The 144179-nt window shown below is 45.5% G+C and overlaps 1 protein-coding gene across 1 annotated transcript; it reads right to left on the minus strand.

Moving 5' to 3' along the window:
* Nucleotides 1-22993: 22993 nt before the first annotated feature.
* On the minus strand, nt 22994-80723 carry LOC115459039. The gene is made up of 3 exons (XM_030188902.1): nt 80239-80723; nt 24320-24487; nt 22994-23109 (listed from the first exon to the last, which is right to left on the minus strand). The coding sequence occupies exons 1-3, from the start codon at nt 80663-80665 to the stop codon at nt 22994-22996; spliced, it is 711 nt and encodes a 236-aa protein (XP_030044762.1). The 5' UTR covers nt 80666-80723.
* Nucleotides 80724-144179: the final 63456 nt, after the last annotated feature.

Raw genomic sequence — 144179 nt, forward strand, 5'->3', positions numbered from 1 at the left:
ATATATCCCAGAGCTCCACAGTACCAACCCGTCCCACTTTATATCCTTCCCTGCCATTCTAGACAAATTCACCTGATCAGATTGCTGATCAGGTCTCATGTCCCCCACCCTATCCTAAAGACAGTGGGTCACTCCCGTGCCCAATTACCTTGCCAAACCAGTCATTTCACAGCACCAGAAGTGGCTGAACATGGGGAAATGACATTTCCAAATGGTTTCAGCGGGGCAAGCCTGCCTTTAAAAATAGTCATCTGAACTGCATGTAAAAGAAAAGCAGCAGAAGGGTTAAGTGTGTGAAAAGGAAATCGAGTAACTCTGCTTGTATTATCTGGATATTAACTGAAAAGCAATGTTGGGGCTGTTAAAGATTAAAATGAAGTATCAGAAAAGCAAGCGTATGAAAGGCTGTCGGTGAAGAAATAGATTTATAGAAGTCCAATCCTGTGTCTATGGGCTAGCATTTCCTGGCTGGCTGCATTCCTAAGGGTGATTAAGCTTAACTATTCTTCCCTGCTGGAGAGCAGCCCCTCCCATTTGGGTCTCAGGGCCAGATGCACTAAACTTAACTTAACGAGCAAGTAGTAAACCCTGGCATGCACTAAAGACTTTTTTCCGACTACACTACGGTAGCAGCTAACAAAAACGGAATGCAGATGAGCAAATTGTGTAGAAACCCTATTGTAATGAGATGCACTAACCTTTTCCGACTGCCTTAACACTGGAAAATCTAATACTTGGCCCAAAGTAACAAAAACAAAAAAATTGGGGAACAAAAAAACGCTCCACTTCAAAAAAAACATCTATCACAACGCGTTCAGCCGAGCTAAACGCGCTGTGATTGGCTCAGAGACTTCCTGGTCTCTCAGCTGAGTGAGGCACTGCCAAAAAAAAACGTTTTTATTGTTGCAGGGGGATTGACGGCCAAAATGGATGGTTTTTTTTGGATGGGCGTCCTCAACTGCACTGTCCTGTGGATCAAGCCGCATCAGAGGGGGTGAGCAGCACAGCGTCTTCAGGCGACACAGGGAGGCATATTTGGCATGCGCAGAGCACCACCGGCCGACTGGCCGACTGTTTAACGACAGAATAGAGAATGCAAGTGAGCTACAACGAGCAGCTCATTTGCATTCCTATTCCTTGATGCATGCCCGTTCCTTACCGATTCGCGAAGGGAATCGGTAAGGAAAGGGCTTTAACGAGTCTTTAGTGCATCTTGCCCTCAGTAATAAAGCCAGCAGCTAAAGAGTCAGAACGATTGAAGTCCCAAATCCTAAGGTAGGAGGAGTAAATCAGGCAAATACTATGTTTGTTTTCCAACCATGGTCCCAGAATGATATTAAAAAGGCCACTGATGGTATACCACATCTTAAATTAAAAATCACAGATGATGAGCAGCAAATTAGGGGCCTGTACAATAACTATAGGTTAAATGGCTATGAATTGAAAAGAGCACTACGACAAGTAATGGGACCTGATTAGTGTGTAATTAGCGGGGACTGGAATTCTAATGATGTAAATAATCAGGTTCTTCAGTATGCTGATCCACTGCTGAATCAGAGATTAAATGAGTTGATGCAGAGAGCCCAGACAAGGTATCAGGCTAGGGCAAACTGGACACTCATAAACCAATGTGTTCAGAATGATCATTTTAAAAGTAAAAAGAAAGTGGCGCACTTTGCATCCATTAGAGCGTGATTACACTCACTTGTCTCGTGCACATGCCACCATGTCGAGGACTGATTATATTTTTATCTCTTGCTTATTATTTACAAAAATTAGTGCAGCAGAAATAGGCCCCATACAAATCTCAGATCATGCAATGGTGATGGCTTTATGGGAACCTTCAGAGGGCAGTCCGGGTCAGTTCCAATGGAAATTCCCTATTAGGCTTTATAAAGATCAGGGTTTCCGGGAATATATATTAAATAAGTATAAGCAGTTTCAAGATACTAACCAGGCACACATGGCAACTCCAATACTCTACTGGGATACGGCTAAGGCTGTACTTCAGGGTGAGATTATCGCTTACACAAGTCACCAGAAAAAGGAGCGGGAGAGGGACCTGCTTAGGTTAGAAAAAGAAATAACAAGGCTGCGGCGTGAGTATGGGCGCCAGCATAACGTTATATTAAAAGCCAAGCTTTTAGAATTGCAGCAAACTCTAAACGAGAGACTCCACCATAAGGCCCAACGGAATTATGCATACTATAGATATCAATTGTACAAATACGCCAATAAAAGCGGAAGGATGCTGGCTAGGTTGGAAAGTCCTAGGCAGGGCAATTATAAAACAAACACCCTGTATTCCTCAAGTAGAACCTTAGAAAATAAAGATATCCCTATTAATAGAATTATGCAAGAATATTATCAGAAGCTATATGCTATCCCAGATCCACCCCCGATGGATAGTGAGACGTATTTGGCTGGGCAAGAGCTTCCGCAAATAGACACAAAAGGTCTAGGTATGCTAAATGCTCCCATAACGGCAGATGAGGTAACATGGGCTATACAGCAAGGACCATTGGGGAAGGCCCCAGGTCCAGATGGTTATAGAGGCGAATTTTACAAAATACTAAGGGATGAAGTCGTAGTACCCCTGACCTCAATGTTTAATGTCATAGTGCAGGAGAAGCAAATGCCCATTTCTCTGCAAACAGCACAGATTATAGTGCTCCCCAAACCAGGGCGGGATGTACAGAAACCTGAATCTTATAGGCCAATATCGCTACTTAATTTTGAAGCCAAACTATTTGCTAAAGTATTAGCAAATCATCTGTCTCGAATACTGCCAGATGTTATCGAAGATTCACAGGTGGGATTCGTACAGGGCAGGACTATTACTAAAAATGTGAGAAAGATATTGGTAACCTTGGAGGCGGTGTCCACGCAGGCCATACCATCGGTGTTAGTCAGCTTTGATGCCGAAAAGGCGTTTGACAGGGTGGTTTGGGATTTTTTATTTGGCACTCTAGACACGTATGGTATTCGAGGGTTTTTTCAGGAGGCGATTCGTACATTATACTATCTTCCACAAGCCCAGGTGTGGGTAAATGGAATCCTGTCACTTTCTTTTCCTTTACACAGGGGGACTAGGCAGGGATGCCCCCTGTTGTTTGTATTAACACTAGACCCACTGATTAGAAACATCCAACAGATGCCCGATGTACAAGGAGTCAGGATTGACAAAGAAATGTTCAAAATAGCAGCTTTTGCGGATGATTTGCTGGCACACGTAACCCACCCTGAAACATCACTGATAGCTCTCTTAGAATGTATGACCGAGTTTGGTGACTTCTCTGGCTTTAAGCTAAATTTGGAGAAGTCTGAAGCCTTGCAGAGGGAGGGAGACTAAGTTGGAGCTTGGCGGGAACAGCTTCCATTGAAATGGGCGGGGGATTCCTTCAGATATCTAGGAATAAGGTTGGTTATGGACACCACCACACTTTATAAAATTAACATAGAAAAGCTGTTACAGGATACCAGATGCTCTCTTGAGAGATGGAGCCATTTACCTATATCATTAATAGGCAGAATCAACTTATTTAAAATGATCATATTCCCGAGATGGCTCTATATTTTACAGGTGTTGCCAATACATATACTGGGTAAAGATATACGTAAGTTGAACAGGATGAGTCGTAAATTTTTATGGGGGGGGGGGGGGGAGTCAAAATTACGATCTGAATATCTGTACGATGGATGGGCATAAGGACGGTTGGGATTCCCTTGTGTTAAACGATATAATCAGGCATGCCTTCTGAGACATCTTAGGGATTGGCTGCTGAAAACACATCAACATACGCCGCTTAGTTGGGAATGTGCACTATTTAGACCTTGGCATTTGAATTTTCTCCTACAGGCTAAAACGAAAAGCTTGCCACTTGTCTGTAGGAAAAGCATACTGCTGCAGCCACTACGACGCATTTGGCAATTTCTTATGCGATCCTGGGGACAGGTTCCCAATATTAGTGATCAACTCCCATTGCGAGGGAATGGGGATTTTTTCCCCGGGGTTAGAGAAAGGGATATTTGATAGGTGGTCGGAATTGGGAATTACTTTACTGGAACATTTGAGGAATGAAGAGGGGGGATTATATGGATTTCAAGACCTGCAGCAGAGGCTTTCACTTGCCAATAAAGATTATTACACATATAGACAATTACATCATTATTGGTTCAGTCTGGACCAGGCAGCTCTGGACAAGAGGCTGGGCCATAGGTTACGCGAATTCCTGAGGGGGGATGCACATGGACAGGTATCAATATCGAGTTTGCATAGAGCTTTAATGTCACTTAGTCCGCCTCGCGCATATGAAATGCTTAAAGACACATGGAGTAAAGATTTGGGATATGAGTTGAAGGGAATAAATTTTGCTAAATTGATCAAAGATATTCCCAAGCAAGTGGGTGGAGCGGAGCTGCAGGAGAGTCAATATAGGATTATCCATCGGGGATACATTACACAATCACAGGCAGCAAGGGCTGGTTGGATATCTGATGCCCAATGCCCTAAATGTCACAGAGAAAGGAATACCTTTTTGCATGCATTTTGGAGATGTGACAGAATAAAATTATTTTGGAAAACTATACAGAAATACCTTGAAGGCTACTCCCATCCTGGAGAGGAGTACTTTTGAACAAAAGCAATGCATATGGGATCTCAGATAAAAATTTGGAGTCACTCTTCTGTAAGGCATATGCAGTGGGGAAAAAATGTATACTCAGGCACTGAACCACCCTCCGTTTGGCTCTGGAGGAATAAGCTCCATGAGCTAATGCTATGGGAAGCCAGGGCTGCCCATGGCAACTCAAAGAGACGAAGGAACTTTATCAATATATGGAACCCATATCTGCAAAATATTTCTCATAAAGCAAGAAGTGCTGTATTAAATAACTTTAGCAAACCCTAACTTATAGAGAACCCAGTAGACATATACTCCTTGTATTAGACAGGTAAAGTCTGGTGATAGAATTTTGAAAGGAATAGATACCATGAAGTAAGAAGCTTACGGTATAGGAAATATAAGGGGGGGGGGGGGGGTAGGAGGGGAGTAAATGTAGTAAAATTGATGATACAGTTAAGAAGTACATAAATGCACATGATGTGTCACTATGATAACAGAATGTTTGCCTTTCATAAATCTGTTCCAAATGTTTGATCATCAATAAAAATCGTATAAATATAAAAATAGAGGGGGTGGAGTGGGGGATAAAATGTTAAAAGTTTGATGACGGATTGCAGCAATTTGACTCTCCTGAGTACATTTTTTATATTTGAGTTCTGCATATTCAGACTGTGGAAAGTGTTTTCTTTGACTTGTCATCAATAAAAAATGTTGAAACATAAAAAAAAAAAGTAAAAAGAAAGATAGAAAGGCCCAGAGCCTTATGGTAGACGAGGAAACAGGAATTTATGTGATAAGCAAAGGAGGATTTTAAAGAGGAAAGAATAGAGGAAAAGGACGTGGAAGGGGAAAGTCAGATAGAAGAGACCAGGGAAGTTGTTTTCTGTGTGGCAAAATGAGCCATTGGGCAAGAGAATGCAGAGAACGAAAGGGTGATATGCCCCATTTTGAAGATAAAGAAACATGACTAGGGTTACCATATTTTGTCCCCCAAAAAGGAGGATACATGCCCCGCCCCACCACATACTCACCCCACCCCCTTTCACACCCACCCCGCCCCCTTTCACGCCCTCACTCCGCCCCGTCACATTTTCCCCTCCCCCCTGTCACACACCCCGTCACCCCCCTCCCCATCACCCCCCTCCCCTTACCTTACTACTGCCCTGGTGGTCTAGTGACCTCTTCAGGGCAGGATCTCAGCGTCGATTCAAAATGGCCACCGAAAGTTGAAAGTTGAAAGTTGAAATCTCGCGAGGTCACTTCAACTCTCAGTGGCCATTTTGAATCGGCGCTGTGATCAGCAACAGGAAGTATGCATGCAGGGCAGCGCTCCGGGCAGGAAAGAGGGGGCTCTTTCCTGCCCCGAAAGCGGAAGAGGTCACTAGACCACCAGGGCAGTAGTAAGTAAGGGGAGGGGAGGCTAGCAACCTGCCCGTTTGTCCACCCACCAGCCTGCCCGTTTGTCCAGAAATCCGGACAAACGGGCAGATTGGCAAAACCCGCACGGTTACCCAGACATGTCCTCAAAAAGAGGACATGTCCGGTAAATCCGGACATATGGTAATCCTAGGTGTGAACAAATACAGGGTGATGTTGTGGTAAGATCAAGTTCATGTGGCACAGCCACATTAGGGAATCTGAGAGTGGAAGAGTTGTAGAATCCTCTACGCTCGATGACACAGAACATTAGAGGATCAGAAAGAAGAAAAGGCCAAGAGCAGAGGTACACTTGTATCAAGCCCCAAGGTCAACCGTGATTCAGCTCCAATAAATTCTCATGCAAGAACCCTGAGCAACCAGACAGTCTTTTCCTGTCGGCATTTACTATGTTCATGTGACTAATACAACTAAAAATACTAAAAACATAACCGTGGGTAACATAGAGTGGTCACCATATCAGTCACACACACAGGTAAATAGAATTTCAGACCAAATAAGTTGGAGGTGTTACCCTGTCACTAGATACTGACCAGCTTTTGTGATTTGTACTTGTTTTAGTGGATAAGAATGACAATGTCTTTAATTCACAAACAGGTTGTAGACTGGGTCACAGCATTATTGTTTCTTTTCAATGCTGTAAAGAGTTGCAAAGTGAAGGGGGTTGATAAGATGTGGTTGGGGGTAAGGTTACACATTGATCCAGTCCGGGTTTTGCTTCCATTGAAAGCCATGGAAGTAAAACCCAGACTAGCTCAATCTGTCCCTCCTTTTTCTGGAGCCATATGGTAACCCTAGTTGGGGGGAGGGTATCCTGCTGACTCCCTCCCCGAGTCCTCCCCCCTCCGAATTATACCATCGGAATTTTAAGGTCGTCGTCGCGTCGATCAGTTATTAATCTTCAATCTTACCTCACTGTTATGGCAGCGACTAAGGGCACCAAGCAAGGGGCAGGGCACAAGAAGAGAAGAGTCAGAAGACCGTCACCAGACCATCCAGACGCTGCAGCCTCGTGCTGCTCATCGACTCGGTTATTATTATGGCGGCTGAAGAGACACTGTTATGGCGGCGGCTAAGGGCAGCAAGCAAGGGGCAGGCACAAGAGAAGAGTCAGAAGATGAAGACCAGATCGTCCACTCCACACTCCAGATGCTGCAGCCTCGTGCTCGTCGACTCGGTTATTTCATATGGCGGCGGCTGAAGAGAAGGCGACAGGCTGCAGAGTAGAAGTAAGCCGCTGTGCCTGCGTGCAGCATCATCACATCAGCTGATGCTGATCAGCAGGCAGGCGCTGGCTAGCACGCACAACAAGCACAGATGCTGCCTCTAGCCAGCCTGCCTGCGTCGGCCTCACGCCACGCCGCCATGCATGCATCAGAGTAGTTAAGGTGAGGTGGTCGGACTCGTCGGAGTATTGTGTGTGTCTTTTCGAGGGCACCGTCGGGAGTCCGGGGCAGATTTCAGCATTTCCTTGATTCGTCCGGGTTTCTCGGGTCATCATGATGACCCGAGAAACCCGGACAAATCAAGGAAATGCTGAAATCCGCCCCGGACTCCCGACAGTGCCCTCAAAAAGAGGACATGTCTGGGGAAATCCGGATGAATGGTAACCCTAAACATGACTAGCCAACACTACTACTACTACTTAGACTAGTGGGAAGAGTAAGTGAAGAGAGGGACGAGGAAGAAATAGAATTTGAGGATGAAATACTTAATTTAGCTGAATTAGATATTTTATGGGAGAATGAAGTGCTGCCAGAAATAACTCTTAAGGTAGAAGGAAAAGAAGTAGCTTTCTTATGTGACTTTTGGGCATGTCCAACTGTCATACATCCTGCTGACATACCCTTTGTAAATAAACTTTGTCTTTAGTTCAATGATAAACTGGTTTTCCCAGTTTGGCTGTCTTTGTGTAGATCCCCCATACTGATAAGGTTTGGCTTGCCTTTTGTCCTTGGCCTGAGATTCTTTTAGCATTATAAACTCAGAAAGTAAAGATGGCTGTTCACTTTTGTTTCTTTTTCCAAAAGTTTGTTCATTTGCCTTTTCATGCGGCTGTATGCGGTATCTTCCATCTACCACACCTCTCTACTTAGCATTATAAACTGAATGCAAGTGAGAAGTTTGTTTTTACAAGATTGATTGAAAAATATGTGGTTCTCCACCACCCCTTTTATAGGGAGCTTTTCATTTTAGAATTAAACTAACAGGATCACAATATTAATTGACACTAAGCGCTTTCCTAAAGAAAAATTAAGTTCTGTAGATTTCTGCAAATAGCGAGAAGCCCTGACACTTATGTGTTAAAACAAAGTGTTAATACCAACAGAACTAGGAACCAGAAAAGTTCATGCTGCATTTCAGCTCATTTTGTATTTATTGTTGCCTCTGTCAGGCAGGTTTGTACCTTTTACTGGTAAACTTTACCATACATAATTTTTATTCTGTATAACACTGTGTTTATTTGCAGATTAAGTCCAATCCTGAATCTGAAAAGACAGATCTAAGATATATGGCCTCTTCAAACTCTGTCTTTTGTCTGTTTGTGTATGTTAAAAATGCTAGTGGAACCTCACATAGAGAAGCTCTGTCAGAACCCATAGAGATATGTGATGAAGAGAGCAGCCGTAGGGAAAAATGTCAAGTTGTATTGTCCTCATCCTGCCCATGTAACCTGTTAGGAAGAGATATGATGCAAGCTTTAGGCATCGCTGTGGTTCCCACTGAGAAAGGATTAAAGGCATACAGACTGGAAATTGTTATGTTCAAGAAGCAAATAATCCAGTCTATTACTTTTATAGCCTTGACCTGCTTCCTAAAGAACCTGTGTCTCCCACTCAATCCCTTATGGATAAAATCAAAACGCTTGTTAGTCTCACAGTAGATCTTATGGATCCAAGTGATTTGCATTGTATGAGAAATCTCTTTTTCGGATCCAACAGACAAGAATATACAATGGGAAAATGTTCTGGTGTAATAACGGATATGGGGGAGTTAGTGTAACAATAGGAACAGACCTAGACCGTCATAAGTTATATCGATCTCCTTACGAGCCTCATATCTCTCTTACAGCCAAATTCTTTTGTATGTTGATGACATTTTGTTAGCCTCAGAGACTGAGGAAAAATGTAAAAAAGATATGCTAGCCCTACTTACATTTTGAGTCACCAAGGTCATAAGGTACTGGTTGACGGGCAGACGCCAGAGGGTGGTGGTGAATGGAGTTTGCTCGGAGGAGGGAAAGGTGAGTAGTGGAGTGCCTCACGGATCGGTGCTGGGGCCGATTCTGTTCAATATATTTGTGAGTGACATTGCCGAAGGGTTACGAGGTAAAGTTTGCCTTTTTGCGGATGACACCAAGATTTGCAACAGAGTGGACACCCCGGAGGGAGTGGAAAACATGAAAAAAGATCTGAAGAAGCTAGAAGAATGGTCTAACGTTTGGCAATTAAAATTCAATGCGAAGAAATGCAAAGTGATGCACTTAGGGAGTAGAAATCCAAGGGAGACGTATGTGTTAGGCGGGGAGAGTCTGATTGGCACGGAAGGGGAGAGGGATCTTGGGGTGATAGTATCCGAGGACCTGAAGGCGACGAAACAGTGTGACAAGGCGGTGGCCGTAGCTAGAAGATTGCTAGGCTGTATAGGGAGAGGTGTGACCAGCAGAAGAAGGGAGGTTTTAATGCCCCTGTATAAGACGTTGGTGAGGCCCCACCTGGAGTACTGTGTTCAGTTTTGGAGGCCGTACCTTGCGATTGATGTCAAAAAAATGGAAGCGGTGCAAAGAAAAGCTACGAGGATGGTATGGGATTTGCGTTCTAAAACGTATGAAGAGAGACTTGCTGACCTGAACATGTATACCCTGGAGGAAAGGAGGAACAGGGGTGATATGATAAAGACGTTCAAATATTTGAAAGGTATTAATCCGCAAACGAATCTTTTCCGGAGATGGGAAGGCGGTAGAACGAGAGGACATGAAATGAGATTGAAGGGGGGCAGACTCAGGAAAGATGTCAGGAAGTATTTTTTCACGGAGAGGGTGGTGGATGCTTGGAATGCCCTCCCGCGGGAGGTGGTGGCGATGAAAACGGTAACGGAATTCAAACATGCGTGGGATGTGCATAAAGGAATCCTGTGCAGAAGGAATGGATCCTCAGAAGCTTAGCTATAATTGGGTGGCAGAGCAGGTGGGGGGAAGAGGGGTTGGTGGTTGGGAGGCGAGGATAGGGGAGGGCAGACTTATACGGTCTGTGCCAGAGCCGGTGATGGAAGGCGGGACAGGTGGTTGGGAGGCAGGAAAAACTGCTGGGCAGACTTATACGGTCTGTGCCCTGAGAAAGACAGGTACAAATCAAGGTAAGGTATACACATGAGTTTATCTTGGGCAGACTGGATGGACCGTGCAGGTCTTTTTTCTGCCGTCATCTACTATGTTACTATGTTACTATGTAATCTAAGCTTCAGCTGTGGCAACCCGTGGTAAAGTATTTGGGCTACAACCTCTCACAGAAAGGTAAGCATTTAGATGACGAGAGAAAGACAGCAATCCTACAGGCCCCAAAACCAATCACTAAAAAACAAATGATGTTTTTTAGGCATGACTAATTTTTGTAGAAGCTGGATTGCAGGGTATGCTGAGCTCTCAACTCCTCTTACAGAGTTGATATATGATACCCCCTTGGCAGCCTCTGATGTTATCACGTGGAATGAGCAGGCTAAAGCTGCTTTTGTAAAGATCAAACAAGCTCTTCGGTCCTAGGACTGCTAGATTATTCCAAATCATTTATCCAAACTGTAGACTGTAAAAATGGATTAATGACATCTGTCCTTATCCAAGACCACGGAGGAAAACAGAGACCCATAGCATACTACTCCACCAGGCTAGATCCTGTAACCAGAGCCCTTCCACCCTGTGCGCAAGCTGTCGTTGCTGCAGCAAGGGCAGGTCAAGCATCAGCTATATTAAGGCAAGATGCACTAAACAATCAGTACAGCCCTTCCCTTACCGATTCCCTTAGCGAATCGATAAGGAACGGGCATGCATTAAGGAAAGGGAATGCAAATGACCTGCTCGTTGTAGCTCACTTGCATTCTCTATTCCATCGTTAAACAGTCGGCCAATCGGCCGGTCGAGCATGCGCAGCGCAGCCAAGCGTTATGCTAGCTGCTCTACGCATGCCAAATACGCTTCCCTTGTGCCACCCGAAGATGCCGCGCCGCTCACCCCCTCCTATGCGGCTCGATCCAGCAAGAGGACAGTGCAGTTGAGGATGTCCATGCAAAACAAACCGTCCGTTTTGGCCGTCATTCCTCCCAGCAATAATAAAAATGTCTTTTATGGCCGTGTTTCCCTCAGCTGAGAGACCTGGAAGTCTATGAGCCAATCACAACGTGTTTAGCTGAGCTAAACGCGCTGTGATTGGCTCAGAGACTTCCAGGTCTCTCAGCTGAATGAAACACGGCCATAAAAGACCATGAGTGCTGTTGAGGACGCCCATGGCCGTCATTCCCCCCCCCCCCCCCCGCAATAATAAAAACGTCTTTTTTGGCCGTGTTTCACTCAGCTGAGAGACCTGGAAGTCTCTGAGTCAATCACAGCGCATTTAGCTCAGCTAAACGTGTTGTGATTAGCTTAGAAACTTCCAGGTCTCTCAGCTGAGTGAAAAACAGCCAAAAAAGGCATTTTTATTATTGGGAGGGAGGGGGGGGGGGGAATGATGGCCGAAATGGATGGGGTTTTTTGCATGGGCGTCCTCAACTGCACTGTCCTCTTGCTGGATCGAGCTGCATCGGAGGGGGTGAGCAGAGCGGCGTGGCGTCTTCAGGGGGGGGGATGACGGCCAAAATGGACGTCTTTTTTGAAGTGGAGCGATTTTTTTGTTGTTGTTCTTTTTGAGTGAAGAACGTCAATAAAGGACGTCCCTGACGAGGACTAACTTTTTATTCCCAATTCTTTTTTTTTTTGTTACTTTGTAGCAGTTTTTCAATCCCGCGAAACCCAACGAGAGGTACAGACCTCTCGTTAGATTTTCCAGCGTTAAGGCAATCGGAAAAGGTTAGTGCATCTCACTACAGTGGGGTTTCTACACAATTTGCTCATCTGCATTTCATTTTCGTTAGCTGCTACCGTCGTCGGAAAATGGCTCAGAGAAGTCTTTAGTGCATGCCAGGGTTTACTACTTGCTCGTTAATGGCTCATTAAGTATAGTGCATCTAGCCCTTAGTGTTATTCCATGCTGTCACACTCAAAGTTCCACATGCGGTTGCAGCCAAGGAAGCAGCATCTGAAAATGCTGTCTATACAATACGGACAGCTACAGACACACCTCTTGATCTAAGTACATTTTCTTTTGCCCCAAAGGGAAATATATCCTCCCTCAAAACCTTTTTAGGTATGCTGCCTTAGTGAGTCATGGGCCTAGCCATGCCTCAACAGGAGGGATGGTACAAATAATATCTAAAATATTCACAGCATATGGGTTTTCAAATTACTCTAAAAATTCTGTTTGGAAGGCAGTATGTAATCCCTCAGTTGGCCTCATTAGATAAGAGTTATGAGGAGGCTGAAGAATCACTGGCAATATAACCAACAAAGAAACTTCTTTGTCAAATGTCATTTTTATTTTTTCCAGAACTGAAATGTCTATCTCATGATTTTAAGTGGATGCTTAAAACCTGGTTATCCAGAGAAGTGAAATCTACCAAGATAAGACTTCAATTTATGTTTTGAATTGTAGGAAGTCAAATTGTGAAGGAGATGGATAAAAGAAGAATTCTATGTGAAAGGTCATTGAGATGGTTTGGACATTGTAGAACAGCATGTCTAGAAAGTATACTGTATGTTAATTAGATGGTCTGTGGAGGTAAATATATGTGGAAGTGTTTTGAACAGGAATATGATAAGCTTCCTTTGTAATAACATCTCTGTCTTGCTCTTCCCAGAGAAAAAATGGGGGGGGGGGGGGGGTATAGGAACAGAGCATGAGAACCTCAGGGCCCTGAAGACAAAATCTGGACAGATCCTATTTACTTTGGACCTTTCCGAATTGAGGCCTTATCAGCCACTGTTGTAAAGCTGCAAAACTATACTTCCTGCTAAGCCATACTTCATACTGAATGTTGTGCTATTGAACAAGCCCTACTGCATACTGAACATCGATGACTGGGGGACTTATCACTCCAACATTTGTGAAAGAACTGCTATAACAGTTTAACCATCTTATGTCTGTTTTGAGTTGGGATCCTGGTCTGATGATAACATTGCCTGGAGTCCTTACATCAGGTTTAGTACATTGTGTGAACCTTTACTTGACAGTTGGACCACAGGCCCCGGGACTCTTACTTTAGAAACAATCGACCTCTATGGGATTGGCCTACTTAAACTTGAACAGGGAAGCATACCATTATCTAGACCTAACACTGGAGAATTGGTACACTTCTGGCTGATCTCATATAAGATACTAGATAGAGATTGGCACCCTTGGTTCTTCTATAGGCAAAGGGGAGATAGTTTTGAGCTGTTTGAAATTGTTCACACACGAACCCACTGGGGGGCCATCCCTTTACCGCTTCCACCTCCTGGGTCCTAATTAAGGTAATCTACAGAAAACAACAGTAGACCAATTTCTCGCAAGGGTAAGCCCAGCTACAAAGGGGAGGTGCTTCAATAGGAACCCTCATCTCAAACCCGGTGAAGAAAACAACAACCCAAGCGAGAATTTAGGGTTGAAATGGAGGCCTTAACATCTGATCCAGACGACCCACTGGAACAATTGACTGAAACAACAGTTTGGAGTCCCTCCAGACGACTGGAAAAGAGGAAAGCAATCAGGACCATGACCGACAGACAGAACAGTCAGGTTGGTCCTAGGAGCAATCTGTGGTATAGCTCTTATCATACTCCTGCTCCAGGTCATGGGCACAGTTAAAAGGACATCAAATACTGGAGACCAGAAAAGGAATAATTCCCAAGACCATTTCAATCGAACGCAGAAGGAATTCATTCAAGGAAGGCGCCAAGTTGGTGCGGCTCGAGCACTACTCAAAAGAACTAAACCCACGGAATGGGCACAAACGGGGCCCCCTGAACCTCCTAAGAACATTACCTTTTATGAGGGTCAGACCAGTACAGTGGAAGTAAATTTTTGTGAACTAACTCGCTGCGGAGGACGAGAGGCAGCTGCAAGACTTACATGGTCTGATCAATCGCTGTAACTGCAGACATCTTGGTTACTTGTGGATGTTGCTGCATTTCCAGCCATCGAAGATTGGTTCAAAGATGGATGGATACATCAATAACAAAGACCATGTACCAACAGATCGAAGATGTTCCTGAACCTCTAAATGATTAATGCTTGAGAAGATCCAGGAGTCTCCATGAATCTGTTGAACTGAAACCAAAGGGTTTAACTGAGGATAAATGACTCCAGGACATAGTGTGTCATGACTATATGCAGGAACATCACATTTTTAATTGCAAACCAATGTTAGCAGAAAAAATGAGCATTTGGAGAAGGTGGAGTATTTTCCTTGGAAAGTCAATTACTGGGAATAATGTGCTGAATAGGTTATTCCATCCCACTGTGGTGGTATTGATTGGTCAGTTGCTCACTGTGATACTAATGATTTGGCTGATGTGCTGGGTTAAGAAAATTTCACCAAGATCCATATAGTGTTTTACATTAACTTGGGAGCAACCTATGTCCCTGAGCAGTTGGAAAGGGAGTTGGTCTCTAGGGGTGGTGCATATCATGCTTGCGTGATTGAAGGCATTTGAGGGTGATTGCAAGCCTAACTAGAGCAAAGCCAGACTCTGCCCAAAGCCACCAGAAGCCTAATGGAACAGGTGCTCAATGACCACAGAAACTTGATGAAAGAGTGACTGCCTAGCAACTATGTAAGAGATTAGCAGGAGCAAAGTAAAAATGATAAATTCTTTGTTTATAAGAGTCATAATTCCTACACCACTTCCTGCTAGTGCAGTTATTGATCACTTTTTTAGCTGTGCTGGATTAATGACTCACAAACACACTCGCATGAGTAACAGTCATTTTCAAAATTTAGTTTTACTAAAAGCCAAGTGGATTGAATTTTAGAGCAATAAAGATGTTAGGATAAAAATGTTAACAATGGTTGTATTCATTGTAGTTGCAGTATTTTTACTTTTTACTCAAAATGTATTACATTAAGCAACAACGTTTTTACTTTCACTTAAGTAAATTTTTTAATTTGTTGCTCATTGTATTTATTTATTTTTGGTACATTTATACCCCGCATTATCCCACAAGAGTGGGCTCAATGTGGCTTACAATGTTTCAAACAGGTTACAATTCATGGAGGATACAGAGTCAAGCGATCAAAGGGTGAGATAAGAATATGAGGATAGGCCAGGGGTGATGTAGACAGTGTTAGGCGGGTACAGATGATTTGAGAAACGTTAGGGCTTAGTATTGTTAGTTGGGTAAGCTCTCTCAAATAAAAATGTCTTTAAGGATTTCTTAAAGAGTTGGTGGTCATCATACTCTTTTAGTTGTCTAGGCAGAACATTCCAAGTTTGGGGGCTGACACAGGAGAAGGTTGATGTGTAGAGAAATTTGTATTTAACATTCTTGCAACTTGGATAGTGTAAATTAAGGTAAGATCGTGCAGACACTGAAGCATTTCTGGATGGGAGATCTATCAGATCTAGCATATAGGCAGGGGCTTCCCCATATATTATCTTGTGTGTCAATGCACAAATTTTAAAGGTAATTTATTCTTTTACTTAAGTATTAAAATATACATGTATTTTTACTTTTACTTAAGTACTTTTGAACAACACTGCCAGAAAGACCCAGTGACTAAGAGAAGTGAATGACTGACCAAATCAAATGCTGCCGTGAGATCAAGAGAAATTAAGAAAACAGTGTTACCACGGTTGAACGTTGCATGAATGTCATTCAATAAAGAAGCAACAATCATTTTGGTAGAGTGACCTAAGTGAAACCCTGACTGAGAATGATGGAGGAAGTTTGAAGCTTCAATATGCTGAGTTAAGTGCAAAAAAAATACTATTCCTGTTCCGAGGGAATGGATCCTCAGAAGCTTAGCCGAGATTGGGTGGCAGAGCCAGTAGTGGGAGGCGGGGCTGGTGGTTGGGAGGTGGGGATAGTGCTGGGCAGACTTATATGGTCTGTGCCAGAGCCGATGGTTGGGAGGCAGGGATAGTGCTGGGCAGACTTATACAGTCTATGCCCTGAAAATGACAGATATAAATCAAGGTAAGGTATACACAAAAAGTAGCACATATGAGTTTATCTTGTTGGGCAGACTGGATGAACCGTGCAGGTCTTTTTCTGCCGTCATCTACTATGTTACTCTATGTTGGTAAGTTTTGAAAGAAAATAAATCTTTGAAATTGGCCTATACAGTGATATCTCGGTTTTCGTCGATAATCTGTCCGAAAACAATCGGCGAAATCCGAAACCGACGAAAACTGAGGCAACGCCACACTGAACAGGAGAATGCGTGGGTTGCCCTTTGTTTTCGCAAAATTAGCAGCAAGGCCACGTGGGCACGCCGACAAAATCCGAGACAAATTTTTTGCGGGAAAAAATCGTTGAAAACCAATACCGACGATAACCAAAGTCAACGAAAACCGAGGTATTACTGTAATTTGTTACAATCTTTCAGGAATTGGGGACCATACTTGAGGAAAGGCTATTGCAAACCATAGATAACACCAGAGTCAAAAGCCCAAGATTTGAAATACCAAGCCAAGAGAACGGTACAGGATCCAATGAACAAGTTGCTTTCCTAACAGCAGAGTAAATAAGAGTAGACAGATGGAAGATTGAAATTAGACCACAGTGTCTATAGAGTGTGTTGAGCTTGAAAAGAAAAGTCAGAAGACACTAAAGATGATGAGAGATCAGTCAAGACACATGAAGTAGGTGGCAAAGAGTTGCCCTACTAAAATTTAATTTATCACAAAAATATGTGGCAAAAGTAGTTGCTGTTAATGAAAAAGGAATAAGCCAGCAAGGCCCAAGACAGGAAAGGTGAGATCATATATTAAATAGAGATTTAGTGAAACTGCGGATTCATGGATAAACAAAGTATAGTAACATTGGCGGGCAAGCTTTAATTGCGAATGGTAAAAATGAAGAAGTTCATGATATCTGATAAAATCAATAGAAGAACGAGAATTTTGCCAATATCTTTCAGCCTGGCACAACTGACGCTTAGTCTGAGATCTCCCTGGTACCAGGGTAGCATCTGCCCTCTTGCTTTCCTCTTCCATCCAGCATATACCTTCTTTCTTTCCCCTTCCATCTAGCCACTTCCTTTTTTTTCTCTCCCCCTTCCATCCAGCTTCTGCTCTCCTTTTCTGCTCCCTTCCATCCAGTATCTGCCCTCTCTCTCCCCCTTCCATCCAGCATCGGCCTTCTCTCTTCCTCCTTTTCATCCAGCATCTGCCCTCTCTAATCCCCCTTCCATCAGACATTTGCCCTTTTGCACTCCTCTTCCATCCAGCCTATGCTCTCCACTGTTCCTTCTAAGCTGAGCAGGAGTCCTCCAACTGCATTGCTGCCAGCAAGAGCAGACTGAGAGTGGTCTGGGACCCTGGGCACTGAAAGTGGTCTGGGTGGCTGCTGCCCAACGCCCCCACTACCACTGCACCTGACGTTCCCACCATCCCAGACCTATCTGAAGCGCCCCGGTGGTCTAGTTGTCTCTGCAGGGGTGAGCATGTTCTTTCCTACCCGCTGCGCAGCCGCTATTCCCCTGCCCGCTGGCATGTTTTCAAAATGGCGGTCGAGGCTTCCTGTGGTAGTCTCGCGGGTCTCAACAGCAGATGCAAATTTCAAAAACTGACATATTTCAATCACTATACTATAGGTTAACAAATACAAATAAAATAAAAAATGGAAAATATGATGATACCATTTTATTGGACTAAATACATTTTTCAATTAGCTTTCAGAGGTCAAAACCTCTTTCCTCAGGTCAGGACAGTATACTGCTGTTAAGGTATTGTGTTCTGACATGAGAAAGGAGGGTTGGGTCTCCAAACATTAGTCAAAAATGTATTAAAATTAGTCCAATAAAGATATCACCTTATTTCCATTTTCTGTATTTATTAACACAGCTACCACACTACTTTATCCTAAACTAAAAATAAAATTAATTTTTTCCTACCTTTGTTGTCTGGCCGTTTAATTTTTCTAATTGTGTTGGTCCTAGTCTCTTGTTTCTTCTTTCCTCGATCTCTTCTTAACTCTTGCTAGCGTCTGTCTCTCTCTCTCCTCCCCTTTCCTTCCAGCATCTGCTCCCTCTCTCTCTCTCCCCTTTCCATCCAGCGTCTGCCCCCTCTTTCTCCCCCCTTTCCATCCAGCATTTGACCCTTCTCTCTCCACACTTCCATCCAGAGTCTCTCCTCTTTTTCTCCTTCCTCCATCCAGCATCTGGCCCCTTTCTCTCCTCACTTCCATCCACTCAGGCCCCTCTCTCTCCTCACTTCCATCCAACATCTGCATCTTTTCTCCGTCTTCCATCCAACATCTATCCCCTCTCTCCCCCTCATCCAGTGTCTGTCCCTCCTCTCCCTCTTTCCATCTGACATCTGTCCCCTCTCTCCATCTCATCCAGCAATTTCTCCCCCCTCCATTCAGCATCTGTCCCCCTCCCCCTTCCATCCAGCATCTGTCCCCTCCATCCAACATCTGTCCCATCTCTCCTCCCTTCCATCCGGCATCTGTCCCCCTCCCCCTCCATTCTCTATCTAGCTTTTGTCTCCCTCCCCCTCCATCCAGTGTCTCAATCTGTCTTTTTTCAACCCCTCCACCACCCAACCCCTCTCTCCCTCTCCCCCCATCAGACACCCCCACTGCCGCTGGCATACCAGGCTCTACCCACTCCCACCCAACACCCCCCTGCTGTGGCCACCACCACTGCTGCTGCTGTTTCAGCAGTTGCGGCAAAAAACGATTAAAAAGGTTGCGGGGCTCTGCCCTGGAACCGGGACCTGGGGATGGCTCTGAGAAGGGGAGCAGACTGGACTGGAAGCAGGACATGGAAGCAGGCAGGACTGGAGACAGGAGGTGGAAGCAGGCAAGACTGGGGACAGGATGAGAAAGCAGGCTGGAGACAAGATGTGGGAACAGGCTGAACTGAAGGGCAAGACAAGGAAGCAGGAATAGCCTCGCTGGGGAAGATGTTGCAAAGGGACAGCAGTTCTGATGTTATCTCTCTGGTCTACACTGGCCATAGGCAAAACCCATTTGCTCAGTTCTGTCTCGGTGGGAAAACTCAAATTTAGAGGGTCTGGATCAACAGTCTTTCCCCAGTTCTGTAAATTGTACAAATTCCAGGTCTGAAATAAGAAGTCCTTCTGGGTTCATCTTTATGTCCTTCAATATATTTTTACAGTCACCGGGCAAACCATATTTGTAATCCACAGGCAAAAGTCCTTCCATTTAGATCCCAAAGAGACAAAGTCTTTCCATTTATATACCAAAGAGCCCCAAATTGGGCGCCAGTTTTTATACAACCCCCGGTTCATGCCCACCACGCTAACTCAGCTCTCAGGTCCTTTTCCTCCATCGACCTGGGGGCACAGGGACAATTTTTACTTTTTCCTTTACACACCACTCTCTCGTTCACTCCTCTCTCTCCATTCACCTTAGTCTCTCCAATTCGAACCTTGGAGAAGGTTAGTGGTACGGAATAAAGATCTAGGGTTATGGGAAATTTAGTGAGACTTCCTTTTATTTATTATTTATTTGTAGCATTTATACCCCGCTCTTTCCCACTCGATAGCAGGCTCAGTGCGGCTTACAATAAATGGGAACAAAGTGTAACAGAGATGACATAGGCACAGTGCGGCTTACAATAAACGGGAATAAGGTGTATCAGAGATAATATAAAATATGGATACATCATTTTACAGAGATACAAATTGTATAGAGAATGAGAAGACGAAGGAATATGGGGACAGGATAAGCTATGGTTAATGCTAGTGGTTTGGTTTAGAGATGTGGTTTAGGTAATTAGATTAAGTCGGGTCGTTCGAATAGGGTCGTTTGAAGAGGTATGTTTTCAGCAACGTTCGGAAGGGTAGAAGTTCGTTGGTTGTTCTAATGAGTCTTGGTATGGCGTTCCAGAGTTGACTGCCTATCACGGAAAAGTTGGAAGCGTAGTAGGTTTTGTATTTGAGGCCTTTGCAACTAGGAAAATGAAGATTGAGATATGTTTGAGAGGATTTGGTCCTGTTTCTTAACAGTCCCAGGAGCAAGTGTATTCACTCCCACTTCAAAGAATTCACACCGCACTACAATAGTATGTTTTGATGCAGCTCAGCTTTACTGAACTCTCTGCAAACGGCGGGTAACCAATTTTATAGCTTCATCTATAAAGTTGAAACTTCGCCTTTTCATTCAGGATTGTGTATTACAATCTCAATCACCTCGTTACACTTGATCTTCTGGTTAACTCTCAGTATTTACACATTTACAAAATCTCCTGTCCCTTTATCCATCCCAGGAGCTGGCAATAATCCAAGGCTGCTTCGTAATCTCCATGATCACAATCCACTTCCTTCAGGTACAGACCCTTTAGGTTGTCCTTCTTCCAGCGATGCACTTCTGCTGCTGCACAATGGCCTTGAACAGGCTTCCCCTGTCCAGGTTCCTGCTTTGGGTTGGGTTACATAAGAACAGCCACACTGTGTCAGACCAATGGTCCATCTAGCCCAGTATCCTGTTTCCAACAGCGGCCAATCCAGGTCACACGTACCTGGCGGAAAACCAGTTAGTAGCAACATTCCATGCTACCAATCCCTGAGCAAGCAGTAATCTCCCCCATGTCCATCTCAACAACAGACTATGGACTTTTCCTCTAGAAACTTGTCCAACCCTTTGTTAAAGACATATACGCTAACCGCTGTTACCACATCCTCTGGCAGCAAGTTCCAGAGCTTAACTATTTGTTAAGTGAAAAACATTTCTTCCTATTTGTTTTAAAAGTATTTCCATGTAATTTCATAGAGTGTCCCCTAGTCTTTGTACTTTTTGAAAGAGTGAAAAATTGATTAATTTTTACCTAATTCCACACCACTCAGGATTTTATAGACCTCAATCGTATTCCCCCTCCATCTCTTTTCCAAGCTGAAGAGCTCTAATCTCTTAGCCTTTTCTCATATGGGAGGAGTTCCATCCCCTTTATCATTTTGGTCACTCTTCTTGGAACTTTCTCTAATTCCACTATACCTTTTTTGCCCACCCTCAGCTCGGACTGCTTCACAGTTGCCACTCAATGGGGCACCAACTACTCCTCAATCAGTCTGACTTTATTTAGCCACTTTGGGATCCTCTTCTCCTTCAAGGGTCCCGGCGGGGGTACAGGCAACCAAAGACCCTTCTCCCCCTCAAGCAAGAACTTTTATTATCTCTAAACTCCACCTCCCTTGTCAGTCAAACTGCATCCCCACTTTCTCTCTGCAGTTTGTTTCAACACACTCCCTCTTGGGCTGAGCTTCCTTCCATGCTCTCCCCCAAGTGATCTTAACCAGAAGATCAAGTGTAACGAGGTGATTGAGATTGTAATACACAATCCTGAATGAAAAGGCGAAGTTTCAACTTTATAGATTAAGCTATAAAATTGGTTACCCGCCGTTTGCAGAGAGTTCAGTAAAGCTGAGCTGCATCAAAACTTACTATTGTAGTGCGGTGTGAATTCTTTGAAGTGGGAGTGAATACACTTGCTCCTGGGACTGTTAAGAAACACGACCAAATCCTCTCAAACATATCTCAATCTTCATCTTCCTAGTTGCAAAGGCCTCAAATACAAAACCTACTACGCTTCCAACTTTTCCGTGATAGGCAGTCAACTCTGGAACGCCATACCAAGAAACCTATCACCACTCAGTAATCCCCACCCAGTGCATCCCAGAATGCACTGGGCAGGGCAGGGTGCTACCATTTTGAGGACAGCCTAGCAGGAGGAGGGAAGGAGTCCTAGTCCTTCCTTCTTCTTCAAGGATGAGGGGCTTGGGTTAGACGGACCACCGCTAGACCACCGGGGCTTGTCTGGGGTGGGGAGGGTCATGACCAGCTATCCCACTGGACCACCAAGGTTTTACTGACTTTTTTTGGAAGGGGGTCTGGGGTCTACCAGACCACAAGGACCTTATGTGTTTGGTGGGCGGTGAAGGTTCTGGGTCCACCAGACCAACCGGGCTACTGACAACTAAAGGCTAATAACAGTCCACACCCTGAGCATGTGCTGAAAATCTATGCTTAACATACAACTTTTAAGCGCATTCATCCGGCACCATCCTGCCCCGAACAGCTCCCTGATGCTCAATGCTATGAGCACATCTCATTAGCGTTGAGCATTAGGAAGTTGTTCTGGTGCACTGTTCCAGTAGTATTTCTCTGGTGCTCTTTAGTATAGCGCCAGAGTTTTGAGCATCGGGACATGAATGCTGATGAAGCTTTTGAACTGCAGCCCTGAGACCCCCAGTGCTCAGAAGCAAATGTGGGTGCTATAGGCCAGACTAGTGCCCACATTTTCTCCCGCAGAATGCTTAGAGGTCTCTACAGAGGTGATCAACAAGTGCGCCAAACGATACTACCACTAGCATTAAAATTAGATTTAAATTAGGTCATTAGGCATTCCCCACAATGATTGGAAAGCAGCACACTTAAGAAGGGCACTCCTAACACAGAAAACCTAACACCAGCTTGGAGCTGGTATTATGGTGTCTGGAGAGGCAGTCTTCTGGATTCCGCCACAGAACTGGATGCTGGAGCCACTCGGAAGCCTACAGCAGTGACAGGACAACTAACACGCGCAGACTGCCGCTCAGCCCCAGCAACCGTTGGCTCTGGAGAAACACGTTTGGCTGTTTTCTTGCTGGAATGCAAGGGAAAAATAAAAATAAAGTGTGGTCACTTGGAAGCATAGGCAAATTCAACCACATCTGAGCCATCGGATATGTATGCCAAAGCCACTGGTTGAAGCTTGATGCTCGTTTGCTCCAACTCGCCAGCTGAGTCCTTAAAGCCTTTGTAAGAGAGCCAGCAGAGATCCTCGAAATTTCACCTCCCCACAGGCCAATGTGCACCTAAATGCTGGAGATAAGCATGTAACTTGTAATATTCCAGTGGCATATGGTAAGGGCCTTCAGGGGATTCAGTGAATCCCCAACCCTACCACCACTCTGTGAACTGTTTTGGTTTTTGGTAAACTTTCTGCAGGGGCATCTTTCTCTTTCTTCCCTTTCTGTCCCTCCACTCGAAGATCCAGCATCACCCCTGTGCCCCCCCCCTCCTCCATGGGTCCTACACCTATCTCTCTCCTCCCTCCCACGCCTTTTAAACCTACCTGCTGTGGCAGCAGCAGTGATAAACACATGCTACCTGCTGCCAGCCATGAATCCTTCTCTCTGACGTATCCCACCTCTGAGTAAGCAGGAAGTTGAGTCAGTGGAGGCTGGACACATCAGAGAGAAGGATTTGGGGCAGGCCACAGGCAGCATATGCTTATCGCTGCTGCTGCTGCTGCTGCTGACACCACCACCACCAAAGCAGAAACGTTTGAAAGGCCATTGGGGAGGGGGTGGAGAGGGGGAGGTGCTGGACCCATGGTGGGGGAGGGGGGAAGAGGGAAGATGAAGAGGTGGTGGACACTGATAAAGGGTTTGTCCCTGGGTAAGGTTCTATGACCCTTTCTTACATTATTTCTGAATACTAATGCTCCCTTCATAATTATTTAGAAAATTATTATAAATATATTTGTACATATCCTGTACTTAATATTCTCCACTTTATATATTTAGCATTAGTTTTGTGCACACCATGACAGGAATGAACTCCACTCCTAAGCCAGGGTATAGGGGTTTGATCTCAATCTCTCAAATGCACAACTAATGCTTACTGAAGTGCTTGCATCATGCCAAAGAGAGCTTCCTTATGGAATTGATAAGAAGTAACATGCATAGGTAACCTATTAAGGGATGCTTGGAATTTGTTTTTAATTAAATCTGTCATGTGCATTGGCTGAAACTTTCTTTGCCACCTCCTAAAGCCTGTGAACACTTACTTGCCCCATTACATCTCTAGTCCTAGTTATCATGAGAAGAAGAAACTGTGCTCAATTACTAAACCCAGATTTACCACATGGAAATGCAAAGAATTGCCAATCAACCATTCTGCTGGCTCAATATTTATTTTATTGATCTGTCATTTCTCTAATATAACATAAGTCAAACTTACCATTCTGCGAAAGAACTGCAATCTTAGTATACTGTTCTTTAACATCCTCTAATTGTGATTTGATGTTTTCAGCAGCTATAGCAAGTGCTGTTCGATCTGGCAAGGTATTTTCTGCATTTGAAAGTCTTTTTATTGTGAGATCCAGCTTATAGATTTCAAAATCCGTTTCTATGAAAAAAAGACAGCATATATATTACACAATACCAAAATAATATACTAATGTATAACTTTCATTTCTTAAATAAAGCACCTCAAGTAAGCTGTTTTGTTTCATGTCATTTGAATCCAAAAGAAGACAGGACCAATCACTAAGGAAGGACATCAAAACTGTGGGTCACAACCTCAACTGGAGTCACAAAATTTGAATTTGGGGCTGTGACCTGGATGAGCCTTCAATAGATACAGTGGGGGAAATAAGTATTTGATCCCTTGCTGATTTTGTAAGTGTGCCCACTGACAAAGACATGAGCAGCCCATAATTGAAGGGTAGGTTATTGGTAACAGTGAGAGATAGCACATCACAAATTAAATCCGGAAAATCACATTGTGGAAAGTATATGAATTTATTTGCATTCTGCAGAGGGAAATAAGTATTTGATCCCTCTGGCAAACAAGACCTAATACTTGGTGGCAAAACCCTTGTTGGCAAGCACAGCGGTCAGACGTCTTCTGTAGTTGATGATGAGGTTTGCACACATGTCAGGAGGAATTTTGGTCCACTCCTCTTTGCAGATCATCTCTAAATCATTAAGAGTTCTGGGCTGTCGCTTGGCAACTCGCAGCTTCAGCTCCCTCCATAAGTTTTCAATGGGATTAAGGTCTGGTGACTGGCTAGGCCACTCCATGACCCTAATGTGCTTCTTCCTGAGCCACTCCTTTGTTGCCTTGGCTGTATGTTTGGGTCATTGTCGTGCTGGAAGACCCAGCCACGACCCATTTTTAAGGCCCTGGCGGAGGGAAGGAGGTTGTCACTCAGAATTGTACGGTACATGGCCCCATCCATTCTCCCATTGATGCGGTGAAGTAGTCCTGTGCCCTTAGCAGAGAAACACCCCCAAAACATAACATTTCCACCTCCATGCTTGACAGTGGGGACGGTGTTCTTTGGGTCATAGGCAGCATTTTTCTTCCTCCAAACATGGCGAGTTGAGTTCATGCCAAAGAGCTCAATTTTTGTCTCATCTGACCACAGCACCTTCTCCCAATCACTCTCGGCATCATCCAGGTGTTCACTGGCAAACTTCAGACGGGCCGTCACATGTGCCTTCCGGAGCAGGGGGACCTTGCGGGCACTGCAGGATTGCAATCCGTTATGTCGTAATGTGTTACCAATGGTTTTCGTGGTGACAGTGGTCCCAGCTGCCTTGAGATCATTGACAAGTTCCCCCCTTGTAGTTGTAGGCTGATTTCTAACCTTCCTCATGATCAAGGATACCCCACGAGATGAGATTTTGCGTGGAGCCCCAGATCTTTGTCGATTGACAGTCATTTTGTACTTCTTCCATTTTCTTACTATGGCACCAACAGTTGTCTCCTTCTCGCCCAGCGTCTTACTGATGGTTTTGTAGCCCATTCCAGCCTTGTGCAGGTGTATGATCTTGTCCCTGACATCCTTAGACAGCTCCTTGCTCTTGGCCATTTTGTAGAGGTTAGAGTCTGACTGATTCACTGAGTCTGTGGACAGGTGTCTTTCATACAGGTGACCATTGCCGACAGCTGTCTGTCATGCAGGTAACGAGTTGATTTGGAGCATCTACCTGGTCTGTAGGGGCCAGATCTCTTACTGGTTGGTGGGGGATCAAATACTTATTTCCCTCTGCAGAATGCAAATAAATTCATATACTTTCCACAATGTGATTTTCCGGATTTAATTTGTGATGTGCTATCTCTCACTGTTACCAATAACCTACCCTTCAATTATGGGCTGCTCATGTCTTTGTCAGTGGGCACACTTACAAAATCAGCAAGGGATCAAATACTTATTTCCCCCACTGTATCATCAGCCCAAACCTTAGGGGAGGGGGGGTCATGTGCGTTCTGTGGCCACATAAATGGGGAGGCAGTTCATGTGGGGGTTTGCTGATTTCTCTGCTGCATTGCTGTGGATACTGGTGACTGTTGACTTTGGCATCACAGTGCTCAGATCATGGCTACCAGCTGTTGCCTTTTGTTATCCATCGTTATTATACACAGGGAGTTTGGATTTACCATGTGCGTATAAACTGCACCTTCATTTAGACTTATGTTATACTATCAAGGCTGATATTATGCACTGAACTTGATAGAGACTCGAGCATTCTGTGGGGACTCATCAAACTTCTGCATTGAATTGGGTTTCTTAGGGAGCCGAGTACACTGTTCTATTGAGGTTTCTGTCTCTTTTCCTACAAGCAGTAATCTACTGGAGTATCTGTAATGTGGACATTCTTAGAGATTCTCTGCGCTTCACTTAGAGATGAGGAGGGGGTGGATTTTATAGAATTGGGAGTGGGAATAATTGTTCATTTTCTGGTGGTATGTGATTACTTGAGGGGGAAATTGGGCAATGTTATATGACTATGCCCATTGTGAGATGGGTTTTGAGCGTTTTGGGGATCTGGGGGTTTTATCTATTGGGGGTGGGGTTCTGGTAGAATGGCTTTTTAGGTTTCTGGGAGAGGGTGGTTATCAGGGGAAGGGAAGGAGGGTAGTTGGGATGACTTCTTGTTATTACCTAGGTTTTCTTCTTGGGAGCTGGGGTTTGGTTCTGTTTGTCTAGAAAGGAGGTTTTTGTCGGGAATGTTAGGGGCTGAGACAGCATTTCTGGAGTCAATTTGAATATTGTGTGCTATGCTTCATTTGCTATTGTGCTGTTACATAATGGGGTTGAAGCTTTATTCTTGGAATGTGGGGTCATATCACATCTTTTATTAAGTGGGAAAAGATTTTGCATAGTTTGCACTGCAAAGGTGCCTCCATAGCTATGTTACAAGAAACGTTCCTGACACCAGCTGAACGTCAGAAATTAAACACTTGGTGGGTCAGGGATTATATTTAAGCTAATGCAGAAGGGAAGAACACGGCAGTCATCATTTTGTTTCATAAGAATTTGCATGTTTAGAAACAGTTGGTTCATTTTTACCCAGAGGGTCGTTATGTTATAGCTCATGTTTTGATAGACAGGATTCCATTTTTGTTATGTAATATATACACCCCTAATGTTTACAGTAAAAAGAAAATTCATAATATTATTAATCTGATATACCCTTTAACCCAATATATGACCATTATTGGGGGGATTTTAATGTGGTGGCCAACCCTGACCTGGATAAACCATATAACCCTCATAGGGACCATATATTAATGTGACTAAAGGGTTCCCACTACTTTGTGAGGCTTTGGGGGTGGTGGATGTTTGGTGACTTCTACAACCGGATGCTAGAGATTACACACATCTTTCTAGGGCACATCAGACCCAATCCAGGATTGATTAAATTTTGGTAGATGGGGCCTTGATCTCCACCATCATGGATGCTACTATTGATCCCACAGCGATCTCGGATCATGTGCCCATATGGGTTGATTTGGTAGAGGTGAGATCCAACCCTACGCATCATGTAGGCCTTTTTGGATTATTTACGGAGAAAATGGGCTGACTACAAATTGTTCAATCATCAACATAGTGCTGACCCAGTCTTCTACAGGGAGACAGCCAAGGCTGTTTTGCGGGGAGATATCATCACCTATAGTAGTGCAAAGAAAAGGATGGTGAAATTCTGAGACTGAAGCGCCAGTTGGTTCACTATCATCAATTGCATGGAACATTTCCCACATCGCAGCACAAAGAACAATTACTAGCCACTCAGATAGCACTTAATGAATTACTGCACCAGTGTGCCATGAAATCGGCTTTTTACTACCAATACCAACTTTATAAACATGGCAATAACAGTGGCCCGGTTGTTGGCTCGCCTAGTGCACCAGAAGAGAGGTTGCTAAAGAGTTCTTAGAATACATCATCCTTCTGGGAACATGGTGCATTCTGATGGCACAGATTTTTAAGACTTACCATGAACAGTTGTATACTCCATATCCAACTCACACACTAGATCCTGACACATATCTAGGGAGTATGAAGTTACCTCGGCTTTCAGATCTACAATCAGATGGGCTAAATAGACCTATTGAGCCAGATGAAATTCATTGGGTGGTGGGGAGAAGTGCACTTTATAAGGCAGCGGGTCCTGATGGATACAGTGCTGAACTTTGTAAGCTCTTATTGGCAGATATTCAACAACCTCTAGCAGCCCTGTTTAATACTGTAATAGAAGACCAGATGTTACCTTCCTCCCTGCGAATTGTGGAGATAATTGTTTTTCCAAAACTAGGAAAGGATCCCATACACCCAGAATCAATAGACCTATCTTGCTGATTAGTTATAAAGCAAAATTACTGGCTACCATATTATCTAATCATCTTGCCCGGGTGCTTCTTTCCATTATAGTGGATCCCCAAGTGGGTTTTATGCATGGTAGACAAGCTGTTAAAAATATTTTAGCTACCTTGGAAAATATTTAGCACACTGGGCATTCAACATTGCTTATCAGCTTTGATGCAGAGAAGGTATTTGATAGGGTTAATTGGGGGTTTCTATTTGCAGTATTATGTGTCTATGGCATTGAGGGCCTATTTGAGCAAGCAGTTAGGGCCTTGTATCATGCACCCACAGCTAGGGTCTCTGCTAATAGGAACCTCTCGGATTCATTTGCGGTTCTTAGTGGAACCCAGCAGGAGTGTACGCTATCATTTGCATTGACATTGGATCCTTTGATTTGGGGAATTCTTAGTAATCCAGAGATCATGGGTATAAAATTGGGTACCTCTGAATTCAAGATATTGGCCTTTGACAATGATTTGTTGGTGCAATTGTTCTCTCCTGCTCAGTCTTTACCTGTGTTGTTGGAAAGCTTTGCCAAATATAGGTCATTCTCAGGCTTTTGCTTTAATATGCAGAAATCTGAGGGATTGCCAACTTCTCCTGGACTTCGACAACAGTGGGTGGGAGAATTTCCCTTGAAATGGGCATTGGATAATTTTTGGTACTTAGGTATTATACTCACTGCTAATCCTCAACACCTATATAGAAGCAATATCGATACCTTACTCCAATATACAAAACAATAGTTGACTATCTTTAACACCATACCAATTTCTTTATGTGGTAGAATTAGCTTATATCACATGGTACTGTTTCCCTGCTGGCTATATGCACTCCGACAACTCCCAATTCATATACTGCAGCGGGATCACACGGTCATTCGAAGACTACACAATTTTGTTGGGGGGGGGAGGTAAGAAACCCAAACATAAATTAGACTGTCTTTATGGGAAGTAGGGAGGGTTGGGTTTGCCCAACTTGCACCTGTACAATTTGACGTTTTTGTTACGCCATCTTGCTGACTGGGTGCTGAGATCAGAAAAATTTACTCCTTGAGCGGTGGAGAGAGAGCTCTTTTCTCCATTACATACTCACTATCTTTTGCTTGTCCCCCGCGATAATCTACCATCCATAAGGAGGCAACATATTTTGTTAACTTCCATGCGCATATCTTGGCAGTTTTTATTAGCTTTACTACGACTGAACCCAGCATGTACGGATTTTTTATTATTATTTTTTTTATTTGTAAGTTTCAATATTACATTCATATAACTATAAATGCATGAGAAATATCAGCAATAAAGTCAAAATAAATTTCAACCTTAAACTTAAGGTAGGAAATAACACTTAAACTTAGTCCACAATACTTTAGACCAAGATACAAGGAAATAAAAAAGAAAAATAGGCACTTCTAAATCAATTTGGAGCAAGAAAGAGCAAGATACACAAGTGGAGGGGCATTCTTGAAAGGGATGTCCAAGTTTCAATTTGGACGTCCTCGCAAAACGTCCCGATCCAGGGTTGGGGAAACCCGTATTTTCAAAACAAGATGGACATCCATCTTTCATTTCGAAAATACCGTTAGGGACATCCAAATCCTTAAATTTGGTCGTCCCTAGATATGGACGTTTCTGATTTTCGGAGATAATCGAAACCAAGGACGTCCATCTCAGAAACGACCAAATGCAAGCCATTTGGTCATGGGAGGAGCCAGCATTTGTAGTGCACTGGCCCCTCTCACATGCCAGGACACCAACCAGGCAACCTAGGGGGCACTGCAGTGGACTTCATAAATTGATCCCGGATACATAGCTCCTTCCTTACCTTGTGTGCTGAGTCCCCCAAACTCCCCCCCCAAAACCCACTACCCACAACTGTACACCACTACCATAGCCCTTATGAGTGAAGGGGGGCACCTACATGTGGGTACAGTGGGTTTGTGGTGGGTTTTGGAGGGCTCGCTGTTTCCTCCACAAACGTAACAGGTAGGGGGGGATGGGGCTAGGTCCACCTGCCTGAAGTGCACTCACCCACTAAAACTGCTCCAGGGACCTGCATACTGCTGTCATGGACCTGAGTATGACATCTGAGGCTGGCATAAAGGCTGGCACAAAATATTTTGAAAGATGTTTTTTGAGGGTGGGATGGGGTTAGTCTTTTCCGATTCTCTCTGGTGGTCATCTGGTCATTTGGGGCACCTTCTTGTGCCTTAGTAGTAAGAAAAACAGGTCCAGGTGAAACGTCCAAGTGCTCGTCAGGGACATCCTTGTTTTTTTTAATTATGGGTCAAGGACATCCAAGTGTTAGGCATGCCCAAGTCCTGCCGTCGCTACACCTCCGACACGCCCCCTTGAACTTTGGCCATCCCTGCGACGGAGTGCAGTTGGGGACGTCCAAAATTGGCTTTTGATTATACCAATTTGAACATTTCTGTGAAGACGTCCATCTTCCGATTTGTGTCGAAGATGGACGTCCTTCTCTTTCGAAAATGAGCCCAACAGCCAGTTTAACAGCATATAATTAACAAGTGGGAACATTCAGAGAGACATCTCTTTCACCTTCTTTAGAAATTATAAATTCGTGCAATGTCTTTAGGTCAAAGAACACATAATTAGTTAAGTTTAGAGACACCAAACATCTGCACGCAAATTTCAATACAAAAGATCCACCTAAAGTGAGGACTTTGGTTTTAAAGCCAAGAATTCTCTTCTTCTTTTCTGCATGTCTCTAGCTAAGTCTGGAAAGACCTGAACCTTGGATCCCCAAAAAAGTGCATTCGTGTGGCAAAAGTACAAACGGAGTATATTATTTCTGTCTGGCTCTAAAGCAAATGTTACTAGAAGAGTTGTTCGTTCAGTTATAACTTCCAAAGAGCTCTCCAGAAATTCAGTCAGATTTAATCCAGGTTGAGGATTCACAGATGAAGTTTTCAAAAACCCGTGATATATTTGGCTCTGACTATGGGTGGAAAACCCTCAGCTGGAATTCCCAATATTTCACTGAAATATCTTTTCAGCATTTCTAATGCAGGTATTAAGGGAAAATTAGGTTCTTACCTTGGTAATTTTCTTTCCTTTAGTCATAGCAGATGAATCCATTACGAGTGGGTTGTGTCCATCAACCAGCAGGGGGAGATAAAAAGCACTGAAAACTCATAGTGCCTCATGGCCAGCTAGCTCCATCTGCCTCTTCAGTATTTGAAGCTTCCAAAGCAGTGTAACACCGCAAAGCATAATAACATGAACTTTCCTCACAGCGGATGAACGCCCCAAAACTGGAGCTATAATTCAAAGGAGGGAATTAACTCATCCTCCTGTAACTGAACAGAAATCCTGAAGACTGTTTTCCAACTTCTCCCAATTAGGGAACATATCTACAGAAAAAACTGAACATAAAAGTAACATGAATCACATAATGAACCACTGAGGGAGGGCTCATGGATTCATCTGCTATGACGGAAAACAAACGAAGCAGATCGCAAAAATAAAACAGTAATTTATTATTAAAACCTGAAGTTATATATACATAAATAGCCCGACACAGGCCGTGTTTCGCCCGACAGGACTGCTTCAGGGGCTACAAAAGAAATAATATGAAATAATATAAAACACTTGAAACAAACCACATATATTGTTTAAATATAAAATAATATCAAATAACAACATATAAAAAAATAATAAAATAATATATATCATCAATGACTACATATAAAAATGTAGTCATTGATGATATATATTATTTTATTATTTTTTATATGTTGTTATTTGATATTATTTTATATTTAAACAATATATGTGGTTTGTTTCAAGTGTTTTATATTATTTCATATTATTTCTTTTGTAGCCCCTGAAGCAGCCCTGTCGGGCGAAACACGGCCTGTGTCGGGCTATTTATGTATATATAACTTCAGGTTTTAATAATAAATTACTGTTTTATTTTTGCGATCTGCTTCGTTTGTTTTCCATCTTGGAGCTTGCAGACCGTTTGCCCTTGTGTGTTTTTGGTTCATCTGCTATGACTAAAGGAAAGAAAATTACCAAGGTAAGAATCTAATTTTCCCTTCCTTGTCATCAAGCAGATGAATCCATTACGAGTGGGATGTAACAAAGCAATCCCTAGATAGGGTGGGAACAAGCCACACCACGCGCTAGCACTTGTGCTCCAAAATGCGTGTCTCTCCTGGCAGCCACATCCAGCCTGTAATGTCGGGCAAAAGAGAGCTGAGAAGCCCAAGTAGCTGCACTACATATCTCTTGAAGAGAGAGTGCTCCAGTTTCAGCCCAAGAAGAGGAAATCGCTCTTGTGGAATGTGCCTTAAAGGCTTTAGGCGGAGGCCGGCCAGATAGATATGCTGAAAAGATAGCTTCTTTGAGCCAACAGGCTATAGTGGCCTTAGAAGCTGGAGACCCTCTGCGCGGACCTGACAAAAGAACAAAAAGGTGGTCAGAGGTCCTGAAGACATTTGACATGCGCAGATATTGCAACAGAGCCCTTCGCACATCCAGAAGGTGCAACTGCCCATAGGCTTCTGAAAACTCCTCTTTAGAAAAGGAGGGCAGGAAAATAAGTTGGATTAGGTGAAACGCTGAAACCACCTTAGGCATGAAGAAAGGCACCGTACGAACCATTACTCCGGACTCTGAGAATTGCAGAAATGGGTCTCGACAGGACAGCGCCTGGAGCTCAGATACCCGTCTCTCCGATGTCACGGCCACCAAAAAGACCGTCTTTAAGGTCACATCCTTCTCCGAAGCTCGCCTAAGCGGCTCGAAGGGCGAACACTGAAGGGCCTTTAAAACTAACCCCAGGTTCCAGGCCGGACACGGGGCCTGCACGGGAGGACAGAGCCGAAGCACCCCTCTAAGAAACCGTGTCACATCCGGGCAAGCAGCCAGAGAGAGGCCAGCGACCTTCTCTTGAAAACATGCTAAGGCTGCCACTTGAACACGCAGGGAATTATAGGCCAAGCCTTTTTGTACACCATCCTGCAAAAAGTATCGGCAAGACAGTAGCCCGCATGGGTGTGATCGCTTTAGAAGCACACCAAGCCTCAAATTGGCGCCAAATCCTGGCATAAGCCACGGAAGTGGAACGCTTGCGGGCCTGAAGGAGAGTGGAAATGACTTTACTGGAATATCCCTTGTCTCTCAATTGCGCCCTCTCAATAGCCATGCCGTAAGACCAAAGCAGCAGGCGTCATCCATGGTCACCGGGCCCTGTGACAACAGGTTCGGTACCAGAGGTAACGGCAGGGGAGCCTCTACCAGCATCCGCCGGAGGTCCGCATACCACAGCCTCCTGGGCCAATCGGGGTCAATGACAACCACCTTTCCTTGGTGTAGCTGAATCCGCAGGAGCACTCACCCTATCAAGGGCTATGGAGGGAACACATACAGGAGGCCCTGAGGCCAGGGTTGAGCCAAGGCATCCAACCCTGCCGAGCGAGGATCTCTCCGTCTGCTGCAGAAGCACGGGACTTTGGCATTTGTGCTTGACGCCATAAGATCCATTACGGGCTTTCCCCATTTGGCACATATCTGCAGGAATACTTCATCTGCAAGTTCCCACTCCGCTGGGTCGATTTGATTCCTGCTCAGATAATCGGCTTGCACGTTGCTCTGACCTGCAATATGAGCTGCTGACAGAAACTGCAGATGAAGCTCGGCCCAGTGGCAAATCTGCGTGGCCTGCACTGCTAGTGCTATGCACTGAGTGCCTCCTTGGCGATTTATAAGTACATAAGTACATAAGTAATGCCACACTGGGAAAAGGCCAAGGGTCCATCGAGCCCAGCATCCTGTCCACGACAGCGGCCAATCCAGGCCAAGGGCACCTGGCAAGCTTCCCAAACGTACAAACATTCTATACATGTTATTCCTGGAATTGTGGCTTTTTCCCAAGTCCATTTAGTAGCAGTTTATGGACTTGTCCTTTAGGAAACTCTACCAAGCTAACCGCCTTCACCACGTTCTCCGGAAACGAATTCCAGAGCTTAATTACATGTTGGGTAAAGAAAAATTTTCTCCGATTTGTTTTAAATTTACTACACTGTAGTTTCATCGCATGCCCCCTAGTCCTAGTATTTTTGGAAAGCGTGAATAGACGCTTCACATCCACCTGTTCCACTCCACTCATTATTTTATATACCTCTATCATGTCTCCCCTCAGCCATCTCTTCTCCAAGCTGAAAAGCCCTAGCCTCCTTAGTCTTTCTTCATAGGGAAGTCGTCCCATCCCCGCTATCATTTTAGTCGCCCTTTGCTGCACCTTTTGCAATTTCACTATATCTTTCTTGAGATGCGGTGACCAAAATTGAACACAATATTCAAGGTGCGGTCGCACCATGGACCGATATAACGGCATTATAACATCCTCACACCTGTTTTCCATTCCTTTCCTAATAATACCCAACATTCTATTCGCTTTCCGAGCCGCAGCAGCACACTGAGCAGAAGGTTTCAGTGTATTATCGACGACGACTCCCAGATCCCTTTCTTGGTCCGTAACTCCTAACGTGGAACCTTGCATGACGTAGCTATAATTCGAGTTCTTTTTTCCCACATGCATCACCTTGAACTTGCTCACATTAAATGTTATCTGCCATTTAGCCGCCAAGTCTCCCAGTCTCGTAAGGTCCTTCTGAAATTTTTCACAATCCTGTCGCGAGTTAACGACTTTGAATAACTTTGTGTCATCAGCAAATTTAATTACCACGCTAGTTACTCCCAGCTCTAAATCATTTATAAATATATTAAAAAGCAGCAGTCCGAGGACTTCCGGTGGAGCCAGGCGGGAAGATGGCCGCCGTCTAGAGAGCTCTGTCGCATCGCATGTGGAACCCTCCGTCCCCCCACCAGCTAGACCCCTCCTGTTACAAGCCGCCGGCAACTAAGGCTTCCCTTACAGAGAGGGTACCTCCGGAGGTCTTCCGAAGTGCATTGCAGCTCTGATACAGGCGCGGACTGCGCCACACGAGACGCGACCAAGATGGCAACCTGAAACACGGGAAGGAGGTTGGCGGCGCACAGGCACAGGTGAGCGACAAGCTGGGAGTGATTCTCGGGCTCTGGAGTCGGGGGAGTTAGCGAAAACACCACAGTAGGAACGGGTGGGTTTATCTTCTTCCCTCTTCCTCTACCCCAAAGAACAAGCGGTGCACAGGCATCTGAGAAACCAGGTAGCCCTGCATTAACTTTACATCGGGGGAGAGGCGAGTGCAGGCCCGCAATAGCAAAGAACGACTGGTGCTGCACAAAGTGATCAACAGAATACCCTGGAGTGCTAACAGACACAGTCTACCCCAACGATAAATTGAATGGTGGATGCCTAGTGGGAAGAATTGAAATATTGCCCCCACCGCAGCGAGGACTAATAATTACACAGCTTGAGTAGTCAAATTTGGCACAAATTCTGGAGAGGGCACGCAACTTTGATACAGTGCTGTGGTAGCTACCATTTGCAACGCGATACATTACAAGTACGTCACCTTAAGGTGAAGGTATTCACACCACACGATCTGACGCCTCGTGCTGGTGAGAAGAATTTACTATACACTGCATGGAGCAATTTCTGAGACCTAAGTCAGCTGGGACAACTCGAAGCGGCATCAAGTACGATAAGGGAAAGCACTCCTCCTCACCCCCAAGCGCCAAGATGGCAGAAGGGAAGCACGATAAGCTCAGTGAGTTCTCTGACAAACAACTGGCGCAGCTCACTATGGCGGTAAGTGCCGCGCTTAACCCAAGATTTGATTTATTAGAACGCCAAATGAGTAACTTGGAAGCCACTATGGCGGATTCGGTGAAACGAATAGGAGAAGTGGAAAACAGAATTTCAACCTTAGAGGACACAAGGGCGCAAAGTGTACAAGATGCCACCCGTAGGATGGAACAACTCAAGGCACAGCAAGATAAGATTGAAGATATGGAGAATAGAGCTCGGAGATGTAACTTGCGAATTGCTGGCCTGCCGGAAACAATCCCAGAGAAAACGCTGGGGCACCGGCTAGAACAGTGGCTCAAAAAAGAACTGGCCCTGTCAGACAGCTATGGAGAACTGTGCATAGAAAGGGCTCACAGACTTGGACGTTGGCAGCAGGGACAACAAAGACCCAGATTGGTGATAATCAAAGTTCATAATTACCTGCATAAAGAGGAAATTATGAGGGGCTTTCGACAGAAAAGAGATACTTAAAGGTACGATGGGGCCCAGATAAAAATCTTTCAAGATTATTCAGCTGGTGTACAAGAGCAAAGACGGCGGTTCCATCCACTCTGCACAACATTGGTTGACAAGAAAATGCGATTCATGCTGATTTATCCGGCCGTTTTGAAGATCCAACATGAAAACAGATGGCGTTCCTTTCATTCGGTCCCGGAGGCCCAACAGTTCATAGATTCTGAACTACAGGCGGCAACTGAAGCACCACCGTGAATGCATATCTTGTAGACACTTGAAGGAGTATTGGACTTTGCGCCCTGTGCAACTTCACACGGAAGTGGCTGCGGGGTGAGCGAGTTAAGTTAATTTCTGTGTTGATCTTGTTGATGCAAATGTTGATTAAGAGACAATATGTTACATGTGTTTAGCAGCTCCAGTGGTAGTTACAGGGTTGTCTCACCGGGTAGCTCAATAGTACTGACAATAACACCCAGGGGGAAGGGGAGCATTCTCGTGGCGGACAGGGGCTAGAGGGGAAGTGGACCCACACAGCGGTAACACGCTAGCCAGAAGAAGAGAAGTCTAGGGCAGGGAGAGGAGGGAGCGGGGTTTGGGCATGGGAAGGGTCATGGGTAGGGGAAGAGGGGGAATGGAAAAGAATCAGCGTTTGGGGAGGGAGGGTCTTTGATATATATGGGATGGGTCTCTGCGGAAGGTCTTCACAGACAGAAACACGCAGGTGTTGTATGCCTCTGGGCACTGGGGTGAGAAGGAATGTGCGATGTGTACAGCTTCTGGGGAAGGGCTGGGACCCAGGGGCTGTGGTTTTCAGGAGTACTAATATTGAGTTCATGCACCCACACGCTAACGCATTGTAAATTAGTTACCTGGAATGTGGGAGGCATCACGTCTCCCATTAAAAGGAAAAAGATATTAGCGCATTTAAAATACCTTAAAACTGACATTGCATGTCTGCAGGAAATGAAACTGACACCTGCAGAACATGACAAGCTAAGGCAAGGTTGGGTCGGACAGGTGATCCATGCATCTTCAGACGGGCGAAGAGGGGGAGAAGCAATCTGCATTCACAGGCAACTGGCTTGCAAGGTAGAAACGTTATTGCAAGATCCAAATGGGCAATTCCTTCTGATTAAATTGTGGTTGCAGGGAAGGGAACTATACTTGTTGAACGTTTATGCCCCCACTCCGCCTGAAAGTTCCTTCTTTCCTAGACTTTTAAGACAATTACTGCCCTATGAGGATAAACATTTGATTATATCAGGGGATATGAATGTGTTGATGAATGTGTTGATGGACCCCACGATTGACTATTTCGGGGAGGGATGTAGAGAGATGGAAGAACGAAGGTGGTCTAAGATGTTAAAAGAATAGCAACTCTCTCTCTGTGGCAGACGTGTGGCGGAATTTGCATCCCGATTCCAGAGATTATACACACCGGTCAAGGGCACATGGGACTTGGGAAAGAATAGATTATATATTCATGTCAACAGCTTTGTTCCATTGCGTTAGAGACGCCAAAATTGAAGAAATATTGATATCTGACCACAGTCCCGTCTGGTTGGAATTGGAGGCTCCAGGTAGCTTCCAACCGGCTAGACGGTGGAGATTCCCCAATCATCTAGTAAAAGACAAATCTTTTCATAAATGTTTGGTTAAAAAGTGGGAAGACTTTGAATTGATCAATGGAGAGCACAGATCTAACCCTCAATTGTTTTGGTGTACTGGTAAGGTGGTACTCCGAGGCGATCTGATAGCGTATGTAGCCAATAAAAGGGAAAAGACTGCTGCTAGCCTTCTGCACCTGAGCAGACAACTGCAGAAGGCCAGACACCGTTATATGGAGCAGAAAACCGCAGCTACCAAGGAAGCCTTCCTGTCTGTTCAGGCTGCCGTGAACTCCTTATTGCATGAAAAAATGTTAAAAAATAGGATTTTCCAAAAATATAGGTTCCACAGGTTTGGAAACAGGGCGGGTGGCATGCTGGCCCGGGTGGTTCAAAAACGCACAGGGAATAGAACTATATCAGCATTAAAAGGGAAGACGGGTGGCCTTACTAACAATCCAGATAGGATCCTTCAAATACTTCAGGACCATTTTACTCAGCTATACACTGCTGAACAAACGGTAGGGGAGGGGCCAATGAGTGATTTCCTCAGAAGGGCCCAAATGCCCAGGCTGGGAGAGTCGGAGATATCGCTCTTGGAGGCCCCCATCCAGCCCAAAGAACTGTCAGAAGCCATAAAGGGGTTAAAGTCCTTTTCGGCACCGGGGGTGGACGGGTATTCTGGAGAATTTTACAAAATGCTGCAACCCCAATTGTTACAAGAAAGCACGAAGGCAGACGGTCTGCAAACTCCAAGATGGAAAACAAAAAGAGCAGATCGTGTGGAAATGAAATGCAATTTATTTAAACAATACAACAATATTTATATGAGTACAAACAGCCCGACACAGGCCGTGTTTCGCCCAACTGGGCTGCTTCAGGGGCTATACAGAAAATCCTTTGTTGCCAAATCTAAGGCAAACTGTAGAAATCATGCATCAAGGGTTGGTTTGGAAAAAAACAGCTGAGTCAGAGATTTCAAAACATGGTCCACTGATATAGAGCCAGTGCTTCGGTCGCGAACTCAGAGATATGCGACCGAAGCACTGGCTCTATATCAGTGGACCATGTTTTGAAATCTCTGACTCAGCTGTTTTTTTCCAAACCAACCCTTGATGCATGATTTCTACAGTTTGCCTTAGAATTGGCAACAAAGGATTTTCTATATAGCCCCTGAAGCAGCCCAGTTGGGCGAAACACGGCCTGTGTCGGGCTGTTTGTACTCATATAAATATTGTTGTATTGTTTAAATAAATTGCATTTCATTTCCACACGATCTGCTCTTTTTGTTTTCCACCCCAATTGTTACGCCCGCTATTCGATTATCATCAGGCGGTGATTCGGGAAGGGAAATTTCCCCTTCACGAGAACACCGCTTGCATATCACTACTGCTGAAACCAGGGAAAGTTGTAGAGGAACCAGAATCGTACAGGCCTAGCTCTTTAATAAATGTCGACATCAAGCTATTAGCAAAGATCTTGGCTACCCGACTTGGTACTTGTCTACCCAATGTGATTGGCCCCGCACAGGTGGGATTTATCCCCAAAAGGCACTCAGTGTTGCATATTCAGAAAATTTTGTTAGCAATGGCCCAGTGCCAATATAATGAAACTCCCGGGATATTGGTGAGCCTTGATGCTACTAAGGCCTTCGACAGGGTTGGGTGGAAATTTTTGTTTTATATGTTAGACTGGATTGGCATACCTGCCGGAGTAAAACATGCAATAGAGGCCCTATACACGGGAATGGAGGCACATGTAACAGCTAACGGGGGGCTTTCAGAGAGGTTCCAGATTGGAAGGGGAATGCGACAGGGTTGTCCTCTGTCTCCACTTTTGTTTGATCTAACACTGGAACCGCTATTACGCCTTTTTTAACTCAGATCCCAGGGTTAGTGGAGTGAGTTTGGGAGGGCAGGAGGTTCGGGCCCTGGCCTATGCCGATGATGTCCTCTTGGTGTTAACCAACTCACAAGAGTCCCTAGAGGCAGCTTTGACAATGATTGAGGAATATGGGTTGATATCTGGGTTTAGCCTTAACCTTTCCAAGTCTTGCGCGATGTCTATGGATACTGGCACCAAATTACAATGGCGGGGGAGGCTCCACTTAGACGGGAGACAACAAAAATGAAATACTTAGGAGTATACATCTCCAGAGACAGGTCCTCCATGTACAGAGATAACATAGTCCCATTGATAGAGATGACCAGAAGTAAACTGTTAATGTGGAGGGAATTGCCTCTTACCATTTGGGGAAGAATAGCATTATTCAACAAGGTGGTTGCCCCTCAATGGTTATATGCCTTTCAACAATTACCTCTCTTCTTGCGGCATAAAGATGATAGGGCGTTGCAGAGATTAATACAAACTTACTTGTGGCAGGGAAAGAAACCCAGAATACCTTATCGCCTGATCGCGACCTCAAGAGAGGGAGGGGGTATGGGGCTCCTAAATATTAAATCTCTGGCAATCGCAAGTTCCATGAGACACATTAATGATTGGTATCGGGGGACATCTGATTTCTCTATCACATCGGTGGAGACCTCGGTGTTCTCGGAGACACATTTTAGTCATTTACTCCATTCGGGGACTCCCCTGCCTGCCACGGCATTTCAGAGGCACCCGTTATTGAGATCTCTCAGGGAAACTTGGAGGTGGGTGTGTAGACGTCACTGTTTCTCATCCCGTATATCCCCATGGCTATCAATATGCGATAACCCAGGGTTTCCCCCAGGCCAAGGGTGCAGTATATTCAGCAGATGGGCAAAAAAGGGGATAGTGTATCTGGCGCACATATTGACAGAAGAGGGCCGAATTCTCACATATCCAGAACTCCAGGCCCGGTATAAGATACCTTCGACACATATCGCCAGTTAAGGCATTATGTAGCCTCCCTAGAGTGGACAGATCTCACGGAAGATGTAGTAGAGGTTCTCTCAGAAGAATTCACTCTGGGAGCACAACTCTCGGTTCCACTTAGTTTTCATCACCAACAACTCAAGGATACAGCTGCAGAGTTAGATTTCCGGCGGCTGGCGCAGGAATGGTCAAGGGATTTAGACTGTACATTTACTGAGGAGGAGTGTAGGTCATTCTTGAAATCTATATATAAACAGCGGCTTTCCATACCACAGAGAGAGAGACTATATAGGTGGCTGTTAAGAACACATATATCACCTCACAGAGCGAGAAGGGCGGGGTTCGATACTGAGGGAACATGCCCCAAGTGTAATCGGAGAGCAGCATCCCTGGGGCATATGTTCTGGAGTTGCCCCTATGTGGAGCAGTTCTGGAGGCAGGTAATAAGGGGGATAAACCAACTATGGGACTGTACCTTAGTTTGGGAACCTTTAATATTATTTAATATTTTCAAGTACACCACCGACCCCCCGGAGGGTTTCAGGGCTTTCACAAAGATGGCCGTTTACTTTGGAATTACTACCATTTTGCAATTTTGGCGAGCGAAGGAAACTCCCCCTCTACAGGTTTGGCGCTCGCAGTTAGTGAAACAAATGCGAATTGACAAGTGTGGAGTGCCTAGTATGGACAGTCCTGCAGGTCACCGGTTTAGGGCACAATGGGAGGTGCTCTGGGTCACGCTTCCGCCCAGGGCACGAAGTCTTTTGCTGAATTTCTGACAGACATCACCAAGTCCGCAGTTTGATTATAGAGAGACCCAACCTACACATATTACTGAACGTGTAGGGAGAAGATTAGGGGGGAGGGGAGGAATGGGGTAGGTCGGGGGAGGGGGTGGATAGAAAGGGAGGGAAGGCGAGGAGGGGGGGAATATTCTATGGTTCGTATATTGTTTATGTACTTTACCTATGGTGTAGCGATAATATAAGAGCGTTAATTCCACAGCATTTTGGAAAGAAGGGTAATAACTGTGGCTTTGGTTGACTTGTCAATAATAATATAGGATACTTCATAAGGAGTTTTGCAGGCAGGGTGGGAGGGAGGGGGAGAAAAACAGAAATGCTATAACTGTAATTTGCTATATTGCTGATAATTCGCTGGTTTACAGTTTCTGTTTGTAACTTTCCTGACATGTATTTGTTACTGCTGTCAGCTTCTATTAATAAACAAATTTAAACACATAAAAAAGCAGCGGTCCTAGCACAGACCCCTGAGGAACCCCACTAACTACCCTTATCCATTGTGAATACTGCCCATTTAACCCCACTCTCTGTTTCCTATCCTTCAACCAGTTTTTAAACCACAATAGGACTTTTCCTCCTATCCCATGACTCTCCAATTGCCTCTGTAGCCTTTCATGAGGTACCTTGTCAAATGCCTTTTGAAAATCCAGATACACAATATCAACCGGCTCCCCTTTGTCCACATGTTTGTTTACTCCTTCAAAGAACTGAAGTAAATTGGTCAGGCAATTATGTAGGCCACTGCTGTCATGTTGTCCGACAGAACTCTGACAGCCAATCCTTCCAGGGTCAATTGAAAGGCCAGAAGCGCCTGGAAAATCGCTTTCAACTCCAAGCGAATGATGGACCACTCCGACTCCTCGGGTGTCCAGAGACCCTGGGCATGCCTTCCCCGGCAATGTGCACCCCAGCCCTTGAGGCTGGCATCTGTTACCACCAGGCACCAATCAGGGAGCGCTAGCGGCATTCCTCGCCGCAGCATGCTGAGAGCCACCACTCCATACTGAGCCGGGCCGCAGGGAGCCACGCGAGTCTGCATTGATAATTGGAGACCATCGTTGAAGCAGGGAACACTGCAGAGGACTCAGGTGCACTCTCGCCCAAGGCACCACTTCCAAAGTGGCCATCATCGACCCCAACAGCTGGACTATGTCCCAAGCTCGCGGGCGAGGCATCCTCAAGAGCAGACGGACCTGGTTCTGAAGCTTGCACCGCCTTTGCTGGGGTAGGAAGACCATCCCCGAGGCTGTGTCGAACCGGACCCCCAAATATTCTAGAGATTGAGAGGGGGTCAGGTGACATTTGCAGTACTGAGACCACTCTGGCTCTAACATGATGACTCTCTTCTGCAGAGTCTGCTCTGATGAGCCAGTCGTCTAGGTACGAGTGAACCCGGATACCCTCTCACCTGAGAAAAGCAGCTACTACCACCATTACCTTGGAAAAGGTTCGGGGAGCTGTGGCGAGGCCAAAAGGCAAGGCCCGAAACTGGAAATGTTTTCCCAACACCGCAAACCGCAGAAACCTCTGGTGCAGGGGCCAAATTGGTATGTGCAAGTAAGCTTCTTTCAGGTCCAGAGACGTGAGAAACTCTCCTGGCTGTACTGCCGCTATGAAGGAGCGCAGGGTCTCCATGTGAAAATGCCGCACTCTCATGGACTTGTTTAATTCTTTTAAGTGCAGAATAGGGCGAAAAGACCCTCCTTTTCGCGGCACCACAAAGTAGATGGAGTAGCGGCCTAGGCCGTGTTCGGCGGGAGGTACCGGGGACACAGCCCCTATCTGAATCAGACCTTGCAAAGTCTCCTCTACCGCCGCCCGATTGGCAGCAGAACCGCATCGGGACTCCACAAACACGTCTCTTATCGGGGCACTGAATTCTATTCTGTAGCCTTCTCTGATCAGGTACAAGACCCACTGATCTGAGGTAATCTTGGCCCACTCCTCGGCAAAGAGGGAAAGTCATCCTCCTATCACAGGAATCGAGGAGGGGGCCGGCGCACCGTCATTGAGAGGGTCGCCCTTGAACTCCAGGTCTTGAGCCTGTGGCTGCAGAACGTTTGTCTGAGCAAAAGGAGTTCCTCTGCTGAAAACGAGCAAGCGAAGTGAACCCAGCAAGCAGAACGCCCCAGGCGGTACCTTCTAGTTTCACGGAAGCCAGGTCTGTAAGAGGAGGGAACCGCCTGACCCTTGGAAGAAGGCCGCGGCCTATCCTCGGGTAAGCGCTGGGGTTTGGCATTCCCCAGGCCTTTCACAATTTTCTCCAACTCCTCACCAAACAGGAGACGGCCTTGAAAGGGCAACTTCACCAACCTTTGCTTAGAGGCCATGTCAGCTGCCCAATGCCTTAGCCACAGAAGACAGCGAGCCGCCACTGCTACAGCCATCTGCTTAGCCGAAGCTCTGACCAGATCATAAAGGGCATCAGCCAAGAAAGACAAGGCCGACTCCATCCGCGGAGCCACCTCCACAAGGGGCTCCGCTCCATCTCCGGGCTGTTCCACTGCCTGTTGTAACCAAGCGAGGCAGGCTCGGGCAGCATAGCAGCTGCATGCAGACGCCCGTAAGGATAGGCCTGAAATTTCAAAGGACCATTTCGTAGCTGCCTCCAGGCAACGGTCCTGCATGTCCTTCAGGGCAACTCCTCCTTCCACTGAGAGGGTAGTTTTCTTTGTCACAGCCGTGACTACGGCATCCACTTTAGACACTGTTAGGCACGCCAAATGCTCATTTAGAGGGTATAATTACCCCACAGCCCTGGCAACCTTCAAAGACCCCTCGGGGACAGCCCATTGAGCCCGAAAGGCTCGAGCAGGCTTCTTAGTACTTGCCATCCTCGGATTACCGGAGGAGGTCTCAGCACTCCCAGGGTCTTCTATAGAGAAGACATGCAAGGCATCAGTAATAAGCACTGCCAGGCGAACCTATGTGCCTGCATCCACAGCATGGGCAAAGACAGGGACAGGGCTTGCCTATTTGTCTACTTCCACATCGGGGGCTGGGTAAGGCAGGGAAAGGGCTAACCTATGTGCCTTTAAAGTGGCACCATCAGCCACAACACCCTTGCTACAACTGGCAAAAGCACAGGAGCCACCCCAGGCAGATTTTCTACAGGAGCTTGAACAAGCTGCAACCACCCTGCTGGGGAGATAGAGAATACTGAAGAGGCAAATGGAGCTAGCTGGCCATGAGGCACTATGAGTTTTCAGTGCTCTCTATCTCCCCCTGCTGGTTGATGGACACAACCCACTCGTAATGGATTCATCTGCTTGATGACAAGGAATGGCGATTTAGGAAAATTTAAAAATCTCAAATTATTCCTTCTTCCATGGTTATCTAAATATCCAAGCTTTCAATATCTCTCTCCCTGATGACTGTTGATGCAAAGCTCTGTAATAGGCCCAAAGTTGGCTATTTTCCTGCCAGGCCACCTGCTACTTCCCCTCATCTGCGACCAGCATGCCTTTGCAACTGATTGTGTTTTTGCAAAGCTCCTGGCCCCGGACCCTCCGAAAGCCTTCCGTTGGCCACTGGCCACCAATGCCAGCTGTAACCAGGTCCAAAATGGCCCAAAAGATGCCAGGACCTTCCAGAAAACCCATGGGCTGACCCCCAGCCCCAGGTAAAAAAAAACATTATTAACCCTTTAGGGGGTCACAATAGAAGTGAATCACACACTTGAAAAACTGCAGAGACTGCTGAAGTAGAGCGTCCTGGTGAGCAGGTTGAGCACATACGAAATGTTTTGGTCCGGGAAGCAAAGGAGCAAGCCAAGTGTCTGGTGGCAGCAGAAGAGGAGCTGGAGCAGCAGCAGGACCAGGCCAAGGAGCTCCAATCCCAGATCTGACAGCTGACAGACCAGAACCAGGTCTACCTGACCCAAAGAAACTACTCTGGCAGAAGTGGCACAACTGCAACAAGAATTGACCACAGCAGTGCCTATGGAACAGTATCTTAAATTGCAGGGACAGCTGTCGCAACTCCTGCAGAAGAGTCAGGATGAAGTGATGGTCAGAATATTAGAGGGCAAGATCGCTGAACAACAGCAAGCCCAAGAGAGGAGCCTCTGGGAAGAGGAGATGCCTAGAAGAGAGGTGAGAACACAGCAAGAGTGTAATCAGCTATTAGAATAGAAGAGAATATTGTCTCAGAAATGGTGGAGATACTGTATCAGCTCAGTACTGAGTTTGTTGGAGTGCAGGAGCACCAGAATAAACTATCAGAGTTGGAAGCTGAGTTACAACTACTATAGGAGCAGCTGATGCAGAAGCATGCCCAGCTGACTGATGCAGAGCTGTCTAGGAGCGAGGCATGGAAGTGGCTAGATGACGTGGCTAGACAACTCAAGGAGACCTCACTAGCGAGGAATTCCATGAAGGAATGGGCCTGAGATTTAGAGGAGTGACTTAAGGAAGCCCTGGCGGGGAAGGAAGAAAACCAACTGCTACTTGACCAATTAAGAGATTGTGAAGCCCAAACACAGATTGAGCAGAAAGAGCTGACTTGTCAAGTGGAAAGCTGAAAGAAGCTCCTAGAGTAAGAGCTCTCATTCCAGAAGGGCTTAGAAGGAGCCCTAAAGATTGTTAGCAAGGAGTTGCGCTGCTTCAAGAGAACGATAAAGGGGAAGCAAGAGGCAAACCCCTGAAGGCTCTGGCCTCGGCACTTAATGGAGTACCAGAGAGGAGCAAAAAGGAGCAAATCATGCGACTAGGCTGAAAGAGGTAGGCTGGGAAAAGAGTCTGGCCAATACTGAAGAAAGTGATTCATTTGGCACATCAGAATTTTGGAAGGATTTAAAGCAGGAATATAATGTTGCCGCTGAAAGGCTGGTGAAGAGCACAACAGTGGAAATCTCAAGTAGTGACTGTCCACTGAGTTTTGTGGTTCAGTTTTACCCTGCACTCAGGAGCCAGGATACATGTACACTGGACAAAAATGAGAAGGTGTCCATGTTTAGGAACAGGGGAAGCAATTCCTGTCCAGAGAAATGTCAAATCTTCCAAGGGGGAGCGAGTAGCCTGAAAGATGGTACTGGAGAAGGAATGGGGTACAAATATGAGGAAATGGAACCAATCTGTCAGCCCTAGAAAGCTGCTATCCAGTACATTCCCTGCCTCAGTGGACCCACCAAAGCCTTTCCCTTAGGAAGTTGGACAATGTGTTGAGTAAGAGTGACCCAGTGTGTAGAAAGGTTACTCGAAGGATGAAGCTTAAAGTCAGAAGTGAAGTGCCAAGGATATGAAAGGTGTCAAGGCGGACGCCTCAAAGGGAGGTGTAGCTTTCTGAGAGGATCCTGGAGGCTTACATTATTCTTCTATTCCCAGTGGTGGAGGTCTCAAGGGATCACGGGATCCCAAAGTCAAGCCCGGTCGCTCATGGTGGCTGTCAGATACCTAGGATGGAAGAGTATCAGCCTATTCCTGAGGGGGAAGACTCAAGTGATGATAAATGGTCCAATTGAGACAACTGGTTTAAAGATGACGAGCACTGTTGGCCACTGGATGAAAAGATGTTGGCGGGCCCCAATGGTTGTTGTGTTTACTTTGCCCTGTTCATATGTGGGTGCAGAAAGAAGGACAAGACTGGGTTGATTGTATGATTGTGGTCCTGGGGCGGTGTCAGGGATTCCTAATAGTTGTGGGAGCCCCAGTTCCACTAGTGTGTGAGAGCTCTGAATTCCTAGGTAAGATGACCCTGCTAGTCATCTTATCATCATCATCAACCTGGTACGGTTGAGCTGAGGGGGAGGGTATGTGAGGGACTGAGTGACATCCCTGGAAACACTCCCTTACTGTGGGGTCCTTTTACAAAGGTGAGCTAGAGTTTTTAGAGCATGCTAAAAATGCTACCATCACATATTACCCTCCCCTCCCCTCTGCCCGGGTCACATATTCCCCTCCCCTGCCCTCGTCACCTCCCCTGCCCCCCCCCCCCGTCCCCTCCCCTCCCCCCAGGTCACATATTCACCTCCCCTCCCCTTACTTACTATCTACTGCCCTGGTGGTCTAGTGACCTCTTTGGGGCAGGAAAGAGTCCCTTCTTTCCTGCCCAGAGCTCTGTCCTTGCCCTGCATCCTGTTGCTGTGACGGTCTCGGGATTCAAAATGGCCGCCAAGAGTAGAAGTCTCGTGAGGCCGCTTCAACTCTCGGCGGCCATTTTGAATCCCGAGCAAGTCACAGCAACAGGATGCAAGGCAAGGGCAGCGCTCCGGGCAGGAAAGAGGGGGCTCTTTCCTACCTCAAAGAGGACACTAGACCACCAGGGCAGTAGATAAAAAGTAAAGGAAGGCCGGAAGGGGAGGCTAGGATAGGCCCGCCGCCCGCCCACCCGTTTGTCCAGAAATCCGGACAAACGGGCGGACTGGCAAAATCCATCCGGACACCTGGACATGCCCTCAAAAAGAGGACATGTCCGGGTAAATCCGGACATATGGTAACCCTATCCCTGGCTGTTGTGTAAGCTACTGTTGCCACCCCTCTCGGCTGGACTATAGTGATGTGCTCCCAGATACCTGTTGTTTGTAGTTGTGGCGAATATCCAAGGAACACACACTCACAGCCGAGGGAGTGGAACAAATAAACTAACCTCGTCCTTTACTCTCAAAGAATAAAGGAGGAAAAGAAGCTAAATTTAGGATTTGTTCCTGAACTGGACGAATTGCACCTTCAGATTTGCAAATTATCTTTTTCTTTATTGAATACAAATGCAAACAAATTTTCATTCAAATAAACTCAAATTCACAATTAGTGTGTGACTTAATAGAACTGCAATAATATATTCAACATTCAAATGTAGTTTTACATGGATACCCTTAACTTTTTCTGTTTCTTTCAACAAAATCACCTAAACAGGCAGAAAAGAACCTTTTCAGATAAATATTTAAATTGTCTTTTATCAAAATCAGATATTTGTTGTTATACTCTTTCCTTGCTATTGATGTCAGAATTTGAGTCTTTATAGGTATTATGGATGTTTGTGCAGAGATCTCACTTGAACCCAGAACACTTAGGCAAGTCAGGAAAACATGGATTTTTTTTTATATTTGATGTTGTTCTGTTCTTTAGTTTTCCCTTAAAATGTTGTAAACCAAAAAGAATGATATGTCCTTCAACACTCTTTGCAACTGTCACTTAGCCGTAGTTGAATTTATTTAGGTGATGTCTTTCTTGCGTTGGAGCTCAGCCAGAACCCTTCAGAGGATAATTCACCGATCTCTTCTCCCTAAACCTCACTTATAAAGAAAATAATCAGGGAAGTAAAATCTTAAAACTCCCTGCTTGTCCAGGAACAGACCCCACTCTGGTGACCATTAATCAGTTCTCAATACTGTGGCCAAACTTTCTAACTGAAATAAAAGAAGTTAAAGGTTTTCTCACTACAAAACCTATTTCTCACTGTTAATTCCCTATTATAAACTGTTGCAGAAGAAGACTTTTGCAATGCATTCAGATCTCACACAGTAACCCATTCCATATTCAAATAGTGATTCAACATTCCATCTCACAGACTTCACATAAAAACATAGCATTTCCCTCAGTGTTGCCAGGTGGGCGGTTTTACCGCCCAATTGGGCGGTTTTCCGCGACCCGCCGCGGGAAATTTTTGCCCGCGGCGGGTTGCGGTTTTTTGGGCTCCTTTTTGGCTTCGGGGCGGTTTTTTCGCCGGCTTTTTCGGCCGCGGTGGGCGGGGTTAATGACGTTTCTGGGCGGGGTTAGTGACGTGGGAGGCGGGGTTAGTGACGGGGGAGGCGGGGCCGATGATGGGGGAGGCGGGGCCGATGACAGCGGGGGCGGGGCCGATGACAGCGGGGGCGGGGGTGATGACGCGGGGGTGGGGGTGTCAGGGGCGGGGTTTGAGTTTGGGCGGGTTTTGGGCTGGATTTTGGGCTCCTTTGGGCTGGAAAAAAATTTTCCACCTGGCAACCCTGATTTCCCTGCACAGCTATCAGATCAATCTGGAGAAAACAGCACACTCATACAAAAGCAGTGCTGGATTTTCTTTATTCTGAAGTCAGATTCCAAACCTTGCTTGCACTGAACTCAGAACTCTCACAAACAACACACCTTCCCCCACAGACACAGCTTAATGGCAGGGGTGTGCTGGTAAATTGTTAACAGGGGGCTCTCTCTCGCCAGCAAAGTAAAAGAGAATTCAGGAGGGGCCCAAGCCCACATTTTGGGATCCATTTGTTAAAGTAGCCATGGAGAACCGGCTCCCAAAATTCTTAAAAACTTAACAAACGGCTCTCGAGAGCCTGTGAGAGCCTGCTCCAGTACACCACTGCTTAATGGTTTCTTTTTTTTCAAAGATCCAATTGACCTCTCAGTCCTTCCCCTGTGTCACACTTTAAATCCTTACACACTTTTAGGCTTTCTCATGTAGTACAATTCCCACCACAAATCAAAGCCTCTCTCACCCTAAAATGGTAAGCAGCCATGTGTCCTCTTAGTACCTTTGCATACAGACTCTCATTCCACCTTCCATGAACTTAAATTCCCTTAGAACTTAACCATTCCATTCACTGCATGCAGGGACATACCTCTGTTTCACTCCAAACCAAACTTAATTTGGTTTAAAATTTCTCACAGCTTTCTACTATTAGTACAGCTCTCTCTCACCCAAAACACATCAGTTTTCCCCCACCTGAATTTTGCAATACAGCCATGAAAAAGGCAGTCTTGTTCATTTAAGTACTCACTTTCAAACTGGTACACACAAGCCTGTCTCCCAATTACTCTTACTATCACTTATTCCACTTTAAACCCATAAAATATATACTTTTATTTCTTACATTTCACACACTCAGCCTTTCTCTCCATGCTCACAGCCCTGGTCTTCAGTTCACCCAGTCTCCCTAGCAACTACTCCCTCTAGAGGAACACCTGATGTCCCTCAACCAATCAGCTTGTCAGCTAAAGACTGTTTTTTTTTCTCTGATCTGTTTTAGAATCTCCCTCCCCCATAGAAACTCAGTGTTGCCAGGTGGGTGGTTTTCCGCGACCCGCCGCGGGAAATTTTTGCCCGCGGCGGGTTGCGGTTTTTTGGGCCGCGGGGGGCAGGGTTAGTGACGGTTTGGGCCGGGTTAGTGACATTCTGGGCGGGGCCAATGACGGGGAGGTGGGGCCGATGACGGGGGAGGCGGTGCCGATGACGGCGGGGGTGATGACGGCGGGGGCGGGGGTGATGACGCGGGGGTGGGGTGTCAGGGGCGGGGTTTGAGTTTGGGCGGGTTTTGGGCTGGATTTGGGCTCGTTTGGGTGGGAAAAAAATTTTCCACCTGGCAACCCTGAAGTTACTGCAAAACTTCCTATATACAGAATCTCCAGGTCAATTTTAACCTGACTTAAAACAGCAAGAAACATTTTATAGTACAATCTCCACTTAATCATGGTTTATTTCTTGAAACATAAAACCATATTTAAGAAACATCTCACACTTTCTTCACCTAACTCTATTAATAATTTCCAAACTAACTTTAAACCTTTTCCAGCCAGCAGCATCCACCAAAACCCTGGAACAGCCCCCCCAGAGCCCCAGGAAAAAACATTTAATATATGTTACCATATATTACACTACTAGAACCTGATTGAGGTAAGCCACTTTTGCTGCTTGATTAAGACTCACAAGCCTTGTTTGAGGTCTGGCTGGAGCCAGACCTGGGACTAAGAGAAAAACTGAGAACTTACGGCTGTGTTTGGGGCATGGCAGCCCACCAGCCACAGACTGTTTGGGCCTGCCGCCAGAGGCCTGCTTATGACTGTGTTTACTGAACCACAGAGGTTTTTCCTTATATTCCTGGCCTGTGAAGTAACCGGTCCCAGGGCTCAGTTAATAAACCAGTTCTTTTCTCATTTACATACTGTGTCTAGCTTGGTTAATTTGCAGGGCCACTCATAACCCTCGGCTGAGGTATCACATACCTATTACGTAAAATTTATAACATCTTAATAATCTTCCCATAAGACCAATCATATCATCCCAGAAATTACTATGGGAAAATTAGGTTCTTACCATGATAATTTTCTTTCCTTTAGTCATAGCAGATGCAGCCATCACAGATGGGTTGAGTCCACCAACCAGCAGAGGGAGACAGAGAGCACACTTTTCTCAGTGCCTCATACCAGCTTGCTCCACTGCCTCTCTTCAGTATTTGAAGCTTCCAAAGCAGTATGGCAAACCGCAATGGGAATAACATGAGCTTTCCTCACAGCGAACGATGACCCTACTGAAGGAGTGGAACGCCGGTACTACCTGAATACTACTGAGCAACAGGACAACCTCATGTTTTGTGCCTACTGATGGACTTTTACTTATGCACTCTACCTCTGCTTTTGGCTGTTTGGCCACACCTTATTACTGCACTGGACATTTGTGCCTTATCCAGTTTTACTGTTTACTAACAAGACAAGTTTGCTGTTTACTAATGTACAGACAGAATGCGGGGCTATTAGATATATATATATAGCTTGTAACAGTAGTTTGCAAGGCCTATACAAGACCAGCTTGCACGTAGCAACGCCATCTGAATAGGCGACCTTGGAGGGTGCTGACACCCCCCCTGCATTCCTGAGCCGCACCTTATCTCCTGTGCTAGAAAGGAGCATTGTGTGTGTACAGAACAAGCTGCTAAGTTTCGTTTTTCTTGCCAGTATCATTTCAGTGTTATGACGTGTGTACGTACTGGGACTACAATTTTGTACTGTAAGAACTACAAATGTTTACTGCGCATGACAGGTATGACGTGTAAGGGGCCAAATGCGCAGGCCCAGTAGGGAAGTATAAATGTAAGCGTCAGATGATTTATGACACACAGTGTCCCGAGGCTACTCGGTGCTGTTCACTTGCTAGCAATAAAGTTGCCTTGTTTGGAACCAAAATTTGCCTTTCGTCTCCTGATTTCCCACCTGTTTCATTGGCGACCCAGATGGGACTCGAACCCACAATCCCCAGCTTTGCCCAGGACCTGAAAACGTACCAAGACGAGTACGGGCCGGTCGTCCAATACGTGGATGACCTGTTGGTGGCCCGTGAGACGTACACGGACTGTGCAGAAGCCACCCTTTACCTCTTGAAAACCCTGGAAGCCCAGGGGTACCGGGCCAGTCGCAAGAAGGCGCAGATATGCGAGATCGAAGTCGAGTATCTGGGGTTTCGCCTCCGAGAAGGAACCCGAAGGCTCGGTATCCCCCGAACCCAAGCCATCCGCAACCAACCCACTCCTGCAAATAAGAAGGAACTACGGGCACTCCTCGGAGCCGCTGGATATTGCCGCATTTGGATTATCAATTTTGCCATCCTGACCCACAGTTTGTACGCCAAACTGAAAGGACCTGAACTCGAGGGCCAAAATCTCGAGTGGGAGAAACACGAACTGAAAGCCCTTCAGGACCTTAAGGATGCCCTTGCGGCCCCACCAGCGCTCGGACTGCCAGATGTGACTAAGCCGTTCCACTTGTTCATCGACGAAAAGAAGGGATTGGCACTTGGAGTCCTCACCCAACTGGTCGGCACCTGGCAACGCCCTGTAGCATACCTCTCCAAGAGCATGGACAACGTGGCACGAGGATGGCCGGGCTGTCTCCGAAGCATTGCAGCGGCCTGTCTCCTGATACACGAGGCCAATAAACTCACATTCGGCCAAACACTTTTTGTGACCACACCCCACACCATCCGCGGCCTACTCGAGAGCCACGGACCCAGATGGATGACCAACTCCCGATTGGTCAAATACCAAGCCCTCCTGTGCGAGAATCCGGAGGTGCGGATCCTGGACACGACCAACCTCAATCCTGCCACCCTCCTTCCGGCCCCTGAACCACCACTCCACGACTGCGAAGAGGTAATGGCCACTGTGCACTCGAGCAGACCTGACCTGAAGGATCAACCCTGGCAAGGGGGCATCACCCTTTTTACCGATGGAAGCAGCCAGGTGATAGAGGGAATTCGAAGAGCTGGCTATGCGGTGGTATCTGAGGACCATGTGATCGAGGCTATGGCTCTGACACCCGGAACATCAGCCCAGAAAGCGGAGCTAATCGCCCTCACCAGAGCCCTCCTGTGGGCTGAAGGAAAAGTTGTTAACATTTACACCGACTCCAAATACGCTTTCCTCACCCTCCAGGTGCACGGAGCCTTGTACAAGGAGAGGGGATTTTTGACAGCAGAAGGGAAAGGACTTGCAAATGCCGCTGAGATCTGCCAATTACTCGAATCGGTATGGAAGCCGAAGAAGGTGGCTGTGATGCATTGCAGGGCCCACACGGGAAGAACGGACCCTATCGCCCGGGGAAATCAGCGGGCAGACGACGCTGCAAAAAGGGCAAGTCAGCTCCCCTACTCCTCTCACCCTCCTGACCCCGTACTCGTCGTCCAGCTCCCTACGGAGACCCCTATTTACACCCCCCAAGAAACGGAATGGGCCCAACAAGAGGGTCTACAGTCACGCAATGGCTGGTGGATACTACAGGATGGGCGCATATGGATACCCGAAGCCTTGGCCTGGACGGTGGCCAAGGAGGCTCACGACCGCACCCACCTGGGAAGGGACGCCCTGGGGCGCTTACTTGAGAAGACCTACTACATCAACAAACTATCCCTGTGGACCAAAAACGCTTCCAGCCGATGCGCGACTTGTGCCCGGAACAACCCTCGAACGGGGCCCGGCCCTATGCCAGGACATGTTCTCCGAGGCACCAGCCCTTTCCACGTGTGCCAGATTGACTTCACACACATGCCCCCGGCGCGCGGCTACAAAGCTATCCTCGTCGCCGTGTGTACCTACACCGGATGGATTGAAGCCCAGCCTACTAGAACGGAAATGGCTAAAGAAGTTACCTCCCTACTGCTTCATCAAATCCTACCCAGATACGGCCTCCCCAAGCAAATAAATTCTGACAACGGCCCCGCCTTCGCCAGTGAAGTAACACAACAGCTCAGTACCAGACTGGGCCTCGATTGGAAGTTGCATTGTGCCTGGAGACCCCAAAGCAGTGGAGTAGTAGAGAGGGCTAACCGATCCCTGAAGAACCAGCTTGCCAAGCTATGCCAAGAAGCAAAAGCCAAGTGGCCCGACCTGCTCCCCCTGGCCTTGCTGCATCTTAGGTGTACCCCCAAGGCTACAGGCCTTACTCCTTACGAGATGATGTACGCTAGGCCACCACCACTGCCCTCCTTTCCCGACTCCTTGCAGATACAGGGTGAGAGTTCCTTAGTAAAACAGATGAGAGCCTTACACCAGGTAGTGCAAGACATCCAGCAGTACACTGAAAGAGTAGCTCCCTTGGTCCTCACCAATCCGACGCACAGGTTCAGGGTGGGAGACGAGGTATGGGTAAAAGAGTGGGATGAATCTGACTGCCTAAAGCCAAAATGGAAGGGGCCCTCCCTTGTTCTCCTAACGACCTCCACCGCTGTTAAAATTGCAGGAAGCCCAGTGTGGATACATTGGACCCGATTGAAGCCTGCTGCTCCCACTAGCGGCTCCCTGAAGCGTTGGACTGCGCACCAACATCCTGACGCTCCATTACGGCTGACTCTAAGAAAGACGTGAACCACCAGACTCATGCCTGCCCAGCAACAGGAACTCAGTTTCTGGACCCACTGCGTTTTTGGCTCTCTCTTTATCGCAGCCATAATCGTGGGCCTTATCATCTTCTTGCTGCAAAGGCTCGGATACCTTCCACCGCATATATGATGCTGAGCCTACTACTCCTCCTCTGCTCAGTCCCGAGCTATTACCCCTTGAGCCAGAACTGTACTGAATGTTTGCGCCTCGTGCGCCACCGTATAGAGGGAGGATATCACCTAGTCACTACCCTCATTCACCAGACGCAGCCCCCGGAAGGCGGTTGCCAGTTTCTCCCGACTTGTGCCCTCATCACTCCGAATGGCCTCCAACAGTTCCACAGATGCCTCCAAGGAAATCTCACTATCTGTCACAGCCCCACCAAACCAAGATACTACAATGTCACCCTCAGCGTAGGACTCCCTGCGTATGTGGCCGGACCTCCGGGAGTCGAGGGAGATGGCATTCTGTATTACATTAATTCCACTCGTATCCTTGTCGGTGGCATCCAAACTGTAGCAACCCTCACCTTCGACGTCTGTGCCGCCATGGACAAGCACCCTTGGTCTCGCAAGTGTGGTAGCCAGAGTTGGCGAGAGGCATACGTTAAGGACCACAAGTATGTCTGCCCCTTCAGTCCAGACATGAGATGCTGCTCCCCGTGGGTGTGGCTCCCATGCGCCGGCGATACTCGAGCCTCGGGCTGGGACCGAGTATGTGCTTATACGGGAGGAGGATATGCCGGATGCGCCGGCCTGGGCGAATTTCGTCGAGGTTCTGGTAACTATGTGTCCCTAGACTGGCCCATCCGAGGTTACGACATGCCCTGGAGAGGAACGTGGGGCCTCGGCATTGACGGCGGAGGAATGGATCCGTTGACATATATTACCATATATCAGAGTCTCGAAACGAAGCCTCCTACGCACTACCAGACTACTGTTGTCGGCTACCAAGACGTATTTGATGAAATTGCTCGTGCCGAGCAGACCGAGACTAAATTCCCCATTTCCCCAGAAGCCCGAAATATGTTCCTTAATTTGGCTGAAAACATCGCCCTCTCCCTCGGAATTGCCAACTGTTTCGTCTGTGGAGGCACCGACATGGGTGAACAATGGCCCTGGGAAGCGAGAGAGATCCGACAACACACATGGGATGCACTCAACACCACTAACATTACCTTTCCCCAACGGCCGAAGCCGTACGAATGGGCCCTGAGAACAAACATCATAGGTACCCTCTGCGCTAGTCGAGCGCCATCGAAGCGTTACTCTGTACCAGTGGGAGACTCTGCTTGTACGGGGGTTCTTCACTACAATGGCAGCCGGACGACCTGGTGGCAAACGGACAACCTGCCCGCCCCGGAGCCTATCTGGACAGAACCCACCTTGAACATGACATGGACCTACGGAGGGAACGCGTCCCTCAAGTGGGTAGCCCCGGCGGGCTACTACTATATCTGCGGACGCAGGGCCTATGAACAGCTCCCGACCCGCTGGTACGGTACCTGCCTCTTGGGCACGGTCCGACCTAGTTTTTTCCTTCTGCCCATACAAGTTGGCGAAACTTTGGGTATCCCCCTTTACGTGGAAAAGGGGCCTGATAATCCTACTCGACGACGACGGTCTTCCCCACCCGTCAAGCCCAAGGTCCAAATTGGAGACTGGAAAGACAATGAGTGGCCGCCTGAACGCATCATTCATTACTATGGACCGGCCACGTGGGCTGAAGATGGTACATGGGGATACCGCACCCCTATCTACATGCTAAATCGCATTATTCGCCTACAGGCCGTACTCGAAATCCTCACTAACGATTCTGCCCTGGCCCTCAATATCCTAGCTCGACAGAACACTAAGCTCATTACCGCCGTCTACCAAAATCGCTTGGCTCTTGACTACCTCTTAGCCCAGGAGGGCGGGGTGTGTGGCAAGTTTAACCTCAGTAATTGCTGCTTACAGATTGATGACCAGAGCCATGTCATCAGGGAGATAACTGACCGGATGGTCAAGCTAGCCCACGTCCCCGTCCAGACCTGGAACAGTGCCTGGGATTGGACTTCCTCCCTCACCAGCTGGCTCCCAACCTCCGGGAGCCTGCACGGCCTCCTCGTCATGGGTGGCCTGTTCTTGCTGTCTTGCCTAATAATACCTTTGTCTCTCCCCTTAGTTTTCAGGTGTCTCCGCTCCACCATGGAAAGCATCGCTGACCGCCGTGCTGCTGCTCAACTTATGGCTCTCCAGATGTACTCCCCCATCCCCCAGTCTGATGAAGCTGACGATGAAGCACCTTGTGGCTGATGTGCACTTTGAACCCCCTGAGTCACTCAATGGGCCATCACCCTTGTGCCAGCAAAAGACCGGCTACAAAGGGGGGGGGATTCCACTAGGGGCCCTCCGTCTCAACCCCGGCGAAGCGACCAACGGCTGCGCAAGGGCTTAGGGCTCGCTTGTTGCCTCCCTCTCTAACTATCCTTGTCCTTTCTTTCCGTTTCAGGGTTCGTGGAGGTGATACTCTCCACCAGAATGGATGTTCAAGTATCAAAAGGGGGGAATGAAGGAGTGGAACGCCGGTACTACCTGAATACTACTGAGCAACAGGACAACCTCATGTTTTGTGCCTACTGATGGACTTTTACTTATGCACTCTACCTCTGCTTTTGGCTGTTTGGCCACACCTTATTACTGCACTGGACATTTGTGCCTTATCCAGTTTTACTGTTTACTAACAAGACAAGTTTGCTGTTTACTAATGTACAGACAGAATGCGGGGCTATTAGATATATATATATAGCTTGTAACAGTAGTTTGCAAGGCCTATACAAGACCAGCTTGCACGTAGCAACGCCATCTGAATAGGCGACCTTGGAGGGTGCTGACACCCCCCCTGCATTCCTGAGCCGCACCTTATCTCCTGTGCTAGAAAGGAGCATTGTGTGTGTACAGAACAAGCTGCTAAGTTTCGTTTTTCTTGCCAGTATCATTTCAGTGTTATGACGTGTGTACGTACTGGGACTACAATTTTGTACTGTAAGAACTACAAATGTTTACTGCGCATGACAGGTATGACGTGTAAGGGGCCAAATGCGCAGGCCCAGTAGGGAAGTATAAATGTAAGCGTCAGATGATTTATGACACACAGTGTCCCGAGGCTACTCGGTGCTGTTCACTTGCTAGCAATAAAGTTGCCTTGTTTGGAACCAAAATTTGCCTTTCGTCTCCTGATTTCCCACCTGTTTCACTACAACAAAGGGCATTAACTCAAAATGGAGGGAATGAAACATCCACCCGGAGGGCATAAACTCATCCTCCACTGAGACATAACTGGAGGGAATAAACTCATCCTCCCGGAGGGAATAAACTCATCCTCCAAAACATGAAACTGGAGGGAATTAAATCATCCTCCTTTAATTGAACAAGAATCCTGAAGACTGTTTTCCGACTTTCTCTCAAGGACAGAATCTCCAAGAAACATGAACAGAACCTGAAATAGATTCACAGCAGATAGCAATCAGACAGAGAGGGAGCATGGCTGCATCTGCTACGACTAAAGGAAAGAAAATTATCACGGTAAGAACCTAATTTTCCCTTCCTTGTCATCAAGCAGATGCAGCCATCACAGATGGGATGTATCAAAGCAATCCCTAGATAGGGTGGGAACAAGCCACACCACGCGCCAGCACTTGCGCTCCAAAATGTGCGTCCCTCCTGGCAGCCACATCCAGCCTGTAATGTCGGGCAAAAGAGAGTTTAGAAGCCCATGTTGCTGCACTACAAATCTCTTGAAGAGAGACTGCTCCAGTTTCAGCCCAAGAAGAGGAAATTCCTCTAGTGGAATGCTCCTTAAAGGCATCAGACGGAGGCCGGCCGGCAAGCAAATAAGCTGAAAAGATAGATTCTTTGAGCCAGCGGGCAATAGTGGCTTTAGACGCCGGAGACCCTCTGCGAGGACCTGATAGCAAAACAAACAGATGATCAGAGGTCCTGAAAGAGTTAGTAACCCGCAGATACTGCAGCAGAGTCCTGCGCACGTCCAACAGGTGCAATTGCCCAAAAGATTCTGGAAACTCCTCCTCAACAAAGGAGGGCAGGAAAATAGGTTGGTTTAGGTGAAACGCTGAAACCACCTTAGGCAAGAAGGAAGGCACGGTCCGAACCGTGACCCCAGACTCTGAAAATTGCAGAAAAGGGTCTCTACAGGACAGCGCCTGGAGCTCTGACACCCGTCTCGCCGAAGTAATGGCCACTAAAAAGACGGCCTTCAGTGTCATATCTTTCTCTGAAGCACGCCGGAGCAGTTCAAAGGGAGCACCCTGAAGGGCTTTTAGCACTAGCCCCAGGTTCCAAGCTGGACAAGGTGCACGCACGGGAGGACGGAGCCGAAGCACCCCTCTAAGAAACCGTGCCACATCTGGATGAGCAGCTAAAGACACACCTTCAACCTTGCCACGCAGGGAGGCCAACGCTGCCACTTGCACCCGCAGGGAATTATAGGCCAAGCCTTTTTGTACACCATCCTGCAAAAAGTCCAGAATCGGCAAGACAGGAGCCCGCAGGGGTGTGATCTCCTTGGAAGCACACCAGACTTCAAACTGGCGCCAAATCCTGGCATAAGCCACGGACGTGGAATGCTTGCGGGCTTGCAGGAGAGTGGAAATTACTTTATTGGAATAGCCTTTGTCTCTCAATTGCGCCCTCTCAATCGCCAGGCCATAAGACCAAATCGGCCGGCGTCCTCCATGGTCACCGGGCCCTGTGACAACAGGTTGGAAACCAGAGGTAACTGAAGGGGATCCTCTACGAGCATCTGTCGGAGGTCCGCATACCAAGGCCTCCTGGGCCAATCCGGGGCGACGAGAACCACTTCTCCTGGATGCAGCCGAATCCGCAGGAGCACTCGCCCTATCAAGGGCCACGGAGGGAACACATACAATAGGCCCGGAGGCCAGGGTTGAACCAAGGCATCCAACCCCGCCGAGCGAGGATCTCTCCATCTGCTGAAGAAGCACGGGACTTTGGTATTGGACCTTGTCGCCATTAGATCCATCACGGGCTTGCCCCACTTGGCACATATCTGCAGGAATACTTCGTCTGCAAGTTCCCATTCCGCTGGATCGATCTGATGCCTGCTTAGATAATCGGCTTGCACGTTGCTCTGACCTGCAATGTGAGCTGCCGACAGAAACTGTAGATGCAGCTCGGCCCAGTGGGAAATTTGTTCGGCCTGCGAGGCTAGAGCTCTGCACTGAGTGCCGCCTTGTCGATTTATGTAGGCCACTGCTGTCGTGTTGTCCGACATCACTCTGACAGCCAATCCTTCCAGGGTCACTTGAAAGGCCAGAAGCGCCTGAAACACCACTTTCAACTCTAGCCGGTTAATGGACCACTCCGACTCCTCGGGTATCCATAGACCCTGGGCATGCTTCCCCTTGCAATGTGCACCCCAGCCTTTCAGGCTGGCATCTGTCACCACTAGGCACCAACCGGGGAGCGCCAGCGGCATTCCTTGCCGCAGCATGCTGTCTGAGAGCCACCACTCCATGCTGAGTCGGGCTGCAGGGAGCCAAGAGAGTCTACATTGATAATCCTGAGATACTGGAGACCATCGTTGGAGTAGAGCATACTGTAGAGGTCTCAGGTGCGCTCTTGCCCAGGTCACCAGGTCCATGGTGGCCGTCATCGATCCAAGCAGCTGGACAATGTCCCAAGCTCGCGGGCGGGGCATCCTCAGGAGCAGACGGACCTGATTCTGAAGCTTGCACCGCCTTTGCTCGGGTAGGTACACAAACCCCGAAGCTGTGTTGAACCTGGCCCCCAAATATTCTAGAGACTGCGAGGGGGTCAGGTGACTTTTGGCCAAATTGACGACCCAGCCCAGAGATTGAAGTACTGAGACCACTCTGGCTGTTACTTGCTGACTCTCTGCAGCCGAATTTGCTTGAATGAGCCAGTCGTCCAGGTACGGGTGAACCCGAATACCCTCTCGCCTGAGAAAGGCAGCTACTACCACCATAACCTTCGAAAAGGTGCGGGGAGCTGTGGCGAGGCCAAAAGGCAAGGCCCGGAACTGGAAATGCTTTCCCATCACCGCAAACCTCAGAAACTTCTGGTGCGGGGGCCAAATTGGAATGTGCAAGTACGCTTCTTTCAGGTCCAGAGACGTGAGAGTTTCTCACCTCTCCTGGCTGTACCGCCGCAATGACGGAGCGCAGGGTTTCCATGTGAAAATGCCGCACTCTCAGGGACTTGTTTAATTCTTTTAAGTCCAGAATAGGGCGAAAAGACCCTCCTTTTCGCGGCACCACAAAGTAGATGGAGTAGCGGCCTAGGCCGTGTTCGGCGGGAGGTACCGGGGACACAGCCCCTATCTGAATCAGACCTTGCAAAGTCTCCTCTACTGCCGCCCGTTTGGCGGCAGAACCGCATCGGGACTCCACAAACACGTCTCTTACAGGGGTGTCGAATTCTATTCTGTAACCGTCTCTGATCAGGTCCAAGACCCACTGATCTGAGGAAATGTTGACCCACTCCTTGGCAAAGAGGGAAAGACGTCCTCCGATGATAGGACTCGAGGAGAGGGCCAGCGCACCATCATTGAGAGGGTCGCCCCTGAACTCCAGGCCTTGAGCCAGCGGCTGCGAAACGTTTGTCCGAGCGAAAGGAGTTCCTCTGCTGAAAACGGGCACGAGAAGTGAACCCAGCAGAACGCCCCGGGCGGTACCTTCGAGCTTCACGGAAGCGAGGTCTATAAGAGGAGCGAACCGCCGCACCCTTAGAGGAAGGCCGAGGCCTATCTTCGGGCAAGCGCTGGGGTTTAGCCTCCTCCAGGCCCTTCACAATTTTCTCCAGCTCCTCACCAAATAGGAGAAGGCCTTGAAAGGGCAACTTCACCAACCTTTGCTTAGAGGCCATGTCCGCCGCCCAATGTCGTAGCCAAAGAAGACGGCAAGCCACCACTGCTACTGCCATGTGCTTAGCCGAAGCTCTGACAATATCATAAAGGGCGTCAGCAAGAAAGGACAAGGCCGACTCCATCCGCGGAGCCACATCTGAAAAGGGCTCCGCTCCATCACCGGGCTGTTCCACTGCCTGTTGCAACCAAGCCAGGCAGGCTCCAGCAGCATAACAACTGCATGCAGACGCCCGAATAGTAAGACCTGCAATTTCAAATGACCGTTTCAGTGCTGATTCCAGTCTACGGTCTTGAATATCCTTCAGGGCAACACCTCCTTCAACAGGGAGGGTAGTTCTCTTTGTCACAGCTGTGACTAGGGCATCCACTTTAGGCATAGCAAAGCGAGCCATATGCTCCTCACTCAGAGGGTATAATTGCCCCATAGCCCTGGAAACTTTCAAAGGTCCCTCGGGGTCAGCCCATTGAGCCGAAATAAGCTCTTGGATGGAGTCATGCAAAGGAAAGGCTCGAGCAGGCTTTTTGGTACTAGCCATCCTAGGATTCACAGAGGAGGCTGTGCCACTGGCAGGGTCCTCAATAGAGAGAGCCTGCAGGGCATCAGAAATAAGCGCTGGCAGCTCATCACGGTGGAAAATCCTCACCGCGGAGGGATCGTCCAGATCCTGAGTCATTTCTGCACCAGACTCTGGCTCCTCAGACCATGAAGGCCTGCCAGAGTCCTCCGAATCCTCGCAACCCGACCACGGGGGAGGGGGGGGAATGGAGGTGCAGCACTCTCTGAAGGGGAATGAGCCCTTCTGCGCTTCACATTCTGCCAATTATCAGGGAATAACGCCTCAGAGGGCATACCCAGGCTAGAATCCACTGGGGAGGGGGCATTAGAAGAGACCCCTGTAGGGCTTTGTGGGAGAGCTCTTTTAAGCATGTAAGCTTTATGCATTAATAAGACAAAATCAGGGGAGAAAAACTCACCCTGGGCACCCAGATCTCTGCCGGGGCTAGTAGCTTCTCATATCAGCCTCACTCCGAGGCCTCCCCCCGGGCTCAGGACTCTCCGTCTCAGCGGAGGTCGCGCCATGTGGTAAATTCAAAATGGCGTCCGCTGCCAGCTCAGAGCGCGAAGAATCGCCACTCACCATGCTCGGGCCGGCTCTACCGTCTGTACAGCACGATTTACAGAGCCCCGCTGTTGATCTGCGCTTGCCACGCTTGGAACAGCGCTTTACTGTCTCCGCAGCCATCGCCGAAAACGGCGGTAAAATTCAAAATCACCCCGATCGCGGGCCCACCCCGGAGGAGTCAGAAAACACTCTTACCTCACTGGACCGAGTATCAGAGCTCCGGTCCCACAGAAAAAGGAAAGGAAAAACCTCTCTTCCAGCGTCTAAGCGCCTTTTTTTTTTTTTTTTTAACGCTGTGAGGAAAGCAGAGGTAAATAGGACTCCGGAGGCTCAGGTGAGTGGGAAAGGCAGGGAAAGGGCGAACCTATGTGCCTGCATCCACTGTTGGTGGGAAAGGACAGGGAAAGCTAAGCAATGTGTCCACATCCATGGAGGTATGGGTAAGGCAGGGAAAGGGCAAACCTATGTGCCTTTAAAGTGAAGCTGCTATAGCCTCCAACACCCCTGTTAACAACTGGCAAAAGCACAGAAGCAACCTCCAGGCAGATTTTAGATGGAGCTTGAAAAAGCTGCAGCCACTCTGCTAAGGGAGATAGAGAATACTGAAGAGAGGCAGTGGAGCAAGCTGGTATGAGGCACTGAGAAAAGTGTGCTCTCTATCTCCCTCTGCTGGTTAGTGGACACAACCCATCTGTGATGGCTGCATCTGCTTGATGACAAGGAAGTTTATTGATTATTTTTTAAGAGAAGACATTGTCAAAAGTCCCTCATATGTAAAAGATACCCTCCCCCATCTTAACATATATATTAGCTACTGTGAAACATGATGATTTTCCTTTTTTGATGATCACAATGGACATTACCTCTTTATCTACTTCATTTCCTCAAGATGAGACTTTAAGGGAATCTTTTACTAAGACGTAGTAGAATTTTTAGCAAGTGCTAAACACTAGAGATACCCATAGGAATATATGGGCGTCTCTAGCATTTAGCGCACGCTTAATATTAGTGCTCACTAAAAACAGTACCGCGCTTTTGTAAAAGGACCCCTAAATGTAGTATTTCAAACTTTAGAATTGAGGCCATGGCCCCATTCTGTTCCGACAGATTTTTTTAAAATGAAATTAGCTAAAATAAGCAATGAAAGAAAATGTTTTTTTTTTCTGTTTGAAGAACAACTATATTTATAAAAATCAGTAATAGCTATGGAGGCGACATTTGCTCCATCTATAGCCAACTTATATATTTCTCAATTTGAAAGAGAGAAGTTGAAGAATTCGCCTTTTGACACCAGGGGGCCTGTTTACTAAGGTGCACTAATGCTTTTAGCATGCACTAAATGCTAGAGAAGTACATATATTCCTATGGGCATCTTTAGTGTTAGTGTATGCTAATTTTTAACACACACTAAAAATGCTGGCGCGCCCTTAGCACAGCTTAGTAAACACCAGCACAAGATTTTTTGTTTGTACAAATATATAGACAATGTATTTTAGCTGTGGAAAGGGACAGAAGAATGGTTTCATGTACTTATGGGATCAATTCCTGTAATGAAAATTTACATTTCACAATGACTTGCTCAGGCATTAAAATCAATTTTTGGATGTAGAAGTCATTAAGGAACAGAACAGCTTTGGAACTAGTGTGTATGTGAAATCGTCTCATAGAAATACCTTACTAGCATATACCAGTTGCCATCCGAAAAAGCTCAAGGAAAGTTTGCTATCTTCACAAATGTTGAGATCCGTCTTTCGCAGCCTAGTGCAATCCCTCGTACTCAGCCATCTGGATTACTGCAACTCACTATACGCGGGTTGCAAAGAGCAAATACTGAGGAAACTTCAAACAACCCAGAATACAGCAACCAGACTCATCTTCGGAAAACCAAAATATGAAAGTGCAAAACCCTTACGAGAGAAGCTACACTGGCTTCCACTCAAGGAACGCATTACTTTTAAAGTATGCACATTAGTCCACAAAATCATTCACGGTGAAGCCCCAGCCTACATGTCTGAGTTAATAGACTTACCACCCAGAAACGCTAAAAGATCATCCCGAACTTTCCTCAACCTCCACTTCCCTCCTAATTGCAAGGGCTTGAAATACAAGACGCTGCACGCGTCAACCTTTTCTTACATGAGCACGCAGTTCTGGAATACACTGCCGCACAACCTGAAAACGATCTACGAGCAAGCCACCTTCCGCAAACTATTGAAGACCCATCTTTTTGATAAAATTTATGGAAAGAACCAAAACACATAAAGTCCACACTCACTGTTCAGTAATGCATCAATACATCCACTTCTGAACTCTCATCCCCCGTAATCTCACCTCACTTATACCTTTACTCACAGAAAAATGTATACCATATGTCTTCTTGTTATTATAAATTGCCCTTTTAGCTTCCCGTTGTCTCCTTCCAATGTTTCACGGTTCTTTTCCATTGTTATATTCCTTAACGATACTTTGATTTTTGTCTCGCATAACTCTTCACAATGTAATCCATAACCGAGTTGTAACAAATTGTATTTCCATCATTCATAATGTATTGTAAGCCACACTGAGCCCGCAAAAAGGTGGGAAAATGTGGGATACAAATGCAATAAAATAAATAAATAAATTAAGAGGAATTGTTCTGATAAAAAGTCCTTCAAAGAATAAGCTAAAGCATTAATGTCCAAATCTGAGGCTAGAGGATATCCACAGAAAGTGTTAAAAAAAAGCTTATGCAAGAGCAAAATTTAACAACCGTGATTTATTGCTCTTTCCTCGTCCAGATTAAATACTGTTAAATACCAGCTCTCTTCCTCCTGATATGGGCAAAAGTTTTCTCTCTCCACTGCTGAAGGGATCAGGGCTATACGCAACTTCACCTGCAAACTATCCTCCAGTGGCAAGCATACCCGTTTATCCAAAAGTACATTAGTACACAACTCTTTATATCTGGAAAAGTTTTCTATTTTACACTGGTCATAATTTGGCTTCTGATCATCACATAGTACGGAAACATTGCTGCTAGTTCTAGCTACATATGTCAAACAACACCTACGCAAAGGCGGCCAAGTAATTCTTCTCCAAGTCAACATATCGGCAGCGTTCAATGAGGAAGATCACCCATTGCTACTCGAACACCTGGATCAGATAGGAATAACAGGGACTGTGCTCAAATGGCTCTGCGAATTCCTTTCAAATTGAAGCTATTCTGTCAAGCAAAACAACCAGTTTTCCAACTACTGTTCTCCTAACTACGGGGTTCTGCAGGAATCTCCCCTCTCACCTATCCTGTTCAATCTCTTTATGTCATCCCTTGTCTCAATACACTTGGGTCTTAATGAACTACTATTATCCTACACAGTTGGAATCCTGCCTCTCTTACCAGTGAAAGCGTCAAACAAAGACCCAACTCAATCAGTAGAGAATGGAATGACTACTGTCAGCACCTGAGCCCTGACCAATAAGCTGTAATTGAATGCGCAAAAAACTAAGGTCCTATGGTTCCGAAATCAGAGAGTTGAGGTCCCATCATCAATATCTTTGTCCAATGGTCAAAGCTTTACAGTTGAGTATGAAACCAGAGTACTAGATGTTCTGCTCGATTCTTCCCTCACCTTCTCATCCCATATTAACCAGCTATAGAAAAAAAAACAATATTGAAAATGAGACAGCTACATCTAGTCAGATAACTCTTCAATCAAAAAGCTTTTGTACTACTAGTTCAAACATTAGTCCAACCTCACTTGGTTTACTGCAATGGTCTATTTCTTGGTATTAACTGTCAATATCAGAAAAAAAAAACTGCAAATCATATAGAATGCAACTGCTAGACTAATATACAGATTAAATAGATATACCAATATTGCAACTCATCTCAACAAACTACGCTGGCTTCCCATATCTGCTTGTTTAGTTTTTCAAATCTTATAGGGTTTCACCTCTGAACTGCTAAGACCACTTCGCTACGTCTGGTCCAGTCTAACAGACTGAAAGAACAACTGATGCTAGTGTCACCATTTCAAAAGACAACTCAATATCAGAAGATATACAGCTCTCTATTCCCTGTACTTGGAGTTAAAATATGGAACACTTTACCTATTGCCATCAGAACAGAAAACAGCTACCTTAGCTTCAGGAAGAGGCTAAAAACCTTTCTCTTCCTAAAGGCTGCTTCATAATAATCTATTATGACTTTTACCTCCTAGTACCTCCCACTATCCTTTCTGATAATATTTTTTATCTCATAGATTACAACAATGATATCTAACTTTCTCGTACATCACACTAATACTATCTGTTTTTGTCTCACCTAGATTGTAAACCACACTGAAACCTGGAAAGGGAATATTAGCAGTATACAAGAACTGATTTAAATTGAATTTGAAGATAAAGTCAAACATGAATTACTGTCTATTAAAGGGGGAGCCTATTCAGAAAGGATGGGCTCCACCTTAACCAGGGTGGGACCAGGCTGCTGGTATCTGCATTTAAAAAGGAGATAGAGCAACTTTTAAACTAGAACCTGGGGGAAGGTCGACAGTCATTCAAAAACACATGGTTCGGAGCAAGGTATCTTTCAAAGATATCACCAAAACAGAGAAGATAGGGTAACCCCATAGCAAGGATATAAAAGAGACCGTAGTAGATCAGGTGTTCTTAAATAAAAATCAGACAAAAGATTACAAATTAACACTGTCAACTACTGAGCAAGATGTAAATAGAAACAACAAACATAGTTTCAAATGTCTATATGCAAATGCCAGAAGCCTAAGAAATAACATGGGAAAGTTAGAATATATAGCACTAAATGAAAAATTAGATATAATGGTCATGTCTAAGACATGGTGGAAGAAGGATAACCAGTGGGACACTATCATACCAGGGTACAAATTATATCGTACTGATAGAGTAGATCTAGGATTGAGGTCTACAAAATCCTGAGTGGTGCAAAACGAGTAGAAGTAAATTGATTTTTTACTTGTTCCAAAAGTACAAAGACTAGGGGACAGTTGAGGAAGTTACATGGAAATACTTTTAAAACAAATAGGAGGAAATATTTTTTCACTCAACGAACAGTTAAGCTCTGGAACTCTTTGCCGGAGGAAGTGGTAACAGCAGTTAATGTATCTGGGTTTAAAAAAGGTTTGGACAAATTCCTGCAGGAAAAGTCTGCTATTGAGACAGACATGGGAAGCAACTGTTTGTCCTGGGATTTGTAGTATAGAGTATTGCCACGATTTGGGTTCTACCATGTACTTGTGACCTGGCTTGGCCACTGTTTGGAAAACAGGATATTGGGCTAGATGGACCATTGGTCTGATCCAGTATGGCTACTCTTATGTTCTTATGAATTGGTAGAAGGGTAGCTTTGTATGTTAAGGAGGGCCTTGACTCAAATAGATTGGAATGCCAATCAATATAGGAAAGACTGCAGAAAAAATGCACATCTTGGAATCCCTATGGATTGAACTTCCATGTATAAAAGGGAAAAGGATAGTGATAGAGAAGTGTACTACCATCCACTAATTAATAAAGGAGGAAGGAAGACCAAATGACAGCCGGCATGGTTAAAAAGTGAGGTGAAGGAAGCTACTAGAGCTAAAAGAAAATCCTTCAGAAAATGGAAGAATGATCAGACTGAAAATAATAAGAAACAGCATAAGAAATGTCAAGTCAAATGCAAAACGCTGATAAGGAAGGCAAAGAGGACTTTGAAAAAAGATTGTGTTGAAGGCAAAAGCACATAGTAAGAATTTTTGTAGGTATATTAAAAGCAAGAAGTCGGCAAAAGAATTGGTTGGACCACTAGATGACCAACGGGTAAAAGGGGCACTCAGGAAAGACAAAACTATAGAAGAGAAATTGAATTAGTTCTTTGCTTTGGTCTTCACCAAGGAAGATTTGGGAGAGATACCGGTGCCAGAAATGGTATTCAAAGCTGACGAGTCGGAGAAACTGAATGAAATCTCAATAAACCTGGAGGATGTAATGGAGCAATTTGACAAACTGAAGAGTAGCAAATCTGGACCGGCTGGTATTCATCCCCAAGTACTGATAGAATTGAAAAATAAACTTAAGGAACTATTGTTAGTAATATGTAATTTATCTTTAAAATTGAGCATAGTTCTGGAAGATTGGAGGGTGGCCAATGTAACAACGATTTTTTCTAAAAGGTTCCAGAGGCGATCTGGGAAATTATAGACTGGTGAGCCTGACGTCGGTGCCGGGCAAATGGTAGAGACTATTATAAATTTAATTTTGGTTACATTTATACCCCGCGCTTTCCCACTCATGGCAGGCTCAATGCGGTTTACATGGGGCAATGGAGGGTTAAGTGACTTGCCCAGAGTCACAAGGAGCTGCCTGTGCCTGAAGTGGGAATTGAACTCAGTTCCTCAGTTCCCCAGGACCAATAAAGAACAAAATTACAGAGCGTTTCCAAAAGCATGGATTAATGAGACAAAGCCAACATGGATTTAGTGAAGGGAAATCTTGCTAAACCAATCTATTACATTTCTTTGAAGGGGTGAACAAACATGTGGATAAAGGTGAGCTGGTCGATTGTGTATCTGGATTTTCAAAAGGCGTTTGACAAAGTATCTCATGAAAGACTCCAGAGGAAATAGGAGAGTCATGGGATAGGAGGTAGTGTTCTATTGTGGATTAAAAACTGGTTAAAAGATAGAAAACAGAGAATAGGGTTAAATGGTCAGTATTCTCAATGGAGAAGGGTAGATAGTCAGAGTCCGCAGGGGTCTGTGCTGGGACCACTGCTTTTTAACATATTTATAAACAGTGCTTTTTTTGTGCCGGTACAAGCCAGTACGGCGTACCCTTTTTTGTGAGGTCCGGCTCACCTGCACGCTCCCTTCCGTTCATGCACCCGTGCTCCCCCTCCCCCCCCCCCCGCCCTCCCTCAGCTTCTCGACTTTCCTTGAAATCTTTAATTTACCTGAAGTCGCGGCGAACCGGCAGTAAAAACAACTGGCAGGCAGGCTTGCCTTCTCGTCGCTTCCCTTCCCTCTCAGTGCGTCCCTCCCTCACAGAAAGGAAATTACATCAGAGAAAGGCAGGATGCGCTGAGAGGGAAGGGAAACAACGAGGAGGCAAGCCTTCCTGTCTGCCAGCTGTTTTTACTGCCGGTTTGCCGTGACTTCGGGTAAATTAAAGATTTCAAGGAAATTCGGGGAGCTGAGGGAGGGTGGGGGGGAGCTGGGGTTTGAATGAATCGCTGGACATGGAGGGGACGCAAGGTAGGGGAGAGAGAAGAATTGCTGGACATGGAGGGGAGGGGAGGGCAGGGGAGAAAGGAGAATCACTGGACATGGATTTGAGGGGAGGGCATGGAAGAGAGAATTGCTGGACATGGATGGGAGGGGAGGGCAGGGGAGAAGAGAATCGCTGGACATGGATGGGAGGGGAGGACAGGGGAGAGGAGAATCGCTGGACATGGATGGCAGGGGAGGACAGGAGGCAGAGGAGAATCTCTGGAAATAAATGAGAGGGGAGGTCAGGGGAGAGAGATTCGCAGGACATGGATGGCAGGGGAGAACAGGGGGCAGAGAAGAATCGCTGGACATGGATGAGAGGGGAGGTCAGGGGAGAGAGGAGACATGCTGGACATGGAGGGGAGGGTAGGGAAGAGAGAATTGCTGGACATGGATGGGAGGTGAGGGCAGGGGAGAGAGGAGAATCGCTGGACATGGATGGGAGGGGATGGGAGGGGAGGGCAGGGGAGAGGAGAATCGCTGGACATGGATGGCAGGGGAGGACAGGGAGCAGAGGAGAATCACTGGACATGGATGAGAGGGGAGGGCAGGGTAGAGAGAATTGCTGGACATGAATGGGAGGGGAGCGAGGAGAATCTCTAGACATGGATGGGAGGGGAGGGCAGGGGAGAGGAGAGGAGAATCGCTGGACATGGATGGGGAGGACAGGAGGCAGAGGAGAATCACTGGACATGGATGAGAGGGGAAGTCAGAGGAGAGAGATTCGCTGGATATTGATGGTAGGGGAGGACAGGGGGAAGAGGAGAATCGCTGGACATGGATGAGAGGGGAGGGCAGGGGAGAGAGGAGAATCGCTGGACATGGATGGGAGGGGAGGGCAGGAGAGAGGAGAATCGCTGGACATGGATGGGAGGGGAGGGCAGGAGAGAGGAGAATCGCTGGACATGGATGGCAGGGGAGGACAGGGGGCAGAGGAGAATCACTGGACATGGATGAGAGGAGAGGGCAGGGGAGAGAGGAGACATGCTGGACATGGATGGGAGGGGAGGGCAGGGAAAGAGAATTGCTAGTCATGGATGGGAGGGAAGGGCAGGGGAGAGAAGAATCGCTGGACATGGATGGGAGGGGAGGACAGGGGTTAGAGGAGAATCGCTGCACATGGTTGAGAAGGGAGGGCAAGGGAGAGAGGAGACATACTGGACATGGATAGGAGGGGAGGTCAGCGAAGAGAGATTCGCTGGACATGGATGGAAGGGGAGGGCAGGGGAGAGAGGAGAATCGTTGGACATGGATGAGAGGGGAGGGAAGGGGAGAGAGGAGAATCGGTGGACATGGATGGCAGGGGAGGACAGGGGATAGAGGAGAATCGCTGGACATGAAAGGGGAAGGCAGGGGAGAGAGAAGACATTTTGGACATGGATGGAGGAGAGGGAAGACAGGAAGGAGATGCACATGGATGGGAGGGGAGGGCAGGGGAGAGAGGAGAAATGCTGGAAATGGATGGAATGGAGAGCAGAAGAGGAGAACTGCTGGGCATGGATGTATGGAGGAATTGGCGGTGAGAGAGGAGAAATGCTGGACTTGGATGGAGGAGAAAGGAGAGAGAATTATTGCTTTACATGGATACAGGGGAGGGAAGAGAGAGGAGAAATGCTGGACATGGATGGAGGGGAGGAGAGAGGAGAACTGCTGGACATGGATGGAGGGCAGGAAAGAAAAAAGAAGATGCACATGGATGGAGACGAGGGAAAGGGAAGAGAGGAGAAAAACTGCACATGGATGGAGAAAATAGACAAAAGCTGGATCCACGTTATACCTCCTCCAGTCAATTCCATGGAGGAGGACCCAACTTTTACTTATGGATGCAGGGCAAGAAATGAAGAAGAAAGGAGGAAAGTAAAGAAATATATGGATAGAAAAACAAAATCACCAGACAACAAAGGTAGAAAAAAATCATTTTATTTTCATTTTAGTGTTTGGAATATGTCGAATTTGAGAATTTACATCTGCTGTCTTATTTTGCACTGGGTATACTGGAGCTGTAACAGTTTACAGAAATTATTTATAATGAAAAAAAATCACGTTATTTTTTTCTTCTAAACTAGTATAATATTTTCAATTCTGTCTGTTTATATGCGCCATGGCTGGTATAAGGGATGTGGCTAATGTGGGTGTGGCTATAATAAGGGTGGAGCCATATGTTGTGACCCCGCCCACAATGAATACCAGCACCTTTTTTTCTACAAAAAAAGCACTGTTTGTAAATGATTTAGAGATGGGAATAACTAGTGAGGTAATTAAATTTACTGTTGACACAAAGTTATTAAATCACAAGAGGATTGTGAAAAATTACAAGAGGACCTTATGTAATGCAAGGTTCCACATTAGGAGTCACTGGCCAGGAAAAGGATAATACGTTGATAATACGTTGAAACCCTCTGCTCAGTGTGCAGCGGCAGCTAAGAAAGCAAATAGAATGTTAGGTATTATTAGGAAAGGAATGGAAAACAAAAATGAGGACATTATAATGCCTTTGTATTGCTCCATAGTGCGACCGCACCTCAAATATTGTGTTCAATTCTGGTCACCGCATCTCAAAAAAGATATAGTGAAATTAGAAAAGGTACAGAGAAGGGCGACGAAAATGATAAAGGGGATGGGACGACTTCCCTATGAAGAAAGGCCAAAGCGGCTAGGGCTCTTTAGCTTGGAGAAAAGACGGCTGAGGGGAGATATGGTAGAGGCATAGGAGCCAACTTTTCAAAATTATTGTGGGTGCTAAGCCCAATGGAAATAACCCCTCCATGAACACATACAAGGAATTTTTTTAAATATTGGGGGTTCTCAAGCACCCACAGCACCCACAGAGTCGGCTCCTGTGGGTAGAGGTCTATAAAATAATGAGTGGAGTGGAACGGGTAGACGTGAATCGCTTGTTTACTCTTTCTAAAAATACTAGGGCTAGGGGGCATGCAATGAAGCTACAAAGTAGTAAATTTAAAACTAATCAGATAAAATATTTTTTCACTCAACGTGTAATTAAACTCTGGAATTCGTTGTCAGAGAATGTAGTAAAAGCAGTTAGCTTAGCGGGGTTTAAAAATGGTTTGGATGGCTTCCTAAAGGAAAAGTCAATAGACCATTATTAAAATGGACTTGGGAAAAATCCACTGCTTATTTCTGGAATAAGCAGCATGAAATGTATTCTATGTTTTGGGATCTTGCCAGGTACTTGTGACCTGGATTGGCCACTGTTGGAAACAGGATGCTGGGCTTGGTGGGCCTTCGTTCTGTCCCAGTATGGCAATTATTATGTACTTATTGATTGTGCATTGTGTACACATTGTAATGTAGTATACTATGCCATACTTTGTATTGTTTGAATATTTTTACTGCTGTAATTGTCTATTGTTTATGTTTGATTTATTCTTGCTGTACACTGCCTTGAGTGAATTCCTTCAAAATGGCGGTTAATAAGTCATAATAAATAAATAAATTAAACAAGTATATTAGATATATAAATTAAACTCTTTAGAACCAGATCGTTTAAACAATTCAATTGAATGAAATGTTGTTGTTGTTTTCTGAAGAACAATTTTGGATTTGTAACAACTTTGAACTCTGCCAGCAGATGGCAGTATAAGATTGTAATATAACAAATACAGTTTATAGTTTATTAGGTAAGAACATAAACCAGTATATTTTAAATTATTGGTGTGCCTGCCGTGACCTCGGCTCCATTGAAAGATAAGTGAGTACAAGCTTGGAGTCAGATTTCTTAGATTTTATTAAGGCTACAGCAGGTATGCCCATATTTTGAAGAAGCAACTTTACACCTATTTTTGTAGTCTTTAGTTTTTCAAAACTAGACTATGGTAATGGTAATACAGTCTATCTTTGTCTTTTAAAAAGGTTGCGTACTTTGTAAAATGCTGATATCTGGCTGTTGGGAAGGATAGGGTTGAGAGATCATGACACACCATTGTATATTCAGTACCATTGGCTGCCTCTGGAGTTCAAGCCCTTGTACAAAACTTTGTTACTAACTCATTAAGTGCTTTATGGGGTTATGCCTGCTTATCTGGCCCCTTTTATTCAGTTTTTTTCATCCACAGCGAACTTCACATTCTGCTGACTCTGCCCTGTGTCACAGTCAGACATAGGACGGTGAGCGTTTGGTCCGCAGTCGACAGACAAGTCCCCCAGGCTGGTACAAGGCAGGAACCAAGGCAAGTAAATCCCAATATATAAATAAATAAATAAATAAATAAATAAAAAGGTGACCCAAGGCAGGAACTTGGCAAGGCTTTATTAAAGGCAAGACTAGACAAGGCAAGGCAGACGAGGCTAGAACTGGGCCCAGATGAAGCAAGGCAATAATGGCACACAGGGCTAGAACTGGATCCAGATAAGGCAAAGACAGGACAAGGGAAACTAGACTAGAAGTGGATCCAGACAAGGTAAGAACTGGGTCCAGACAACACACAACAAGGCAGGTAAGACAGGAACCGGATCCAGACAAGGCAACGGGGCTAGAACAGGACCCAGATAGAACAGGGCAAGACAAGGAAATAAAGTTAGGACTGGGTTCAGAAAAGACAAGACAGGGCAAGAACTAGATCTGGACAGGACCAGAAAAGACAGAGGACAAGACAAAATGACTAGGTCTAGACACAAAATGCAGGGCAGGGCAAGAAATAAGACAAGGTCTAGACAGGACTTGGCAAGGCAGGAACAAGAGTCCAAGACTGGATCCAAGGCAAGGTCTAGAGGCAAGGCAGGACTGGAGCATGGAAGGAACTCATTGGCAAGACAAACTGGAACTTGGAGACAAGGCAGGATCTCAGAGATAGGGCAGGACTGAAGCTTGACAGCAGGAACCAGGAGACAATGCTGAAGCTTGGCAAGGCTGGAACCAGAAGACCAAGCAGGAACTTGGCAAAAGCCAGAACTTGGCATGACAAGAACCAGCGGCAAAGCAGGAACTTAGCAAGACAGGAGCCAGCGGCAAAGCTGAAGCTTGGCAAGGCTGGAACTAGAAAACAAGGCTGACATTTGGCACAGGAGGAAACAGGGTGGCAGAGCCGGTGGTGGGAGGCAGGGCTGGTGGTTGGGAGGTGGGGATAGTGCTGGGCAGACTTATACGGTCTGTGCCAGAGCCAGTGGTGGGAGGCAGGACTGGTGGTTGGGAGGCGGGGATAGTGCTGGGCAGACTTATACGGTCTGTGCCAAAGCCGGTGGTGGGAGGCGGGGCTGGTGGTTGGGAGGCGGGGATAGTGCTGGGCAGACTTATACGGTCTGTGCCAGAGCCGGTGGTGGGAGGAGGGGCTGGTGGTTGGGAGGCGGGGATAGTGCTAGGCAGACTTATACGGTCTGTACCCTGAAGAGGACAGGTACAAATCAAGGTAGGGTATACACAAAAAGTAGCACATATGAGTTTATCTTGTTGGGCAGACTGGATGGACAGTGCAGGTCTTTTTCTGCCGTCATCTACTATGAGACACTGCTGAAGCTTGGCACAGTAGGAACCAGGAGACAACTTTGATCTTGGCAAGCCTGGAACCCAAAGACATGGCTGGACAAGGCAGGAACTGGACCCAGGTAAGGCAAGACAGGACAAGGAAAACTAAGCTATTACTTGATCCAGATAAGGCAAATGAGGAGAAGACAAGAACTGGGTCCAGATGAGAAAAGACTAAGCAGGACAAGGCAAGAACAAGAACCAGATCCAGATGGTGCAAGGTAAAAGAAGACAACAGGGCTAGAACTAGGCCCAGACAGGACAAGGCAAGACTAGAAAGCAAGGCTAGAACTGGGTCCAGAAAAGACAAGGCAAGGCAAGAACTGGATCTGGAGATGACAAAGACCAATACAAGGCAAGGCAAGGCAAGGCCTAGACAGGACAGGACTTGGCAAGGAAGGAACAAGAGTCAAAGGTGAGGTAAGGCTGGATCCAAGGCAAGGCAAGTCTGGAGCCAAGGCAGGAACTGGACCCAGATGAGGCAACAACTCGGAAACAAAGCAGGACTGGAGATCAGCAGGAACTCGGAGATAGGGCAGGACTGGAGCTCGGCATAAACTCAGAGATAGGGCAGAACTGGGGCTCGGCAGAAACTCAGAGACAGGGCATGATTGGAGCTCAGCAGAAACTCGGAGACAAGGCAGGACTGGTGCTCTGCAGGAACTCGAAGACAAGTAAGGGCTGGAACTTGGCAGGAACTTGGAGATGAGCAGGGATGGGTCTGAGGCAAGGCTGGGCGAGGCAAGGATTGACAAGGCAGGGCTGGAACTCGGAAGGATAAGACACACAAGGTGGGAAGAAGACCTCTTGCGAAGGCTGCACTGAAGAAAGAGATGCTGCCTTAAATAGTACCAGTCAATGACATCATCCAGAGGAGCTTCCCTGAAGCTTCCTGCCAAAGGTCCTATAAAATGCAGGCCAGAGCATGTAGGAAGCTGTAAGGCCACCCAACCTACGCAGAATTCCAGAAGCCCGTCACGGACACACTGGGACTGACAAAAAAGTGGTGTGGCAGGGTGGGAGGCACACCATAATGTGACACCTTGTTGGCACTGCCTAGTACACAGCAATCATACTTCTCTATTATGCAAAGTAATGCTTATTTATGGCATGCTCCTTATTTATGGAACTAATTATCTGCTTCATTATGAATAGAGATCTCTTTGAGTCAATTTCAATCAAACATTTTCTTAGGCAAGCTTTTGGTTCTGGAGGCTAACTTGGGGGTGGCTCAGAAGACCTGGTGTGAGGGTTTGTATGTTTGTATGTATGGATATAGGGTTCAGATATGTTAGTTCTGCGTGAATGGTGTGAGTCTTTTCTATATTGATTGGCATTCCATTCTATTTAATTTTAATTGTTAACCACTCTGGCCTCTTTGAAGAGTGGTATCAAGTGATATAAACTATTAAACTGTTCATTTATATTCATTGTTCTTTACAATTTGGCATGATTTTCTAAGAGTTGGCACTGTACATTACATCAACTCTGTGCCATACCACAAAGGCTGGAGTTAGTGCTGGCTGGGACATTAAGTTAACCCATTTACATTGAAACAGAGAAACATGACGACAGATAAAGGCCAAATGGCCCATCCAGTCTGCCCGTCCTCTGTAACCCCTAACTTTTCCTTTTCCTAAGCGATCCCACATGCTTATCCCATGCCTTTTTAAAATTCTGACACAGTCCTCAACTCCACAATCTCAACCAGGAGGCCATTCCACGTTTCCACCACCCTTTCTGTGAAATAATACTTTCATAGATTACTCCTAAGCCTATTCCCTCTTAACTTCATCGTGTGCCCCCTCATTCCAGAGCTTTCCTTCAGTTGAAAAAGGCTCACTTCCTGTACATTAATGCCCTTGAGATATTTAAATATCTCTATCATATCTCCTCTCTCCCTCCTCTCTTCCAGCGTATACATGTTGAGGTTCATAAGCCTGTCCCTATATTTTTTGTGTTCAAGACCACATCAGGTGAAACGGGATCTGTCGGGACAGCTATTAAAACAAGTACTGCAATTATATATTAGTGCCTTTCAGATGAAAGTGAAAGTCATATTAGATCTGCCATTAAGAGTTTTGTTGAAACTAGATGTTTGAAAAATTAGAACCGTATTAAAATTGCAAAAATAATTCAGATATGAATAATGGAGGTTTTTTAGATCAATGACAATAAGAGGAACCATAGATAAGAGCAGAGCGATATATCCAATCTACCATTCCAGTTGCTGATGTCTTTTCCTCAGTATTTAAAATAATTTTCAGAAAATTAAAAAAAAAATTTGCAAACATTTCTAAAAACCTAAAAACATTAATAAATTAACACTTTCTAGTGGGGCAGTTAAATCGTATTCTAGATTTTAGTTGGTTCAGGTTTGATCTACTGTAAACTCTATTGGAGTGATAACATTGAAGATTGCCCAGAATGACTATGTAGGGGGGACAGGAGGAGTTGGAATAGTTTTGAATGATTGGGAGTCTCCTCTCCTATGCTTTTTTGCCTTATCTCTCTACTATTTCCCAATTTCTCACCTCTGTTCTTTCCCTGCCCCCCCCCCCCCTCTCCCCTCACCTCTTCTCTTATGCCCTTTTTCTCTCCTCTCTTTATCACCTCTGCACTTCCTCTACCACCCCCCCCCCCCCACCTCTCTCTCCCCTATCTGCTGCTTATGCCCCTTCATAACTGCAGCTGAATGCTTCTCCTCCTCTCCTTTCCTAAACACCTGTACTCACTCTGCTGCTCCCCAGTACCTCTCCACACTCATCCTTCCCTACACCCAGGGGTGTGCTGGTAAATTGTTAACAGGGGGCTCTCTCTCACTAGCAAAGTAAAAGAGAATTCAGGAGGGGCCCAAGCCCACATTTTGGGATCCATTTGTTAAAGTATCCATGGAGAACCGGCTCCCAAAATTCTTAAAAACTTAACAAACGGCTCTCGAGAGCCTGAGAGAGCCTGCTCCAGCACACCACTGCCACCCCTTCCCTGCACTCCACTCCATGGATAAATCCTTCTTATCTGTTCCCTTCTCCACTACTGCCAACTCCAGACTTCGCGCCTTCTGTCTCGCTGCACCCTACGCCTGGAATAAACTTCCTGAGCCCCATCCTTGGCCACCTTTAAATCTAGACTGAAAGCCCACCTCTTTAACATTGCTTTTGACTCGTAACCACTTGTAACCACTCGCCTCCACCTACTCTCCTCTCCTCCTTCCTGTACACATTAATTGATTTGATTTGCTTACTTTATTTTTTGTCTATTAGATTGTAAGCTCTTTGAGCAGGGACTGTCTTTCTTCTATGTTTGTGCAGCACTGCGTACACCTTGTAGCGCTATAGAAATGCTAAATAGTAGTAGTAGTAGTACTCTATCCCCCATGATCTCCTCATTCTTCCTGCTGGCACATCTAGATTATTTCCTGTAGTTTGATCTAACTATTTGTACTAGTGTGCTTACTGAATCCCCTACAGTGAATTTCGCTACATACCACTGCTTTAATGGCACTATGCAACTCTTTTGTAGAACATAAGATTATGTCACATTAGCAAAAACTCTTAAACTAGGTAGTCTCACTGTTTACAAAGCCGCTACTGCCGACACAGCCCGTTCACTTTCAATGGGCTGTGTCGGCAATGCCGCGCGACTTTGTAAACAGGGCTAATGTTTAGAAAATATAACTTTAAATCTTAAGTATAAAACTTTTTTAAACGATACCTGAAATTATTGGCTGAGGAATAGTCTTCAAATCTTGTACTTGGTGAATCAAAATATCCTTTACTTTCGAATCTTTCTTGATCATCTCTGACTTTATATGTTTTTTGTACTGGTCAAATTTCTCATAGTTTAGGGGTTGAGATGCTGTATATTTAATAAAAATATTGCCCTCGTTTGTCTTCTGACTGTCAGATGGATGCCACTGAATATCACCATATTCCAAGCCAAATTGCTTTCCCCCTGTAGTTACCATGTTAATGATCACATCTCGTTGAAGTTTAAAGAAAACACGGAATGATTCTTCTGCTTTAATGGTCGGACGAATAATCTTTCCATTGACTGTACGAGTAAATGGGTCACACATACGAATGAGAACTTCTAGCTTTCCCTTGTTTTCGTTCTTTGATCTTTTCTGCGGAGGTTCCATGCTTCCAACAAACTTATTGTTCTGATAAATTCTTAGCAATCACAGGTATTAAACTGCAGCTGCTTCTTGCTATTTCAGTCCTCACACACGCTGTAAACAAGATGAGGATAGTCTCTTGACACTTACACCTGAAAACAAAGGACTCCCACAGAGGAGGAGGAGTGAGCATTTCATAATGCTGTGGGAGGGTCTCACAAGAACAGCAGAAGACGGAATTAAAACAGAGAAAACAGAAATTAAACTGAAAGCCAAACACAAAAAATAACGGTGATAGCCAGCCCAGAACAATAGTTTTAAACAGCTTTATGAAACTGATGTTATCAATATATAGCCCTATTTTTTAAGACCAGATTCAAAGTCTAACAGAAGATCTATTACTCCTTATTACAGGTGTAAAGTTGAGAAAGAGAAAAAATTTGATAGAAGTTTGGTACTAGTAGGATTTAAGACATGGACACTTACTATGAAGCTCACAGCCTTGCACCAAGTTAGGAAAACCGTCGGCTATGCTTTATATAAGAACAGAAGGTGACTAAGGGGGGAGATGCTCAAACCAAACATAGTAACATAGTAGATGACGGCAGAAAAAGATCCGCACGGTCCATCCAGTCTGCCCAACAAGACAAACTCATATGTGCTAGTTTTTTGTGTATACCTTACCTTGATTTGTACCTGTCTTTTTCAGGGCACAGACCGTATAAGTCCGCCCACCACTATCCCCGCCTCCCAACCACCAGCCCTGGCACAGACCGTATAAGTCTGCCCAGCACTAGCCCCGCCTCCCAACCGTTTCTGCCACCCATTCAAGGCTAAGCTCCTGAGGATCCCTTCCTTCAGAACAGGATTCCTTTATGTTTATCCCACGCATGTTTGAATTCCGTTACCATTTTCCTCTCCACCACCTCCCGCGGGAGGGCATTCCAAGCATCCACCACCCTCTCCGTGAAAAAATACTTCCTGACATTTTTCTTAAGTCTGCCCCCCTTCAATCTCATTTCATGCCCTCTCGTTCTACCGCCTTCCCATCTCCGGAAAAGGTTCGTTTGCGGATTAATACCTTTCAAATATTTGAACGTCTGTATCATATCACCCCTGTTTCTCCTTTCCTCCAGGGTATACATGTCCAGGTCAGCAAGTCTCTCCTCATACGTCTTGTAACGTAAATCCCATACCATCCTCGTAGCTTTTCTTTGCACCACTTCAATTCTTTTTACATCCTTAGCAAGATACGGCCTCCAAAACTAAACACAATACTCCAGGTGGGGCCTCACCAATGACTTGTACAGGGGCATCAACACCTCTTTTCTTCTGCTGGTCACGCCTCTTCCTATACAGACTAGCAACCTTCTAGCTACGGCCACCGCCTTGTCACACTGTTTCTTCACCTTCAGATCCTCAGATACTATCACCCCAAGATCCCTCTCCCCGTCCGTACCTAGCAGACTCTCCCCGCCTAACACATACGCCTCCCGTGGATTTCTACTCCCTAAGTGCATCACTTTGCATTTCTTCGCATTGAATTTTAATTGCCAAACCTTAGACCATTCTTCTAGCTTTTTCAGATTCTTTTTCATGTTTTCCACTCCCTCCGGGGTGTCAACTGTGTTACAAATCTTAGTATCATCCGCAAATAGGCAAACTTTACCTTCTAACCCTTCGGCAATGTCACTCACAAATATATTGAACAGAATCGGCCCCAGAACCGATCCCTGAGGCACTCCACTACTCACCTTTCCCTCCTCCGAGCGAACTCCATTCACCACCACCCTCTGGCGCCTGTCCGTCAACCAGTTCCTAATCCAGTTCACCACTTTGGGTCCCATCTTCAGCCCATCCAGTTTATTTAAGAGCCTCCTGTGGGGAACCGTGTCAAAAGCCTTACTGAAATCTAAGTAGATTACGTCTATAGCACGTCCATGGTTCAATTCTCCGGTCACCCAATCAAAGAATTCGATGAGATTCGTTTGGCAGAATTTCCCTTTGGTAAAACCATGTTGTCTCGGATCTTGCAGCTCATTTTCTTCCAGGAAATTCACTATCCTTTCCTTCAGCATCGCTTCCATTACTTTTCCAATAATAGAAGTGAGGCTTACCAGCCTGTAGTTTCCAGTTTCTTCCCTATCACCACTTTTGTGAAGAGAGACCACTTCTGCCATTCTCCAATCCCTCGGAACCTCTCCCGTTTCTAAGGATTTATTAAACAAATCTTTAAGAGGATCCGCCAGAACCTCTCTGAGCTCCCTCAATATCCTGGGGTGGATCCCATCCGGTCCCATGGCTTTGTCCACCTTTAGCTTTTCAAGTTGTTCATAGACACTCTCTTCTGTGAACAGTGCTATATCCACTCCATTCTCAAATGAACTTTTGCCAGACCATCGCGGTCCTTCTCCCGGATTTTCTTCAGTAAAAACAGAACAAAAGTATCTATTTAGCAAATTTGCCTTTTCTTCATCATTATCTACATAGCGGTTTGCAGTATCTTTTAGTCTCACAATTCCCTTTTTAGTCACTCTCCTTTCACTAATATACCTGAAGAAATTTTTGTCACCCCTCCTTACATTTCTAGCCATCTGTTCCTCCGCTTGCACCTTCACCAGACGTATCTCTCTCTTGGCTTCTTTCAGTTTCCTCCTATATTCCTCCCCGTGTTCCTCATCTTGAGTTTTTCTGTATTTCTGGAACGCCAACTCTTTAGCCTTTATTTTCTCAGCCACTTGATTGGAGAACCATATCGGTTTCCTTTTTCTCTTGCTTTTATTTACTTTCCTTACATAAAGGTTTGTGGCCCTATTTATAGCTTCCTTCAGCCTGGACCACTGTCTTTCCACCTCTCGTACGTCCTCCCGGCCCGTCAGCTCCTTCCTTAGGTATTCCCCCATTTTGCTAAAGTCAGCACGCTTGAAATCCAGGACTTTGAGTTTTGAGTGGCCGCCCTCCTCTTCAGCCGTCATATCAAACCAAACCGTTTGATGGTCACTGCCGCCCAGGTGGGCTCCCACTTGGACATTTGACATGCTATCCCCATTTGTGAGCACCAGATCCAGTGTCGCTCCCTCCCTCGTGGGTTCCATGACCATTTGTCTGAGCAGAGCACTTTGGAAAGCATCCACAATCTCTCTACTTCTTTCCAATTCCGCAGACGGAACCTTCCAATCTACATCTGGCAGATTGAAATCTCCCAGCAACAGCACCTCTCTCTTCTTTCCCAACTTTTGAAAATCTGCGATCAGGTCTTTATCTAATTCTTCCAATTGTGTCGGAGGTCTGTAGACAACACCCACATGGACAGAGGTTCTATCATCTCTTTTTAAGGTGATCCATATCGCTTCTTCCTTTCCCCAGGTGCCTGTCATTTCAGTTGCCGTGATATCATTTCTCACATATAGAGCTACTCCTCCACCTTTACGCCCCTCTCTATCCTTCCTAAATAGATTATAGCCTGGTATGTTTGCATCCCATTCATGGGAACCATTGAGCCATGTCTCTGTGATTGCAACAACGTCTAAGTCTGCCTCCAACATCAGGGCTTGAAGATCATGAACTTTATTGCTTAGACTGCGAGCATTTGTGGTCATCGCTTTCCATCTACATTTCCTGTTATGTGCTTCGACATTTGTGATTTGGGTGTGTTTTTTCTCTTTGGGTCCCTTCATATCCTTTTGTTTCAACTTCATTTGTTTCTCTTCTGCCTCAGTTCTATTATCAGGATAATCACTGTGATCATCATTCTCTTTGGGTCCCTTCATATCCTTGTGTTTCAACTTAATTTCTTTCTCTTCTGCCTCAGTTCTATTTTCAGGATCATCACTGTGCTGTAATGGAGCAAAAAAATTCTGTAGGGGCAACACTTGTGAGGGCGGATGCTTCTATGTCACATAACGAAGTCTGCCTGAGCCTACTGTGAACCATCTATTCTTAAGTGGTTTTATTCTTTGAGGCAGTGGTGAGAAGTTATGATTCTGTGCAGTCCTAGAAGCTTGCAAACCGGACTTGCAACATTTAATTTAGACCACTTTTAGCCAGTTTAGCATGCATGTTATAGTGCGCCTAATGCACAAAGGGTCTCAGCACTGCTTTTACTGTTTGTAGAAACAGTGAATGAAAATGCTACGCAAATCTATGAAAATGCGCATTCTGTGCGATGCACAGACGTTTCTGAGCAATGCACAGAAAGGAGCACCGACCTGACCCGTAACCTTCAAAGTTTTCTAGTAGGTCTGAGCTATGCTTGCATCAGGGCAACTTCTGGGTGGAGCAGTCTGCTAGCATTTTTTAATAGTATCTGCATGCACATGTGTGGGAAATGTGCCATAAGTGGGAAATATGCCCACTGCGTGTATTTTTATGTGCGCGTGTGTGTGTGACGCCCATTGGAAAGCAGAGTGATTGCATTTTTTAATAGTATCTGCACATGTGTGGGATATGTGCCATGTCCGTGTATTGTGTCTGGGGGGGCAATATGCCATATGCGTGTATTATATGTGTATGTGTTTTGCATAAAACAGTAGTGTAAATATTCATGCAACAATAAATAAACAGCAATGCACATATGACCAGTGCAGCTTTAACCACCTATGGGGCCCTGGGCAAACTTTTATGGATGCCCCCACACACACACACACACTCACCTGGGCCATTGGCACACCTTCCATAGCCCCTTGCGGCTTCCCACTGAAACAAATGTGGCATAAAGGCGCGGATCCGTAGTCTACTACTACTACTTATCATTTCTATAGCGTTACTAGATGTGTGCAGCACTGTACACTGGACATGAAGAGACAGTCCCTGCTCAAAAGAACTTACAATCTAACTATGGGTCATGCTGCAGATGACTTTGCTGGTTATGCACCTTAAGAAGTTCATATCAGAAAAGGCAGGACCAGCAGAGCCATGAGCCGTGCATCCTAGACAACAGCTCCACGCCAATACTGCCAGTGCTTTTCAATTTATTTGGGGGGGGGGGGGGGGGGGGAAGGAAGCTGCTGGAGCAGGAAAAGGAAGGGGAGGAAATATGCTGGAACAGAGTGCAAAATGCCAAGGGTGGTCCATCCCAAAGAGTAAGAATGAAGGCCAATGAGTGAGATTTTCCTCCTGGTACAAATTTTGCACAGTGGTGAAGGGAATGAGGTCTGAAGAAGGGCTGCTGGCTACTTTTATTGACAAGTAATACTTCATGTGAACCTAAAAATGGATTTCTGATTCGTGGCATGTTTCATATTTTAAACAATTATTTCAAGCACTTACTAACTCTAAACCACATACACACATCTATCAACAATTCAACTGTATTTAAACAAAAAAACCCTCAAGTGTCATAGTCTTATCATTTAAACTGGATCAGACAAAAGTCTTCTATAAGACAACCACCTCAACATACATCAGATGCTGCCAGGGGCGTATCTGATCTTCAGCGGTAGGGGGGGCCAGAGCCGAGGTGGGGGGGCACATTTTAGCCCCCCCCAGCGCCGCCATCATCGCCCGCCCACCCCCTGCCACCGCCATCATCATCATCGCCGACATCCCCACCTCCGCCGACCCTCTCGACCCCCCCGCCAGCTCGCCTACCCGCTCGCTTGCCGTCGCCGTCGCCAACCTGGGCTGACATCCTGCACGTCCTGACATTGAACGTGCAGGACGTCAGACTCAGAAACCTGAAAGGAACTTCAGAAGGAAGAAGACTTTGGCTGGCGGGGGATGGGGTCCCCGCCAGCCTAGGTAGGCTGAAAAAAGTCATGAATAGTACCACAAAGCAACTGATTCTTAAGGGAAACAAGTACATTTCTAGATTTGAAGAAAAAATGCAAAATCTAGAAATGTACTCGTTTCCCTTAAGAATCAGTTGCTTTGTGGTAAACTCTCCTTTCTTATGTGGGCTTTCATTCTACGCCAATTACAGCCAGGAAGTTGCTGTTCTACTCCACCACCCCAGAAACAAGTAAGTGCAAATATATTACTATTTAGTGTTTTGCAATTGCAGGTGCCCCAGCTTGAATACTCAGCTTTAACTAAATAAAAACAGAAGACCCAAAAAGTGTCAAAAAGAAAAAAAAATATGTGCACACAAACAAAACAGGAGAAAAAAATAATCCTCTCTTCACCAGCTCACCACTTGCTTGCAATGGGTACCCTCCTTACAGATATGGACCAGCAAGAACCTGGATAACAGCAGAACAGCAGCCAGACAGCAGCAGGGCTGGAACCGGAACTCCAGCAGCAGAACAGGATAGTGTACATATAGAGGGGGAAAAAAAACCCTTTACCTCGACCACTCGTTCCCTGGAGTGGTCAAGGTAAAGGTTTTTTTTCACTTATCTAACATTGCTGGCTGGGTGACTGCTGGGTGGAAGCATCTGGAGTGGGACTTGGGTTCCTGTAGAGGTTATCGAGTTACATTTTCTTTTGCACATAGCTTTAAAACAAACAAACAAAAAAAAACCCTTTAATCTAGTATATTCAATTCTTAGATGCACTTTACAGTCTGTCATGAGTCTGAAGTTTTAAATGGTTGTTTGATTTTAAAGTTCATTGTGCAATAACAACGTACACAGAAAGCCATATTTAAAGTGATATTTTAAACTCAAATACAGGATTGTTTCTAATATTTGTTTCTGTAATAAAGCCAAATGTTATAACTTACTGCTGGCAAGACTGTCTCTCTCACAGCAAAGTCAACGCACCTCTGTAATCAATACTGGTTTTATTTTAAAGCGGTTGTAGTGAAAGTGGAAGTGTGCTCTCACTCAGGGGAACCTGCCTACCACCACCCAGGGCCGCCGAGAGGGGGGGACAGGGGGGACAAAATTCCCCGGGCCCGGACCTCCGGGGGGGCCCAGCGCCGCCGCTGCAGTCCGGCCCGCCCGCCCTCCGTCGCTCCCTGGCATTGAACTTAAGCGCCTCACCTTTGAAAGCACAGCAAGCAGCGGCAGACCACTCCTTCCTTCCGTGTCCCGCCCTCGCCTGATGTAACTTCCGCAAGGGCGGGACACGGAAGGAAGGAGTGGTCTGCCGCTGCTTGCTGCGCCTTCGAAGGTGAGGCACTTAAGGTCAGTGCAGAGGGCCCAGGGGTGGAGAGAGGGCCCGGCCCGGTGGCGGATGGAAGGGCGACCTCGAGGGGGCCCAGGGGCGGCCTTGTCCAGGGCCTGGCCCAGACTCTCGGCGGCCCTGCCACCACCACAGTGAACAATAGCTTTTCCGACTATTGCCCAGAGAGAATAATGCTGAAACTAAGGGGGCGCTACATGGGGATGTTGGGGGGAGGGAGAAATGCTATGCATTTGTTTGGGTTTCTATGTTTTGGGGCTGGGAGGGGGGACAGTGCTGAAACCCATTGTCTCCTACTACTGGGCACAAAATGCCAACAATGCCCTTGTTTGTCAGATTGAAGAGCTGAAGAAGTGGGCTCGCTCTCTCCGAAAGGAGCACAGGCAATGGCTGGACTACATGTGTGAGTACTTGGACAATAACCCAGGTAGCTATAGTGCTGGTTGTTTATTCAGCACATGAAGAGTACAGTTTGTAGAATTAGGATGGATGGATAGGCATGAGTATAGATGAGCAAGGGAAACCTTTAGCATTTTTGGTTTATATGTATGTTACTCACCTCTGTAGTTATTTTTCCCAGTGGTTGTAACCCTTTCCCTCTTTTCTTCTTTCCAGAAGTATTGGAGAAGTCAGAGGAAGAGGAGCAGTCTGGTCCTGCCCCCAGGCAGGCCCTTCCTCCTGCCCCCTTGTCCCAAGTGCCCCAGGCCCAACACTGCCCCTACTCACCCCCTCCGATTGTCCTCTCCCAAGTCTGTCTTTGTTCCCTGGCCTTGCACCCCTCCTGCCCGATGCTGACTTCCATCCCTCCTATAACCCCCATTCTCGAAAAGTTCAAGAGGATGGTTATACATCCTGTTGAAGTGTGCAACACTGGTTTAAGTTCTGAATGGACAACACGGGTGTGTGCCCTTCTTTACATGTGCTCATCTTATTTCCAGGGGTTGAGCTGGGAAAAGAGGAGGAGGAGGAAGTGGTGGTGGTGGTGGAAGTAGGAGTGCCCTGTCACTCCCACTCCTGTCATGCCTTCCCTTCCCTGTTGATTGTGCCACCTTTCCCCAGTGGCATAGCCACAGGTGGCTCTGGGTGGGCCAGAGCCCACCCAACAGTAGCACACATTTAGCGGTAGGTGGTGGGGATCCCAAGCTCCACTAGCTAAAGACTTTCCCCTGATGGTAACAAAAATGCTACTCTCCATGATACTGACACCTGTGCATGCTCAGTTTTCAGCGCTTGCCTGCTGCAAACTACCAAGGTGGAATGAAGCATTTTCCCGCCAGCTAAGATATTTTTTTTGTGGTGGTGGTGTGGGGGGGGGGGGGGGAGAACCCTTGGTGCCCACCCACTTCTTGCCCTTGCCTACCCAAAATCTGTTGTCTGGCTACACCCCTGTCTCTCCCAGCCCTTTCCTCCCTCCTCAGTTGACTGTGCCACCTCCCTCATCCCTTTTAGGCACTCTCCCGAGGACCAAGCCATTGTGGAAGAGCTCAGGGCTGGCATAGCTGTTGCACATGGTAGGCAATATGCTTGACTGCCTGTCGCAGGTGCTTGAGCGTATTGCCTCACATGTTGATCGAGCTGTGCCACCCTCCTCCCCCTTTTCCCCCCTGTACTGCTCCCCCAGTTCTCCCCTCCCAAAGACGTACATATGTAAATACTGTTCCTCTTCCCTGCTGTAAATATTTCTTCTTTTACATAGTATATATATAATCAACCCAATACCCATTGTATATATATCACCCCCCCCCCCCTTTAATATATTGTTTTTTTGTTCATATTTTTACAAAATACAGTTTTGAAAACCTGAGAGAAATGTGTACAAATTATGTACACTGAAAAAAATTGTGAACATTATAAATATAAAAGTGCTAACCCTGCAAACCTTGTAAAAGTGCCCTACATCATACAAAGAAAACCTCAGATCAACATAGGAACAAAGAAAATCTTCAGCTAGTGAGCTTCAGCTCTTTGTTTACTGTCTGTCTGCCAGTGCTGCAAATAAATGAAAAAAGTCATGAATAGTGCCACACTGAAATGCAAGGAGCGGGGAAGGGGGGGAGGAAGAAAAGTAAAGGGAACCAGGCTTTTAAGGTAACATAGTAACATAGTAGATGATGGCAGAAAAAGACCTGCATGGTCCATCCAGTCTGCCCAACAAGATAATTTCATGTGTGCTACTTTTTGTGTATACCTTACCTTGATTTGTATCTGCCATTGTCAGGGCACAGACCATATAAGTCTGCCCAGCACTAGCCCCGCCTCCCACCACCGGCTCTGGCATAGACCGTATAAGTCTGCCCAGCACTATCCCTGCCTCCCAACCACCAGCCCCGCCTCCCACCACCGGTTCTGGCACAGACCGTATAAGTCTGCCACCCAATCTATGTTATGCTCCTGAGGATCCATTCCTGCTGAACAGGATTCCTTTATGTTTATCCCACGCATGTTTGAATTCCGTTACCGTTTTCATCTCCACCACCTCCCGCGGGAGGACATTCCAAGCATCCACCACTCTTTCTGTGAAAAAATACTTCCTGACATTTTTCTTGAGTCTGCCCCCCTTCAATTTCATTTCATGTCCTCTCGTTCTACCACCTTCCCATCTCCGGAAAAGGTTCGTTTGCGGATTAATACCTTTCAAATATTTGAACGTCTGTATCATATCACCCCTGTTTCTCCTTTCCTCCAGGGTATACATGTTCAGGTCAACAAGTCTCTCCTCATACGTCTTGTAACGCAAATCCCATACCATTCTCGTAGCTTTTCTTTGCACCGCTTCCATTTTTTTAACATCCACGTAACATGCTATAAAGCTTTCCTGGGATTGGGGTGTGGTCCAGGTGGAAGGACTGGTGTAGCCTGGCTGACTGTAAGTAAAGAAACCATTAGGGGTGCATATGACAAGCAACTGGTGAAGCAATCCAGAGGCATATAACATCTTATTGGAATCAGGGCCAGGGAAGCGTGGACAGGTGGAAGCGGGTACTGTGGCCATGGAGGTACTTGTAAAGGTGAAAATAGAGATAGTATTGAGGAGAGGACCTTCAGCATGTAATAGACAACAGGCGAAAGTATGGGGTGAATAACTTACTGTATGTCACCACAGAAGGGCGGGATGTGACAGGGAACAGTTGAGCTGTGGAAAAGCCTGGTAGACCATCTCAGAGACCTGTGCACATAGACGGTCAGAGGTGCATATAATTGTGTGTGTGTGGTTATACATATTGGACATGGAAGAGGGAGGACCAATACTTACCTTGCACAGCCCAGATATTAAATGGCAACTGTATGTACCCTATAATCCTTAAAAACCTCTAAAGAGGAGAGGAAAGGAAAGGAAAGCTCATAACTGAATTGGGAAAGATTCTATTACAGTCTGCTAAAAGATGTTAAAGAGACTTAACCAATTATGAAAGAGATTTGTAAGGAATGTACATTCTAAAAGAACTTTACGTAACTTAAGTTGACACAAAGGTTAATAAGGACACTAAGAAAAAAAATACTAAAATGTTTTCAAGTGTAAACTAGCACACATAGAGGGGCATAATCGAACAGAAACGCCTATCTCCATGGGCGTTTATCTCCGAGAACGGGTCCGTGAAGGGGCGGAGTGAACCGTATTTAAAAAAAAAAATAGACGCCCATGTTTTATTCGCCAAGGTGTGAGCTGGGCGTTTTTGCTTTTCACCGATAATGGAAAATGAAATCGCCCAGCTCAAAAACGAATAAATCCAAGGCATTTGTTCGTGGGAGGGGCCAGGATTCATAGTGCACTGGTCCCCCTCACATGCCAGGACACCAACCGGGCACCCTAGGGGGCACTTTTACAAAAAAAAAAAAAAAAGGTAAAAGAGCTCCCAGGTGCATAGCACCCTTCCCTTGGGTGTTGAGCCCCCCAAATCCCCCTCAAAACCCACTGCCCACAAGTCTACACCATTACTATAGCCCTAAGAGGTGAAGGGGGGCACCTACATGTGGGTACAGTGGGTTTGGGGGGGTTGGACGACTAAGCATTAAGCAGCACAATTGTAACAGGTAGGGGGGGGGATGGGCCTGGGTCCACCTGCCTGACGTCCACTGCACCCCCTAACAACTGCTCCAGGGACCTGCATACTGCTGTTTGGGAGGAGGGTATGACATTTGAGGGTGAAAGTAAAAAGTTGTGAAACATCATTTTTTTGTGGTGGGAGGGGGTTAGTGACCACTGGGGGAGTCAGGGGAGGTCATCCCCGACTCCCTCTGGGGGTCATCTGGTCATTTAGGGCACTTTTTGGGGCCTTATTCGTGAAAAAACAGGGTCCAGGAAAAGTGCCCTAAATTCTAGCTACAAACGCATCCATTATCGGCGAAAGGCGCCCATCTCTGTTCGGGTGATACCCACGCCCCAGTTCCGCCTTCACCACGCCTCCGACACACCCCCGTCAACTTTGTCCGCATCCGCGACGGAGTGCAGTTGAAAGCATCCAAAGTTCGGCTTTCGATTATACCGCTTTATTTGTTTTTGTGAGAAAAACGCCCATCTCCCGATTTAGGTCGGAACTTGGGCGTTTTTCTCGTTCGATTATAAGCTGGATAGACTACTGCAACAGGATCTATGTAGGTTGCAAAGAACAAATCATAAGAAAGCTACAAACAGCACAAAATACAGCAGGTGGACTCATTTACGGAAAAACACGCTTCGACAGTGCGAAACCCCTGCTCCAAGAACTACACTGGCTACCAATTAAAGCTCATATAACCTTCAAAATCTGCTCAACCATACACAGAATCATCTACGGTCTTGCACCAAATTATATGACTGATCTTAATAATCTACCAACAAGAAACCTGATAGAAACAGATAGATCATACTTAATCCTCCACTATCCCAAATGCAAAGGGCTGAAATACAAATCTGCCTACGCCACCAGCTTCTCCTTTATGGGCACCCAACTCTGGAACTCGCTGCCAAAGGACCTGAAGCTCAAGAATAACTACCTAAACTTCAGGAAACACCTAAAAATACCTGTTTACGAAATTCTTCCCCACCAGCTCGGGCTAATTTCAAACACCTAATCTCGCCAACATGAACCTCAGAACAGGAAACAATGAAGCATGCATCACTTTCACAAACTTCTACCCATTCCTCAACAATACCTGTAAACACAGTCTAAGTTATGATATCCATTGCATTAGAACTAAATGTCAATGGAATTGAATTCTGTAACTGCCCCCCTTGTAATATGTAAGCCACATTGAACCTACCAATGGGTGGGAAAATGTGGGATACAAATGCAATAAATAAAATAAAACTGACTTCTCTACAGTTTCTATGCTGCATTGTTCTCAGTGTCTTATTTGTTAGAACATAATGTAGTAGAAGACGCTGAACAAACTGACCAGCCTATTGTGCCTCCTGACTGATAAGTCAAGTTCTACTGTGTGAGAAAGGATCCCTACCACCCCCGGATCACTTTAAGGACTTTGGACCTCTAGTGCAGCTAATAAGAACTGATATGCAGTTTGCTTACTTGTTTTATCTTTTGCTATTTTTCACAGCACTTTGTTATGTATATTTTGGAAAGGACTCTTCCCTTCAGGTTTTGAATGTCATGGCCTTTGTTTGCTATTAATTGTTGGATACATGTTTATATTCCCCACACTGTGGAAGCAGATATGCCCCTCATGGCATGCCCTTAAACTTTCAGGAAACTTGCTCTGCTTGTGCCCCATATACACATGATTTGCAACCTCGGTTACCAAAGGGCCAAAGGAGCACTGTCCACACAACCAGGAGAGAGAGAGTACAAGTACAGATGCATCGGCACACTTCCATTATAACCTTGCTGGAAACAACATTTTCCGAACACCCTGCACCACTATACCAAGGATTTGAATATACTTAACTACCAGGAAAATAGATTGACAATTCTGAGGACATTATTATGACAAGATTTGTTGAAACGACTAAACAATGAAGCTCTAGAGTTTATTTTTGCCTTTCTGGAAAATATGATTCTCTTCAACTTGTTTTCCTCATTGTTGTATTAGGAGTTTATTAATTCTTCTTTTTACCGAGACTGTGAAACAAGAAAATTTGAAAGCCAGTAACAGGACAGTTGCAAGAAATCATTTTCGATATGAATATTATAGAAATGTTATCCCCAACCTGCCTTGAACCTTATGTCTGTACTTTATTTTTACTCACTTCAGGAGACTCTCTCCTTGTTCTCCCTGCTGTTTGGCTAGAGATGAATCTAGCCCAAGTGAAGTGAAAACAAGAAGATATGACCTCCTGATCTGGGCTGGGGGCCATGACTAATGCAGGAGATGCTGCCTCATAAAGTAAAATCTCAAACAATTTGTCCTCACCCACATGCTGGTTTCTGGGTTAGGAGTGGACTTCTGAAAGTCTCGCCATCTAGACCCCAATACCTTTGCCAGTGCACACCGCTTGCAGATGTCTGAAGAACTCTAGTCTGCAGTAGTCAAATCTTCTATTTGGAGAACATGGGTAAGAGATCCTGATGGTGAAGGGTTTATTAGTTTCTTACCTTAGGAGTAGTACACTCTGATGGGGAATTGTCTAAGGTGAATTTTCTCAAATATTCTCTCTCCCTCTTCACATACAGAAAACCTTTATATATATCTCTGTTTCAGTTACTTTTCTTTTTATTTGTCTTTGATGTGCTCTTTAGTAGAGTAAATCTATATGTTTTTGCTGCTTTTAGTGGCACACCACTTCTTTAAGTTTGGATGTTCAAATTTGATTCCTCTTTCTTTCCCCCAGCCTTCAGACAACCAAGAGTATGTGCAGTTGTCAGTCATTTAGATTTGATTGGCCAAGCGGCATGTTCACGCCTTGGCCGAGAGGGAGGACGGAGGAAGAGGAAAACTTGGTAGAAGTTTGATACCAGTAGGGTTTAAGTGATAGGCATTGTTACTATGAAGCTCACAACCTTGCACCAAGTTAGGAAAACAGTCTGCTATGCTATGCAGAAGAACAGGATGTGGGGTGCCCTAGTGCTCAATCCGGGCTTGCAACGTTTCATTTAGACTGGTTTTAGTCTAAAAGAAATGTTATTGTGCAGCCAATGTACAAAGGCTTTTGGTCACTGCTTTACCATGCACGGAAGCAGTGACTGAAAGTCCCATGCTAATGAGCTCGCTTTTATTAATACGAGTTCATTAGCAATTCCATATGATGCACAGAAAACTGACGCCTAGTGGCTAAAAACTAATGACAGCTCTGGAGCTGTCGGGGTCCTGTGCTTACTTTCCTGTCAGTGTCTGAGCACTGATTGGCTCAGGCACTGACAGGAAATTCAGCAGCACGCCAGTTTTCTGAGCCCAACCCCCTCCCATACACACCTAACAACATCCCTGGTGGTCCAGTGGACCTTCTCACTCCCACAAAGAAAGCATCTGGTGGTCCAGTGGCCCACCCCACACCTAAAAACATCTTTGGGGGTTCAGTGGACACCTTCCTCACCCTCCACACCTTAAAAAATCCTTGGTGGTCCAGTGAACCCCTGGTCACCAAAAGTAAATGACCCAGTGATCCAGCAGACCCACCAACCTGACCCAGTGGGCCCTGGGCCGGACTGGACCCCCAGGACCCCTTAGTCTACTAAAAGCCCTGGTGGTCTAATAGAATTCCCCTTCACCCCCTGCATATACCTTAGCATTGGAGGTAGGAGGACCGCCTCCTCCCTCCTGCTCTGGGCTCACCTACTTCAAAATGGTGGCACCCAGCCCCTGCCCAGTGCATCCATTTAAGGTGCAAAGGCACCACCATTTCGTAGTGAGCAGGCCCAGAGGCAGAAGGGAGGAGGCAGTCCTCCTGCCTTCAATTCTAAGATGGGTGGAGAGGAATTCTACAAGACCACCAGGGTTCTTAGTGGACTCGGGGTCCGCCGGACCATCAGGGATTTTTTTAAGGTGGGGGGGGGGGGGTTGGAAATGAGTCCACTGGACCCCTGGGGATGTTTTTAGATGTGAGGAGGGGCAGGAAGGGTCCATTACACCACTAGCTGATTTCTTTTTTGGGGTAGGGGGATCCACCAGACTACCAGGACTTTTGTTAAGGTGAGGGAGGGTTAGGAAGAGGTCCACTGGACCACAGGGATGTTTGTAGGTGTTTAGAGGGGGTCCATGGGTTTGAGGGGTTGAGAGAGGTCTGTCACTGGCCATACTCACAAGAGGTGTGCCTACCGCACAGCTCTTGTGGGCTTGCACCAGGAACACTCAGACCCCTTTACCGGCATATGCACAACACTAACAGCATACATATAATTTGCATGCTGTTAGTGTTGTGTATTGGTCTATTTATTTTATTTATTTCATACATTTGTATCCTACATTTTCTCACCCATTTGTAGGCTCAATGTGGCTTACCTAGTTCCCAAGAGGTTATTACAGCCTCCGGAGTAACCGAATACAAAGTGTAAGATTAAATTAATTAGAGCTATTGTGTTTCGCCCCCAATCAGTTTGTATGGAGTGGAATCGGTCAGTGAAAGATTTGAGGTTATCGTACGTTTCTACATTGATTAAGATGCGCTTCAAATGTTTTGGCGTTTATGTTGGTTCTGTGGTGTATGACTTTCTGAAAAGGTGAGTCTTCAGGTTTTTACTAAAGTGTAGGTAATTGGTTGTGGTTTTCAGGTCTTTTGGCAATGCATTCCATAGTTGTGTGCAGACGTAAGAGAAACAGGAGGCATATGTTGATTTATATTTCAGACCCTTACAACTTGGGAAATGAAGATTTAGGTATGTTCCTGCAGATTTAAATGTGTTTCTAATTGGTAAGTCGATCAGTTCAGTCATGTAATTCTGAGTCATTAATCAGCTGGTGTTTCTCCAGCACTGTCCCTTATGGAGCAAGAATTCTGTGCATTGCAACCTAAGTCTGAAAGGGCAAAGACTGGGATTGATGTCTGCATTCAAATGTCAAGCACCTATATCTCCTGTTTCAACCTGATGTGCTCTCTTGAAGCTTTTGTGGTTAGGATTAGCTAGTGTGATAAATGTGCCACCTGCATCTGTCTTCTTGCATAGGCTTTCCTTTCCCCCCCCCCCCCCCCCCCCCCCCCCCCCCCCCCCGCTTGTTAAACAGCTAGAAGTGTTATAAAAACAATATGGTGAGCAGTGAAACTATAGATTGTCATCACCTAGCTTATTGGCCTTTGACAACATAATAAGAGCTAAACTATAGAAGGTAATGGGTGGTCACTGGAAGATAAGGAAATAACCATGATTCGATAAGATAATTAGGCACTAGTGACCAAAGGATATAAATATGTTGATGTCGACCAATGAATTATTAGTTCCAGAATTGTATAAAATTGCTTGCAAGACCAGAAACAATTCAGTGCAGGCTGTGGCATGATTTGTGAACATAGCCTGCACTTTTTTGTAGCTACATCTGATAATAATACTGAGGTTTGCTTCTGATGGGAGTTGTGTGAATTTGTATCCAGGAATTCCCAAGTTTCCATAGTGGCGGAGACAGCAGGGGCAGGAGTGACTGGGAATTGCTCATGCCCCATTTAGGCCACTAGACCACCAGGGTTTAAGGTAGGCCAGGGAGGTGGGGGAGATTGCTGATGGTAGGGAAGCTAAGCTTTATCTGTTCCTGGGGGGAGGGGAAAGAGGCTCTGTCTGGTCATTAGGGTAGTGAGTGGGTGTAGTTTGGAGGGCAGAGCCAGACCAGTTTTGGTTTCAGCCAAAACCAAGCAGTGAATTTTAGCCACAGATTGTTTAAGCTGAAATCGAAAAACGTGGTTTTATTTAGCTTCTATTAGAATTGGAGGTCAATTTGGTTTCAGCAGAAACAAAATCATCAGCCAAAATCTACCACCCTGTTTCAGCTGAAACCAAAACCATGGCCATGACCCCTGCCACTGCATGCTCATCCCCTCGAGCCAGCCTAAACCCACTCCTCCCCCCCCCCCCATGATAGAAAACCCATTCGCTCTCTGGGTACCTACCAAATCTGCCCCCCACCATAGGCCCTTCCTGGGCCTACCGGTCAGTGAAAGATTTGAGGTTATCGTACGTTTCTACGTTGATTAAGATGCGCTTCAAATGTTTTGGCGTTTATGTTGGTTCTGTGGTGTATGACTTTCTGAAAAGGTGAGTCTTCAGGTTTTTACTAAAGTGTAGGTAATTGGTTGTGGTTTTCAGGTCTTTTGGCAATGCATTCCATAGTTGTGTGCAGACGTAAGAGAAACAGGAGGCATATGTTGATTTATATTTCAGACCCTTACAACTTGGGAAATGAAGATTTAGGTATGTTCAATCAGCTGGTGTTTCTCCAGCACTGTCCCTTATGGAGCCAGAATTCTGTGCATTGCAACCTAAGTCTGAAAGGGCAAAGACTGGGATTGATGTCTGCATTCAAATGTCAAGCACCTATATCTCCTGCTTCAACCTGATGTGCTCTCTTGAAGCTTTTGTGGTTAGGATTAGCTAGTGTGATAAATGTGCCACCTGCATCTGTCTTCTTGCATAGGCTTTCCTTTCCCCCGCTTGTTAAACAGTAAGTTTCCAGCTAGAAGTGTTATAAAAACAATGTGGTGAGCAGTGAAACTATAGATTGTCATCACCTAGCTTATTGGCCTTTGACAACATAATAAGAGCTAAACTATAGAAGGTAATGGGTGGTCACTGGAAGATAAGGAAATAACCATGATTCGATAAGATAATTAGGCACTAGTGACCAAAGGATATAAATATGTTGATGTCGACCAATGAATTATTAGTTCCAGAATTGTATAAAATTGCTTGCAAGACCAGAAACAATTCAGTGCAGGCTGTGGCATGATTTGTGAACATAGCCTGCACTTCTTTGTAGCTACATCTGATAATAAAACTGAGGTTTGCTTCTGATGGGAGTTGTGTGAATTTGTATCCAGGAATTCCCAAGTTTCCATAGTGGCGGAGACAGCAGGGGCAGGAGTGACTGGGAATTGCTCGTGCCCCATTTAGGCCACTAGACCACCAGAGTTTAAGGTAGGCCAGGGAGGTGGGGGAGGTTGCTGATGGTAGTGTTGCAGGAACTGAGATAGGAATTTGTGATACTTCAAGAGTCAGACAGCACACACCAGAATGAGAGAGTAATCTTCTTTATTTGCCAGCAAACAAAGCAGGACATCAGTTCTAGCTCTCTTCTCTTTCTCTCAGCTCTTTTTGTGTCATGTGGCTTCTGTCTCAGCTGCTTCTCTTCTGCTGTCTCTCCTGTTGTCTTCCAGCTTTCTTCCAGCTCTCCTTCTGACGTAAACTGCTTCTGCTCCTACTTAAATACTGTTCTATCCCCCTCCTAGCCTTGCCCCCCCCTTACTCTCCAATTGGTTAAGGAATAGATTGGTCACTTTGCCTCAACCAATCAGCTCCATACAAATATCAGTTACATAGGTTCCAGACATCCTAAACTGACCTCTGACCTGGGGCCCCTTACACCAGACATTTGGTCTCCAGTCTCTTACATGTTATTATGATTGATTTCTCATCTATAGCTTAAACTGGGTTCCCTTAGAGACTAAGAGACCCAATCTGACATTGGTTATTCTCATATTCCTAGTCAGCTTCATACTACCTACTAACTAAACTCTGGCATTCATTAAAGGGGTCAAAGGCCAGTCTTACTTAATGCTACAGTCTTACACTTAGCTAATCAATCAAAGAGAAGGTTTTCCTGACCTTTTTCACCTATCAGCTTATACACAGAACTTGCTAGGACCACAGAAAACTCAAAACACATGTTGACCTATTCACTGCAGTCTTTGCTTAGAAAATACAGCAGAGAGTAACATTAGATTTAAAAAGGTATTCTACATAGAAATTACACAGAATACACATATTCTAAAATAAGCATTCTTATAAGACATATTCTAAATATCAAAAACTTGTAAATACTAATCTATTGCCTCTCTCTCTAAATAGTATTTTCTATATAAGCATTTTAAACTAATCCTAAACAAACTGCCTGCTTGCCTTGTCCATTCATAATAGTATCCCCTCAAGATTTAATAGTATACAGATGTGCCAGCATTAGCAATCCATCAATCACAAGGGTCCTTCTGACCTTTCTAACCTAAACCATCTGGCATTCCTTTACTTTAGTTGCAAGGTAAAAAGTTAGAATTTGACCAAGCTTTTAACAGAATTAACCCTTCATATGATTTCTCAGAATTAATCTTTGCCCACTGCCTCATTCCCCCCTTTGAGACTAAAATCAGCTTATGCAGAGATAAGTCTCACAACTCAAACTCTGGAGATTATAGTGATCCTAACTAGGAATAGACTTATGAACCACCATTACCCTACTTGTTAAGGTTCGACGGCATACTGCCGAAGCACATGAGGCCAGGAAACAAAACAACAACCCTGCTAAAACTAAGACTATTAGGGAAATGAACAAGGGACGTATCCAGGAGGTCAATGACCACCACCAGGAGGTAAGGTCTAATCCTCCTCGGTAATCCTCCACATTAAGGCTGGCCAACTGTAGGACTTTATCCATGGCATGCCTAACTACATGCGTCCTATTTATGACAATAGTACAGCACTCTGAAGAATTTAGCACTGTGCAGAGGCCACCCTGGGCTGCAAAGAGATAATCAAGACCCATACGGTTATATCTAGAAACTATACTTAATTCATTAATTTGATCCTGCAATGCATTGACTACCACGTTCAGCTCATGAACTAGAACATGGAGTAGAGACTGAAGTCTCCGAGTAGCCATACCTAGTTCAGTAATACCCGCTACCGGGCCCCCAATTGGAATCCAGGCCGTGGCAGAAAGGGCTACAAGTCTCTTTTTAGTCAGAGGATAAGTAGAATTGATATACTGGAGGGCTAATTCAATCGCCTCATCCTCTGTGGCAACGGAGGAAGGTAAGGACAAAGCCTCTCGCTTAGAGCGGTGCGGGGATGGTGGCTTGAGAAGAGGAATAACTTTAGGAAAATAATTCAAGGTTACCAATACACAAAAATCATATGTGGAGGGAAGAATCATGTGGAGGACATTATCACAGAGCCAGTAATGACCAAGGAGAGGGTGAGGAAAGTTCCCAATAAATGTTGGCTCAGGCTGGACAGGGTACTTAGGGTGCCCATAATGCGAGCCCCTATCCCAGGGGGAACGAAGACGAAATGGAGACTTTGCACACCATAGGCGCCAATCCCCAATTGTGACAGGCTGCTCATTTGTTAGTAACTCTTCATACCCCGGGGACTTATGAAAGTAGAAAATAAGCTTGGACACTATAGTCTTCTCAGTGATACGCTTAGGAGCCAGATAATCACCTGGGTCATAATCTGCAGGTATGGTAGCAGGGCACATAGGAGTACCTGGAGAAACTACCCACACAGATTCTCCTTTTTCTGGGAGAACATTAGTATAGTTACAGGGAATGGGAAGAACAGTTGAGATGCTTCTTGTTAAACAAAACACTCCAGAGGCTGGATAGGGAGACGTAAAAACTGGCCTTAGAGAAGAGTCAGAGGGGGAAGTAGCATTATAAAAGGACCACCAAGTATAATCCTGGCTCCAAGGACCTGAACTCGAAAAGTAGGGAGGTATAAGAGCTGGGAGTTGCACAGGGACAGGTACAGCTGGGACATCTGTGGTATAAGGAGAAAATCGGGAACACACAATACAAGGGGAAGTAATCTTTGCCTGGCTAATTAGTTCCTGGACTGAGTGTAACCAAAGGTTGGAGCGAGTTGGGGTATTAGGAACAAGGAGGCAAGGAGTAGAAAACAACAAAAGCATCCAAACTACTAACATTTTCTTTCTTCCTAATCTAAAACAAATACAGCAAACTAATTAAGCAATAATATTCCAACAGTCTGTGCTAATCACAGATTACTCTAATATAGTGTTCTCAGTCTTTGAGTTCTTATACCAGTTGGGATAGACCCTCAACTGATAAGGATCAAGCTTTCAAATTCCAAGAAAGCCAGAATCTGGGCAAGAAAGAGTCTCAGTATGAAGCCGAAGTTCAGCCGCTCCTGCAGTATGCAGTTGACCCTTCTTTTCAGCTAGTAGATTCTTTGGTGCGGGTCAGGCGCAACTTCAATGGCTCCGCTGGATCACTTTCTGCTCTCCACTGTCTCGGCTCCGTCTGATCCGTGCTGGGCTCAGTCTGGTCAGCAGACTTAATTCGAGACCAATGGACTCATGGAGTTATCCCTGCGACCTTCACAGCTGCAGGGGTAGAAAGCAAAACAGTAAAAGGTCCTTTCCATCGGGGCCCCAAAGGCTGGAGCCTCCAGTCTTTCACCCAAACTCTATCCCCTGGCAGGAAGGAATGTACCTGAGCCTGGAAGGGGACAGGGTTTATTTCTCTCACATAAGACTGAAGCTCAGAAATTATCTTGCCCAAGTGGGCTACCTGCTCCTGCACCTGGGCAGACCCTAAAGTCCCTATGTCTCCCTTAATTCCCTGTAAAATGGCTGGGGGCTTCCCATACACAATTTCAAAGGGAGAGAGGGCTGTTCCTTTAGTTGGAGTGCATCGGAGGCGAAAGAGGGCTAGTGGCAGTGCCTGTGGCCATTTCAATTGGGTTTCCTGACAAATCTTTGCTAGGCTATTTTTCAAGGTTCTGTTTGCTCGCTCAACCTGCCCTGAACTCTGGGGACGATAGGCACAATGCAATTTCCAGGTAATGCGCAATGCGCGGGACAGGGCCTGAAGTGTAGCTTCAACAAAGGCGGGACCATTATCTGAACCTATGGCAAGGGGCAGTCCATACCTGGGGATGACATCCCTAAGGAGGGCTCGAGCTACTTCTGTGGCTTTCTCAGTGACTGTAGGATATGCTTCCACCCACCCAGAAAAGGTACAGACCATAACCAAGAGGTATCGGAGCCTACCGCTCCTGGGCATTTCTGTGAAGTCTATAACTAGGGACTCAAAGGGTGTTAGTCCTCTAGACTGAACTCCTGGTGGAATACGGGGTCCCTGGCGGGCATTATTCTGGGCACAGAGAGTACATCGGGCAGAGGCAGTGGCAACCAGACTATCCAATCCTTCCAGCACCACTACTCGACTGAGTAGACGGGCTAGTGCTGTTTTCCCTAAGTGTGATAGGTCATGAGCTTGAGACACTACAGGCCAAGCTAGGTGGCGTGGCACCAGAACTCTGGTATCAGGGAGATGTAACCAGCCATCAGGTCTCCTTACTGCACCTTCCTCTTGAGCCCATTTCTCTTCCACTTGGGTATACATAGGTGTCCATTCTTGCAATCGAATCTGGAACAGGGGAGTCACAGTACTTGCTGGGGGTCCTCGAGCAGCTTCTTTGGCCACCCGATCAGCATGGCGGTTCCCTCGGGCCACTGGAGTATCTATTCTTTGGTGTCCCCTGCAATGAATGACAGCTACCTTCTTGGGGGCCCAAACAGCCTCTAGCAGCTGAAGTATTTCGGGTCCATACTTAACAGGTTGGCCTGCAGCATTTATGAGTCCCTTTTCCTTATACAAAGCTCCATGAGCATGTAGGGTTGTGAAGGCATACTTGGAATCAGTATAAATGTTGGTTACCAGTCCTGCTGCTAGCTCCAGAGCTCGTATGAGGGCCACAAGTTCTGCTTTCTGGGCTGAAGTTCCTTGGGGCAGGGCTCTTGCTTCTATCACCTTGTCTTCTGTCACCACAGCATAGCCTGCCAATCGCTTGGAGTTCTCCACATAACTGCTTCCATCTGTAAAATAAATTACATCTGGGTCCCTCCACGGAACATCTTTAAGATCTGGTCGACTAGAGTACACTTCATCCATGGTTTGGATACAGTCATGATCCGGTGGTCCCTCAGATGCTGGCAAAAGAGTGGCAGGATTAAATGTAGCCACTGTTTCCAGGTGTATCCGTGGATTCTCACACAAGCTAGCTTGGTACTTAACCATACGGTTATTTGTAAACCAGTGGTTGCCCTTATACTCCATGAGGGTGATAACTGCATGGGGGACTTTAACAACCAGTTCTTGCCCCAAGGTCAACTTATCAGCTTCCTGGACCAGTAAGGCTGTTGCTGCAATGGCCCTCATGCAGGCTGGCCATCCTTTAGCCACTCCATCCAGCTGTTTAGACAGGTATGCAACAGGCCTCTGCCAGGATCCCATCATCTGGGTCAGCACACCCAGAGCAACCCCCTGTCTCTCATGGACATACAGTGAGAAAGGTTTCTCCACATCAGGAAGGCCCAACGCAGGGGCTTGGAGTAGGGCTTTCTTTATGGCAATGAAGGATTGTTGAGCAGTAGGTCCCCATTCAAATGGTTCCTTTTCACCCCCCTTTGTGGCCTGGTAAAGGGGTTTCGCCATCAATGCAAAATTTGGAATCCAAATTCTGCAAAATCCGGCTGCTCCCAGAAATTCCCTAACTTCTCTTCTGGACTTGGGTTGGGGAATTGCAGCAACTGCTTGCTTCCTACTAACATCCAGTCTCCGACTTCCCTGGGAAATGCAAAAGCCCAGATACTTCACTTCTGACTGACAGAGTTGGGCATTTGAGCGTGAGACCTTATAGCCTGCATCCAAGAGTAGCTCCAGCAATTCTCTAGTAGCCTCAAAACACTCTTCCTGGGTCACTGCTGCAATCAGGAGGTCATCTACATACTGGAGTAAAACTCGCCTGGAAGGCTCAGATTTAAAAGTCTTAAGGTCTTGCCCTAGGGCAGTCCCAAAAATGGTGGGGGAGTTCTTGAACCCCTGTGGCAGGCTGGTCCATGTATACTGAAGCTTCCTTCCTGTTACTGGGTTTTCCCATTGAAAGGCAAAAAGCAATTGACTGGCTGGGGCCACCCGAATACAAAAGAAGGCATCTTTTAGATCTAGTGTTGTGAAATGGGTAGCTCCAGAAGGTATCAATCCTAACAGGACATATGGATTAGGCACTACAGGGTGTAATGAAATAGTGGATTTGTTAACCACCCGTAAATCTTGGACTGGCCGGTAGTCCTCAGTCCCTGGCTTCTGAACTGGCAATAGTGGCGTATTCCATGGAGACTGGCAAGGACGAATAATTCCATGGGATAACAGACGATTCAGATGTGCTTGAATCCCTTCCAGAGCCTTTCGGGGAATTGGGTATTGGCGAAGATGGATTGGCCGGGCACTTGGAAGTAAGTCTACATGTACAGGAGGAATATTTCGGGCCAACCCTGGGGGATTATCTTCTGCCCATACCCCACTGACCTGAAAGCTGTCTGCCAGGGATAGGTCAACTTGGCCATGCGACTGATGCAGCCGCCATTCTTCTTCAAGAGGGCAGCAGAAACTCAATATACCCTTAGGGCTGGATGTCGGGGGCCGAAAGGAGACTGAAGTCTGGCCATCAGAGTCAAAGGAAATTTGGGCCCTAAGCTTGGACAGCAGGTCTCGACCTAACAAAGGGATTGGACAGTCTGGCATATACAGGAATTCATGAGTGACTGTGTGTGAGCCCAATTGGCATCTACGGGTCGTCAGAAAGGGCCTCCGGTTCTGCACCCCCGTGGCACCCACCACTCGGACAGTTTTTCCAGACACAGGCGCTAATCGCTCCGTCACAACAGAATGTTCAGCTCCTGTATCAATCATGAATGGAATTGAGCGGCTCCCTATAGTTAGCTTGACCATAGGTTCCTGGGAGCCCAGTTTGTAGGAACCCGGTCTGTCCTATTCGTCCCATTCTGCCATCTCGGCTATCCCGATGATGTCAGATTCAGGAGGCTCATATCTTCCCTCTCGAACTCGGCCTCGGCTTCCTCGATCTCCTGGTCCCCTTCTCAGTCCCTGGCGCCTCTGGGGGCATTCATCTTTCCAGTGCCCTCTTTCCTTACAATAGGCACACTGATCCCTCTCCAATCTTGGTCTGGGATTCTCCCCCCTTGGCCGGGATTGATTGAAGGCATCTCGGGGCCTGGCTGGTGGTCCGGGGTCCCACTTTGGCTTCCCATTAGCTAGAGGTCGACCTCGGTTAAGGGTGGAATTAGTAATGGCTGCCGCTAAAAGGTCGGCCTTCTTCTGCATCTTCCGGTCAGCCTCTCGGCGCACCTCCTGATCTCTATTAATGAAAACCTTGGTTGCGATCTCAATTAGCTGGGTGGTATTCATCCCTGCGAATCCCTCCTGACGCTGCAACTTCTTCCGGATATCTGGCATACTCTGGGCCACCAATGCGCTATTCACCATTCTCTGGTTTTCTAGGGCTTCAGGGTCAAATGGGGTGTATGTTCTGTAGGCTTCAATTAGTCGCTCTAGAAAGGCCCCAGGGGATTCAGTTGCCCCTTGGAGAATTTCAGAGACCTTTGCCAGATTAATGGGCCTCTTTATGCCTTTCCTCATACCTTCCAGTAAGTCCCAGCAATAGCCAGACAACAGTTCATAGTGCTGCCCATCATTTGGATCCCAAGCTGGAGCTGCGCGAGGAAACCGAGCTCTAACCCATCCCTCTGGATCCTGTGTCCCCCCGGGGACACGCTCTCGCGTGATGGCCTCAGCATTTTGCAAAATCTTCCGCCTCTCCTCAGTTGTGAAGAGGGTCAGGAGAAGTTGTTGACAATCAGTCCAGGTTGGGTTATGGGTGGCCATAATGCTAGTCACTAGGTCCACCACTGCCTGAGGCTTTTCAGTATAAGAGGGGTAATGCGTCTTCCAATTCAGGAGATCAGTGGTTGTGAAGGGTACATACTGATAGGCCTGTGCCTGTATAACCTGACTCTCGAGGAGGTGGGAATGGAACCTGAGGTAGAGCTAGGAGCTACCCTCCTATCATGCTCAAAGGTGATTGCAGCAGGTCTAACCCATTCAGTGGAGGTGTGTTGAACCCCTGAGGGATGGGGAGGGGTACTCATAGACTGAGAGGTGGTCACAGGTGAGTCAGTCCATTGAAAGGGATGCCGGGCCCCTAATGAGTGGGTAGGGGTACTAGAGGGAGAGGCTGGGCTGTCAGGAGTTGAGGAGTCAGGGAGTGGAACCCAAAACGGGTCTTCAGAGGTTAACAGGAGAGGATGTGGCACAGAAGGGTAGAGGCTGGGTGAAAAGTCCAACCTAGGGTGTGGCAGGTTTGGCACAGGAGGGGAAGAACTATCCGGAGAAGCCTGTGCTGGAGAGGCTTGAGCTGGGCGGCGTGGATCTCTGGGGGTGGCACGGAACCCCAACAATGGGCCATAAGGTGGTGGCTCAAGGTCTGAGGGGTCATCAGAGAGTATGGGTTTCTCAGACAGGGTAGGGGCGGAAGCCACCGATTGGGTGGTAGGCTTCCTAGGGCTCTTTCCCTCTTCTAGTTTAGATTTTCTAATCTTTCTTTGAACACGGCCTAACATGAATTTTACTGGGGATCCCATATAAGTTTTTAACCAGGAGGGAGGGTCAGTCACAAGGCTGTCCCAGGAATCTATATAAGGGAGTTGTTCAGAATATTCTGGTTCTCCTACAACTATGCTGTAGACCTTCCGGATTACTTCAATATCTAAGCTGCCACTAGGGGACCACCCCACTCCCATAGATGGCCACTCAACTTCACACAAGGTTCTTAAAGTACTTGAGCTTAAAGTCTGTCCATAGTCATTAATTAAAAATCCTTTTTTGAAATTCTTAAGCATACAATCTAGGGGGGTAGCAATTTGTCTAGATGATGTCCCACCCATAATGCTTACAGTTACAACACACAAAAGGGAGGGAGTTTTTGGATTTGCGGTAAGGGGTCCGCAGATCCGGAAACAAAAGGGTAGAACAAACAACAATCGCTTCCTTCCGTTGCTGGCCAATTGAACTCGCGTTAATTGAAAACGCAGCTATAAGAAGTCCGCACTCATTTAATCATTCACGCATCACACATTCCATACAGAAAATCCCACCCAACAATTTCAGATTTCTCAGATACAGATAAGCTCAAGCGTTTTCGCTTCTAGTCCCCGCGACTAGAAGGTACTAGGGCCTTCGCTGAGAGTTGATCAGGCTCTCCTTCCTCAATTTTTGAGGGGCTGATTTACAATTTTCTAGCTAGAATTACAATACAAAATACAGAATACATACCCGGCGAATGTTCTCCAGTCAGTTGGGTGCTGGGATTAATGCAGGATTCAGGATCCCACCGCTGCCACCAAGAATTGTTGCAGGAATTGAGATAGGAATTTGTGATACTTCAAGAGTCAGACAGCACACACCAGAATGAGAGAGTAATCTTCTTTATTTGCCAGCAAACAAAGCAGGACATCAGTTCTAGCTCTCTTCTCTTTCTCTCAGCTCTTTTTGTGTCATGTGGCTTCTGTCTCAGCTGCTTCTCTTCTGCTGTCTCTCCTGTTGTCTTCCAGCTTTCTTCCAGCTCTCCTTCTGACGTAAACTGCTTCTGCTCCTACTTAAATACTGTTCTATCCCCCTCCTAGCCTTGCCCCCCCTTACTCTCCAATTGGTTAAGGAATAGATTGGTCACTTTGCCTCAACCAATCAGCTCCATACAAATATCAGTTACATAGGTTCCAGACATCCTAAACTGACCTCTGACCTGGGGCCCCTTACACCAGACATTTGGTCTCCAGTCTCTTACATGTTATTATGATTGATTTCTCATCTATAGCTTAAACTGGGTTCCCTTAGAGACTAAGAGACCCAATCTGACATTGGTTATTCTCATATTCCTAGTCAGCTTCATACTACCTACTAACTAAACTCTGGCATTCATTAAAGGGGTCAAAGGCCAGTCTTACTTAATGCTACAGTCTTACACTTAGCTAATCAATCAAAGAGAAGGTTTTCCTGACCTTTTTCACCTATCAGCTTATACACAGAACTTGCTAGGACCACAGAAAACTCAAAACACATGTTGACCTATTCACTGCAGTCTTTGCTTAGAAAATACAGCAGAGAGTAACATTAGATTTAAAAAGGTATTCTACATAGAAATTACACAGAATACACATATTCTAAAATAAGCATTCTTATAAGACATATTCTAAATATCAAAAACTTGTAAATACTAATCTATTGCCTCTCTCTCTAAATAGTATTTTCTATCTAAGCATTTTAAACTAATCCTAAACAAACTGCCTGCTTGCCTTGTCCATTCATAATAGTATCCCCTCAAGATTTAATAGTATACAGATGTGCCAGCATTAGCAATCCATCAATCACAAGGGTCCTTCTGACCTTTCTAACCTAAACCATCTGGCATTCCTTTACTTTAGTTGCAAGGTAAAAAGTTAGAATTTGACCAAGCTTTTAACAGAATTAACCCTTCATATGATTTCTCAGAATTAATCTTTGCCCACTGCCTCAGTAGGGAAGCTTTATCTGGTCGTGGGGGGAGGGGAAAGAAGCTCTGTCTGGTCATTAGGGTAGTGAGTGGGTGTAGTTTGGAGGGCGGAGCCAGACCAGTTTTGGTTTCAGCCAAAACCAAGCAGTGAATTTTAGCCACAGATTGTTTTGGCTGAAATCGAAAAACGTGGTTTTATTTAGCTTCTATTAGAATTGGAGGCCAATTTGGTTTCAGCGGAAACAAAATCATCAGCCAAAATCTACCACCCTGTTTCAGCTGAAACCAAAACCATGGCCATGACCCCTGCCACTGCATGCTCATCCCCTCGAGCCAGCCTAAACCCACTCCTCCCCCCCCCCCCCCCCCCATGATAGAAAACCCATTCGCTCTCTGGGTACCTACCAAATCTGCCCCCCACCATAGGCCCTTCCTGGGCCTACCTTTTAAAAACCCTGGTGGTCTAGTGGCCTTCTACTCAGGCAAGGGGAGGCTGGCTTGGGAGATAGGATGGGCTAGCAGTGGTGAGGGGGTGAGGCTACAGTTTTGGTTTCTGCTGAAAATACACAGGCATTTTTGGCTGAAATCCAAACCCAAATTTTGGGTCAGTTTTGGTGCCAAATCCAAAACAAAAACTGAAATTCGGTTGGCATCTAATTTCAATATGGGTTAGCATGAAAACATGTTCACTCTTTGGCTATTCCTGATTTGTAGAATGCCATGAGCAAATGGTTCACTCAATAGCACGAGGAAGGAATGCCAATCAGCGTTCCAAACCTACAGGCCCAAGCTAGAAATGTTTAACAAGGGCTTGAATGCAGATGAACCTTTTCAGACCAGTAAAAGATGGCTTTGGTCATTTCAAGAAACGATTTCTGGGGAGAGTCCATCTGCAGATGATGCTGCTGCAAGCACATTCCCAGCATAACTGAAAAATATTATCGAAAGCTGTTGATACAACAAGGAACAAATTTACAACTGTGGTGAGACTACTTTGTTTGCCAAACTCCTATCTAATAGAACTCTGAGCTTTCAATGTAATGAAATGAAGTTCATTAACTTTGAGAAGATAACCTCTATTACTTTTTGGTATCAATAAAACTAGCAGTCATACACTTACCCATTACTTTTCGGGAAATATATTTCCACTGTATAACTCAACTATCCATGCCTATGATATATCTAAACAGTAAAAATGCCTGGATGAGTCATGATTTCATAAACATTTTGTCCCAGAAATACACAAGCACTTGTGTGCAAAGAAGCTGGAAGCCACAACCCTACTGCTCTTTGGTCACTGCCCCCCTCATCTTCCTGCCGACTCTCTTCTTTGCCAAGATGGTAAAATTCATGTGACGTTCTTGCCAAATAATACAACCTCTCAAATTCAGCCCCTGAACCAAGGAATAATAAATAATTTTAAGGCTACCTACAGCTGAGAACTAATAGCCGATGATCTCTGACACATCTAATGTAACCAGCTTCTTGAAGAAATTAAACATGAAAGAATGATTTATTTAGTTAAAGCAACATGGGATGGGATTAAGAACAAATTCATTGAGAATTGCTGGGTTAAAGACCTTGGTGATGCTTTCAGCTCTCCAGCCACAAATAACACCACCTTGTTATGAGAACAAATCACCAAATAGGTATTAGTGGCACAGTATTTACTTGGTTCAAATCCTATCTGTCAGATTGACAACAATCAGTTCTGTTCAGCAGCAGCACATCATTACCTCGGGCACTGGACTATAGGGTGCCACAGGGATCCATACTGTCTCCCATTTTATTTAATATCTACCTTAAGCCTCTGGCTGAGCTGCTTTGGTCAATGGACACAAAATTCTACATCTATGCTGATAAGTACGTAAGTACACAAGTAATGCCACACTGGGACAGACCAAAGGTCCATCAAGCCCAGCATGCTGTTTCCAACAGTGGCCAATCCAGGTCACAAATACCTGGCAAGATCCCCAAAAAGCTCAATACATTTTATGCTGCTTATCACAGAAATAAGCAATGGAATTTCCCCAATCAATTTAATAATGGTCTATGGACTTTTCCTTTAGGAAGTCGCCCAGACCCTTTTAAAACCCCGCTAAGCTAACTGCCTTTACCACATTCTCTGGCAACGAATTCCAGAGTTTAATTACACGTTGAATGAAGAAACATTTTCTCCGATTCGTATTAAATTTACTACTTTGTAGCTTCATCGCATGCCCCCTAGTCTTACTATTTTTGGAAAGAGTAAACAAACGATTCACATCTATTCGTTCCACTCCACTCATTATTCTATAGACCTCTATCATATCTTCCCTCAGCCATCTCTTCTCCAAGCTCAACAGCCCTAGATGCTTCAGCCTTTCCTCATAGGGAAGTTGTCCCATCCCCTTTATCATTTTCGTCGCTCTTCTCTGTACCTTTTCTAATTCCACTATATCTTTTTTGAGATGCACTGACCAGAACTGTACACAATATTTGAGGTGCAGTCGCACCATGGACCAATACAAAGGTATTATAATGTCCTCACTTTTGTTTTCCATTCCTTTCCTAATAATACCTCACATTCTATTTGCTTTCTTAGCCGCCGCAGCACACTGAGCAGAGGATTTCAATGTATCATCAACAACGACATCTAGATCCCTTTCTTGGTCAGTGACTCCTAACATGGAACATTAAGTATAGTTCGGGTTCCTCTTTTCCACATGCATCACTTTGCACTTGCTCACATTAAACGCCATCTGCCATTTAGACACCCATGGGCTCCTTTTCGAAAGAGAAGGACGCCCATCTTTCGACACAAATTGGAAGATGGACATCCTTCTCACAGAAACGTCCAAATCGGTATAATCGAAAGCCAATTTTGGACGTCCCCAACTGCTTTCCATCGCAGGGACGGCCAAAGTTGAAAGGGGCGTGTTGGAAGTGTAACGAAGGCGGGACTTGGGCATGCCTAATACTTGGACATCCTTCACCCATAATTGAAAAAAAGAAGGACGTCCCTGATGAACACTTAGACGTTTTCACCTGGTTGTGTTTTTCTTACGACCAAGGCACAAAAGGTGTCCGAAATGACCAGATGACCACCGGAGGGAATCGGGGATGACCCCCCCCCCCCTTACTCCCCCAGTGGTCACTAATCCCCTCCCACCCTCAAAAAAACATCTTTCAAAATATTGATTGCCAGCCTCTATGCCAGCCTCAGATGTCATACTCAGGTCCATCACAGCAGTATGCAGGTCCCTGGAGCAGTTTTAGTGGGTGCAGTGCACTTCAGACAGGCGGTCCCATCCCCATCCCCCCCCCCCCCCACCTGTTACGTTTGTGGAGGAAACAGCAAGCCCTTCAAAACCCACCAGAAACCCATTGTACCCACATCTAGGTGCCCCCCTTCACCCGTAAGGGCTATTGTAGTGGTGTACAGTTGTAGGTAGTGGGGTTTGGGGGGGGGGGGGGGGGTTGGGGGGCTCAGCATACAAGGTAAAGGAGCTATGTACCTGGGAGCAATTTATGAATTCTAGTGCAGTGCCCTCTAGAGTGTCCGGTTGGTGTCCTGGCATGTCAGGGAGACCAGTGCACTAGAAATGCTGGCTCTTCCCATGACCAAATGGCTTGCATTTGGTCGTTTCTGAGATGGACGTCCTTGGTTTCAAAAATCGCCGAAAATCAGAAATGTCCATGTCTAGGGATGTCCAAATCTAGGGATGACCAAATTTAAGGATTTGGACGTCCCTGACCCTATTATAGAAATGAAAGATGGACGTCCATCTTGTTTCAAAAATATGGGTTTCCCTACCTCTGGATTGGATGACCACTGGAGGGAATCGGGAATCACCTGCCCTGACTCCCCCAGTGGTCACTAACCCCCTCCCACCAAAAGAAACCCACTTTACAAACTTTTTTTGCCAGCCTGTATGCCAGCCTCAAATTCCGTACCCACCTCAATGACAGCAGAATGTGTTCTATCGTCTGACAGCCTTTCCCTGGTTCTGATGTGGGTCTCGGGTGAGTGGGACACCTTTTCTGTTAAGGTCACTGCAGAGTCACATCAGCAATGCATTGTGGTGGGTGTGGGGTATTGGGCTCCGTGATTCCACTAGCTTGTGTTAAATGCTCACGATGTTGGTAGTTGGTAGGCTTTACTCCCATGGTGCTTTTCCCTCTGCTTACTGGGTCAGAGTGTGCCCTGTTTTGTTTCCGGTAGTCCAAGAGGTAGTAGTGGCCATTTTTGTAAGCCAGTTTTAGATCCCTTTCATGTGTTAGCCACTTACAGAACTTAGTTCTTACCCTGAATGTTGCTGAAAGAGGGCATTGTACAGCATTCTGCCAGCTTGGACCTACTGCTAATCTCAGTACCAGGGAGACTCTTTGCCAGTGGGGCACAACCTCTGATCTGCAGTTAACTGTAAGTAAAGGTGCTTATTCCAATAAATGACGTTTTCGGAGAGATTAGTCTTCAGGTGTCAACTGGTGTGCCAAGATTATACAGCAGCAACAAGTCCTAGAGGCCTGCGTGTATACAGGTCCCTGGAGCATTGTTAGTGGGTACTGCAGTGCACTTCAGGCAGGCGGACCCAGGCCCATCCCCCCTGCCTGTAACACTTGTGCTGGTAAATGAGAGGCCTCCAAAACCCACTGTACCCACATGTAGGTGCCCCCTTCACCCCTAAGAGCTATGGTAGTGTTGTACATTTGTGGGTAGTGGGTTTTGCGGGAGGGGGGTTGGGGGCTCAGCACCCGTGGTAAGGAAGCTATGCATGTGGGAGCTGTTTCTGAAGTCCACCACACTGACCTCTAGGGTGGCCAGTTGGTGTCCTGGCATGTCAGGGGGGGGCCAGTGTACTACGAATCGTGGCCCCTCCCACAACCAAATGGCTCGGATTAGGACGTTTTTGAGCTGGGCGTTTTTATTTTCCATTATTGCTAAAAAAAAACAAATGCCCAGCTCAGAAACCAACAAATCCATGGCATTTGGTCCATACAAGCCGTATTTTCGAAAAACAAAAAAGACGTCCATTTTTTTCGAAAATACGGTCTGTCCCTCCTCTTCACGTACCCGTTGTCGGACATAGACGCCCATGGAAATAGGCGTTCACGTTCGATTATGCCCCTCCATGTCTGATTTTCAAGGTCCTCAGACAAAATGGGTGAGAGTACCTAAAGAATAAGTTAGCCCTTACACACCTTTAAGATCTCTAAGGTCCTCTCAAGGATCATCACTATCTGTACCCTCGTCAAAATAAACTGTGATACCCACCAGCGAACCTTCTCAGGAGTCACCCCCACAATCTGGAATTTACTCCCAGAGGGGCTACATTTAACTCGAGACTACCTCTACTTTAGGAAGCAGGTGAAAGCCTGGCTCTTCTCCCAAGCCTTTACTACATAAGGTGAGTGACTATACACTCATTCTGCACCTGGACTAGCTTGCTACACATACTGTAACTTGGATCAGTTCCTTGTCTCTTGCTTAACTATACAAAGAACTTGCCTTGATTTTAGCTAACCATCAAATTATCCCAACTGACTTTGTACCTCACATCTTCTTCCCATCATATATTTGTTGTTGGTCCCTCATCTATATGGTAAGCCGTATTGTAGAAAGTCTTTAACATCATATCTATATTAGTTGTATGTTCTAATGCATGCCTATTAGGTGTATCATTAGTATTATGCTAACATTGTATTATATCTCTGGTATTTGAATTCCAGTGCTGTTAAATGTGTATATTTTTTATACTGTTTCACGGTAGTTCTATTATTACGTACAATTTACTGTTTTCAGGTTGACATCATTTATTGTAATTGTGTTTATTCTTGGTTATTTTACTATTGTGGAGTGGAGGAGTGGCCTAGTGGTTAGAGTGGTCCTGGGAAACTGGGTTCAATTCCCACTGCAGGCACAGGCAGCTCCTTGTGACTCTGGGCAAGTCACTTAACCCTCCATTGCCCCAGGTACAAATAAGTACCTGTGTATAATATGTAAGCCGCATTGAGCCTGCTATGAGAGTGGGAAAGCGTGGGGTACAAATGTAATAAAAATAAAATTGTTATGCTGTTAACAAATTTGTTTTATGTTAAACTGTACCTGCTGTACACTGCCTTGGGTGAATCTCTTCATAAAAGCGGTTAATAAATCCCAATAAATAAATAAATAAAACTACAGCTTTGAAAGTTTACAGAAGAAGACATGGAACAATGAACCTGGAAACCTACCAAAAAAGAGAAATTGCAGCAACTGTATGAACTTGCCAAAGAATTCAATTTACAAACACCTGAAGAAATTAAATGAAGCAATTCAACATCTCAAAAATGAAGAAATCCTTCAGAAATTGCAAGGTGCCACAGACGATGAAACTGCTGACGATGAACGCCATGTTGACGATGATGACATTGGTTTTGCTAATTGCATTTTGTCAATGTTATAGATGCTGAAACCCTGCAAACTATTGAAGGGATTATCAAATGGATGGAAAAGAACAACATCCAAAGCATAGACATAATTCATGCTCAACATATAGTGAACATTATTAGGAACAAGAGGATGATTCATTTAAATCAGCAAGAACTGACTTATTTTACATTATAAATTCTGCCTCTCTTCAGGCCAAATACTTGATCAAAGGTGAGGGACTAGTTTCATATGCAAGATATATGCACATTGAATCCCTCATGAAAGAAGTACAAGAACTATAGGAAGAACTGTTCCAGCAGTTGGTTTGAACTGTATGCGGAAACGGATAGGAAGTCAGTGAACTGACTTGAGGAGAGGGCTAATATGAGCATAATGACCCTGGCGGAATATTAGTTGTGCAGCAGAATTTTGAACAGATTGAAGAGGAGAGAGATGGCTAAGTGGGAGACCTGTGAGAAGCAAGTTGCAATAGTCTAAGCGAGAGGTGATAAGAGCGTGGATGAGGGTTCTAGTAGTGTGCTCAGAAAGGAAAGGGCGAATTTTGCTGATATTATAGAGAAAGAAACGACAGGTTTTAGCAGTCTGTTGAATATGTGCAGAGAAGGAGAGGGAGGAATTGAAGATGACCCCAAGGTTACGAGCTGATGAGACAGGAAGGATGAGAGTGTTATCCACAGCTGGGAGCAACTGAGGGATGTAGAAAATCAGTGCGCAAAACTGAAAGGAGCTATTTCAAGGGCGACAAACCTTTGTATTAAGGAAGTAAATAAAAATAAGAGGAAAAGAAGGCTATTTTGGTTCTCAAAAGTAGTAGCTGTAAAGGTAAAGGAAAAGAGGTTAGCCTTCATGTATTACAAGGCATCATAAAAAGAGGAAGACAGGCAATTTAACCATCTCTCTGGCCTCATGTGCACCTTTCTTTAAATTAGTCACCTTATATTCTAACTCCTCTTACTGTCTTACCTATCTATATGTTCCATCTTTGCTTAGACCCTACACTGTCAGTTAAAATGTTCTATTACATATTGTGTTGACATTGTAAGTAACATACTATGAGGGGCATAATCGAAAGGGGCGCCCAAGTTTTCCTGAGGACGTCCTCGCAGGATGTCCCCAGACAGGGGTGGAGAAACCCGTATTATCGAAACAAGATGGGCGTCCATCTTTCATTTCGATAATAAGGTTGGGGATGCCCAAATCACGAAATTTAGGTCGACCTTAGAGATGGTCGTCCCCGATTTTCGGCGATAATGGAAACCGAGGACACCCATCTCAGAAACGATCAAATCCAAACCCTTTGGTCGTGGGAGGAGCCAGCATTCGTAGTGCACTGGTCCCTCTGACATGCCAAGACACCAATCGGGCACCCTAGGGGACACTGCAGTGGACTTCAGAAATTGCTCCCAGGTGCATAGCTCCCTTACCTTGTGTGCTGAGCCCCCAAAACCCCCTCAAGACCCAATCCCCACAACTGTACACCACTACCATAGCACTTATAGGTGAAGGGGGGCACCTACATGTGGGTACAGTGGGTTTATGGTGGGTTTTGAAGGGCTCACATTTACCACCATAAGTGTAACAGGTAGGGGGGATGGGCCTGGGTTTGCCTGCCTGAAGTGCACTGCACCCACTAAAACTGCTCCAGGGACCTGCATACTGCTGTCATGGAGCTGGGTATGATATTTGAGGCTGGCATAGAGGCTGGAAAAAATATGTAAACATTTTGAATGGGAGAGTTCTCTTCTTGGTTACTGTTGCCAACAAGGCACCCACTTTAGGTAACCTCAACCTCTCCAACTCCTAAGGAGAGATAGGATACAAACATGCCATAAGTCTAGCTATCTTGAGACTAGCATCTGGGGTATCTCACTGCACAGTGATCAATTCTCGCATAGCCTTATGAACAGAAAAGGACTTTGGAGGCTTTTTGGTGCTTACCACCATAGGATTAGAGCTAGAAGCTGGCTAAGAGGTAGGGGAAGAAATATTAAGGATCTCCAAGGCTTTAATGATACAAACAGGTAATTCCTCCTTATGAAACAATCCATCGGCTGAAGGATCATCTATTCATCCAGGAAAAGTCCTCCCTCCTCCAGAACCTCTGAGACACCAGAGTGCAATGAAGCTGAAGAGAGACCTCCCTCACAGAGAAAAGGAGACTGAGAAGATACAGAACTCAGGTCCTGCCTGGGGTCCAAATGTCTTTTCTTTGAAGCAGAATCATACTGAGCACATGGAGCCTGCTTCGAAGTTCAGGATGTGGGAGAGACCTTTTCATAAGAAAAGCCTGATGCATCAGCAGAACAAACTCAGGCAAGAAATGAAGCTGGGAGCCAGAGTCAGGAGGGTGAACCTTGCTGGGCAGGGACCCCGATGCCAAAACTGCTGAAGAAGTAGCTGTTGGAGCCATAGAAACAGTGTTGTCTAAAGAAAGCAGTAAACCATAGGGCTCCAAAATGGCTTCCAAAGCAGTAGTGGGAGGAGACTCTGAGGGGAACCCCATGCAGCAACCTGATGTGTCCACCATGATACTGAAGCTGCAAGAGAGAGAACCCCCCCCCCCCCCCCCCCCCCAGATCCCAATATACTATCCTGCAAGGAAATGGAGAAAACTCTCAGCCCTGCAGACACGATGAAAACAAAAGTAGGAGCGAACAGTAATTAAGGTTTTAAATGTGAACTGAGCCCCACAGACTGGAACAGTGAAGGTACCGGTTCCTCTGGCAGGAAACAGCCAGATTTGAGCAAACTGGACCCCCTCCTAAAGCAGAGCTACCTACAACAGATAAAACTGTATAGCTTTGCTTTTTTTTTTTTGTCATGAAAAGAACAAAAAGCTAGCGGCTGGAGGGTGGGAGGGACCTGGCACCACCAGGTCATAACCCATGAGTTTCTGGATTCATATGCTGGGATGACAAGGAATCTATTTATTTCCCGCCACAGTCTTGCATAGTTGTTACAATTGATCTCTGTCTACCCCTATATGAACCCCCAAATACTTAATACAATTATCTGCCCATTTAAAGAGAGAATAGGTTCAAAGTTGGTCCACCTCAGTAGCTGTCAGGAACACACTGAGGACCTCCGTTTTATCTAGGTTCACCATGAACCCTGCCACCTTTTCAAACCTACGAAGTTCAGCCAGAATTACTGGGAAGGTCAATCGGGGTTGAGCAACATACAGGTGGCCATCCACAAAGAGGGATAATTCATACTCTTGACCTGCTGCCAGTATCACCCTAACATCACTATTCTACATTAAAGTTGCTGCCAGGCTGCCAATAATTTTCATCCGGGCCTTAGGTCTCGTACAGTTGCTATACACCCCTCTAAAGCACCCTTCAATGCCCATGGCCCCCATTCCATAGATATTCCTAGCTAACTCTGTTGAATGTTTTCTCTGCATCGACCGCAATGAAAACTGCCTTTTTCTCTTTGCTGTTGTATTGTCCAAATAAGCTGCAGGGTTTGCTTAACATTATCAACTGCTTGTCTCATTGAGAAAAACTCTGACTGGTCCTTATATATTAATACTAGAATCTCCTTCGCCAAATATGTGGCTAAGAGTTTTCCATAAAGCTTGATATCAACATTCAAAAGTGAAATATGAGCCACATTGAGTAGGGTCTATACCCGGTTTAGGTAATAGGGAGATTCCATCTGCATTGCTTGTTCCAGCCTGTTCCTGTCCGTCTGTTCCAGCTTGTTCCAATCCATCTGTTCCTGCTTGCTCTAGTCCGCCCGTTCCAGCCGCTCCAGTCCGTCTGTTCCAACTTGTTCCAGTCACATCATATCAGCTCCTGCCTTGATTTTACCTTCCTGCCTGCCTGCTAGCCCATCAACCAACCTGCCTGCTAACCCATCAACCAACCTGCCTGCCTGCTAGCCCATCAACCAACCTGCCTGCTTGTCAGCCCATCAACCAACCTGCCTGCTTGTCAGCCCATTGACTTACCTGCTCGCCAGCCCATCAACTTGCCTGCTTCTCAGCCCATCGTCTTGCCTGCCCATCAACTACCTGCCTCCCTTCAAGCAGCACATCTACCTACCTGCCTCCCCAGCCTACCTTCAAGCCTGCACACCTACCTACCTTCTTCCCCAGCCTACCTGCCTGCTGCCTGCCATTCCAGTTTTAAGCCTCCAGTCCAGCTTTCCCACTCTATTTATTGCTTAACACCTCAGTCACTACATATACACCCGTAACACCTCAGTCACTACTTATGGCCCCTTTACACATTCTCTTCCTTGCCCTGTCCCTTCCTAATCTTTTTCCCCCTCCCCCTATCGCTGTCTACTGCTAGAACTCACTGCCCACCCATGTCCTCTCCCGTCCTGCTCACTACTGCAATACCCTACCCACCCCCGTCCCTCACCATCTCTCCTGTCCCCCTCCTCCTTCCTAGCTCTCAACCTTCAACACTTCCTTCCTGCCATTAACCCATCCCCACTCCTCCTAAGCGCATCCCGTCTTCGTCGCCCTACCTCCCCCACCCTCCTCCGCACTCTCTTGCTCCTTCTCCTGTTATCCGCGGGAGACATCAATCCCAATCCAGGTCCCCCACACCTGTCCTCGTCCTATCCATGCAAACGATTCTGGGATGTCTCCAATCTCATCTCTATTCCCCTCCTCCCCCCTCTTCCCTCTCCTTCTCATGTGCCCTGTGGAATGCCCACTCGGTCTGCAACAAACTTTCCTTCACCCACGATCTCTTCATCTCTCATTCCCTCCAACTGCTCGCCCTAACTGAAACCTGGCTCACCCCTGATGACTCTGCCTCAGTCGCGGCCCTATGCCATGGAGGTTATCTTTTCTCCCACACTCCCCGCCCAGTTGGCCGCGGAGGAGGCGTCGGGTTACTACTCTCGCCCTCCTGTAGTTTCCAACCCCTCCTCCTACCGCAGTCTCACTGCTTCTCATCCTTTGAAGTCCACTCCATCCATCTATTCTATCCGCTGCCACTCAGAGTTGCAGTCATTTACCGCCCCCTGATAAATCCCTCTCTTCCTTCCTCACTGACTTCGATGCCTGGCTTTCCGTTTTTCTTGAACCCTCATCTCCATCCCTCATTCTCAGAGACTTTAACATACACGCTGATGACCCATCCGACTCTCATGCTTCTCAGTTCCTCACTCTGACATCCTCCTTCAACCTCCAGCTGTGCTCCACCACCCCTACTCACCAAAATGGCCATTGTCTTGACCTTGTCCTCTCCTCTACCTGATCACCCTCCAATTTATACGCCTCAGCTCTTCCTCTCTCTGATCATCACCTGATCACCTTCACACTTCATCACCCCCCTCAGCCCCGCCCAACATTAACTACTACTTCCAGGAATCTCCAGGCTATTGACCCTCCCACTTTATCCTCTAGTATTTCTAATCTCCTCCCCTCCATCATGTCCTCCGAGTCTGTCGACAAGGCTGTCTCCGCTTACAATGCCACTCTCTCCTCTGGACACCCTCGCACCATCCATCCCCCGTCCCACAAGGCGTACTAATCCCCAGCCCTGGCTGACCCCTTGCATTCATTACCTTCGCTCCTGCACCCATACTGATTTCCTTCATTACAAATTCATGCTATCCTCCTTCCAGTCCTCCCTATTCCTTTCCAAACAGGACTATTACACCCAATTGACTAATTCTCTCAGCTCCAACCCCCATCGTCTCTTCGCCACCCTTAACTCACTCCTCAAAGTGCCCTCCACTCCCACCCCCCTCACTCTCTCCTCAATCACTGGCTGACTACTTCCGCGACAAGGTGCAAAAGATCAACCTTGAGTTCACTACCAAGCCACCTCCTCCTCTTCAACCCACTCCCTCAACCAACCAACCAACCAACCCAGGCCTCCTTCTCCTCTTTTCCTGATATCACCGAAGAGAAAACCGCTCACCTTCTTTCCTCCTTGAAATGCACCACTTGTCCCTCTGATCCCATCCCCACCAACTTACTTAACACCATCTCTCCTACTGTCACCTCCCCATCTGTCATATCCTCAACCTCTCTCTCTCCACTACAACTGTCCCCGACACCTTCAAGCACACCGTAGTCACACCACTCCTCAAAAAACCATCACTAGACCCTACCTGTCCCTCCAACTACCGCCCCATCTCCCTCCTACCCTTCCTCTCCAAGATACTTGAGCGCGCCGTTCACAGCCACTGCCTTGATTTTCTCTCCTCTCATGCCATCCTCGATCCGCTTCAATCTGGTTTTTGCCCTCTACACTCGACAGAAACGGCACTCTCTAAAGTCTGTAATGACCTGTTCCTTGCCAAATCCAAAGGTCACTACTCCATCCTCATCCTCCTCGACCTATCCGCCGCTTTTGACAGTCACTTCTTGCCACACTGTCCTCATTTGGATTCCAGGGCTCTGTCCTCTCCTGGTTCTCCTCTTATCTCTCCCACCGTACCTTCAGAGTACATTCTCATGGATCTTCCTCCACCCCCATCCCGCTCTCTGTTGGGAGTTCTCCAGGGATCTGTCCTTGGACCCCTTCTTTTTTCAATCTACACCTCTTCCCTGGGCTCATTGATCTCAACTCATGGTTTCCAATATCATCTTTATGTTGACGACACCAGCTGTATCTCTCCACACCAGACATCACTTCGGAGACCCAGGCCAAAGTATCGGCCTGCTTATCCAACATTGCTGCCTGGATATCCAACTGCCACCTGAAACTGAACATGGCCAAGACCGAGCTTATCGTCTTTCCACCAAAACCCACTTCTCCGTTTCCTCCACTATCTCAGTCGATAACACCCTCATCCTCCCCGTCTCATCTGCCCGCAACCTCAGAGTCATCTTCGACTCCTCCCTCTCCTTTTCTGCGCATATCCAGCAGATAGCCAAGACCTGTCGCTTCTTTCTCTTTAACATCAGCAAAATTCCCCCTTTCCTCTCTGAGCACACCACCCGAACTCTCATCCAATCTCTCATTACCTCTTGCCTTGACTACTGCAACCTACTTCTCACTGGCCTCCCACTTAATCATCTATCCCCCCTTCAATCCGTTCAGAACTCTGCTGCACGTCTTATATTCCGCCTGGACCGATATGCTCATATCACCCCTCTCCTCAAGTCACTTCACTGGCTTCCGATCAGATACCGCATACAGTTCAAGCTTCTCCTTCTTACCTACAAATGCACTCAATCTGCAGCTCCTCATTACCTCTCTACCCTCATCTCCCCTTACGTTCCCACCCAAAACCTCCGCTCACAGGGCAAATCCCTCCTCTCAGTACCCTTCTCCACCACCGCCAACTCCAGGCTCTGCCCTTTCTGCCTCACCTCACCCTATGCTTGGAATAAACTTCCTGAGCCCTTACGCCAAGCCCCCTCCCTACCCATCTTCAAATCCTTGCTCAAAGCCCACCTCTTCAATGTTGCCTTCGGCACCTAACCTTTATACCTATTCAGGTAACTACCTTGCCAATAAACAGCTTGATTTGATACCTTGCTCATAAAATGTATGTTTGAGGAAAGTCATATTAAAATTTATAGGTTCTAATTGAAGTGCATACAATTTCTGCCTTATGTAGTGCAACTTCTTTTCCATCTTGTTCCCCCTTGCAATTGGTGAAGCCTTTCTAATGCTACCAACCTTTCCTGGGCACTCAATTGCTCCCCAAGCTTCATACGTCTCTTCCTCACCCTCCATTTAATCAGGCATCCCCTAAGTACCACCTTAAAAGCATTCCAGACGATGTTAACACCCATTTCCTACATCTCACTGATTGTCTTATAGTCATTTAAGGCTCATTTTCAAAAGAGAAAAACGTCTAAAAAGTGACGTCTGCATTTGGATGTTTATCTCACAAAAATGTCCAAATCAGTATTTTCGAAACCTCTTTTTAGACATTTTCTCTGAAGTCCATCTAAATCTCAAGGGGGCGTGTTCAAGGCGGGACTTGGGTGTTCCTAAGACTTAGACATCTTTCAGCCATAATGGAACAAAACAAAAACGTCCATGACTAAAACGTAGATGTTTTGAGCTAGACCTGTTTTTATAATGAATAGCTGTAGTGGGAATTGAAACCATTTCCCCAGGATCAAAGTCCGCTGCACTAACCACTAAGCTACTCTACTCCACACAAAAGGTGCCCCAAATGACCACTGGAGGGAATCAGGGATCACCTCCCCTTACTCCCCCAGTGGCCACTATCCCCCTCTCACCCCCCAAAAATGTGATTAAAAATATTACTTGCCAGCCTCAGATGTTATACTCGGGTCCATTAGAATAGCATGCAGGTGCCTGGAGTAGTCTAGTAGTGGTACAGAGCACTGCAGACAGGTGGACCCAGGCTTCTACCTCCCCCTACTTGTTACACTTGAGGAGGAAACTGTGAGCCCTCCAAAACCCACTGTACCCACATGTTGGTGCTCCCTGCTCCTGTAAGGGCTATGGTAGTGGTGTACAGTTGGGGGTAGTGGGTTTTTTTTTTGGGGGGGGGGGCTCAGCAGACAAGGTAAGGGAGCAATGGTGAGATGTGTACCTGGGAGCATTTTATAAAGTCCACTACAGTGCCCCCAAGGATGCCCCATTGCTCTCCTGGGATGTCACTTTTCCACTATTTTACCTGATGCCAAGCTTTCTATTTTTTTTTTTACAATTTAATGATAAAACTGTCTATTGTTTATCATTAAGATTTGGGCTTTGAATTCAGATCTATAGATGAAAAGGAGGTCTCATTACATATATCTAAATACCAGAGTGCTATTTATCCATACTTCATAGCAAGAGTGTACATTCCTTAATTACCTGTCCCAATGCAACTGAAGCTTTTACCTCCTCAGTGCATGTAAATGGTTTCATCCGTGTGTGGATTCTCTGATGTCTTGAGGCTTTCTTTCCAACCAAAGCTTTTACCACACTCAGGACATGTAAATGGTTTCTCTCCCATGTGGACTTTCTGATGAACTTTGAGATTTACATTACAACCAAAGCTTTTACCACACTTAGAACATGTGAATGGTTTCACTCTAGTGTGGATTTTCTTGTGTATTTTCTACGTTTTGCATTTGGATGTTTTTTGTTTGAAAATGGACCAAAAAATAAAACATCCCAATCACAAAACGTTTTTCCAAACAGCATTTTCAAAAGGAAAAGATAGGCTTTCTTGTTTTTTTTTTTTAAGAAAATGACCTTCCCTGTTCTGATTTGAACTTTTGACAAAAAACGTCCAAATTTAAACTTTGATGTCTTATCCAAAAATGCCGTTTGTGCATTTGACTTACCCAAAGTCACAAGGAGCAGCAGTGGGAATTGAACCCATGCTGCCAAGATCAAAGCCTGCTGCACTAACCATTAAGCCACTCCTCCTCTGTTTTGGACATTTTTTTGTTCGAAAATGGAAAAAAAACATCCAAATCATAAGACATCCATAGTATTTTGAACACAAAATTACCTTCTTTCCTGTTCAGAAATCTGATTTCGATGTTCCATCAAAAATGCCTCTTAAGTCTCCAAAATTTCCCTTCCATAGATTTCTCTGCACCTGTAGAACATCCAAAACTGGAGAATGGTCCACTAATGTCCGGCCACCTATCTCCGCCTCCTGCACCAAGGGGTACAGGTTCCTGCTTACCCAAATAAAATAATTCTGATATAAAGCAGATGGGCTGAAGAGTAAAAAGTATAAGATCTGTGCCCTGGGTGTGTTAAGCATACAATACAATAAGATAAAGCTGCTTCAACATTTTATAAAATTGCTTTCTGTGCAGCGTACTCCCTTCCCCTCCAACCCCCGAGTGATCCATTTTAGCATCCAAGGTTATGTTTTAATTGTCACCCATTATAATTTCCCCTTCCCTAAATTCCAGTGCCTTTTGTTCCACCCTTTTATAATACTCCACTTGCCTTAAGTTGGGCACATAAACATTAAAATTGTAAGTTTTTGGACCTGATACCTCCCCTTTCATAGCTGCCCATTGACCCTCTGTGACCTATCCATGCTAAACTGCAGATATCTTCTAAGAAGGATTGCCACCTGTGTTGTCCGAGGCCCGCCGACTGTGGGTACTCCCCCATAGTAGCCCCTCATCACTGGTCCTTAAGTGGGTTTCCTGTAATAGTACTGTCACTCAAATTCCTCCATTACCATCCTCCACTTTTGTGATCCATTCACATTCAATAAGCCTATACCCAGCCCTTGTTCCCCATCCCTTCCCTATTCCTACTACTCCCTCCTTGGAAGTGTAGTCCACAGAGAAACAGCCCTATACCACAACTAAAAGTATCCTTCTTCACACCGTCCATAAATTAAACCATCTCCAAACTGTACACCATTGTCCTATCTTCTCCCCTCCTCTCACAAAACCAGCCCCTCCTTCCTCCCTCATCATGACCCTCAAAACTCATATCCCCCATGACCCAAAACAGCATATAACAGGCAACATTCACTATAACTGTATTATCCAGGGGCTCTGTTATCCTGCAGTCCATTATCCGATGTCTCCGATCTGTTGCTTGATTGCTATTTCAGTCATCTGCCTCTCTCTCTGGAACCTCCTTCCATAATGTCCCTGACCCTTTTGTTGCTGCGACTGTGGCTGGATCCTGGGTTCCACAGGGGGGAGGAGGCACCCCCTCTAGACTCTCTCATCTCTAGGATTCTCTGAACCTCCCCTTGCTTTTGTCACTTTTTGTGTGCACCCTCCTGCTGTTATTGTATGTCAAATGTGAACAGCCAGTAGTATTTGATATTCCCTTTCCACATCAGCTCTGTAAAGGGCCTTAGGGTTCCACACTTCTGCAGTGTCAGTTGGGATATGTCATTATAGATCTCTGCTGAAATATATTCGCCTTCTCTCGGGACTCTGCACCTTCCTCTAATGCCACTCAGCCACCTCTTAATGCAATGCACGGTGGATTTTAGCGTGGGCTCCAATGGAGCTCCTTCAAAATGCAGCCATCTCCGCCGGGTGATGTCACTTCCTCCCACTTAAATCACTTTTAATATAATCCAGAAGGAATTTATTGGAATCTCTCTCTTTTAAGTTTCATGTTCTAAAAAGGGGAGTGCCCCCCCCCCGTTATCTCCTGTCCTTTTTAACATCTGTTTAGCACCATTAGCAAATGTCTTAGAAGATTCTGGTATGGAATTTTATTAATTTGATGATGATTTTCAATTTGTGTTTTTTTATTAAGGATAATCAACCAGAAGTCACTGTTAGCTAAATACTGTGTTCAACTAATATTGAATAGCTATTAATAAACAGCTTGGTTTAAATTTACTCAAAATTGGAAGTCATGTGGATTTCCAGAAAAGATTGCCCCTTAATAAATGTTTAATAAAACTTATTATACCACCTTTTCTGATGAGCAGGCCAAAATGGTTTACAATCAAAAGCATAGAAGTATAACTAAAAGACAGAAAAGAATGCCATAAAAAAAGACAGAATAAATAAGCAGTACATTTCTAAGAGTATGTCTGAATCTTTGATCAATATCAGACTCAAAAACTAGGTTCCAAGCCAGAGTGAAAAATAAGTCTTCGAACCAAGATGGCGCTGATGTGAGACGTTACCCCTGACTTACCAGCAAACGCTCCAGCAGAGAATCCCGAGTGGTTTCCGAATACCCAAGATATGGGGAAGCGGAGAGGAAAGGTGAGGGAAGCTCCTGTTACACCCGCTGAAATCCCCCTCTCGAGGCAGACGAAGCTGGAGGATTTCGGAGTAACGCTGGGACCTCGGATGACTTCATCTCCCGCTATCAGACCGGCTTCAATCGACTCGGTCAGCAGCGCAGACGGGGCTTCTCTCAGCCCCGACGTCCGTACGGCGCCTCCTCAACCAGGAAGTGAGCGAGAGGGTTGTGCCTTGGCGGTTCCCATGCCCGAAGAGGAGAGGACCCACAAGGAAGGGAGCCCAACCGAACGCGATGGAAGCGAGGGTTGTCTGGTAGGACAGAGATTTAAAAATTTTTCCTCTGTGTTGAGTGATGGTTTGAAACAGATAACCAAGGCCCCCCTTCCTGATTTGAGTGTAGGAGTTGCAAGACCAGCCGTAGTGACAATGGAGTCACTATGGGACCTAACTTTTTCACTGCATTCTTCACTACAAGCTGTCTTGGTAAAAAACGTGGGAGAAATTAAGTTACTGGCTGAAGCTCTGTCGGTCCAAGAGCAGATAAATGCCCACCAATTGTCTATGACTCAAGAATATGAAGAAAAATTTCAGAGATTGGAGAAACTGAATAAAGCCACAATTAAAGATAGTAATTTCACCAAGCGGAAAATGGAACATTTAGAGAACCAACAGCGACGGCTTAATTTGCGGCTTATCAATTTCCCTAGATCTCCTCTTATTTCGGCTATTGACATGGTTAAAAAGTATTTGATGGAAGTCCTAGGGATGCCGGGTGAGTCTCTACCACCCATAACAAGGGTAATTTACCTTCAGACTTTAACATCTAAATCTGGAAGTAACCAGGCCGTTGTGGATGGTGGAATGAACTTGACGTCCTTTTTGGAGTCTTCCTTGGAGGTGGTTACCCAAAGGACAACAGCTGTGGTAACATTTGCTCTTGAGATGGACAGAGAGTTGGTTTTAAAATTATTTTTCAAACATTTAGATTCATTGTTTTTTTGGATCTAAAGTTAGAATTTTTCCGGATCTCGCAAGAGAGACCCAAAGTAGACGCAAGGCCTTTTTGGCATTGCGTCAAAGAGCTTTAAATATAGGGGTAACTTATACTCTTAAATTTCCTTGTGTATGTCGGTTTGTGTACCAACAGAATAATTACCAGTTCTTTGATCCAAAACAGTTTGAGGATTTTGTTTGTTCTAAGGAAGTACAGAATGTTATTGTGAAAGTTTAGTTGTCCATATGGTCGCTGTAAGATAGGCTGAGAATGTCACTCGAGTTTGTAATGTTCTGATTGTTAATTACTTTAATTGGTAAATATGATAAATATATATCTTGGTTCTATTTATGTATTTCCCATATGGGGGTTGAAAATATATGATTTATTACCTATAATGAGACAAATGTCTCAAAATAATAATTTGGGTTTTGTTTTCTTAATGTATTTGTATACTTTTTGGATAAGTGTATAAATTTGAAATTATAATAAAGTTAAATAAAAAAAAATAAAAAAAAAAAAATAAAAAGAAAAATAAGTCTTCAACAAAAATTTAAAAATTTTAATGACAACTCTGGCAAAGGTACAGAAGAGAATTCCACAAAAGGACAAGAAACAAAAATGCTGAGCGCCGAGTGGATTCCAGTTGGGTACAAGCAAGAGATGGAAGAATTAAATGCTGTTCATACTGAGAAAATTATTGGGTGGTGCTCCACTGCTACTGCGTGATAAATTCAGTAGACATTGGCATATGTATTCCTACATTGGGAGAGTAGTGAGGTCAAGTTTCTTTTAACTCTGTATGGTTCATTAGCTTAAGCTGTTCTTGCAGGCATTACTAGTTGACTAAAGGTAGTCCCCCTGTACACAACTGTGAATGACTCATGGGGGTTGGCACTTGTGTGACAGTTTCTTCGAAGGCTTGTAGTGGGGTGATTTGCTTTTGTGACAGCACCTGCTTTTAAAGGTCATTCTGTTGCAGTTGATGTATGATGGGTTTAAATTCTCTTCTCCACTGAAGAGTCATAGGAAACAGGTCTAAATAGACTACCACGTGGTAGCCTTCCCATTGAAATCCAGTCATCGTTCTCATCTTTAGTGCAATCTGCTGCTTCCCTAACTGTGAAAACAGATGATGATGGCCCTTCACATATTTCTTTTAGGATGACCCAAAGTTTTATGTGCTCTGTCCAACTTTATTTCAATATCAGCACTGGCACTTGAGACTGGCCTGGATGTTTTTTTATTTTTTTCAGATTTGCATCACTACCACATTATAGCTCATATATTTTGGGAGTTCAGGCATTCCTCTAATGCATTGGTTACTTCTTAGCATTATACTTTCTAAGACCTCAAGCCTTGAAATCATTTGCACTGTGCCTTTCTTTAACACACCCTATATAATAATTTGCACCTCCAACGTTCTACGTCTGGATGCCTGGGTTTGTAACACAATTCCCATTGGTCCACCCACGCATCTAAACGTGATGACATCAGAGGGCGGATCAGTGAGAGGGAAGGGAAGCCAGCAACAGCCAGCCACAAAACATTGGTGGTGAAGACAGAATCACAGGAGAATTGCCCCCCCTCCCCTCCCAGTTCCAGGCCCCCCTCCCTCTCCTCTGAATTCCAGACCCCCATGCCTCCCTCCCTCTCTCCCCTCAGAGTGGCAGCCCGACCTGTGTTGGCCTCCTCTTCTCCCAGTCCTACGCCTGCCCCTCACCTTCCTGCATGCCACCCAGAATGTAAAAGTTCTTACCTCGGGGTCCAGCGGCAGCAGTGAAAGACGAGTAGGCACGGCGCTTCAGCCTGCCTTCCCTTCTATCTCAGCTCTGCCTCTGGTCCCGCCCTCATTTCCTGTTTCCTTTGCTCTTTTGCATTGACTCACCAGATGCATCGCTAATACATGCTTCTACCTCTGTGATAGTGTCCAAGTCCTGAGACCCTTCCCTCACGTAAGAGTATTCCTTAAATTTGGCTTTTTTTTTTTTTTTTGCTGTGTTGCCATTCTTTTCTTGTACACTGGGACTGTACTGCTCCCAAGGTGGTATTTGGGTGATCCTTTACCTCCTGGTAACTGTGGATTGCAGCATTTCTTTGGTCTCACAGGCAGAGCTCTCGATTCATATATCCACCATATAAGGTAATGTCACTTCCTCCCCATCACAAATGTTTTTCATAAAAAGGGTGGTGAATATCTATATGCCCTCCCAAAAGAGGTGGTTGAAGCAAAAACTGTAGGAGAATTTAAACCAAGACATGGAATATACTCAATAGATCTCTTAAAGGGAAGGAGGATAGAAAGCACAATTAGACCACTTCAGCTCAAAATGGCTGTGAAATTACTTAGGCACATCTATGAAATCATGGGGCAAATAGCCTGCACTAACAGCAGATACAACCCCAACAATCTTACTGGGCAAACTGCATGGGTCATCAGCAACTTTGGTAATAGTTTTGCAAAAACTCTAAGCCATAAAATTGTTTATTACATTTTCTTCTGCTAAAGAAACTGACAAATTCAGCTACGATTCAGCCCAGTTCTATGGCAATTTACTTGTATAAAAAAGGTATTACCCACCTCTGTGATCTAGAAGTGCGATAAAAGTTTATTTTATATTTATTTTAAAAACTGAAGTTTGTGGATTACGATGGATCCTGTGATAGTGTAGTTTTTGTAGTCAATCAGCATAACAAGGTGGATTCTAACTATCTGTATGAAGTACGGCAGAGAAAAAAAGTCAAAACACTACAATGAACTATGTTCACTATGGACTCTGGCTATATCTGAAAACTACCGTGCTCATATTCCATATCTTTATATAGCATATAATATACAGCACGGTAAAATACTCTTAAATGTTCTGGCTAATAATTTTACATGAGCACATAGTTGGTGTGTCCCTTGGCACTATCTACCTGAAAATGCAAAAACTCCCAATTAGATTACTGACAAGTCAACTGTTCCAAACATTGCTGAGCATGCTGAGAGGATTTATCCAGCAACTTGGCAACTGTATATCACATCTATGAAGTCAATCAATCCTATAATTAAACATGTTGAAAATTTCCAGAACTTCTGCTTCAGAGACTATATTAATATGAACTCTTCATCACGTTGGTTTCATGGGAGCAGGAAGATTAGCAGAAGCCTGTTCAAGGTAGGCTAGTGGTCCTTGAGGTATTTCTGTTGATTTTTTGTGCTGCACACTGACGTCTTCAAGGACCTGTTGCCAATTTCTCAGTTTACTTAAATGTTTCTGAATAAGAGCTTCTTTCCTTTGTAATTCATTTCTTAGCTCTGAAACATCCTGTAATAGAACAAGAGGAAGTATTTAATGAATGTCTCACTTCAAACAAAATTTATATTTTTCTAACAAATGTATTAGAGTACTAAACATTTTTTAGTTTCAATCATTTCATATGGACCATGTTTCGCAATGAAAAGCTGTCTCAAGAGACCCAATTAATCACTCTTTCAACATGCGGCTGTTCGGGTACCTTAAAGTGTTCACCCACAGGACCTACGTTGTTCTGCAAGATAATTTTTTAAATATATTTTTTACTAGTTTGAAGCACTCAGAGCACTTAAATGAAAAGAAAAAACATCTTGAAGAGATGGAAGTGATGTCACCGCTCTGAATGGCTGCCTATCCTCTCTGCTCCTGCCTCTACCACACTATTACTAGCATAATCCTGCTCCATCTTGGAATATAGTGACTTACTTGGTCGCAAGCATACTGGAGAACCTGTTTGAACATGAGCAAGGCGTCTCTTTCAGCAAAAAAGGCCAGGGAGCATCCTCGGTTTGGACCACAGCAAAGGTTTCGCTGAGCCACGAGTCCTCAGGCCCCGATTCTCTATTGGACTCTGACTCCATGCTATCCTTAGCTGAAAATTGCTCACTCCCGACTCGGCGGGGTATTTCTAAGAAGTTGCAACAGTGGCTGCTGGAGACTCATTCTGAAATCAAGTCCTCTAAAGAGATGATTTTGGCACAAATGGCGACACGGAGCTCTGATATGCGGGAGTTGGGAGGGCGCATGGAAGAAGTGGAACTTAAACTTGATGAGCATGCAGATTTGATTGCAGCTAACTTCCTGTACTCAGCAACTAACGAAGCAAAATGAGGAGCTCCTCTATAGACTCGACAATTTGGAGAATCTTGGACACCAAAAAAATCTGCGCTTTCGGGGTATTCCTGAGGGAAGTCCAACTGAGAATGTTCCCACCATCGTTCACTTCCTGTGCTGTAAGCTGTTGGGATTGGACACTTCTGATGCACCATTAGCTCTGGAAAGAGCCCATCGTGCCTTGGGGCCCCACTCCGATAACTAACGCAGAGATATCATTGCATGATTTGCCAACTATGTGGACAAGGAACATGTGGTACAATGGGCACGGCAAGAGTCACATTTAGATTACAATAATGCTTTCAGTTTTCCAGGATCTTTCTCTATTCACCTTGTCCCAGTGGCGTTTAATGAAGCCAGTCTTGGACATATTGCTGAAAGAGAAGATTCCATATTGCTGGGGTTTCCCTTTCCTCTTACAAGGTAAACAGCACAGAGTTCAGTCCTTGGCCACAGCATGGAAGCTGCTGCACCTTGCTAGTTTAGCTGCAACAACCTCCCCTCCGGGCTACTCTGTTGCTCCTGTAACTAGAGCAAAGATTCAGAAGTGGCAACGGGTGCCAGAGAAGTCCAAGAAGACTGTTCCCATAGAGGCTGCTAAGGCTCCTGTATAAATGAGGATGTATATTTGATATGTTGGAGTACTTTTCTGGATGCTTTACGGTATCTGTATAGTCTGTGACACTGCTCTGTATAATTGATATCTGGAATAATATGATTGCCCTTTTCGGAGTAGTGTGGTAGGAAGATGTGTCTAGAAGGATGTAAGTGTGAAAGGTAGTTGGCTATGGATGTGGGGGGGGGGGGGGGGATTCTTGATATTATGGTTTGTATTTAATTGGATCATGTGTGTGTTGGGGGGCTGCAGGGGTGCTTGGGGCTGTTTGTGTGAGTCGGGTACTCTGAATCCCATTCAGGCCAACTTTCTGGTCTGCTGTTTGTGTTAAATTGGGGGGATGTTGGGTTTTGGGATGACCTTCCTGTTGAGGGATATGTGTAATTTCTTCCTGTCCAGGATTGGGAGACTTTCGCTAACGCTTTCTTTTTGTATCTACTCAAATGTGTTCTGAATTAAAATTGGTATCTTATAATGTGAAGGAGCTGAACTCACCTCAAAAATGTCAAAAGCGGTTTAAAGAATTGTTACATTTAAAATTGCAAGTGGTATTTTTGCATGAAACCCATCTTCAGCAAGCTCATAAAAAATTCTTCTCTCTTCCTCATTTCCCTATTGTGTACTGTGCATCAGCAGTGGGAAATAAAAAGAAAAAAAGGTGTTGCTATTCTGTTGCACTCTTCCCGTCAAATACAGGTGATCAAGACAAAGATAGACCTGGATGGGCGTTACTTATTTTTATATCTTCTCCTGGACCAAGTAGAGGCTACTCTTGTCTCCATTTACACTCCTAATGAACATTAGGATTCCTTTTATATAAAATTGTGTGAAGCTCTATCTCCCTTTCTTAAAGGTAAATTGATAGTGGGAGGTGATTTCAATGCTATTTTCAATCCAACTTTGGATCGTTCAGGGTGTGTATCTAGCTCCAGTTTTAAGCTATCAGCCGCACTGTCCTCCTTTTCTAACTTACTAGGTCTTACTGATGTATGACGTGTTGCTCATCCTAGAGTTTGTGACTACACATGACATATACTCTTGTATAGATTCTCTTTTGATGGATACTCAAATAGCAGCAGGAGCTCGTCTGGTATTGGCAGTATAACACTTTCTGATCAAGCTCTAGTTTGGATCACTGTTTCTAATTTGCTCGATGAGGACAAGGACCAATGATGGATCTTGAATACATGGTTGCAGCAAGATGCTAAAATATTAAGGGGATATTGGTTGCTTCTCAAAGAGTACTTAGATGTAAACTTGAGATCTGGGCCCACGATGGGAATGATTTGGGATGCTTTGAAGGTGGTCTCTAGGGGTTATTTTTTGCACCAAGCAAGTAAGCGTACCAGTCTACAGCAACAACAGGTATCTCATTGTATGGATACTATAAGACATTTGGAGGAATGCCATAAAGTTACAGGTTCAATTGAAGTACTCCATGAACTTCAAGCAGCCAAACTGCAGTTGAACGACATCTACTCGGATCAGTTAAGGCACTTGCAATCGTGTCAAAAATTACATTGTTATGAGTTTACTAACAAAATGGGTCACTAATTAGCCTTGAGGCTCAGGGCTGCGCGTGCTAATCGAACTGTTCTTCACACAGGGGACAGATCAGCCCAAATGTTAACTAAGTCATCCCAGATCCGACAACAATTCCAGGTTTTCTAAGAGACTTTTTATTCTCAGAATACTAATATTTGTCCAGAAGCTATCACACCTTATTACTTTGCTTACCTTCAATTGTCTCATTTTCTTTCTACACATGCTATTCATTCCCGGTAACGCAAGATGATTCCTTTTTAGAAGACCTGTGTGAGGTCTAAGGGCTTGATTACCTGTGTTTATAAATATCTTTGCTCCCTGACACCTTTTTATACCCTTCATTGGCTTAACTGGCAGTCTGAACTGGGGATAGTGGTGAGCGAGGATGACTGGAAAACATTGGAAAGAGCTCTGCTGGGGATCTCAGTTTTGTGCCACTTTAAAAAAAATGCTGTAAAAGTCATGTTTTGTTAGTACATAAGTACATAAGTAATGCCCATACTGGGAAAAGATCAAGGGTCCATCGAGCCCAGCATCCTGTCCACGACAGCGGCCAATTCAGGCCAAGGGCACCTGGCAAGCTTCCCAAACGTACAAACATTCTATACATGTTATTCCTGGAATTTTGGATTTTTCCAAGTCCGTTTCATAGCGGTTTATGGACTTGTCCTGTAGGAAACCGTCCAACCCCTTTTTAAACTCTGCTAAGCTAACCGCCTTCACCACTTTCTCCAGCAACGAATTCCAGAGTTTAATTACACGTTGGGTGAAGAAAAAAAGTTTCTCCAATTTGTTTTAAATTTACTACACTGTAGTTTCATCGCATGCCCCCTAGTCCTAGTATTTTGGAAAGCATGAACAGACGCTTCACATCCACCTGTTCCACTCCACTCATTATTTTATATATCTCTATCATGTCTCCCCTCTCTTCTCCAAGCTGAATATCCCTAGCCTCCTTAGTCTTTTCCTCATAGGGAAGTCGTCCCATCCCCGCTATCATTTTAGTCGCCCTTCGCTGCACCTTTTCCAATTCTACTATATCTTTCTTGAGATGCGGCGACCAGAATTGAACACAATACTCAAGGTGTGGTCGCACCATGGAGCGATACAACGGCATTATAACATCCTCACACCTGTTTTCCATACCTTTCCTAATAATACCCAACATTCTATTCGCTTTCCTAGCCGCAGCAAACACTGAGCAGAAGGTTTCAGTGTGTTATCGACGACGACACCCAGATCCCTTTCTTGGTCCGTAACTCCTAACGTTGAACCTTGCATGACGTAGTTATAATTCGGGTTCTTTTTTCCCATATGCATCACCTTGCACTTGCTCACATTAAACGTCATCTGCCATTTAGCTGCCCAGTCTCCCAGTCTCGTAAGGTCCTCTTGTAATTTTTCACAACCCTGTCGCGATTTAACGACTTTGAATAACTTTGTGTCATCAGCAAATTTAATTACCTCGCTAGTTACTCCCATCTCTAAATCATTTATAACTATATTAAAAAGCAGCGGCCCTAGCACAGACCCCTGAGGAACCCCACTAACTACCCTTCTCCATTGTGAATACTGCCATTTAACCCCACCCTCTGTTTCCTAACCTTCAACCAGTTTTTAATCCACAATAGGACATTTCCTCCTACCCCATGACCCTCCAATTTCCTCTGTAGCCTTTCTTGAGGTACCTTGTCAAACGCCTTTTGAAAATCCAGATATACAATATCAACCGGCTCTCCTTTGTCCACATGTTTGTTTACTCCTTCAAAGAATTGAAGTAAATTGGTCAGGCAAGATTTCCCCACACAAAAGCTGTGCTGACTCGGTCCTCAGTAATCCATGTCCTCGGATGTGCTCTGTAATTTTGTTTTTAATAATAGCCTCCTCCATTTTTTCCGGCACCAACGTCAGACTCACCGGTCTATAATTTCCCGGATCTCCCCTGGAGCCTTTTTAAAAAAATGGGCGTTACATTGGCCACCCTCCAATCTTCCGGTACCACGCTCGATTTTAAGGATAAGTTGCATATCACTAGCAGGGGGACCGATTTCCAGTGAGCTGCCAGAGTGACTCTTGTAGCACACACAGTATGCCTTACCGAGATCTTGCGGTCTTTTAAGTCCAAGTACCTTCTTAGGAAAACAAAAAATATATTAGGGACAATTGGATTGTGCATGATAGCCATTTTGAAGTCTATGTTGGATCGCCCTCCAAAAGGCTCGGGCTTTCACACATGTCCACCAACGATGGCCCTTAGTGTCAACTTCCCCCACGTCCTTTCCAGCACAAATTGGAGGAACCAGGGAGTATATGTTGTAACTCACACCAGCTTGGTTATAACATATATTCCCTGGTTCCTCCAATTTGTGCTGGAGAGGACGTGGGAGAAGTTGACACTATGGGCCATCTTTGGTGGACATGTGTCAAAGCCCGAGCCTTTTGGAGGGCAATCCAACATAGACTTCAAAAATGGCTATCATGCAAATCCAATTGTCCCCAATATATTTTTTGTTTCCTAAGAAGGTACTTGGACTTAAAAGACCGCAAGATCTCAGTAAGACATACTGTGTGTGCTACAAGAGTCACTCTGGCAGCTCACTGGAAATCGGTCCCTTCTTTGGTTAAATGGCTCACTAAATTGTGGTACATATGTGACATGGAACGCTTATTGGCAAAACATCGACACACCTTGCGTAAGTGGGAAATAACCTGGGAACCATTCCTGACATGTTGTTCGATTTGATTTTTGTCAGTGGTTGCTGCCTGTTCGTTTCTTCCTTCCTGGACATTTGACTATGGGGATGAGGGGTTAGTTGGGCGAGATGGGTTTCAAGATATATTATAAAACATCTTGAAAAGTGTTGAGGTTCAAAGTTCACTACTTCTCAATTGTCTATAATAAGGACACACTGTTTTACTTTATATAAGTACAGAATTGTATTTTTTGGTTGTATTGTTCTCAACTTGCCTGTTTGAATATCAATAAAGATCTCATTAAAAATTTAAAAAAGAAATCTTGTAAAAACGTGATGATCAACAGTGTGCAATGATTGAAACTAAAGGACATAGCTAGACCTTTGGCCCGTGAAAGTCCTGTGAGAACCTATGAGCATGCCTTTATATTATTTTACATTTGAATATATATAAGTTCATGTGGCCTAGTGGTTAGGTTGGTGGACCTCTGGTCCTGGGGAACTGAGTTCAATTTCCACTTCAGGCACAGCTCCTTGTGACTCTGGGCAAGTCACTTACCCCTCCATTGCACCAGGTACAAATAAGTACCTGTATATGTAAGCCGCATTGAGCCTGCCATGAGTGGGAAAGCGCGGGGTACAAATGTAACTTAAAAAAATGTTTAAATAAAATGATGATGGGATTTTTGTGTATTATGTGATATGATCTTCCCCACAATATAAATTTGGATTGTTCCTTCTTTTTAATAGTGGTATATCAAAAAACAACATACCAAATATAACAGCCAAAAAATACACTATAGCACTCCTCTAAAACGTGGGCAAACAGTTCGTAACCAAAATAATATCCACTTTACACATCCACTCCAGATCATATCTTTGCTCAAATCAGAAAGTAGGGCTAAAATTGTACCAGCGTCTTTTAATTCAAACATACACAAGCGAGTGTCACAATATATCCACTCTCAAACAGGAGCTGATGCTGCAATCAAAAACAAAACAGCTAAACTCCAAAGTGAAGTTTAAAAATAATTCAACTTCGCTTTCAAATAAACAACTCACCAGCGTCTCCGTAGTACAGCTCACGCTGTGTACAATTGGGTGCTTAAATAGGTCTCACTCATGCTATGACCCTAGCAGGCTCCAAAGATTAAAACTACATAGAGCCAAATAGTGTAATAAAAACTAATAGCACAAAATGACAGTAACTACTAGAAAATAAAAATGGAAAATACTTAAAATCCCTTACGTGCAATTGAAACACTATGCGTTTTCAGTGACTTCATATCTGTTTAGCACAACTGAACGTGGAGTCATATGAAACTAAAAAATTCTAGTAGTACTGTCATAAAAACATGCCCACAACTTCTTAAAAGCGATAAATCTGCAGGTACTGAAATCTGCACAGATCCACTTCCCTTAAAATTGAAGTTAACTGTTTCATATTGTAGGCTCTGGTGGGTTTTGATATTGATGTACTGCATATAGTATGAGGGTATTAATTTTATTTTATTTATCTTAGAGTTATACATAACTATGCCTTGTCCACTTATTAAATATGCAGATGAAGTTTTATGTATGCTGGTGCTAATACAGCAATATTGTGAGATGATGATTATTTGAACTCAAGTTGATCTATTATATTAAGAATGAGTTCCAAGTTGTATAATATGATATAAACATATGAGATGATTTTCTAAGCATTTTATAAAATGGGCCTCTTTTTAATGTGATGCTTTTTTTTAGTATAAGTAGTCCTTTTGTTACTATAGAGCTAGAATTGGATTTTGTGATTGTTGTATTGCTTACACTGAATGTATTAAATTAAGAGGTGTTGTATAAAGGAAGTGCATCTGTGCAAATTTTCAGTACCTGCAGATTTACTGCTTTTAAGAAGTCATGGGCATGTTTTTATGACAGTACTACTAGAATTATTTTTAGTTTCATATGATTAGGCGTTCAGTTGTACTAATGGATATGTCGTCAACAGAATTCACATGCGTTTCAATCGCGTGCTTGATACTGGCAAGTGTCTGTGTTTTGAGTGGATACACAAGAAGTATATCTATATTTGTCATTTGCTTTTCCACATTCAAGAGCCTGTTGGAATTATTCTAGCTCTCTTATAGGAATCCACATGGAATGTTTTGATCAGTTTTGTTTTGGTTTCTTTGGAAGGTAACCAACATACAATTGAACATCTAGGCCCTTGAGGCAGGCCATTTTTGGCTGAAACACAAGTCGTATCGGGTCTTTAGGAAGATTGAGGGTCTTTGTGAAGATTAAATAAAGTACTTTTTGGAAACCATTTGTATGAGGATTTTTTTGGTCTCCTCTATTGTTGAGTGCTTGCTATTTTTTGAAATACAGCATGATGAAATTTCCTGTTGAGAATGCTGCTTTTAACAGTGTTGCACAGACCACATTTTCCTCTCAGATTTTGAATGTTATGAAGAAATCACCATGCTGCAAAACCACAAACCTTTTTAGGAATATTTTACTGTTATTTGATTCTGTTGGAAATGGGTTCTATACAGGGTTACCATATTTTTAGAGACAAAAAAAAGAGCGAACTTACTTGTAATAAAAAATATCAAGCTGAAAATTCAACCACATTAAGATATTACTACGAGTCTTATAATATTCAGTTGTGAACATATTTCATTCTTTAAATTATATATTTGCAATTTTTATTTTAAAAAATTTTTTGTGGAGGAAAAAGACTTCAAAAGTCTTAGCTCGGCAGCAGATATAATTTCTAAGTGCTGGCTCTTCATAGACTCCAGTACTATCACTGGTCAAAAACCTCCATTCTTCATTATAACTTTGTTACAAATTTTTCGTGTGCTCTTCTTCAGTACTCGTATCAGGGGCGTAGCCACGGGCGGGCCTGGATGGGCCCAGGCCCAGCCATTTTCCCTCCAGGCCCGCCCATCCACAACCTTTGCGCGCTGCCCTTTTGTCCCGCGGAGGCAGCGTTTCCTTCCTGCCCTGTCTCCCCAAGCTCCGCTGCATCGGTCAGTCCCTGCAAGTGGAATCCTCCCTTTCATCCGTCGCGCTGCGCTGCCATACGCACAGGCAGCTTCGCACCTCCCTGCCACGTTGATCTGGCCCACCTCTCTCTGATGCACTTCCTGTTTAGGGCCGGATGGACGCGCAGGGAGGAGCGAAGCTGCCTGTGCATATGGCAGCGCAGCACGACGGACGAAAGGGAGGATTCCACTTGCAGGGACCGACCGATGCAGCGGAGCTTGGGGAGACAGGGCAGGAAGGAAACGCTGCCTCCGCGGGACAAAAAGGCAGCGACAGCGCGGGAAGGATGTGGATGGGCGGACCTGGAGGGAAAATGGCTGCTGGGACATGGGGGGGAGTGGAGGAAGGGGCTGGAGGGATGGGAGAGAGCCACTGGACATAGGAGGAAGGGGCTGGAGGGAAGGGAGAGAGCCACTGAACATGGGAGGGAGAGGAGGAAGGGGCTGGAGGGAAGGGAGAGAGCTACTGGGACGTGGGAGGTAGTGGAGGGAAGGGAGAGAGCCACTGGACATGGGAGGGAGAGGAGGAAGGGGCTGGAGGGAAGGGAGAGAGCCACTGGACATGGGAAGAAAAGACTGGAGGGAAGGGATAGAGCCACTGGACATGGGAGGGAGAGGAGGAAGGGGCTGGAGGGGAGAGAGCCACTGGGACATAGGAGGAAGGGGCTGGAGGGAAGGGAGAGAGAGCCACTGGACATGGGAAGAAAGGACTGGAGGGAAGGGATAGAGCCACTGGACATGGGAGGGAGAGGAGGAATGGGCTGGAGGGATGGGAGAGAGCCACTGGGACATAGGAGGAAGGGGCTGGAGAGAAGGGAGAGAGCCACTGAACATGGGAGGGAGAGGAGGAAGGGGCTGGAGGGAAGGGAGAGAGCTACTGGGACATGGGAGGTAGTGGAGGGAAGGGAGAGAGCCACTGGACATGGGAGGGAGAGAGGAAGGGGGCTGGAGGGAAGGGAGAGAGAGCCACTGGACATGGGAAGAAAGGACTGGAGGGAAGGGATAGAGCCACTGGACATGGGAGGGAGAGGAGGAAGGGAGAGAGCTACTGGGACCTGGGAGGGAGCAGAGGAAGGGGCTGGAGGGAAGGGAGGGAGCCACTGGACATGGGAGGGAGAGGAAGAAGGGACTGGAGGGAAGGGAGAGAGCTGTGGACATGGGATGGGGAGAGAAAGAGGGAGATGGATGAAAGGATGCAGAGAGAAAGGGGAGAGACTGGAAGGATGTGGAGAGAGAGAGAGAGGGGAGACAACAGAAAAGGGTAGAGAGATAGAGAGACACTGGATAGAAGGAGAGGGGAGATAGAGACATTAGATGGAAGGATCAGGAGAGAGGGTAGATGGGTTGAAGGATGAGGAGAGAAAGAGGGAAGACACTGGATGGAAGGTAGGAAGAAAAAGGAGATGCTGGATGCAAAAGAAAGAGGGGAGACACTGGAAGGATGGGGAGAGAAAGAGGGGAGCTCCTGGGAAGAAGGGAGAGGACAGAGTAGGGAAAGACTGGAGAATAAGAGGAAGGGGCAGGTGGAGAACAAGGGTGAGGAAAAGATGAAAAGCCATAGGTGATGAATGGACAGGAAACCCTGGCAAGAGAAAGACGAAGGAAAGCAGAATCTAGAGACTGGGAGCAACACAATGGAAAAAGTAAATGGCCATACAACAAAGGTAAAATTTTATTTTTAATTTAGGATAAAGTAATATGGTACCTGTGTTAATAAAGTTTCAGAGACCAATACTTCCTTTCTTAGGTCAGGAGAGGCTACCATAACAGCATTATACTGACCTGAGGCAGGAGGTTTTGGCCTCAGAAACTTCATTGAAAAGGGTGTTAGGCTATTAAATAAATTATTTTCTGAAATCTGATGCACTGAAAAGCAGCACTTTACCCCTATGTGACAAATGCATCTGATTAGTGTGACTAAAGTTTGCTGGGGAAGGGGGGTAGAGAGAAAATTTTGTGCCCACCCACTTTAGGTTCAGGCCCATCCAAATTGGCAGTCTGGCTACGCCACTGACTCGTATATCAAAAGATTAATGTAAACATTTGAAGGAACTTAGCTTATTACCCAATGGGGCTCTCCGTTTCACTTCAACACCAAGCTTCGAGGGACTAAGTGCTTCCCAGTCTCATTCATGTGCCAAACCTTCAAACATGGTGTTCTGCAACTAAAGATGCTGACCTTTTCATATATCTGCTGCTGAACAAAGACTTTTGAGGTCTTTTCCCGCACAAAAAAAATGTTAAATAAAATTTGCAAATAATTTAAAGAACACAATTTGTTCACAACTAAAACTATAGACTCACAGTTAGTAATATCTTAATGTGATTGAATTTTCATTTTGATATTTTTTGTTATTGACAAAAAAAAAAAAAAAAAAAGAGGATAGAAACATAAAATGCCACCCTTCCCTGCCCCAGCCGTATTGTCACCTTGAACCCTCTCCCCCTCCCAAGAAAGCCAGATTCTATAAGCAGAAATGCATTTTCTTCTATAGCCTAAATATAAAGTTAAAAAAGATGTATATTTCCAAAAAGCAAACATCCATGAATAGCAAGTCCTCCTTTCCTTTTTCTCCCATCCATGAGGAGCTTGCCCCCTTCTCTCCCTCCCATCCATGTGCAATTTTGCCCCCTTCTCTCCCTCCCATCCAGGGGCAGCTTGTCCTCTTTCTCTCCCTCCCTGACCTACCTTACAGCCCTGGGTCTAGTAGCCTCTTCAGGGCAGGAAAGAACCCCACTCTTTCCTGCCCACTTCTGCCGCTTCTTAAAAAGTCTCGGCAGCCATTTTCAAGAAGCGGTGGCAGCAGGGAGGTCAGCGACAAAGAGCAGGAAAGAGTGGGGTTCTTTCCTGCCCCATAGAGGTCACTAGACCACCAAGCATAGGTTCCGCTTTGGCCACAACACAGAGACCCTGCTCATTTTTTTATATGACACCAACTGGGTTGCCCTTGACCAATGACAGTTACCATTGTTTCCCTCAATCTTTCATTGACTTTCTACTTGGTTGATCACGGTCTTCTTCTACTCCGTCATCTCCACTCTATTGGGTGTGGTCCTTTCCTGGTTTTCTAGCTCTATCTCCAAACACTCTTTCAAGTTCTCATTCTCAGGTGCTTCTTCTCCTAGAATGCCCCTTTAATCCAGCGCCCTCAGGATTCTATCCTCTCCCCTACCCTATTCAATATCTTTTTGGCCCTTATGCTCACTATCATTCAAGAGCAGGGCTCCGCACCTCCTGTCATCAACAATCACCCTTTGTGCTTCTATGACTCAGTGAGAATCCTTGGTGTTATATTTGACTCAAAGCTCACATTTAAACCCCAGATCAATACCACTGTCCGTTCCACCTTCACCTTATCTGCGCTATTTGCTCTTTTTTTTTTTTTTATTATTTATCATTTTCAAAATAAACATTTACACAGAATAAATGTTGGGAAATCAAGAAAATATTAGAAGAAAAATATATGTCCTTTACATCAAGGCACAAAAAGGAATTACATTGTTACTTAGTCCACAATAATTTGGTCAAGATACAAGGAAATTATTACACAAATTAAAAAGAACTCTTTAAACAATTCAATTGTGAGGGTAGAGACCATTCCTGCTAGCGGTTTCAGCTCCCTACTGGTGTGACTGATATCCTTTCGCCACCACTTTCTTTAGCAACTAAACTGCCGGTTTATCCAGTTCAAAAAATACATAATATACAGTATTCAAGGAAATAATACATCTACAGGCAAATTTCAGTTTGAAAGTGCCTCCAAGTGAGAGAACCCGAGACCTAAGTCCCAGAAATTCTCTTCCCCGCCTCTGAGTAGCTTTACTGAGATCAGGAAAAATTTGTATTTTTGATCCAAAAAACTGGGTTAAGATATGTCTGAAGTATAGTCTGAAAACATGGTTTCTATCTGTCTCGAATGCAAAAGAAGCAAGGAGAGTCGTACGCTCCATTATCGTCTTAAAGATGCTTCTAATAGTTGTGAGACATTCAATTCTGGAGCTTCTGTTCGAGCTAAACTAGCTCCTGTAATATAAAGCTTTTATAATTGGAGGTATAGCTTCTTTAGGAATACCAAGCACTTCAAGGAAATATTTCTTCAGCATTTCTATAGGTGATATTAAAGGAGTCTTAGGAAAGTTTAGAAATCTCAATTATTACGCCTAAGTTGATTATCAAAAAATTCAATTTTTCTATGAGTCAAATCTTTCTCAATTGTCATATTGGCAACAC

This window comes from Microcaecilia unicolor, unplaced genomic scaffold (genome assembly GCF_901765095.1).
Source record: "Microcaecilia unicolor unplaced genomic scaffold, aMicUni1.1, whole genome shotgun sequence".
Taxonomy (NCBI): domain Eukaryota; kingdom Metazoa; phylum Chordata; class Amphibia; order Gymnophiona; family Siphonopidae; genus Microcaecilia; species Microcaecilia unicolor.

Coding starts and splice junctions, on each gene's coding strand:
- LOC115459039 (XM_030188902.1), bottom strand. CDS start 80,665: ATGGAACCTCCGCAGAAAAGATCAAAGAACGAAAACAAGGGAAAGCTA. Junction 24,488..80,238: donor TCCTCAGCCAATAATTTCAG/GTATCGTTTAAA, acceptor TTTTTTTCATAG/AAACGGATTTTGAAATCTAT. Junction 23,110..24,319: donor TGCAGTTCTTTCGCAGAATG/GTAAGTTTGACT, acceptor TCTCTTACAAAG/GCTTTAAGGACTCAGCTGGC.